Source organism: Misgurnus anguillicaudatus, chromosome 8 (genome assembly GCF_027580225.2).
Source record: "Misgurnus anguillicaudatus chromosome 8, ASM2758022v2, whole genome shotgun sequence".
Lineage (NCBI taxonomy): Eukaryota > Metazoa > Chordata > Actinopteri > Cypriniformes > Cobitidae > Misgurnus > Misgurnus anguillicaudatus.
The window spans coordinates 27811569-27955747 of NC_073344.2; the positions used below are offsets into that span (position 1 = coordinate 27811569).

Below are 144179 nucleotides of genomic sequence, written 5' to 3' on the forward strand. Positions count from 1 at the left end.
CACACCCATGTACTCCCTCATCCAGTGACCATGAGTAAAATCCTGTGTATGTTCAGATGGATGTGGAGGAACAAAGGCTGAGACAGAAACTCCCACATCAAACATACAGACGACTGAATTAAACCCACAGCAGAAATGTCTAGAAATACTGAATGATGAAGTGCAAAGCTTTAGATATGTGTGTGCGTGCGTGTGTCACTGAACATAATATCCTATAGAAATGTTTTTAATGTAGAACAGAGCGTTTGGTAGGAGGTTTCTGAAAACAGTCGCAGAAGATTTGTGATCCGTGTAAACAGTGTAATGAGACACCCTGAACCTTTAAATGGTTTTACGTGTTTAGATTCTGTTTCTGGTACAGTTTGCAACATGCAGTAACTGTAGATATCAGTCATCTAAGCCTGGAGGAAATGTTTTCTAATTTCCTGAATGTGTATCAAATCTAGAATTATCATCACACCCGAGGGTTAAATTCCTGTGTGGCGACAGCAGACTTGTTCATAAATCCCTGAGGTTGAGCTCTACTGTATGTCAAGTCTCTCAGCTCTTTAAAGTTTAAATGTAAAGGGTGCTATAGGGTTCATTGGAGCAATGCAATAATCATTTTTTGTTTCTTTATGGAGCCATATATTCTGACAAATAACTTTTAAAGAAAAGTTTAAATCAAGTCCAGGTCCAGTCACGGGTCATTTGTATCGAGTATCAAATTTAAGTTTCCAGATGATATTATAGAATAACACAGTCTCACCCCATGTCGTCAATATTTGACGACACTTGACCATTCGTCAATATGTGACGCAGAGGGTATACCTTTCGCGTCATTTTTTGACGAACTGGGGACTTCAATACTATTACGTCCGTTGCATTCTCTTCTCCTATTTTCTTACCATTTTCGCGTCGGTTTAGGGTTAGATTACGCAAAATTAAACAGTGTACGCGAAATTAAACAGTGTACACGAAAGGTGCAGTGTGTAAATTTTTGTGGCATCTAGTGGTGAGGTTGCAAACTGCATCCCACGGCTAAGTCCACTGCTCACCTATCACTTTTGAAACATATAAAAAAGCTACGATAGCCGCCACCGGACAAACATGTCATCGTTGGAGACAACTTAGTAAAAATTTTGTCCATTAAAGGCTTATGTAGAAACATGGTGGCACAAAATGGCTGCTTCCATTTAAGGGGACCGTCTATGTATGTAGATAAAAGCATCTCCTTCTAAGGTAATAAAAACATAACGGTTCATTCTAAAGGGTCTTTATACACCCCTGATAATATAGTTTTATATATTATTTTGCATTTCTGTCAAGAGAACCTTCTAAAAATTACACACTGCACCTTTAACTCACTCATGAACCCTTTTGTGAGTTCAGGTTTGCTAACAAAGCTGTGGATATATACAGTATACTGTATTTTTCGTCCCATCTCGTGTGTCCCTTTATGGGCTCCATACATCTCTCATTCTGTGCCTCCGTACATACTGGTACCAAATAAATTCTATATCATTGAACTTTTTAAAGAGTACTGCCCTAGTGATAGCTTGTGACCATGACAGTGACTCTTCTGCGTGCCAAAGAACAAACAAATCTGTCACTGTATTTACAATATAGGAAAACCTTATGTATTATATCCAATAAATCAATTCAAGCATTAGTTTTACAGTATTTTAGCACTATTTGATATTTGTCACACAGCAGTATGTTGGCAATGTCAGAACGAAAACTTAATCCCCCATAAATCGTGTTGCTGATCTTTATGTCAAGGTCAATGTATTTCATAGGTTAGAGGCATTTATGGGTGTAAATCTCATCTCTGTCACAGCTGAGCATCTGAACCGGGTGGTGGTTGGTGGGTATCTGTATGCCAAGCTTCTGTCTGGTGCAGGTGTTGGCATTTATCCCAGTTGGCATGAAGCTAATTCTGGACACAGTACATGAAGACCTGTGTCAGATCAGCACATCTGCTTAACCTGCACTTCAACTTCAATGTTTTCATTGTCATGCTTCTTTGACCTCTGATGTGATCACGACAAACACAATCATAATTTATTCAGGTGTTGTAAAACAAATAAAATGAAACTAAGGGGAATGCGTGTCTTTGTATCAAAATAGCTGCTTAGTTCATAGATTTGGGGGCTCCTCAGCTCCCATGGCCTCCTATATAGTGTCCGTCCCATGCATACTAAGACATTTCATTGGAAACAGTACAGTATACAGGGTTCCCACGGGTCCTTGAAATCCTTGAAAGTTTGTGAATCTGGGGGGGGGGGAATTCAAGGCCCTGTGAAGTTTTTGAAAATAAACATACATAGATACAGGTAATTGAAAGTGCTTGAATCTATTTTATGCAAGAGGTTTTCTGGAAAAAATCCATAATATTCCCTGTGTAGTGTAGGATAATATCATAAATATTCTAGACGTTTTAAGCACACGTGCTAAACTGTTCACTTTAAATGCTTATATCTTCTTTATGCGAATGTTGATTCATACCAAAATGCTTTTTTGCATAGTTGTGAAAACATCTCGGGTTACGTATGTAGCTGTTGTTCCCTGAGAAGGGAATGAGACGCTGCGTCTCCTTTGGCATACTTTCTGGGTCCCTGTAACGCCATCTTTGGCAATATTTTAGATAGTGATATGCTTCCTGGCTCCCGCGTCACCCTGTCTTTGTCTTTAAGCCTCACCATTGGTTGAATTTGATATACACATTCAGATGCACTTACCCCTGGACGCATCCCCAAAGTGTCACCGCAGTGACGCAGCGCGAGTTCCCTCGAAAGGAAACTGTAACGATGTATCTTAAAAGGTAACACAATGTAACCTTGCTCTCACTTGAAATGTGTCCCTGCATTTAGTCCTTGAATTTGAGGGTACTGGACCTGGAAAGTCCTTGAAAGGTCCTTGAATTTGAAGTTAACTAAGGTGTGGGAACCCTGAGTATACTGTTTTTTTCATACTGAGGTGTCAGACATACTATTCATTACGCATACATATTTTTGCATCCTATATAGTATGAAAGTATGCAATTTCAGATGCAGGGAAAGTGTTTTTATGGGAACGCATTTTAAATCCAAAATCTTTGTATGTTAGATACTTACTGTATGTCAAAACCTTTTTTATTTGTGTCTATGAATATTGCACATTTAATACTTTGACCAAATCCCAATGAGGAAGTCCTGAAACAAAGAAATGTGCCAATCCTCTGCACAATGATTGCAAGCTGCCACTTATGATTGGACACATTATGCAAATCGAAATCAGGCCGCGTTTCGGTGGGTCCCACCTGGAGGGGCCGATCACATGTGACCTGGCACTTAACACCATTATCATTGACCTTAGTTCCCTTAACATCACATGGGTACAAGCTGAAGATCTGGCCTATGACCACACTCACTAAAGAGCTGTTATCACCACCTCGTAGCGTAGGTGGAGAAGAAGAAGAAAAGAAGTCGTCTACGTTATGTCTCCTTTTAAGTCATTTTAAATGAAACATCTCAGACAAGTTGATACTTTAATGAGAAATCTTAAGCTTTAAATGAATCCGTAAGCAACGGGATGTTCCTGTAAGTGGGAATGTTTTAATAGAATTGAATTGTAACTGTAACTCTTGGAATTCTCCCTCTGGTCAATGTTATAGCATGCCTTAAACTTACACACCCTAAAACAGCTCATGATGGATTTTAACTGAATCCAATAACAAAATCATAGATTTGGTGGAATGCACTTTTCGGTCCTAAACTCCTTACTCCTTTACTACTGTAAGTGCTCCTGTAAAAGAAAAAGCTTGAATAACTATAACCACAGAAAAGGAAAATAGATCACTTGACTATGATCATTGTGACAAAAGATGTCACTGGGGCAGTACCTTTTTAAAAAGTAAAGTTTTTACCTAAAAGATGCATATTGGTTCCTCACATATCTGTGCCAAAATGGTACATATTAGGAGCTTTTTAAAAGGTACTTTAATGATAACTTTTGTACCTTTTATTTTAAGACTGTACCATAGTAGTGCATGCTGGGAATGATAGAGACATGTCATACCAAAAATGCAAATGAATCAGAGATGATTATAATCAGAACATTATTTTAATATCTTTATCTGATTTTAAAACACTTTCATTTGTGGTGTGAAAGATCAACAGATGTGCACGGGTTGCTCTAAAAGACATATTGGTTTGGATTTAAAAAATGAGTTAAATTGTATAGGGTTTAACTGGTACCCCTCCCTCATTACCTGTTTTCTATGTGTGTTCCGGCCCCGTTCTGTCCCGTGTATTAGATTTATGAGTGAACAGTAAACATGAAGCTGAACTAACATGCACAATTCTGTACATGTCTCATTATTCATGTTTTAGCAGTTTAATCCTGCAGAGTTGGATAAATGTTTGACCTTCATGAAACTTACTGTATATGACAAGTTTCTGTTGACAATACAACATGCAATCGGTCTTAGTGATAAGAGCTACAGACTTTAGTTGAAGGATAAATGTAGAACACTATGTGTGTGTGTGTTTATGTGTGTATGCATGATTTATTACTCAACACAGAGTGTCTATCAAAATCAGCACTGAACTATTTAACCTCTGTGACTTTAGGAGTGTCTCTCATACAGTAACTGTACAGTTAAACACAAGTGCACATCAGAAATAACTCACTGTGTGCTCATCTGTCAGCGCTGACACTTACTGATGCTGCTTAAATATTTCTGACATATATATATATACTGTATATACACTCTAAAAAATGCTGGGTTATTTTCAACCCACATTGGGTCAAACAAGGACAAACCCAGCTGGTGGGTTAAAGTAACCCAAAAAATGATTATATTTGACCCAACAATGGGTAAAGACAACCCAGCATAAGTTAATTTACAACCAAATGGGTTGTGTCCTTGATTGACAATAACCAGCATTTTTATAGTCAGGGCCAACGGCTAAAAGAAAACATAAACATCAACATATAGCCTTATATATGTGTACACTATGACAATTTGACACATTTTGGATTATTCGTAAAGTCTTCCAAATTATGAAACACTAAAAAATTTAAATATGTAAATTGTACTGCCTAACAAATTATTCAAAGCAACCTTTATATAAAATGTAGGCTATATAAAATAAAAACTAAAACAAACTACTCACACATTAACTAATGATATTGTTACAGCCTTAACAACTAACTAATAAGTATCATTATTCAAATATCTGTCTAGCTGACCCAAATACATTTAGATTTGACCTAGATGTTACCTTTTTATTTCTTTACAAAGGTCATGACATCTGCAACATTTAAGTCTTCGCACATTTTAGTGGTGACTGCAATAAAAAAAAAATTTTGTCTAACACCATCTTCATCATTACTCAAGAAAAATGTGTGTTAGGAAATATTCTCTGTTTATTATAAAGGAAATGTTGCAAAATATTGTCGCTGTCCTTCCGATAGCTTGTATGTCGACATTTTTTTAAGAAACAGATAAAAACTACATTTTAAAATTTCACGCTGTGCAATGAAGTTGACAATCACTTTTTAATACGTTTTAATAGTTATTGTAATATAAATATTTGCAAAACCCACTGACAAACATAAAGGGTGACCAACAATAATAATTATACAAAAAAGAAAAATCACAAAATATGGAGATAGGAGATTACATATAGCTACCATTGGATCCATTACTGTTATGTCTCTCAAAGACATTGATTTTTTACTTAGATTTTTAATTTTTTAATTGATTCTTTAATAATGTAACTGTTAAAATAAATCATTATTATTAATTACACTTATTATTATTATTATTATAATTATTAATGCTGTACATCCCCCTAAAATTACTGATGCGCTGTTTTATCGAACTTGATTCTCTTGAAGTCCCGCCCTTGACCTGATCAGTCTTTTCTTTGATTGGTTCCAGCTATTTTCAAGCAGTCTTCGATTGGACAGTCAAGACGTCCACAACTATCAGTTAGAGGGCGGGTCTTGCGCTTCCCTTCTTTCAATTTGACGCGGTGACATGTCAATCAAAAGCCTACATTCACTGTATCGTAAGGTTGCTTAGAAATAGAATAAGCATGGAATGGCAAACGGCACATATTGGTCATTGAGTTGTATGTAATTAGTAAGGTACAATTCGTTTAAATTAAGTTTATAATATTTAATCTCCTTACTGTGAATTTCAATTTAATGACTAATAAAATTTAGCGATGCTTAAATTATTGTCCATACCGTGGTTAATAACGCTCGCCGTTGCTCAATCCGAAGGCTGTGGCCTCCGGAAGTCGCATTTGCAGGCTGCACACGTCATCAAGAATCTCTTATTTCAAAATATTAACATTTATAAAGTTGACAATTATTCTTAGTTAACCGTATTGTTGTTATATGCTCATGACTTGCGAATGTAATGCGTAGTTAATTTAAATAAACCAGGCTTGATGATGCTTTTTTATTTAAAATGATTGTGTAATTATATGTAAATGTATGTAGATGCATATACATTGAAAACTAAACGAAATGTTTAAGACTTTTTTGAGATTAAAACGTTTTAAAAAACAATTCAGTGAAAAATTTGACTAGTTGAGCCTCACAGCGCCCCCTGGAGGAATAAATCCATCACGACGACCAATAGTCAGGTATGAAAACTTCCCGATGATAGAATGGAAAAGAGGAGGAGTGGAGGAGAAGAGTGAAGGAGTGAAGGAGAGGACAGAGGAGGAAAAAACCAAAACACTCAGCGCTGAACGCCATGTTGTGTTGAGGACGCACACTGGAGAATATATACACACATCTGACGCCTCGTGTCCGCATACAGAACATGACTCGTGATTATCTGTACTGGGATCAGCTGGTGTACTTTAGTTGCTCTGCCTGATCAGGGATCATTTGGATACACGGACGAAACGAGCTTGTCGGGACTTTATCGGGAATATTTTTAATCTGACAATAATAAGACGGTATTTTCATTCGATTTAGATGTTGGTTATTGAATCTATGCATTGAAAAACAAGGGCTCGTTTTATATTCCCATGTTCGGGAATGAAGATCAGGACTGTGGTTATGTAAACCTTCAGATTTATTCAAACTCACGACCGTCTGGAATCGACATGAATGTGGATTTATATCATGCGTGTGATCATAGACTCAACATGAGAGATGTTTCTGTGTCCAGAAGAGAAAAGTGATCACTGATCAATACTGATCGATACTGCTGCATAAGTTACAGTCTGGAGTGGACATACAGCTGTCCTTTCATGTATAATACATTATGATTGTGTCCATGTTTGATATTTTACCTATGCAAGCAGAAACACACACACTGAGCTCCTGCCTTGGGATTTGTCGTATCTGTAAAACACTAAACCTTTCTTATAGACTTACACATTGATCTGGACCTGTTTGCTCACAAATACATGCTTTTGGAGATATTAAAGCAGAGAGAGAAAGAGAGAGAGAGAGAGGATTATCAGCTTGGTGTTTGGTGGATTCTGGCCTGAAAATGAGGACAGACAGCAAACTAGCTTTGGCTATATTCCTTATATCCTGCTCCTCAGGTGGGTAGACATCATTACTACAGCAAACACATGTGTGTCTTATACAAAATAACATACAGAACTACCATTACTGTAGTCTGGTGATCCAAACACACAACTTAACATTGGTTATTGATTTGTAAGAGTTTTTGTTATTGAAGTCAGGGATTTGCTTATTAAGACTTTGTGTGTTTTGTGTTACATGTTAGCTATGATGGTATGTTGTGGGTGTTATATGTATACTTGCAACATGTATACTCGCACTAAATATACATTTATATACGTAGGTGCAAATACTATATATAGTCATAAATCTGCATGTTTAGTTATACATGTTAGAAAATTTAGAATTGTATATTTATGAGTTATTCAATTTAGTTCACATTTATTAGCAATTGTTCATCGTTACAAAGTAGCTTCACATGGAATAAAAACAAACAAAAGTGCAGAACAATCAAGAAACATATAGTAACAAAATATAGTTATTATCTATGTAATTTTGGATTTATATGCTTGAGGTTCAACACAGTTCAACATTTAAGTTAAATTTACTTTCATTATGCACATGTGCATGCATGCACATAATTTAAATATTTTAACATATTAAAATAAGTTATATCTTGGGTCTGAAACTCAAGATTTATAAAACATCTGTGTACATTTTTACTGAATTTAGAGACAAGCAGGCTTGGTTCCTTGTCTTTACTTTAAACTATTTCCTATTTGATCCATTGTAGATTAATTAACTTTTATATACATAATCTAAATAAATAAATTGTGATATGACAACATATTGCAGAGGCCGATATATCGCCCGATATTTGGATTTTTTTTATCGGCATCAGCCGATAAATCTTTTCAATAGCCCATTAAATTTCTCTATTACTTAAATTTGATGTTTGTAATAAAAAGACACTCAATGTTAAGCCAAATTCTGATAGACAGTAAAATGACCAATCATTATTCACTTTTTAACATGACGTTATGTTGTGTCACACACTAGTTTAACACACTTAGACAAACAGTACCATAAGATGTCAGATCCACATTAATTATGTTTATTTTAAATTATAAATGTTATGCATACAAATTTTCTGTTTGTCTATTATTTACTGTAATAACATATTGGCCAATTGGCCATACAGCTTTCTTAATATCGACATTGGCAAAAAACAAACAAACACCAAAAAAAAAAAAAAACATGTCGGATGACCTCTATAAATAATCTTTTCATTGCTGTATGATGTATGTAAGCATAGCACAATATTTGGCTGAGATACAACTATTTGAAAATCTGGAATGTGAGGGTGCAAAAAATCTAAATATTGAGAAAATTGTCTTTAAAGTTGCCCAAATAAAGTCCTTTGCAACACATATTACTAATGATAAATACATTTTTGATATATTTAATGTAAGATATGTACAAAATATCTCCATGCATGATCTTTACTTAATATGCTAATGATTTTTGACAAAAAAAAATATAATTTTGACCCCATACAATGTATTGTTTGCTACAGTATAGAGGGTATGCATTGACGTCACGTGACTCGCCCTGTTGAGTGGCAAACGTTCAACAAAATGGCTAGTTTTCATAGGGGGGCTGCTGCGAAAATGCCAGTAAAACTGACTATTATCAGCTTAAATTGAATTTAGTTGGACTTGATACCAGAGGTGGACAATACTAGTTACATTAGTTAAATTTTCCAAGCATTTGTGCTTTATTACAGTGTTTGCATTGGGAAAAATTTGACTTCACTATATTCTTAAGCATATAATCATACACTGTGTATTCTTTAATATTGCATATTAAAATTTATTTAATACCTAATTACATTAAAATTGTGTACTTTTTTACTTGAGTAAAAGTACATTAATGTACTTAAATATTAAATGTAAAACAAAACTTGTATTTATAGAGAAAAAATTATGATAATATGCCTTATAATGTATGTTTTCCAAAGAAAAACATGGATAAAATACAAATACTTGAAAAAATACGTTTAAGTAGAAAGTAAAACCTCTGCTTGATAGGGACCCTAGCAACTTGTCAACCCACCTGTGGTCTGTGGATGTTGGCATGAGAGATCTATTTACTTCTCCTTTTTGGTGTTTTTTGTCAGTCTGTAAAACGATAGCTCTGAATTCTTGTTATTCTGTTAGTACAGTCTATCCCACAACAGCTGTTTCTCATTAAGACCTGTTTTCCTTGTGTTTTTGCCTCATTCGGGTACAGTGTGAAGACTCTGTCGGGTAAAGACTCTGTCTTTTGCCACTCAGTTGGCATAACCGCAGTCCCTCTCGCCGACGGTGATGTCATGTGCATACCCTTTATTGCTACAAATATACCCGTGTGACTTATGACTGGTTTTGTAGTCCAGGGTCACATATACTTTAAGGTATAAAGTATGTATATCTATCTAGTATGTATAATAGGCATAGGGTATACTTAAACATATATAACAGATATAATATGTAATTGTTTGGATTCTTGTAAGCCCATTTAAGAGTTATTTACACACTGAGAGTAATTTGAGTGACAACCATATGTTTTTATAATCTTGTTTTATTGGTAAAATTAATAGATCTGAACAGAATCATTGAATTAAATTTGCCATCTAACTAAATCTAACAATTTATTTTATTGGCTCATTTGTAAAGTGGGCGGAGCTTTGCTTGTGATCAGCCCATCCCGTATTGACAAACACCTCAGATGGCTTGGGGTTTGCTGACATCTATGAGGAAAGAGATTGTTAGACAGATATTCAGAATAAACCTGTTGTTCTGCTTTAATTCAGGTTTAGGATTTTAAATGAGAAGATGGTCTGAAGTGAGATCTGGCTTTTGGGTTTTTTATAAAGATGCTCAAGGTCACTCAAGGAGTCTGAAGTGCCATTGTGTTTCATCTTACTGATGTACCGGATAGTGCTACAGTGATTTGTGTTTTACTGTATGAGTTTCATCATGACATGATCTGGCAACCACACATATGGTTTCACAGAACTCACCACCATCCGTATCTCACAATCAGATTTTTAACATTTTCCATAGAGGATGAGATGTGTTACCAGTGCAAATCTCTGGGTTGTGATTGGTTTTCAAGGCGTTCTAGAGTCTTCTGGATGGTTGCTAGGTGCCTGCTTCTTACAGGTTACGATATTTACTGTATTCAGTGAAGAGCAAATGCAGAGAAGTGCTTGCTTTCTGTGTCGCTCTCTCTCTCTCCTTTGCACTCATCTCTGAAATAAGGCAAAGGTCTACAGTAGCTTTTATCCTCTTTACCATAAGCCTAGTGAGCTCACACAGAGTTATGTCAAGGTTACAGTCAGTGAGTTAATCCCTCTGCTAACCTCACACGCTGATGCCTGCAGCAAGTCATAGGGTGCGTTCCAATTGACAGGGTCCCTCCCTACGCAGTGTTCACTACTCCCTACTCCCTGAGCACGGGATATCCGTTGAAGTCGACTTCATTGACTATAATCGCTTATTTGGAACCTCATAAAAAAGCAAAGGCAGGGTCACGCAGATTATAGTAGGACTTATTTTCATAATCGATTAATCGACTAATCGGATAAAAACATGAAAATTTGAAGATAAAGAATAAAGATAAAGAAATGTGAAATTCTATATAAACAAAATAAATTTAATTTTAAGACCATCACACGTGAAATGTGTCAGTTCTGTGGCAATAGACAAACACAATTAAAGTTTATTTTTGCATTGTGTAACATTAGTTTGAAAATCAAACACTTTAATATTCATTGCTGTTTTGCATCCAAATGTTTATCTTTAGATTTTTTTTTGTAATGTATATGTTTTTCCAGTTATTTTTACCAGCAGTAATATTGTAATGTTTACAGTAATATTTGATTACTGTGTTACTGTATAGTACTGACAACAAAAATATATGCAGGGTTCTTGAAAGTTTGTGAATCTGGGGGGGGGGGGAATTCAAGGCCCTGGGAAGTTTTTGAAAATATACATACATAGATACAGGTCATTGAAAGTGCTTAAATCTATTTTATGCAAGAAGTTTTTTGGAAAAAAATCCATATTATTCCCTGTGTAGTGTAGGATAATATCATAAACATTCTAGACTTTTTAATCACACGTGCTAAACTGTTCGCTTTAATTGCTTATATCTTCTGTATGCGAATGTTGATTCATACCAAAATGCTTTTTGCATAGTTGTGTTTGACACATGAAAACGTCTCGGGTTACGGCGTCTTTGGCCATATTTCAGATAGCGATATACTTCCTGACTCCCATGTCACCCTGTCTTTGTCGTTAAGCTTCACCATTGGTTGAATTTGATATACACATTCAGATGCACTTACCCCTGGAGGCGTCCATAAAGAATCCCCGCAGTGACGCAGCGCGAGTTCCCTCGAAAGGGAACTGTAACAATGTATCTTAAAAGGTAACACGATGTAACCTTGCTCTCACTTGCAATGTGTCCCCACATTTAGTCCTTGAATTTGAGTCCAACTATTTAAAAATCTGGACTCTTAGGGTGCAAAAATAAAATATTGAGAAAATCGCGTTTAAAGTCCTTAGCAACTGCATCCAAGCACAAAAAGTATTCATATATTTACAGATAAATATTTTTTTAAAACATGATCTTTACTTAATACCCTACTGATTTTTGGCATAAATAAAAATATATGATTTTGACCCATGTAATGTATTGTTGGCTATTGCTACTGTACAAATAAACCTGTGCAACTTAAGCTTGGTTTTGTGGTCCAGGTTCACAAATATATTCTTAATAGGTTATTGTCTCTCTGATATGTTACAGTCATAACATCATAATAACAGCAGGAACATCATCTCTATTTCTCTCTCTCGCCCCGGCTTACTCAGAATTCTGGTAATGTGGGTGCGTTTCAGACAGATGTGTCCCACTGCGTCCAGTCACACTGGCTCCAGTCTGTCCACAGCAGGAGGCCAAAAACTCTGGGAACATTCCACTGACTGACTGACTGTAGGACTATAGACACTGAAAGCATTTCATTTGATAAATCTGAGAGAGAGAGAGAGGGGTGCAGATTTTACAGTATGTTATTGATCGTCTGCTTTGGATTTGACCCTCATGATTTCCTGCAGCAGTTATTATTCATGTGTATATTTATTATTTCTTTGTTGTCTTCTGCACTGGACTGGTCTTTGATGTGAACACATGAATCTGAACACTGTTACTGTACTATTTGGAGGATGTGTGGTGCTCCTCTGTCTGATCTCACATCACGTCACAGTCTTACATCAGACACAATCAAACCACCACGACTCAATGTAAAGAAATGCTTAAATTCTGTGAAAAGGCATTCATGTTGAAGTTAGTAATGTTAGTTATTTGTAAAGGGAAGTTTTAAGTAAACTGCCTACTGAACTGGAACTGAGCTTATTGATTGAGTTGATTGTATTTTAATTGTTTATTTTATGTGTGTGTGTGTCTGTGTGTGGTGCTTTAGGACTTATGGGTTAAAAATGTGTACACCATCTTCTTCAGGTGTTTAAGGTTGGGGTGTCTTGGTTTCATTTGTTTAGGGTTCAGGTGTTTTCGGTGTTCAGGTTTTTCAGGTTCGGTTGTCTCTGTTTGTGTTGTTTCAGGTGCAGCTGTCTTAGGGGCAGTTTTCTCGGGTGTTTCGGTTTCAGGTGTTTTAGGATCAGGTGATTCTGGTGTTTGGGTGTCTCAGGTGTTTGTGGTGTTCAGGTGTCTCTGGTGTATTTTTTTTTAGGTTTGGGTGTCTCAGGTTCTGTCGTTTTAGGTGCAGCTGTCCCAGGTTTAGGTGTTTCAAGTTCGGTAGTGTCAGGTTTGGTTGTTTAAGGTTCAGTTGTTTCTGATTTGGATGTCTCTCGTTCAAGTGTTTCTGGTGTTCAGGTGTCTCCAGTAAGATTTTTTTTTAGGTTCAGTTGTTTCAGTGCAGCTTTCTCAACTTTAGGTGTCTCAGGTTCAGGTGTTTTAGGTTTGGTTGTGTCAGGTTCGGATTTTTCAGGTTTGAGTGTTTCTAGTGCGGGTGTCTCAGTTTTGGTTGTTTCAGGTTCGGTTGTGCCGTCAGGTTTAGTTGTTTCTGATTTAGACGTCTCGGGTTCGAGTGTTTCCGGTGTTCAGGTGTCTCCAGTAAGATTTTTTTTAGGTTCAGGTGTCTCAGGTTCAGTTGTTTTAAGTGCAGCTGTCTCAGCTTGGGGTGTCTCAGGTTCATGTGTTTCTGATTTGTTTTTTTGATTTTTTGATTTGGATGTCTCAGGTTTGAGTGTTTTAGGATTAGCTGTTTCAGGTGCAGCTGTCTCAGGTTTAGGTGTTTCAATTTCGGTTGTGTCAGGTTCGGTTGTGTCAGGTTCGATTGTGTCAGGTTTAGTTGTTTCTGATTTAGAGGTCTCGGGTTCGAGTGTTTCCGGTGTTCAGGTGTCTCCAGTAAGATTTTTTTTAGGTTCAGGTGTCTCAGTTTCGGTTGTTTTAAGTGCAGCTGTCTCAGCTTGGGGTGTCTCAGGTTCATGTGTTTCTGATTCGTTTGTTTCTGATTTGGATATCTCAGGTTTGAGTGTTTTAGGTTCAGTTGTTTCTGGTTCGGTTGTGTCAAGTTCGGTTGTGTCAAGTTCGGTTGTGTCAAGTTCGGTTGTGTCAAGTTCGGTTGTGTCAAGTTCGGTTGTGTCAAGTTCGGTTGTGTCAAGTTCGATTGTGTCAAGTTCGATTGTGTCAGGTTCGGTTGTGTCAGGTTTAGTTGTTTCTGATTTAGAGGTCTCGGGTTCAAGAGTTTCCGGTGTTCAGGTCTCTCCAGTAAGATTTTTTTTAGGTTCGGGTGTCTTTAAGTGCAGCTGTCTCAGCTTGGGGTGTCTCAGGTTCATGTGTTTCTGATTCGTTTGTTTCTGATTTGGATGTCTCAGGTTTGAGTGTTTTAGGTTCAGTTGTTTCTGGTTCGGTTGTGTCAAGTTCGGTTGTGTCAAGTTCGGTTGTGTCAAGTTCGGTTGTGTCAAGTTCGATTGTGTCAAGTTCGATTGTGTCAGGTTCGGTTGTGTCAGGTTTAGTTGTTTCTGATTTAGAGGTCTCGGGTTCAAGAGTTTCCGGTGTTCAGGTCTCTCCAGTAAGATTTTTTTTAGGTTCGGGTGTCTTTAAGTGCAGCTGTCTCAGCTTGGGGTGTCTCAGGTTCATGTGTTTCTGATTCGTTTGTTTCTGATTTGGATGTCTCAGGTTTGAGTGTTTTAGGTTCAGTTGTTTCTGGTTTGGATGTCTCAAGTTTGGGTGTCTCAGGTTCAGTTGTTTCAGGTGCAGCTGTCTCAGGTTTAGGTGTTTCTAGTTCGGTTGTGTCAGGTTCGGTTGTGTCAGGTTCGGTTGTGTCAGGTTCGGTTGTGTCAGGTTCGGTTGTGTCAGGTTTAGTTGTTTCTGATTTAGACGTCTCGGGTACGAGTGTTTCCGGTGTTCAGGTGTCTCCAGTAAGATTTTTTTTAGGTTCGGGTGTCTCAGGTTCGGTTGTTTTAAGCCTGGAATACACTGCACGATTTTTGCCCTCCTATAAGATCCTACCTTATCACACTGTGCGACATGTATCGTTTAAACTCGGGTACGAGAGGCATGTAGATTGTACGATGATGACACGGAAGCTTCGGCGGCAGTGTCACATGTTGCGCAACGTCACCAGCATGCGCTCGTGGTAAACAAATACTGACGCGCAGGTCGTAGCAGCAAACACACTGTGCGTGATCATGCCGAATTTCTGACACTGTCAGAAAACTATCGTAGGCTATCTTTGGACGCAAGACCGGTGAAAACGGCCGTCTTTGAACCTCTCTCATTGTACGACATAGGACCACATAAGAGCCACGATCACAGAAATCGCGACGATTGTTTCACGATGGCAATCTTTCGTCTGGGACAGCCAATAATCGGGCAGTGTATCCCAGGCTTTAAGTGCAGCTGTCTCAGCTTGGGGTGTCTCAGGTTCATGTGTTTCTGATTCGTTTGTTTCTGATTTGGATGTCTCAGGTTTGAGTGTTTTAGGTTCAGTTGTTTCGGGTTTGGATGTCTCAGGTTAAACTGTCTCAGCTTTGGGTAGGTCAGGTTTGGGTGTTTTAGGTTTGGTTGTGTAAGGTTTGGATTTCTCAGGTTTGAGTTATTCATGTTCAGTTGTTTCTGGTTTAGATGTCCCAGGTTCAACTTTCTCAGCTTTGGGTGTCTCAGGTTTGGGTGTTTTAAGTTCGGTTGTGTCAGGTCTGGATTTCTCAGGTTTGACTTTTTCAAGTTCAGTTGTGTCAGATTTGGTTTTCTCATATTTGGTTGTTTCAGTTTTAGGTGTTTCTTCTGCAAATGTTGTGACTGACGGCTGCTGGTGACTTGACTGCCTACACTGTAAAAAACACACTTGTTCAATTAACTCATTTTAACTTATTATTATTTATCTTGACTAGAGACGAGTTGTTATAACTTTTACAATATATTTAAACTAAGTCAACTTCATTTTATAAGTAGCAGAAGCTCATCTCTTGTCAAGATAAATAATAGTAAGTTAAAATGACTTGTAAATATAAGTTGTTCAAACAATTTAAAGCTTTTAGGCAGCAAAGATTTTTTTTACAGCGTTTGGACACATCTGAGTGCACATAATAAAACACTTTTCTGAGTTTATAATTGTTAAAAAATATATTTTTATTGAAGAAGTTATAAGATTGTAGCATACATCAGGTCAACTTACATAAAAAAAATTGAAATACATAAAAAAGGCACACATGATGTAAAGCGACGTGCAGTGGGCATCTTTCATTAAAAGTGCATGTTAATCTGAACTTTCATTAATGATTTAATACTTCTGTAAATTTCAAATTTTGGCAACAAAGCTGTTATAAAGATTGATTACTTTTTTTAGAGTTTAAACATCTGTTATTCACCAAGTTTTACATGCATTTATAATAATTTACAATATTTTTTACAATAATTAAATTTTTCCAATTGTGTACTATAGTAACACATTTTACCATGTTTATATCCATTCTATAAAGGATCCCTTCACATCCGTGCAGTAAATATAGAAAAGCTGATGTTGTCTGGGGTCTGTGGCTGAAATATTTTATTGCATTGACCTGATAAATATGTGCATTTCTATCTGATGTAGACAAATCTTCAGTAAATGTCCAGCAGATGTGTGTTATCTGTAACTCTAGGCTGTAATTTCACAGTAAATTCATCATTCGTGGACATCTGCTCAATATTTCTTTGCTGTGCTGTTTGTTCAGATTGGTCAATGATAGACCGACATTGACATGAATATGACTGATTTTATTATCTGTACGACATTTTTACCTCAATGATTCGTTTTAGGCTTCAGATTTACTGTGTTATCCAGGTGCAGCGTTGTGATTGGTTAGTGAGTGTTTGAGTGTTCAGCGCCCTCTGCTGGTGATGCTCAGACATAAACACACCTTCTTCAGAGTTTAGAGATCTTATGATGTCCTTAGAAAATAAATAGACATGTTTGAAATGAAGAAGGTTCCTGCAGGTACAACTTCATCCATTTACAAATCTCTAAACTCACAAGAATGACATTTTAGTAATGAAATAATGAAGGAAAATCTGTTGAGATCATGAGAAAGCTCTACGGCTGTCGGGCTTCTCTTCCTGTGATTTATGAAAGCTCATGATTATTTTATAATTTCGCCTCTGTCCTGCAGCCTCATAAAGGCTTTTAATGTTTGTGTGAGCGAAGCTTCTGTGGAATCCGTCGAATGTTCTGTGGGCCGCAGTGAATGGAAATCTGTTCAATGTGTTGAATTATTGAGTGAAGTCAAAGGCGTCTGTCAGCAGAAATGTCCGATTGATGCACGTCTCGCCTTTCCAGCATTCCTGACCCTCAGTGATCTGTTGAAGATGAAATACAAGCCCTGTCTTTGAAACACACACAGTGCCTCATAAAGACATAGAAAACATTTGTTAACATACTGTACACACTACCGGTCAAAAGTTTAGGGTCTCTTGACTGAAATCTTTCTCATGATTTAAAAAAATCATTTGATCTGAAGGCGTTTGCAGAAATGTAGTGTAGACGGTAGTGTAGGTCTCAAACAAAGTTTTATATACTCTGTGTTTCTTTAAAAGGCCCATATCATGCAAAATAAAGGTTGGGACATAAATGTGTGTTGGCAGCGTGCAAGGCTTTTTCGAAAACGAAAAAACTGAAACTTTTGATGTTTTGCAAGTAACAAAACGAAACCAGACACTTTCAAAAGATATATGTTCCGGAACAGAATCGTTTATTTAAAATAATGGTATGAATAGGCATATTTAAATAGGGTGAAAGTTGATCATTTGCACGTTTCAAAGGCTTGCAAATGTTAAACTAATGTTAAAAATAACGTAATTTTCACTTTATGTGGAGCGACTGTTTATGCTGCGTTTTCTTTCCGAAGCGTTGTTTGGAATTCGTCCTCTATCTGTGTGTGCGCGTGTTTAAGTGCACTCAAAAGTGCATACACGGAGAGACGCGTTTCAAAAAGCAAGCGAACAATCTTTCTGTTCTTGACAGGACACATTCAAACAAAATGATCTTGAAATACCACAGTGTTCTTTTTCTAATAAAAACATTTGTTTATGTCTTAAGTTTATGTATGTATTAGTGGCAGAAACCATGTTTGTGCTTATCTTAAAGAGACAGTAACCTCAATTAACATACAGTATGTAGACTAATAATTGAAGTTTAATGTCCTAATGATCAGCGTACTTATTTGTATATCCCACAGCTGACATGGAACGTATTATTTTTTTTTTTTGTTCTAACCGGTTCAGGAACGTAAATTTTAGGGTTGAACTGAAAACCGGAAACTTTAAAATACTGTTTCTGTTCGAAACGAACCAATTGGGAAAAAAATCTGGTTTAAAGCCCTGGCAGTATGTGAGAAAAACCACCCTACTATGAAAAATACTTATTTTATTAATCCCCATTAAACCAAAGCCGTTTTGATTTTCTTGTTAATGTGATGTCACACTGATAAAGCCCCACCCACCACATAAATAACTGGTTAATTTGACTCAAAAGCTTTTTTAAATGTGTTTGTTAGCGCTAATTCGGATAAAGATACATTTGTCTCAGACTGTATTTACAGGAATATTTTTGCTGAAGGCGCTCACTGTCTGTTGGTAAAGGAGTGAGGAGCTGTAGCTCATTTGCATTTAAAGGTACACACACAGGTGCATTTTGGACACTCTATAATAAATAATCTGTCAGGTATTTAAAACTGAAACTTTATAGACACATAGGCACACCATTACAAAAATGGGACTATTATGTGCCCTTTAACAACCACATGGAGAAAGTTTTGATTTAGCAAAATGCAACATCTGCTAGTGAAAAACTCTTCACCATAGACAACAAACCTTTTACTGTATGAGCTTGAATGTTCTCACACCTTTTCTCTTCATTTGTTGTTCAGGTGCGATCCTCGGGCGTTCAGACACAAAGTGTGTCTTTTATAATGCCAGCTGGGAAAAGGACGGTACAAACCAGAGCGGCGTGGAGACATGTTACGGAGAGAAAGATAAACGCCGACACTGTTTTTCTACTTGGAAGAATCAGTCGGGAACCATTGAGATGGTCAAACAGGGCTGCTGGCTCGATGATGTCAACTGTTACAACAGGTACGCTCAGATCAGTCTCAAGAGCAATCTCTAGAGATATTATTGAGCAGTTTCTTCTTTTTGATCCGGGACTTTTGGTGCGTACCCAAATGTGTTTACCCGTTATTATGTCCTGCGAAGTGAATATGTAAAGACTGTTTCTCTGCAGCGGCGACTGTGTGGAGCGTAAGGAGAATCTGGAAGTTTACTTCTGCTGTTGTGAGGGCAACATGTGCAATGAGAAGTTACATTACAGACCCGAGATAGTACATAGTGAGTAACACACACACATTATACACATTAAATCTCTGGAGACCCCTGCTGGATATAAACACACATTCAGCACATCCTATATATATATATATACACAATCTCTCTCCACAGCCACATCAAGCCCTCTCCCAGACAAGCCTGAGATGTTTCCCACATTGTTGTACTCTCTCATTCCCATCATGGCGGTTGCTGTCGTCCTCTTCATCTCGTTCTGGATGTACCGGCATCTCAGACTGTCCTATCCTCCTCTTCTCGTACCATCACAGGTAATGATCCTCTCTTCGGCCGTCTGACAGACCTTCTAAATGAACTTCTGTGTGTGTGTGTGCGTGTGTGTGCGTGTGTGTGTGTGCGTGTGTGTGCGTGTGTGTGCGTGTGTGTATGTGTGTGTGTGTGTGTGTGTGTGTGTGTGTGTGTGTGTGTGTGTGTGTGTGTGTGCGTGTGTGTGTGCGTGTGTGTGTGTGTGTGTGTGTGTTTGTGGACTGACACTTTTTACCTATTAAACTTTCATGAACTTCACATTGACAAAAAATGTGTTTTCAAATTCATCTTCTGGGGGAAATACACCAACTTATTATTGAGACACAAAATATTAACTCTTTCCCCACTGTTAAGAGAAAACATTTCCCTGCCAATGAGGCTTTCCTGGCGAGTTTTTATGGCAATCTGTAATTCCGCTATTATCCACTAGATAATAGATTATTACTCATTTATAAAAAACTTAAGCATAAACGAATTTATCAGCATTTTAAACTCTGTGTATGTTTTGATCATCATTCTGAATCTGATCTCTAACAAAATTCCTTTACAAAAATGCAATTATTTCAGTTTTTTGCTCAAAAATTTGTATTTTTGAAGAAACCTACTCATATTTAAGAGGTTATAGAACGATAACAAATGAAGATATGATAAAAATGTTTTTTTCCCGTTTTGTTTGTTTATTGTTTGTTTGAATGCAGAGGGTTTGTTCTCTCATTTGATTTATTTGTATGTTTATATATTTATAGAAGAACATTTTCCTGGAAGGCATTTTGTGAAAATCGCAGAAAAAATGCTGGCGGGCAACTTTTTAAAAAAAGGCTTGCTGGAATTAGTTAAGGTTATGATTTTTCGATTAATCGGGGCGGGAGAGTTTGTACGTTGTTGATTCAAAATCGATTCTCAAAGACCACGAATCAATTTATTTATTTCATATGTATTTTCGCAAACATTGAACGTAAGATTAACGTTAATCTAATTACTAGTCTTCTCCACTCGACTGTTCTGACTTTTTTCAGCATACATTTTTCATCTTGCATCAATTGTATGCATTTGAAAATTAGAGATGGGTTCTGTTTTAATGTACCCAAGTGTACCTAAAATACAAGATATACAGGTTTGTGGCTCTTCAGTTCTTTTTATTGATTACCCTTGTAAACTTCTGTTCACTGTTCTTTTTTTATAAATATAGTATTTGTATTAAATGTATATTCATTAAGTTAAATCGAGTATTAAAATTCTATCCGAAAATCGAACCGAGAATCGAAATCGAATCGATTCAATAGCTTGTGAATCGAAATCGAATCGATCTGGAACATCTGAATCGATACCCAGCCCTAGTTATGATGGACTTTTATCAATGTATTTGTGCATCAAAGATACCAAGTGTTTACAATCTAAAATCTCCAAAACTGACTAGTAGTCTCTTAACAATAAAGATGCTTCATGATGCCAGAGAAGAAGCATCTTTGGTTGAATGGCTCCATAAAGAAACTTTAACATCTGAAGTAGTAAAAAACTTGTCTTTATAAAAATGTATGAAAGAGATGTTTTTTGGGGGGACTAAAATTGATTCTTCAATAGCAGGGTATCCCAAACTGGGTTTCGAGGGAAGTGCAGGGGGTTGAGTTGATGAAAACATTTAATTAATTACTTATAATTAAATCATAAGGTGCAAATTAATGATTTCAAAATTAACAAACTTTAAAAAACAAAGCAGATTTTTACTATATATTTTATTCGTCATGCCATGACCACTGGATTTACACTAAAACATTACCAGATGAAGGTAATAAAAACAATTACTACTAAGAAAACCTTTTCCATACGGCAAAAAAATATATTTTAAACTATACCAAAAATGGCCTAAAAATATATTTGCTGAAATATAGTTTGGAATATGTTTACAAAAATATATTTTTCACCTATATATTTTTTGGCCATTTTTGGTATATTTTGAAACTTTATATTTAAAAAGTAAATACATTTTAAAGCATTAAAAATATATTTAGCCCTCCATATATTTCAATCCAAGGAAATATATTCATGTCGCATTGGAAGAAAAACTTTATGTTCAAACCTGTAATCATAACAGTTTTAAAAAGGTTCAAATTAAATATATTTTCAACTTTAAAAATATACTTTATAAAATTAACTTAAAATACATTTAGAAAAGCATTTGCTTGCCCTTGAAATACATTTTTAAATATATGTTAATAAATGAAGGTTAAAACTACATATATTTCCAAATTCAAAAAAACATTCAATTGAACATTAAGTTTTACAAAAGTAAAAGATAACAAAAGTAAAAAATGTAGTTTTTGCTGTATATGTTAAAATAGATGGAAAATGTAAATAAAACCTAAATATGCAAATATGCTTTTAAATTATTAAAATATTTACTTAAAATCTTAGGGGGTAGTTAAGTAAATAATTTAGGTAAAGGGGCTTCAGCGGCAAAAAGTTTCAAACGCCCCATGAAGAAACATTTAAGCACCTTAATTTTTGAGAATTTAATGACTAACCCATACTAGTATATAAACCGTTTAAAGGTACAGTACACGTGAGTACAAGACCAAAAATGACAAATACCATTTTCATGCTGATTTCTGTGTGTTTTCTGGATGATATTATGTCCTCTCACAGACATCACCACATGAATATCTCTCATTCTCTCTTCATCTTTCTGTGATGGTTTTGTTCGCTAGAAACAGTAAAATCACTTTCTTCCTCTTTTGCTAGCATCCCTTTCATATCATGATCGAGGTAAGAGTTTCATTAACCCATAACCGTCCTGACATCATCTGCATCTACTTTACCCTTCTTTACTTTTACAAACTTTTGTAACTTGTTGTATTTTGTATATTTTCTTTTATTCCCTTTCAGCTGGCACGGATGAATATTTGATTTCTGTGTATGTGTTTATGGTGCCTGCAGTTATTTTGGATTTGTTCAGATGTATTCAGTATGGACTGCAGGTCTTATGTCTGTGAATAAAAAGATGAAAATCCCTTTGCTGATTTTTGGTTGTTTTTGTGTATTTCTCAGGATCCAGGAATGACGCCTCCCTCTCCGTTATTGGGTCAGAAACCTCTGCAGCTGCTGGAGGTCAAAGCTCGGGGACGATTCGGCTGTGTGTGGAAAGCACAACTCTTTAATGAACCTGTAGCTGTAAAAATCTTTCCTGTTCAGGTAACAGACCTTTACATTAATATTGAGAAGATGTAAGGATTATAATAAAGCAGTAAGATATGAGAGACCTGTAATGTCAGTGATCTGATAAGACCATACAACATTCTCAGACACATGGCTTTGAAAGGGTTAATACTCTTATACAACAATGGCAACAGCAATATGAAAATACTTACATTATTAATAATATATATATAATTGTGATGAATTATATTAATTATAGGCTGCTTGGCTTGGAGTTTTAACCAAGTAAAAACAAGTTTTTATATGCAAGAAATCATCCATCTAAAGATGCATTTATTTGTTTTATAACTTTGTGTGCATTTGTTTGTAATCTTTGTAGTAAATGTTTGTGTTTGTTTGTGATCTTGTAGAATAAGCAGTCATGGCAGAATGAATATGAGATTTATAGCGTGAGTGGAATGAAACATGAAAATATTCTTCAATTCCTCGGAGCGGAAAAAAGAGGAAACGGAGTTGACATTGAACTTTGGCTCATCACTGCGTATCATGAGAAGGTACAGAAACACAAACATGCTTTTTTCACAAAAGTCACTTTTGCTTTCTTGTAGTCAGAATTGCATTACTATTTAACTCATTCCCCACCAGCCCTTTTTTTTTTAAGTTGCCCGCCAGCATTTTTTGTGATTTTCACAAAAGTTTTACAAAATGTCTTCCAGGAAAATGTTCTTCTGTAAATATATAAACATACAAATATATTAAATGAAATAACAGACCCAAACAAACAATAAACAAACAAACAAAATGAAAAAAAAAAACATTTCATCCTATCATTTGTTTTTGTTTTTTAACCTCTGAAATTATTGCATTTTTGTAAAGAAATTTTGTTAGATATCGTATTCAGAATGATTATCAAAAATAAACAGTTTTGAAGAGAGTTTAAAAGTAAATAAATTAGTTTTTGCTTGTTTTTATAAATTTGGTAGGCACGCCATGTAGTGGATAATAGCAGAATTACAGATTACGGTAAAAACTCGTCAGGAAAGCGTCATTGGCATGGAAATGTTTTCTCTTAAGTGATGAAATAACTCATCAATGTCGGGGAAAGAGTGAATAAATTCAGTAATTTTTTTGCCAGCTAGCGCCAGTATTTTTTATGATTTTCACAAAATTTTAATGCCTTCTAGAAAAATGTTCTTCTTTAAATATCAGGGCTGTGACAAATAATCGTGCAAATGCGCGTTTTCTCAATGAATGAATTATGGTGAAATTATGGCCGCCAAATTCTAAAGCCAGAGGGCGCTCTCGTGCAGAAACACAATTTGTGCCACAGAAGTATTATCATTACAAACCTATTCCAGGAAATGTCATTTTCATGATAGTAAAGAATATTTTGAATGATTGTGTTTAACGAGTGTTGCTTTTTTAAATGCACGTTGTAAACGATTCGAACTCATAATAATTTTAGATTGATAAGGGCTTCCTACTGATCACAGAGCCGAAGTACACGCACGAGCTGTGCATGAAACACAGAATCGCAGCCTTGCGATTTAGAATCGATTTCAGACAGACATTTTTAATGGGGAACGCAATGCATCGTCACAGCCCTATTAAATAAATAAACATACAGACCCTCTGCTTTTAAACAAATAATACAGTTTCATGCCATCTTTATTCTCAAATATGGGTAGGTATGGGTAGGTATCTTTTAAAATACCACATTTTGATAGAAAAACTGAGATAATAAAATTTTTGTTGCAGCCTTTGGTTAGAGATCAGATTTAAAACAATGATCCAAATATACACAGAGTTTTTACTTCTTTTTGGATCTGTAGATGCTGCAGTTTTATAAGATGGGTAACAGTGCCACCTACTGCATAATAGAAGAATTAGGGATTGCTGTAAAAACTTGTCTTTGGCGGGGAAGCGTTGTCTTTTAATTGACAAGAAAACTTGTCAATGATAGGGAAAGAGTTTTGAAAATTGTATCATCATGATTTTTGACTTCTCACTTACCAGATGTGTTTTTGAGTCATCTCGTCAATTAAGAGAAAACATTTTCCTGCCAATGATGCATTCCTGATTAGTTTTTATGGTAATATCTGTAATTCCGCTATTATCCACTAGATGGCTTACCCAATTTATAAATAACTGAGGAAAAATGAAATTCACAACATATAAAACTTTGTGTATGTTTTGATAACAGTTCTGAATCTGCAATTACTTCTCAAATTGTATATATATTTAAGGAAACCTAACCATATTTAAGAGGTTACAGTGAGGAAAATACATATTTGAACACCCTGACAATTTTGTCTATAGTGTCTTTGGACAGCTCTTTGGTCTTGGCCATGTTAGTAGTTGGATTCTTACTAATTGTATGGGGTGGACAGGTGTCTTTATGCAGCTAAAAGGTGCATCTAATTTAGGATAATAAATGGAGAGGAGGTGGACATTTTAAAGGCAGACTAACAGGTCTTTGAGGGTCAGAATTCTAGCTGATAGACAGATGTTCAAATACTTATTTGGAGCTGTATCATACAAATAAATAGTTAAAAATTTCATATATTGTAATTTCTGGATTTTTTTTTATTATGTCTCTCACAGTGGACATGCACCTACGATGGCAGTTTCGGACCCCTTCATGGTTTCTAGGTGGGAGAACTAGCAGGGTTTTCAAATACTTATTTTCCTCACTGTATATAAAGAGCACAAATGAAGATAGGATGAAAGTTTTTCCCCCGTTTTTTGTTTGTTTGTTTGTTTGAAAGCAGAGGATCTGTTGTTTTATTTAATATATTTGTATGTTTATATATTTATAGAAGAACATTTTCCTGGAAGGCATTTTGTGAAACTTTTGTGAAAATCACAAAAAATGCTGCAAAAATTCAACTTTTTAAAAAAGGTGGCGGGAAATATATTAAAGGGATACTCCAGCCAAATATCAAAATTATCCCATGATTTACTCACCCTAAAGCAATCCGAGATACACGTGTCCATCATCTTTCCGACAAACACATTTGGAGTTATTTTAATAAATGTTCTTGCTTTTCCAAGCTTTATAATAAAAACAGGAATCAGGCAACAACTTTTGACTTAAAAAAAAAAGTGCAATTGTGTAAGAAAAATATGCAGATTTCAAACTTGATAAACTGTAATAACTAACCACATCATGGAGTTATTTTGATATTTGGCTGGTGTATGGCTTTAAATGAAAAATAACTATAATTATTTGCCTGACAAAACACAATGACACATGACAACAACATCAACAACATCAGCTCTTCTCACACAGTTTGCATTCATTGTTTTTTACATATGTGTGTGTTTGTATTCAGGGTTCATTGACAGATTTTCTGAAGGCTAATGTTGTGTCCTGGAATGAGTTGTGTTTGATAGCTCAGACGTTTGTGCGTGGGATAGCATATTTACATGAAGACCTACCAAACCTAAAGGACGGACACAAACCTGCCATCGCACACAGGGATCTCTATCTGTACATCTGTCATCTAACAGCAGATGCTTTTATCCAAAGCGACTTACAAATGAAGAAGCATTTTTACAACAATATATTTTTAGCAGTGTTATGCTATTCGTCATTTAATTTTACTTTCATTTTCTCCCTCAGGGATATAAAGAGTAAGAATGTGCTGTTGAAGAGCGATTTAACCGCCTGTATTGCAGACTTTGGCTTGGCATTGAAATTCGAAGCAGGAAAGTCTACAGGTGATACGCACGGACAGGTAAGACACATGCACACGGTTTCATATGAATATGACATATTGAATGTGTAGTTAACATGAAAAACTCATTGTTGTGTTGTTGTAAAGGTTGGGACGCGGCGTTACATGGCTCCAGAGGTGTTAGAAGGAGCCATCAGTTTCCAGCGTGATGCGTTTTTAAGGATCGACATGTATTCAGTGGGTCTGGTGCTGTGGGAAGTGACCTCACGGTGTACAGCGGCCGACGGTACTAAACACGTCATCTCATTCTCTGCTGTTATCACATGTGCGTGTGTGGTTGTGTGTAATGTGTGCGTTTGTCTCTCAGGTCCAGTAGATGAGTTCTCGATGCCTTTTGAAGAAGAGGCCGGTCTTCATCCATCTCTGGAGGATATGCAAGATGTCGTCGTGCATAAGAAACTACGACCGATATTCAGAGAACACTGGCTAAAACATACGGTACTGTACACTTGTTTTAGACTAGAAAACTATCAGTATTTGCATTTTTCATTAAAGTGAAATGAAATTCTGCTTTATTTCTATAGCACTTTTTACAATTAACGTTGTTGTATTGTGTGTTTGTGTGTGTGTAGGGTTTGGCTTTGCTCTGCGAGACTATAGAGGAATGTTGGGATCACGAATCCGAGGCGCGTCTGTCGGCCGGGTGCGTGGAGGAACGCATCATCTCAATGCAGAGGAACACCAACCTCATCGCCCCTGACGACATCCTCTCTGTCGTCACCATGGTTACCAACCTGGATTTCCCCCCAAAAGAGTCCAGCCTATGATGCTGCACTCTTTCAGCCAATCACGTTGTAGCGTGTAAAGACTCATGTTATGTGAGAGAAAAAACTGTAAACGGGCAGAACTAGGGAAACGTTTTAAACACGAGGAGGAACTCAAGAGACCCAATGAGATCACACCGGACCCGGACATCTCTGTTTTCACCCAAATGGTTTTGATGCATTAAGACTTTTGTTTTATAAGAAGAGCGACTCGCGTGATTTTAGTATGAAAGGGCAAAACTCTTCTTGATGTTTGTTTCTGCAAATCATTACAGTCGATGCCAATACAAGACACCTCTTTAAACAGGTATATACCTCATTATGATTTATTGTGCTTTTCTACACAGCTTCTACTGAATGCAAGAACATACAGTACATCTCCTGGACTTTATCACTTCTGCTTCATTTTTAAGGGGTCATATCATCAAACAGATTTTCCTTGAGCTATGAACACGAAAGTCTTACATACCGCAGCTTTGATCTTTTTGTCAGTGTTATCTTAGTTTTCAGTCCTGATGCCTTTATAGTTTAACCCCTTAACTGGTGCTGTCCTGTCAGCGGGACACTTATTTTGATCTATATATTGTTGGAAAGGTCTAACTATGCATTCATACCAGACATGACTTAAGCAAATAAATTGAGCGTAGTTGGACACATTTTGAGTTAACTCACAAAAGTATAAAAGTATGAAGTTGTGTCGTACAGCTCCGGGTGTCCGCATACAGTGACGATGATTTTGACCTCAATTGTTGTTTCGTATTTCTGCCTCCGCTCACTACGCCGTAATCACGTCAATACTAGAGAAAGCTCCTGATTGGTTAACTGGATGCTGTATCTGCCAAAGACATGATTTTTCAACTTGCGCGATTTGCGTCAAACGCCCGAAATGCCTAATTTGTGCCGCAGGATGTCTATCGTGTCTTTTTATTTACGTAACATGTAAATCATTCGCACTTCATTCGCATCTGGTACGAATGCACCATAAGAATGTAGTTTTCATATTTTAAAACCTTTTAGCAGTAATAATAATAATGCAGTGACAGTCATTTATTCATTTGTTACAAGAGTATGCAGCAAACCGTTGACACCTAGTGGCCGTTGTCGGTAAAACTACTAAAAAGCAAGACCATGATTAGGCTTCTAGACCAATGCCAGAGTTACTGTATATTAATTTGAAGGTGTACATCACCTCTTCACCCCCCCACCCACCAGAGATTAAGAGATTAAAACAGAATCTGACTGACAGTAACCCAGACAGCAGACGAATCCGTGCCATATCCGTGCCAAAGTCGGCAGCTATGGTGCAGTTCCGGCCCAGAGTCGTGTGCAGTCATGGAAACCATCAACTCGAAACATACTTTGGGCACGCTTGGTACTATTTTCACACACTAATTTTGTGCTTGATATACAAACAATCTTAAGTATCCATCCCAGAGTCTGTTGTTATCTGGAAAGTGTTCTCGGCTACTATTCTGAGGCCATTATTTCGGTACCCTAGAAGTCAATTTACGTATTGTTGGTAGTTAGTTAACTTTTATCCCCCAAGTACACTGAATTAGTCAAACTATACTTAGGGCTGTCACAATGATTAAATAATCGTCTCATCGTGATTGTTTTACCTCATTGCGATGATTTCAAATCACCACAATGATTGCACATCTCTCTAAAAAACACAAGGGGGAGCTGTAGCGCCTGTATAAACGAGATGGTATTAGATGCCGTTCCTTAACTGACAGTGTACTGTAATGCGATACATTGCAAAACCATTCAATACAATGTAAAAAACTGCATTTAAAGAAATGCTGCGAAACGTTGATAAGCAGTATGAACTATTATCATTAAATAATTACTTTTAAATATGTTTTATGTGTATTAATATTCACTAGGTACACCTTGCAAAAGATTTAATTTAATAATCACAACAATGTGTAAAAATTATTTCATGAACAAACAAAATGTATGAGAATTAAATGTCAAAACAATAAAACAGACAATTAATCGTCATAACCGGCAAAGCCCTAAAACAGGCAATTAATCGGCAGAATTTATCCGTCAGCCAAATTTCATAATTGTGACAGCCCTAACTATACTTCAAAAAAAGTGTATTTGTAGTGTATAACTTTTACACTATTACTTAGCACAAACAGTAACAATGTACTACAAATGTACTTGCTGGTATTTTAAGTATATTTGTAGTACATACTTTATTTGTACCTGGGACAACAGCAAAACACTGAATTATGTCACATATGAAGAAGTCAAAGCACTAGAAAAGGTCAGTAAAGATAACAAATTAGGTAGACAAAAACTTTAACATCCTAAGTGAATATCAAGGAAAACTGACGTATGATACGACCCCTTCAAACACACAATTATATATTGTGTAGGGTTGTGATAGCCGTCATATCACATCTCCTCCTGTCATTATAAATCAGTATCTATCTCTCTCTGTGAAACACTACAGCAGTATTCAGGGCTCTGCAATTATGCAACAAACATGCAGAAACACTTGCGACTGTAGCATTCAGAGTCTAAAGCTGTTTATTTATTTCATTAATAATGTGATTATAAACTCATTACTGTGAAATCAAACGTCGCTTGTTTTTGCCCTTGACGTATTAACAGACAAACCGACTCTTGGTGTTGAAAGTAGATTTTGTAAGACATTTCAGATCAGTAAATCCCCAACAACACACACACACACACACACACACACACACACACAGTACATGATATGAATAATGTAAATTTGACTGTTGGTTTTAAATGATTAGACTAGCATGATGTTGCTCTGTGCTTTTTTGTGTCACTAATCACAAACAGTTGTTTATAAAGAAATTACTCCATTTGATCACACCGCCGTGTGTTTATTAAAACTTTGTGTTGAAATAATCTGTTTTCTGTTATATGCGACTAAAGCCTTTCAAAATGTTTTATACCACAAAGAGCATCAAGAACTGCACATGCATTTATTCAAGCAATAGACTCCGGGCCGGATCCACGCCGAATTCAGCAGCTTTGGTGTGGATCCGGCCCGGAGTCGCCTGCTGTTGGTGAGGATTTATTACGACAGGTCTGCCACAAACACACAACAGTTAACAGTTTTCGGCATGAACTCACAGTGTTTTGCAGGTTTGGCAATGTATAAAAAATACTTTCATACATTTGGATTTTTTAAACATATTTGTACATAGACCCTTTTACAGCGCACGTGACCAAATAGTCTGCGCGCGCATTTCGGCAACAGAAGTGGTGTTATTCCCCATTGGTTCTAACGTGTTAGCAACTCAGAAAGTTTATTAAAACGGTTTCCCAGCATCAAAATGTCTAATATAAGATGACCACTTTAAATTTGGTCATCTGCTAACGTCTTCTATCTACTCCACGGATCTGGTAGCTGTGTTGAAAAAGTTCATAAAGTCATTTTTTTAAATAACTTTCTCTGTCTGTGTTGGTTCACTGCTGATTCTTGCCATACTTCCGTTGCCAAAATGCGCACACATACGCTGCCAAGTCATCATTGTGTACAAATAGTAAAAGGGTCTATAAAGCTAAATATATTACATCTAAATTCTGTCAAACAAAACTGTGTCTACCTGTGCAGATTAGATTTAATGACTAAACATTCAGTAAATATCATACAAATGACAGGATAATGCTGAGGCCACTGGCTGAGACTCAAACACATCAGATTTATAAATTATTAATAGTAAATGCTAACTGCACTTCAAATTATGATACAATAAAGCCCATTCTATTCCACAATTTGCCACCTATTATTGACAACACATTTTGAGCAAGGGTAGTACAACTAAATGGTATCACACAGTCCCTTTTTACAGAGGCCCGTGTGCTACCTCCGCTTGCAAGCCTTTTATAAAAGGCATGCAGTGGAGGCAGGGCAAGATTATTTAGCACCTTATACATTTAAAATTGTCAAAACTTAGAAAATTATGTCTCTCTAAAATATTACAGTGGTGAATAATGAAACCTAAATCTTTATTAAAGAAGATGTAGCATGAAAATCAGACTTAAATGTTTAAGTGCTATAGTTGGGTCCCCAGTGCTATCTATCTATCTGTCTATCTATCTATCTATCTATCTATCTATCTATCTATCTATCTATCTATCTATATATCTTTTTTTTGGCCCGCCACCACCACCCCATCTTAGGAGGTCAACTTTATTTTTATTAAAGCAAATGATCTACACAATATGTTACAATATTCAATTCAATTTTATTTATATAGCGCTTTTCACAATTGTTAATTGTTGCAAAGCAGCTTTACATGAGTAGATGTAGAGGAGAACACAGAAAGTCAATAGATAATATAAGAAGTAGCGGCTAAGGTTAAACCGTACAAGCGAGCATATTAATAATGTAACATATACAGTAAAGTGCTAAGTTAAGCCAAAGTTGGCTGACTCTCCCTGGGACGAATTAATATATATTTATATATATATATAGATACGGTAGGGATAGGAGGCAGGTAAGCAGATTAAACGGGTTTAGCCGGTGGTCGTTGGTCGGGCATCGGCTGGGCATCATGTTGAAGGACAGCCAGTAGATCAGTGATGCAATGACCTTCACAGCAACAGGAACTGGGTCTGTTTGTCTCATTGTGCTCGGGGTCGAGGACGAGACAGGGAGACAAAAACAGAGTTCTATTAGCATAGGGGCCGTTCGCATGTAATGCAGAAAGATTAATATACACTGCATTATACCGTGTTATTTGTGCACTATCTATCTATCTATCTATCTATCTATCTATCTATCTATCTATCTATCTATCTGCCTAGCTAGCTAGCTACATACAGTCTTGTTCAAAATAATAGCAGCACAATGTGACCAACCAGAACAATCAAGGCTTCCAGCATACTCCTTTATTGCTACGTGGCAAACAAGCCACCAGTAGGTTCAGTAGACTCCCAGAAAACAAACGAGACCCAGCACTCATGACACGCACGCTCCCAAGGCTGTGCAATTGGGCAACTAGTTGAATTAGTTGAAAGGGGTGTGTTCAAAAAAATAGCAGTGTGGCATTCAATCACTGAGGTCATCAATTTTGTGAAGAAACAGGTGTGAATCAGGTGGCCCCTATTTAAGGATGAAGCCAACACTTGTTGAACATGCATTTGAAAGCTGAGGAAAATGGGTCGTTCAAGACATTGTTCAGAAGAACAGCGTACTTTGATTAAAAAGTTGATTGGAGAGGGGAAAACCTATAAAGAGGTGCAAAAAATGATAGGCTGTTCAGCTAAAATGATCTCCAATGCCTTAAAATGGAGAGCAAAACCAGAGAGACGTGGAAGAAAACGGAAGACAACCATCAAAATGGATAGAAGAATAACCAGAATGGCAAAGGCTCAGCCAATGATCACCTCCAGGATGATCAAAGACAGTCTGGAGTTACCTGTAAGTACTGTGACAGTTAGAAGACGTCTGTGTGAAGCTAATCTATTTTCAAGAATCCCCCGCAAAGTCCCTCTGTTAAAAAAAAGGCATGTGCAGAAGAGGTTACAATTTGCCAAAGAACACATCAACTGGCCTAAAGAGAAATGGAGGAACATTTTGTGGACTGATGAGAGTAAAATTGTTCTTTTTGGATCCAAGGGTCACAGGCAGTTTGTGAGACGACCCCCAAACTCTGAATTCAAGCCACAGTACACAGTGAAGACAGTGAAGCATGGAGGTGCAAGCATCATGATATGAGCATGTTTCTCCTACTATGGTGTTGGGCCTATTTATCGCATACCAGGGATCATGGATCAGTTTGCATATGTTAAAATACTTGAAGAGGTCATGTTGCCCTATCCTGAAGAGGACATGCCCTTGAAATGGTTGTTTCAACAAGACAATGACCCAAAACACACTAGTAAACGGGCAAAGTCTTGGTTCCAAACCAACAAAATTAATGTTATGGAGTGGCCAGCCCAATCTCCAGATCTTAATCCAATTGAGAACTTGTGGGGTGATATCAAAAATGCTGTTTCTGAAGCAAAACCAAGAAATGTGAATGAATTGTGGAATGTTGTTAAAGAATCATGGAGTGGAATAACAGCTGAGAGGTGCCACAAGTTGGTTGACTCCATGCCACACAGATGTCAAGCAGTTTTAAAAAACTGTGGTCATACAACTAAATATTACTTTAGTGATTCACAGGATTGTTAAATCCCAGAAAAAAAAAATGTTTGTACAAAATAGTTTTGAGTTTGTACAGTCAAAGGTAGACACTGCTGTTTTTTTGAACACACCCCTTTCAACTAGTTGCCCAATTGCACAGCCTTAAGATGATGTCATCTGTGTTAACATCTGGGTCACGTGGGTGCCGAGCCATTCAGCCAACCACGATCGAGGGGCTGCGGAGCCATCCAACCAACCACGATCGAGGTTTTGTTTTTTTTTTACGAAAAAATGGCAATTATACAAAAGGTCAAGTGCATATAACATCACATATTTTCACAACATACTTTACAAAAAAATTAACAAACATATATTAAATTCATTTAAAAGAGAAACCGTTTTCTGGCTTTTTTGTTCTTTACGATTCTAAATATACTTTAAAGGCTGTTTGAAAATGAACAAAATTGGGTTCAGAGTTACTCCATTTAATCTAGTGAATATAAAATTTGCTTAAAAGCAAAAAGAAGTCAATAAAAAAACATTTTCCTTTGTAAAAGTCACACATTCATTAGAATGCAGCACAACTGAAGAACACATCTTACCTCTTAAGTCCATTCTACCTCTTTTAGTCCTAAAATTAACTAACCATGTGGATTTTTGTCGTGCAGTGTAATAATGACTAAGGCATTAAACTTCTTAACTTTAAAATAAATGTAATATTTATTGACAAATTCGATTCAACGCCTCAATCACTGTTTATGAAAAAGCGATTGCAGTGAGGACTATTTCACTGGATTAATATTATTAATAAAAAATACAAATGGCCTAATGGTTCATATTCTTTACTTTTAACTGTGTGTTACAGTTACAATAATTAAATCCATTATCATGTTTTATTTTCATCTAACATTCATTTCTATGTTTATAAACGATTTTTCTTTATAGCTATTTTCCATTTTCAAATTATAGGCTCGTAAATGTGTTAGACTGATAAGAGACTTTGATATATTAGAGCATAAATAACCCCCATTTTATTCCTTTATATTTTTTGTTTTTTTTTCCTAATATTTGTGCGCCTAACTATTGTTTTTTTATGTATGCCATTATGAGTGTACATTTTGTTCATATTTGTTAATCATGAAAGTCCACTAGATGGCACCATTTATATTTTTTTAACTTTTAGACAGGGCCCTAAAACTATTTGGGAATCAAACCTTCAAAGACAATTATTTTCAAAACGTGCCTGCCTTAAATTAAACTGGTCACCATTGTGCTCTTAAAGGGATAGTTCACCCAAAAATAAAAATTCTGTCATCACTTAGGCTACTCACCCTCATGTTGTTTTAAACCTGTATGATTTTTTTTTTTTGATGAACACAAAAGAAGATGTTTTGAGAAATGACAGCTGACTGTAATCATTGACTTCCATAGTAGGAAAAAAATATTTTGGAAGTATTGTGATAAATGATGGTAAGCACACAGTTGATGGCACCCATTACATTCAGTTCATCAATCGTATTTTTTATTCCTACTATGGAGTTTTTTTTTTAATTCTACTATAAGGTTATATATGTTTTTGTAAAGACAGCCTACTACAGTATGTCATATTTCCTATATAGAGATTTTAAAAGTGTTCACACATAATTTACATACAGAAAAGCAAGATAACAGCATTTCCTATTTTAGCATATTTGTACATTCTCAAGTGATATTACATTATTGACACTGATAGTTTTCGCAGTGTTTATAATAATCATTAAATGTTTTAATCACCATTAAAGCTTTACATCTCAGTATTTAAATAAACTTTTATTGCAAAGTGAACTATACACAATTTTGTACACAGTATTTCTGGGTTGATTTACAGAACTAGGCGAATGCTGACAGAGCCCATTGTTTGACATCTGTAGGGCATTGTGGGTATTTCTGCAGTGCTTCCATCACCTGTCCGTGTTCCAGCATTAATTTCATCAGCTGATATTCACGCTGAACTTTAGACGCAGCGCTGTCGACCGGACGCACCAACTCCAGCTCTACAAGATGCTCAAACGCCTGAAATGTTAAAACACTTTTTTTCATTGATTTTACACATTAATATGAGGAAACATCACAACTGAAACATGAAATCAAAGGCTGATCTTTCACACTATGTGAGAGACATTAACACATGTGAGCGTTCACACTGACCTTCATCACCACAGGCTTCTCAAACTTATGAATGGAGTGAGATTTCCTCTGAATGAACTTCGTAAACTCTAAGGAAGAAAATTAAAAGCACATTTATATTTTAGCTGACAGACATTTACAGCATTAAAGTAATATCATGATATTATATCAGCATGAATGTGAATATAACAATCCAATAATAATCATGCACAATGAATTGTTTAAAGGTGCAATGTGGGACTTTTAGCGGCATCTAGTGGTGAGATTGTGAATTGCAGAGTTCGAAACATTGTCATTGTCTAAGACAGCGCACCTTTAAGTGTAACTTGAGAATGAATCATTTAGACAGAACACTGTCTTATTAAAAAGAAAGATTCACTGGTGATGGATGACAATCATCTATTAATGCAAAACCTAATACGAGTAAAACTAGTAGGGGTAAATTGTATACTAATTTAAACGGTACGCTTTAAATACATCATAGTGTTAGTTATTTGATCAACAGCATATATCAATACATATTAATGTGTTTGTTACCCCTCTCACAACTATATAGACAATCCCAAAAACTTTTCCATGACTTTCAGTTTTTTTATGAATCTCCATGGACTCCTCAGACTTTTCCAGGCCTGCAAAGCATCATCACTGTGTCTGAAACCGCCTACTTCCCTACTATATAGTAGGCAAAAAGCAGTATGCAAGGTGAATAGTATGTCTGAATTCATAGTATTCGAAAAACAGTCGGCATAAAATACAAAATTTTCAAATATAGCTGCAAGCAGCAATTGCCGGGTTTCGAGCATTAAAGCACGTCAAAAACGTCAGACGTCGATTACCAGGCTGAGGAGTTGCACCCGAATACAGACACAATGAATGATAGACCACCTCGCTCCAGAAAAACGAAAGAGATGGTCAAAAATGGATCATACAGACTATTTATGCTTACACACATGTGCACATATAAGACAAACACGTAATGTCCTTAATGTGACGTTATGAGGATAATTTGTTAACGAGAATTAGTTATTCAGATTTATACGGAAACATACAATTCAGAAATGGCTAACTAAAAGGCCATTGAGTCGTAGTATGGTCATCAATGGTTCAAACAGGCTGCGGCGTGCATATACGACACAAACAGCAGCGCAGGAGACCGCAAAGACCTACAGTGGACAGCACATTAAAGATGTCAGACGTCGTCGACAAGGCTGATCCAGCATCCACAAAAACGAAAGAGATGGTCAGAAACAGTTCATACAGACTATGTATGCTTAAACACATGTGCACCTATAGGACAAACATGTCACGTGCTTAATGTGAAGTCATTTGCTTGGGTTCAAGCGATTTGGGACTTTATGACCTTTAAGGGCATGCCTGAGTAGATTTGCTGCATTGTACAAAATAAATGATGAAAAGTAAGCTACCAGACACACTTGTTCATAGTTGTCAGCAAAAAAGGTGCTATCATTCAGTGAAATGTCTCCCTCTCTTCTCACGGAACATTGACAAACAGAACACTGAAGGATATGTTTGTGGTGCTTACAGTAGCAAAACTCGGGTCACAAAATGTTAAAATAGGGTTAATGAGTTCAAACAGACTGCGGACGTGCATATACGACACAAACAGCAGCGCAGCAGACCGCAAAGACTTACAGTGGACAGCACATCAAAGATGTCAGACGTCGTCGACCAGGCTGATCCAGCATCCACAAAAACGAAAGAGATGGTCAGAAACAGTTCATACAGACTATGTATGCTTAAACACACGTGCACCTATAGGACAAACATGTCACGTGCTTAATGTGAAGTCATTCGCTTGGGTTCAAGCGATTTGGGATCTTATGACCTTTAAGGGCATGCCTGAGTAGATTTGCTGCATTGTACAAAATAAATGATGAAAAGTAAGCTACCAGACACACTTGTTCATAGTTGTCGTCATAGCTGAACCCCATGTCTCTAAGATGTTCTGATACTGAGATACAGCTCTTGCTAAATGGTTGCTAGGGTATTCTCATTGGTTGCTAGGGAGTGAACTGCAATCCACCAATGATTATACTCAAAGCCATGAAAGGCACAATCTATGATGACTCATGATTTTAGATGTAAGGTTGCAGTATTTTTAAGTGAAAAAACAAATAACCACTAGGTGGTGCTATGTCAAACTCGTGCATGCAACCTCGGGTCATGACTGTGTTACATGTAGCTAGTATCACGGCTATTCACTTTAGTTTAGTGAAGAAACAATTGTATGACCATTGGGCTTACTCAATGTCAAAGGTTTTGTTCAATTATGAGGCCAACTAGTGGTGTAGGCAAACAATTTTTTTTGTATTGCCTCAGACTCTGCTCAGACATCAGCATATCAAATCTGGTAGAAAAATGTCATTTCATAGCGGAGTTATAACCATTTATGTGTAGAAAACACAAAAAATGAATGTAATTTTTCGTTTTTTGCAATTTTCGGCCATTTCTGATGGAAATTTTAACATAACACCAATAGAGTTTTTTGTTCAGAAGGTAAAGTAAATTTCTTCCTATGGTGTTTTCGAGTCGATCGGAATAACCCTCGCAGAGTTATTCACGCATGTTTTGTAAGCACAGTTTTTGCAGTGCAGAACTAACCGTAAGGCAAAACCTGGTATGTTTGGTATCGTAGGACATGGAAACAATTCAGGATGATAAAAAAAACAACTCCCATGAAAATCTCTTGACCACAGATAAAATTATAGGCGTGAAAGTTGTAACCATTGCATAATCACAGTATTTAGTGCCATTTTCCCCGTTATAGCGCCATCTAGTGTCCGATCGGCGAGCTTTTTATATCACGGCCTTAGACCGATGGCCTACAAATATGATTCAAGCCCCGTGATGATATCTCAAACGACTCTCGAGTTATGGCCGTTTTAATGTTTTAAGCTCCGCCCAGTTTGGTTTTTGGCCACTCCTTGCGTGATTGAATGTAAATTTCAAATTTTTTTTGATAATTATTTATAGTCACACTCCACAGAATCAATCAGCCTTGGTTAGGTTCAGATCGGGCGAAAAACCAAGGACTAGTTCGCAAAAGTAGGTTTGAACGTTATCGCCAATAACTCACAAACCATTTGATTGACAGCAACGCTTCCAGAGGCAAAGTTTTTCGTCATGAGCCGATCTATCATATGATGTCATGTTTGTTTGTGTACGTCAAACGTCAGGTGATAAGGCACCGATATACGGTATTACGCCCCCTAGTGGCCAAATGACACCAAAATTCTTACAGGCCTTCAGGAGCAGTACACGAAGAAGCACAGTGCGTTTCGTTCCGATCGACCTTTGTTAACCCTGTCAAATCAGTCCTCAACCTTCATCGGCCGACGACGGCCATGTTTTTGAAGATACGCCAATGTCCTTCTAGACCCTTATGGTACATTGCACAAAGACATACAATACAAAATATTAAGTGTATCGGGCTAACGGTTGTGTAGTAATAGCCATTCCCGATCTCAAGCCTGTTACAGCGCCACCTAGTGGCCAAAATCCGCATCTTTTTTACTGTGATCCCGGAGTGAGCTGGTACACATGTGTACCAAACCTCGTTAAGATATCTCAAACCGTTCACGAGTTATAGCCATTTCAGTGACGATAGGCTACTTACTGTATTAAGTTTTGGTGACCCCTAGTGACCCTGAAGCGGAATTTCAAATTCTGTTCGATAATTATTTACCTACTCACTCCACAGATTTCTCCTGCATTGGAACGATTCTGATCGGGCGAAAAACCTAGGACTAGTTCATTTTGACTTGAAATGCATATTATGCAAATTAGCGAAAAAATGTGCATACCGGAAATGAAATCGAAGATATACATTTTTTAAGTTTTGAGCCAGGGATTACAATGATACCAAACACTTGAGTGTCTGATGTCCGGTTTAGGAGTTATGATGCCCAACGCGTCGGGCATTGCTATAGCGCCACCTATGGGCCGATTTGGCTGATTCACTGTATCTGAGTAGCCTGCTAATATACAACCAGTTGACCAAGTGGCAAGTTTCTATGACTTACGGTTTGGGCTGGGCGATGCGTTTTAAGGCGGAAAAATAATAATAATAAAACAGACAAATACAATAGGTTTTCAGCACTTCGTGCTCGAAACCCTAATAAAACAGACAAATACAATAGGTTTTCAGCACTTCGTGCTCGAAACCCTAAAAAACTTCCCAGGGCCTTGAATTTTTCCCCCAGATTCACAAACTTTCAAGGATTTCAAGGACCCGTGGGAACCCTGAGTATCTAATTCAGTACCTACAGTACTGTCACAGTATGCGGTTTAGGATGTGGGGCATGTTAAATCTCAGGGGTTTTGTGATGTCATACCATTATGGACCATTTGGAAATTGAACGGTTCTCCATCATAAGTGTCATTGAGATGCTTCATGGCGATAATAAGACACAGCTCCAGAACAGACAGACCGTGATGAAGGACAAACATATTTAATGTGTGCGAAAGCACATAAAAAGCGTGTATGTTAAATTCACTTTAATCATCTAATTCAATTCAAATAGATTTACAGGCATATAAAAAAAGAGGTTTATGAAATATATTGAATACATACCGTGAAGGATATTTGCTTTAGGATCAGCGGTGATCAATCGACTGGCTTCAAGAAGATCAGACTCACGCAGAGTCGAATGAGATACAGACACACGACTAACAGCTAAAAACTACAATACACAAACACACACGTGAATACACAAACACACACACACGTTGATACAAAAACACTGATTCATCAACACAACATGATGAACTGATGAGATGAGGAGATTACCAGCAGTGAATACAGAGACCGAAAGTCTTTACTGGAGTTAAACTGTCGACGCAAAATCTCCTCCACAGATTTATCCTCACGTAATTTCTAGAGAGATTAAAAAAGTGCCAATCTATCAACATTTTAATGTTTAGAAATGAGTTGTTAGAAGATGCTATTATACATTTAACATTTTAGATAGACTTTTATACTTGGGTATCAAACCCTTATCCGTGGTTTTGTCATCTCAACGCTCAAACCTATTCAGATCAGACACCACCATCAGCTGTAAATAACTCATAAAGCTCCAGTTAATAAAGCTGTTTGTTTACATCTGGTGTGTTTATACCGTGACACTGTGATTCCACTCAGCACTGAATTTGGGATCTGGGAAATCTGAAGGTAAACTGAGCTGAGAGCCGAACGCTTCCACATATTGAGTGAATGAAAAAGAGCTTAAGAGATGAATCTGTCTGTGAGAGAATCTGGACTTCACTCGCTTCTCCAGGAGCTCCAACACATCCTGACAAAACACACAACATGTACACGTACAACACGATGAATAACAAACTTATTTATATATATTTACTTGAATAAGTGAAGGTGTGACGTATGAAGAGAGCAGACGCACCAGTCTACAGGTGAGGCCGACGACAGCCACAGGTGTCTGCGCAGACTGAGACACATCCAGCAGATTATAGAGGAGCGTCTGGTTCTTATGATGAGCAAACAGATCAAACTCATCCAAAATAAACAGCACAGGACGACTGCGACTCTTATCACCTAACAAAACATCAAAGAGGACATCAACTACTGAACATACACAGACTGATTGTAGTAATGTGATGATGATGTCTTACCTTTCTTCAGAGCTTCCAGAAGAAAAGCCAGATTCTCTGCAAAACTGCCCTGAAACACACAAACGAATCAGAACAAATTTTATATCAAAAATAACAGAAATATTAACCTCAGATACTCACAAAGACTTTATCTCCAACAACATTCTCCAGATGAAGCTGTCGGGTGATTTCCTTCAGAGCGATTTTATCATCTGTCTGCAGCAGACCTGTGATCACCAAACCAACACTGTTACCATTAGGACTGGTTATTGGCAAGGGCCTTACTATATGATACATATCACAATACGTGGGTCATGATACAATGCGTCACAATACCGTACAATACGGTACAGTGCGTTGCACACTGTGATACATTGCAATGCTTTTTCTTTTTTTTATCAAAAATGTAAAAATAATAGAGCTGATTTTTTTTTTTAATTTCTTTTTTAAGCCAAAGTGCTTCCACACGTCGGCTTTGAAAGCTGCAGGTATTTTTTAATTTTCACTCCCGCTAACTTCTGAGACATTGACCGTATATGACAGACAACTGGACAGCGACAACTACGACGGCGGTGGAGGAGGTTGTTTGACGCACACAGAGGGATTATTAAACTTTTTAAAATATTGATAGTAGAAATTGAAATATCTATACACTATCGTGGAGAAAATTATCAAGATAGTTAGCTGTATGGATATTTTTGCACAGCCCTAGTTACCATGAGCTCAGCTCATTTATCCGACTGAAATCAGGAAAGAAAAATGAATTTTTAATAAAGTCTGATTTTATTTTCTTACCGTTGAGCTCCACCAGGAGAACATTCTTCTGCACCTCCTTCAGATTCATCAACTCACTCAATACACAACCCAAGAGCTACACACACATACACACACCAAACAATGTGAATAACTAAACTCACAACATAGCTAAAGAACTTAGATGGAAATTTACGCAATATGATTATAAAATTATTAATCAACAAACCAGAAACAAGAGAATCAGCCAATATGGAGCATTAAAACAAAAGAACACCAAGACAACAAGTTTAAGCACAAAGTTTAAGAATTGAAACACAGTAATAATACAGTAAATCTAGTAGATGCCCTCACTACAGATTCATCCCTTGAGCCTGACAGACAACAAATTGATGGACAGACAGGCAGACATGTAAGGAAGAAATATGACAAAACTTGTACCATAGTTTTACCAGCTCCACGCGGTCCAACAATAAGTACAGAGTTACTCTCTCCATGAACCGCTGTACGCCTCAACAACTCCAACAAGTGCCTGAAAACACACAAATACAAACACACATACAGGGTTAATGTTAAAACACGAATACACACACAGGGTTAAAGTTAAAACACACACAACAGGTGTTTATGTATATTGTCACCTGTGCTGTGACTCCAGACCCACGGGTCGATCTGGAAGTTTTTGATGACAGAATCTGTCCCGCAGAATCTTTTGAGCCTTAATACAATTCAGAAATAAAATACAAATGAATCTTTCAGGAAACTTTTCATACTCCCAGCCAATATCTGCACGTCTTTAAAGTAAAAAAATAAAATAAAACATGAAGGAATAATAATAGATGAGACAGACCAAAGATAGACACTGAGCTTCAGTCAGGGCTGCAGATTTACGTTTGCTCATCTTGATCTACACAACAAACGTACAATAAAATACTTATTATTAGTAAGAGATAATGAAATAATGATGTGCTTTAAGACAGGAGATATTAAACTGTAGGTCAGGACACACTTGTGGGTCACGTAAAGTCGCTTGGCTGTTGCATTGAATGACATAAAAATCACTTTAGTCCAATTAGTGACAACAAGTAATGATAATGATTTTGATATGAGAGACAATAAGTTATTTTGATATTTCAATTAAACTTACACTTTATTAATAAAATGACAAGGAAAATGAACACTGCTCAATTATAAAAGAGAAAAAAGCGTGTTTTCTCATTTAAAAATGTGTTGATGGGTCACATACTTCAGTGAGACGCAAAATGAAAAGTTTGGGAACCCATTCAATACATTGATATACTGGGACTGTGTTTTATAATGCAAGCAGATAGTGAGATACGAGAGATGATAGATGATTCACAACTGAGTCCTCCAGAGATAACAAATATAAACACAAGTGTGACAACAGAACAGCCCTTCAAAGAACTGCATAATAAATCTGACCTCTCATCTAAATACTCATTCTGTCAAAATAACAAAAAATTAGATAAAAGTCAAACATGAAGTCAGTTCAAAAACTAAATATGACATCTGTGTTTGTCAAACAAAAGTTGAGCACAGTTTAATACTTCTTTTAAATGTATAGTTACAGTGCAACAGTCCGGTTTAACTGTAATACATTCACTTTCATTTAAAACTACATATATAACATAAGACTCATATAAATATATAAAGCACATAAACTACAGTTTGAGCTCACCCGTGTATAGTGAGTTTTGGCGACGCTTCACGTGTATTTCCGGTCATGCGCAGATAGTTTCTTCTTCTTCTTCTTCGTTTATATTTTACAGCAGGTGGTTAACCAACTTACGGTGCATTTCCGCCACCTACTGGGGTGGAGTATGAAGCCGAAGGAGGAATAGTGGCTTACAATAAATATATTACATCTAAATTACAGATTAAATGAATAACCATTCAGTAAATATCATACAAATGACAGTATCACAGAGACCACAGGTTACGACTCAAACACGACAGACTTAATAATTATTAATAGTAAATGCAAACTGCACTTCATATGATACATTAAAGCACATAATGTCACTGACCCCTATTTTTTACAGTCTATGGTTTTTCCAAAATGACAGGGTGGACAGCAGTTTCAGGGACACATGCAAGATGCTTAATATTATTATTAAAAATATTGAATATTAATTTTAAAAATGACTTGTTTTTATCAAATAACTTGTTGAGGACAATAAGACAAATCAAAACTTTTTTGAATTTTATGTCATTTATTCACTTTTTACACTAAAGTTAGCTGAGCAGTGTCTTAAGACATGTCAGACATGCCAAAATCGCATACATCCAATCAAAGAAAATAGTATAAACTGAGAAAACATATTTCAACAGACTTATCATTTTACTTTTTGACCATTTATAATAAAACTTATTTTATATTCATGATGACTGAGTGATTCTGATGAGGACAGAAAAGGCACTTTATAGTGATATTGACTCTTTTCTCTCTATTGTTTGAATTGCTTAAACCCAAATTTATATCACTCCTTATGGGAGACTAAGCTGCTTAAGGCGAACTATCACTATGGTTTTGATTAAGAGTATGAATATATGTAAGTGCAAATGTAAATGATCAAAACTGAAAGTAAACCGCCCACAATGATACCAGAAACTAATCCGGCACAAGCCCCTAAAGCACCATGTTCAGATCCTGCAACTGCACCAATCAAAGCTCCAATTATACCCATTAATATCACTGAGGAAGATTTCATTGCCCGACGTAGTGCTGCCACATCATACCAAAGTCCATGCTTGATAGCCAGTACAGTTTCTTTCTTTTCCTCCGTGTCATTTCCTTTACTTACTGTAACTGAAAAACAGCAAAAATTGATTGTTACATTAGGAAAATGAGAAAGTGATTGTGGTGTTATGAAATAATGCTTACGGTCAGGAGGATTATTTATACTTTCAGGTCCCGTATCAAACCCTTCAGTTTTAGGCTGAATCTTTTCAGAAATTTGTGTCATAAACAATTCTCCTTTATTTATCTTCACCAGATCGTCTATTTTATTTAAGAGATTTGTCATTTGATTGAAACCCCTACGATAAACAGAGAATTGTTTGCACTTTTCTAGGATTGTCTTTGCACGTTGAATGTGTTCATTGATGACAGAATCCTCAATCTCTTCCTCACAATCAAACAGCACAATAGTGTGTTTCCAGACTCGCTCTGATAACAACTCCATGTGCTTCTGTGCTTCTGTCATCTCATACGTTGAAGGTTCTTGTTTCACAGGAATCACCAGAAGAAGAACATCAGGTCCTGGAGGACAAAGAGACACACATCTGACAATCTCTGTTTTTATATTCTCTGCTGTTTGTTCGATTGAAATTGGACTCCATCCTGGTGTGTCTACAACACTGATCTTTCTTTCTGTTTCTTCACTCTTATATAAAGTACACAGACCAATTTCTTCTCCTTTCAGAGTCTTGCTGCCCAGAATAAATTTGGCTATGTCACTCTTGTCAACTCTTGTATCACCTAGAAGAACAATTTTGATCTCAGACTCTGATGAGGAACTTTCTGTAAATAACAAACAAAAACCAAAAGTTAAATGAATATTACATAATACTTTAAATGTAAAAAAATTTGACAGGAAAAGTGTTTTAGACCCACCGCACCAACTGGAAAGTGGTTTTGGTAAATCAGAAGACATGATGAGGGTTGATGTCGTCACAGTATGCTATACAGGCTGTTGTTTCTGTTGTTCTGTTAACATAAAAAATAATGCTTATGATGCATTATATTTAATGATATTATATAAGTTTATTATGTCAAAAAGACATTAAAACACCAAATTACAGAGCAAAGAAAAATAGAAAGAAATCAGAATTCATTTCCAGCAAATATTGCTACGTTTGTCTCACGTTTTAACGTTACACTGTACACATGCTTGCATTATTGTGACAACTTAGAAATGTAAGACGCAAGATGGCTCAGATTACTTTTGATCATTTTTGATGCAATATTTGTTTGTTGTTACTTTAAAAAATTATATCCACAAAAAATAAACAACATGGCAAAATCATGTAATCTAACATAGCTAATTATTCATTTCATAACATTTACAAATAATTTAATTATAAATAACATTATCCATAACTTTATAAACAATGCAATGCAGAATTATGTTATTTAACTTTATTAATAAACATCACAATCATACAGATGTCTTTAAATTAAATAAATAAAGAAAATAAATAAATAAATAAATATTAATTTTATTTAATGTATTAATTTAAAGTAAATTAATACCCTTAAACCACAGGCATGGTTACCCCAAATTAACCTGCTTTTACTAATGGTAACCAATACGTCAAAAACATGATCATTGCACTTTTACTATAATTAAACTATGGTTAATTTAAATTCCTTTAAACGTTTTGTAAGTGTAATGTAAATAATCTGAAAATGTAAAATATTATAATATCTTACCTCACATTACAGACTAGTTGTTTTCTTCGCCTATACTTCAATATTAAAGTAGTTTCGGTTCTGTGTTAGGAGTGTGTGGCAGAGGTAAGATAACTACAATCTAGTTTTACAGTCTGTTCTGGTAAAGATTATGCCATCTATTGACAGTTTATTCTGGACATCCAGTCACTTCATATCTGTTACTCTCACAAAGAGCTAACCAAAAAAATAATATAACCGCTCCTGAACCAAATAATGAAACAGGAAAAATAAAGTACATGAATCTGTTTATTTGTTTAAAGAGATGCATTTAATCATTGAAGTCTACACTGTAAAAAAATTCCGTAGAAATTACAATGTTATTGCAGCTGGGTTGCCGGTAATTTACCGTAGATTTACATTTATGTTATTTACTGGCAAGAGTTTGTTCAAAGTTAAATACATTTTGAATATTGACAAGTCTTTATCTTTACAGAATAAAACTATACAGTAACGGCCTCATGCAAAGCATTCTGGGAACCAGAAATCATCATCAAACTTTTTCTGTTTTTTGCTTCAAATTTTGTTTCCCAGAATGTTTTGCCTGATGCCGTTTTTTAGTTTTACTCTGTAAAGACAAAGACTTGTAATTGCTTAATGTTTATTTAACTTTGAACAAAATATTGCAAGTAAACAACATACATCCAAATCTACGGCAAGTTACCGGCAACCCAGCTGCAATAACACTGCAATTTCTACAGATTTTTTTTACAGTGTAAGTGAAGTTATAATTAAAGTTCATTATACAAACGTGATCTCAACAGTTATGCAGACCCCCTTCATTTTTATCAATTTTGTTATGTTGCAGTGTGTAGATAATATATAATGTTATTTTAACACATATTGGGTGCTTTCCTGGACAGGTGTTAGCTTAAGACAGAACTAGGCCAAAGACAGATGTTGATTCAACAGAACTTGAATGTTTTTAGAAAAGGGTTTCCTCTGGATTCATCTTTTTGTCAGGATTTGGCACCACTCTACAAGGGGATTAAGTTGAATAATCTTTTGTCACTGGTTTGAGTAAAGTTTACTTATTTTAAATGAGTACATTGTACTGTTTGGGTTAACAGTGTTGTTTTTACAATGTTTTCCTCAGCAGGTGGCGGTGGCGCCATATTTAGGTCTTTCGAGGGCCTCAAAACAGTGAATCATTTTTCAAAGCAATTCAGTTGATTCAAAGCTTTGAGAAGCTTCGTTTCTCCAATCTGAGAATTATGGAGGTCACTGCTTTTTGTGTTTTTTTTCTGTACCTTTCAGATTCTGTTTCTAAGCTCTGCATGGCTTGTTTTTTTTTGCCCTGATATGCATTGACAGCTGTGAGGTCTTTTATAGAGAGATGTTTGCCTTTCCAAATCACCTACATTCAATTCAATTTTCCACAAGTCTCTAATTAAAGTGTAGAAAATTGGATGCACAAGGTCACAAAAACACTGGTATTCATATCTTTGGGGACAATTGGTCCCCACAACGTGATAATTACCAGGTACACACACACACACACACACACACACACACACACACACACACACGTGCATACCCATGATTTTACTATGTCCTATTTGTCATAGTAGTTTACCTTTACTAATAATATGAGTTTTTATCAAGTTACAGTAACTCTTTAACACATAACATACATATATATTTTATTTTTGCATTGGACAAATGTCATCAGACTTCACATGCAGCTTAAAATAATTCAGGAAAAAAACTTTATTTTAACTTTGTATATGCAAACAGAAATTTTAAGATCGTAATCCCTCAAATGTTTAAAGTTAAAATGGTTAAAATATCTTATTAACCCACCTCACATTTAAACAGTTCTGCACTTTGCTCTTGGTATGTGACTGATGAGATGATAAGATTGAAGCAACCAGATTATCTAGTCTCACAGGTAATACAGGTGCAGTCTGTTCTATTAAAACTGTAATTATGATTTCATCTACTGGCAGATAACAGTTACTACATCTTGTCTGGATAGTCACTTGATATACTCAGTAGTCTCTTTACAAACCAAATAACCAAAAACTATGAGACTATTAACTCCAATACTACTGCAAAGGGTTGAGTTCTTCCTCAAATAAATATTAGCACAGGACTTACAGATATATTCAGTAGTTTTATGCAATATGGGATTCTGTTCATACAGTTTGAGTCATATTTTCACAATATTAAGATCTAGCTGAACATGCACACAAAAAGCAGGACGTACTGTCAAATCCTAAACCAAGTTGGCAGGCTGTTGTCAGAATGGATTTGGGGACCGTGTAAATTAAAAACCTTTGTGCAATCACTCTCTACTACAGCAGGAGTTTTTAAATATTGGGTTGCACAGTGAGATAAAGTGGGTTGTGCAAAGTCGCTGTGCTGTTGACACAAAAAATTGATTAGTCCAATTAAAGGTCCACTGTGTAGATTTTTAGCGGCATCTAGCAGCGAGATTGCTTGGTCCACAGCTCACCCCTCCTTTTCGAAACACATAGACTACGGTAGCTGCTACATGTCATTGTCTGAGACAATGTACTGAAACGTGTTCTATAGACGGTTTCATCGGGCGCACGTGTGGTGATAAGCGTCTGGTCCGAAGTTTACTTCTGGTTTCTGTTTGTTTAATGGTCTGACTAGTTGCTGAAACTGAACTATTAAACAAATACCTTGTTGAAAATAACAAATGTTTTGGGTTCCTATTTAATCTACATGTTGTTTATTTTGCTTGTTATATAAATAAACTACTCTAAAAGGACTTTGTTGTTATTTATTCTTCGCAGAGTTTACCGGAAGTTAAGTGATGACCACGAAAGCCGCTTGTTTATGTTGTTACTGCTGAAACTGTCTTTAGGACAGAAACATGGCGGCGCAAAATGGCTACTTTCATGTAAAGGGATCTGTGGTGTATGTAGATAAAAATGACTCATTCTAAGGTAATAAAAACAATAGTTTATTATGTAAGGTCTTTGTACACGGCTGACAATATATTACATTGCATTTCTGTCAAGAGATCTTTCTAAAAGTTACACAATGCACCTTTAATGACAAGCAATGACAATATTATTTTGATATTTCAATTAAACTTACAATTAATTCATAAAATGACAAGGAAAATAAAAACTACTTAATTGTAAAAGAAGTCAATTTTTAATTCCATTTAAAAATATGTTGGTGGGTTACAGGTTCGATTAAAACCACTGATCTAGTATGTAAAAATTATATGTCGTCATTACTTTAAGAAGTAAAACGGCTACAATGATCCCTAAAATGATTCCAGCAAAAGCTCCTAAGACTCCATATTGAATTCCTCCAATTATGCCCAAAATAGCTCCACATATCCCTATCAATATCATCACTTTTATAACAATCCTAAACATAATTTTTACAACTTCACAAAATATTTCTAAAAGTGCTCGTCCAACAGCAGCCACGACTGAATCACGGATGTCTTCATTCTCTGTAATGTATAAAACAATCTTAATGGATAAGCAGATATTAAAATATTGTGGCATTAAAATACGACTTACCGTCAGGAGGATTCTTCTCTAAACTTCCTCGTCTCTGTCTGAGATCTTTCTTGGACTCCATCAGTTTATTGTCCATTTGGGGGATAAAGAAATCACCACAATCACTTCCACCACATCTTCAATCTTCTTGAAGAGTTCACTGATGTGAGATTTCTCTGGAGAACATGGGTTCGTATGAAATTAGATTTGTTGCAATAAAAATTAACAACTTTTCAAGAAACGACCCAAAACACGCCATTATGAAAAAAGAAATACAATCCGAAAATTAAAAAAATATAAAGAAACACATAAGATAAAAAATATATCATGATCTTCAAATATTCAGCGTTTGTTAACAATTTTAAAAGTTTCGTTTCGCAAATCGTGGTAGATGGGGTCAAAAGTTTTACATTTTCGACAGTCACTGATGTTGCACCGAAAACACGATACTTACATAAAAACATCTAACGTTACACACTATATATGTGTGTGTGTTTTTGTTTTCAAATGACGTATTATGCATGAAATGTAATGTTTAAAATAAGATTTAAAGTGGACAAATGACCTGTTTACTGCACACGTTGCTCCGCCCCTGCTCTGACGTGTTTCTTGTCCTGACGTCACGTGACGAGCAGAGCCGCGCCGCGCGCAGGTTTTTTTTATTAAATTAACAAAAACATCAATTAAATACTCGACATTAACAATGGTGTAACAAAGATAAAATATGCTAGGGGGATTTACAAATGAAATCTTAAAAAAGTACAGATTTTTAAAGTTTTCAGTGCTTTTTGCTTTAAAGATAATCTTACAGAATGAATATAAAGTTCCATTTCTATTTTAAATGAGATGAAGATGCGATGGGGTTTTTTTCAGAAAATGTACATTTGTGAATATGGAATTTTGCTAACAGAAGAATCTATTATGATTTATTATGTAAATACTATTGGTAGTATGGTAGTCTCTTTGATTCTTCAAAAAGCACGTTTCCAAAATAAAACAAAATCATCATCAATATTCTTAACAATAAAATCACAAACATTTTCTCAAAAGGGTTTTACAAGTGGGCAGTACCAATGTAAGTGAAACACAGTTTCAAGCTGTTATTACAAAAAGTATAATTTGTGTCTATATCGCTTTTAAACTCCAAAATAAAAAGTTTTGCTTGGTAGATCCTATGAATAAGTTTAATTTGTTTCATTGTAAACTTTCTTCAAAATATCCTATTTAATGTTCAGCAAAACAAAGAAATGTTTGCAGGTTTTGAAGAACTTGACGTCGAGTAAATGATGAGAGTTTTCATGTTTGGCTGAACTATCCCTTTAAGATGATACATAGGGTGTAATATGATTTGTTTATGTTAACTGTTGGTGTAAAGGTTAGGCTATATCTGTTTTCATGAAATAAAACTCCAGCAGAGTCAAATGAGAAATACATTTAATGTTTCTATTCATTGTTTCTTTCATTTACAAGAGTACACAAATATGTATGTCTTATGATCCCTGCATGAGTAAACACGTTTGCAAATTATGTACATAGTAAATACGAAACAGACATAAAAATATATGACAGAATATTGATTTCAGTGTAATGGCCAGCAGATGGAGTCTGTGAACAGATATTTGTACAGTAGTACAAACATTAACACACAGTCTGGGTACAAGCTGCTTAAAATTCATCTTTCAAATCACCAGTGGACCAAACTCATATATACTTTGTATATAAGAAACTAAAATAATTTGTAATACTTTTATATTATTAAAAAAAAAGTAATTCTGTTTGGTGTCACTTGTGTCTATTTCTCCATCATAAACCTTTAAAGAAGAAACAGCACAACAGGTCTCAGATCAGTATGAAGAGGGGACATCAAAGGCGTTTTGGTGGGGTAGAGAGGTCAGTGTGTGTGAACTACTGATGAGAAATCTGTTTCCACTCTCCGTCCTCAGACCGGCGGTAAAACTGCGGCTGTCCGTCAGGAAACAGACCGTCAGCGGTGGGATGATCCAGAAGAAAACTGATGGTGGATTTAATGTGCTGGACGAAGTGAGGAGGTTCTGCATACGGTGAGGTGGAAAGATACTGACAAAGAATAGAATAGAATAAAATAAATCTTTATTTTCCGCCAAGGTGGACTTTTTTCTTTGGCTCACCAAACATACAAGACAATAGACATACAGACAACATTTCCAATGTAATAAGGAAAAAAAAACATTAGGATAAAGAGCTGAAGTTTAATCTCATTTTATACAGATGACTCATGATAAAACACACTCATATCAGTTCATATCAATTTTAGGACCGGGCGAACAATTAACCTTGATTAATCAAATACAAAATAAAAGTTTGCGTTTGCATAATATGTGTGTGTCTCCTGTGTGTAATTATTATGTATACACACACATTAATGTATGTATTTAAGAAACATTTACATGTGTATATACATTTATTTATATTTTTATATTATTTATCAATAATATATATATATATATATATATATATATATATATATATATATATATATATATATATATATATATATATATATAAATCATTCGCTCAGCCCTTATTTAATGAACTCTCTTTGCTTTACTTTTTTATCTGTGTAAACATGTGCCACACAATCTGCTAAGATCAGACTTAAACGATGAGAGACCTTTATAATAAAATCTTTAGCTGCTGCTTTGTAAAGTTTAGATTCTTAAGACCAATCCTCAGAAAAGCAGGTGATACATAAAATATTTGACAAACATTATCATGTTTTACTCTCATCATGAGTATAGTAATAATAGCATCTATTATATTTCTTTAAATTAAGATGCATTTTCTTGATGAGAAAAAACTGCCAATGGGGTAAGAAAAAATCTTAAAACACTTCATTCAAGAAATATATTAGAAACAATTTCTTACGCCATTGTTTTGCTTCACAAATTCACTTCAATAGTTTTTTTTTTGTCTAAAAACAAGATTTATTTTCCTACGTCATTTTGCTCATCAAGAAAAATCATCTTTATTTAAGAATTTTAAGATATTTGTACTGAAAAACACTAAGCAAGAAAGTCATTTTTTGCATTGCACCCAACAGGAAAACTGCAAAAAAGGACTTCGTATTTTTGTCTTGTTTTCAGTACAAATATCCAAAAATTCTTAAATCAAAATAATCTGCCAATGGGTTGAGAAAAAAATCTAAACTTAATTTAAGCAAACTTTTCTCACCTCATTGGCAGATAATTTTGCTTGTTTTAAGCACAAATTCACTTAAATTGTTTATTTTTTTGCCTATAAACTAAACTTATTTTCTAAAAAATGTTGAAAATTTCTACCGAAACAAGACAAAAATACTACATAAGAAAGCCATTTTTTTGCAGTGAATAAATAACATGTACAGTAAAAGTAAATGATGTGATTTGTTGTAGGATATTTTAAGTCCTTCATTTTAAAATATACATGAAAATGTGATTGCTGATGATTTGGAATAGAGATGAATGATGAGTGTTTATACTGCAGGATAGTTTTATCATCTTCTGAAAGCCAGTAGCTCAACTCATCATCTGGTGTCCATGTACACGGACCGATTTTCACAAGCTCACGGCAGGAGTCATAAACTTCAACCATCTGCCAATAACACGCATGCAAATATTTCACATTTACTTCAAAGCCTTTTTGCAATGGACGTTGTTTTATCTAACACATTATACAATAGTTATAATATAGTTCATATAAATTAATCGGCCAATGAAACATAAGATTTAGTTTATAGTACTGTTGTATAAAATCAATATCACAGTGGTTTAATAGCAGCATGATATTCAGTAGGTGGCTCAAATGATTTCGTGTATTCACCTGTCCACCAGTAAATGTGCGAGCAGATCGAAGCTCCTCTGCTGGACCTCGACACATAAATGATGCTGGAAACACGTGACCGGTTTTAACATTCACTCCTGTACAAAGACAAACAGACAGATGTCATACACCTGTGAAAAGCAAAGTTACAGTATTTGTGACAAGTTATCTACTTACTGTACACATTCAATAAAACTTAAAATATGGTTTCTGGGTAAAGTGTTCATGTCACATTATGTGTGTATTACATCACTTACCTATTCCATACACCACAGGACGATGGATCCCATCTTTAATGACATCATTCATGTCTAAAAACAAAAAAGCAGAGGCTTTAAGTCACATTGTGATGTACATTTATTAAAGAGAGGAGTTTTTTATTGTTATAGTTAAAGAACCGAAAGTTAAAGGCACAATAAGTGATGTTTGCTGCTAAAGGAATGATGGGAATTGTAGTCTTTACCTTCCCTGCTGATTGAAAACTCACAAATCATGTTCATAGATGATATACCGAAATAAAGCTTTATAACCGTTATGTTATAATGATAGAAAACAAAATAAAGTGGTGTGATAGACACAGCGTCACTGCGCAGACTACCGGTAATCGGCAAATGACATCTCGCGAGAGCTATGCGATAGTACTACTTTTATTATTCTTGTGATGTCATTCGCTGAGTAGTCTGCGCAGAGCTACATGAAGTTGAACACATCTATGATTTCTAGCGCAGTACAAGCAAAAACCGAGGATAATGCAGACATGACATTATTGACAAGTGACCCTATGAACACGGGCATAAAGCTGGTTAAGCTGTAAATTCAAACATTGTTGAAAACATTTGGGATATTGGAAGTAAATGTGAACAAAACATATAACACTGTGCTTGGATATTTTTATGCAACAATCTTACATATCAGCCTTTAGGGGTTAAATAGATTTGTAAATGTTTTACCGGTGATACAGCAGGTTTCAAGGTGAATTTCTTCTTTCTGTTTCTGAAAGGCAGCTATAAAGCAAAACAACACTTAGAAACAAACACAACACGTGCACAGGAATATAAACATCTTCATCTCATACCTAATATACTGAGACTGAGAGAATGAGAAGTCTTCCTGTCATCCAGAAAACCCCCGACGAGATGGAGCTCCAATCTGAAGACACAAACACACACAAGATCTCATGATGATACCTTCTTATACAGAGTCAGAACTTTAAATATTTACATTAAAACTAGTTCATTTAGGTTAAGAACGGTAGTTATGTTTATGTGCTTCTGGATAGCTCAGTGGTAAAGAATTGCATTACTAATGCAAAAGGTCATGGGTTCAGGAAGCACACCAGCCCATAATAAAATGTATACCTTGTAATTAGGTGATTAATTGCAACTAATAGTTTGCAGAATAAAAGTTTTCGTTTACATCATATGTGTGTGTGTACTATGAATAATAATTATGTATATATAAACACACACACGTATAATTTTAAGGAAAAATATGATGCATTATATTATATAGCAGTGCTTTGGATAAAATCATCCAGTAAATGTGAATTTTTGGTCTTGGTTGTGATCAACATTTTGTCGTCAAAAGGAAATAATCAGTAATTATTTCACAAAAATTAAATATAATATAAAATACATATTCGTGTCCCATTGTGTGTGCAATATAAATCAGACTTTCAGTAAACAGGGCTGTTCTGTAGTGCGAGTTGTCTGATGCTCAGATGATTTGTATCAAACATATTTTTGAGCCCATGTTAGGTTCAGTAAAGAGACATCACAGCACCTGCCCTCTTTAGCTGAGTTACTTCTGGAGGTGACAGCGTTGACTATGAGAGGAACTTCTGTGCAGGTTCTGGATCCATCACAGTGTGCCAGACAAGTCACCCCACTACCTTTAAAAGAACATAACCCATTAGATATTTACAAACATCATCACACAGAATTAATCATGTACACATGTCAAGATCATATACTATAAAGACACTGCTGTGTGTATTACCAGTGTGTCGCAGCACAACCAAGTGGCAAGTTGTGGCATCATCTGAGCCAAGGATGGAGACCGTATCTGATGAAACAGACACATCAGTGTGTGTGTGTGTGTGTGCGTGTGTGTGTGTGTGTGTGTGTCTCAGCACACAACAAAAGAGATATCTCACACACTCACTGTCTGCAGGTGTGGTGGCAGCAAACTCTCGCTGCTGGACGTACAGCTGCTGTTTCGGGTCCACTGGTTCTGAACTTCTGGATGCAAATTGCTTTGCATGCTCCTAGGAGAAAAGCATCAGGGAAATGAGATGCATTATATACATATAGTGTATAGCTCAGTGGTAGAGCTTTGCGTTAGCAGTGCTAAAGATCATGTGTTTGAACCCAGAGAACACACATACTGATAAAAGATTTACACATTCGCTGCAAAAATGACTTTCTTAAGTAGTATTTTTGTCTTGTTTTCAGTACAAATATATAACAATTCTTAAATTAAGATGCATATAGATTATTTTGCTCATAAGGAAAACTAAATGAATTTGGGCTTAAAACAAGCAAAAAACATCTGCTAATGGGGTAAGAAAAAACTTGACCTTTTTTTTTTGAAACTCTTAATTCAAGAAAAATGTCTTACCCCATTGGCTGAATTGTTTGCTTGTTTTAAACACAAATTCACTTAAATTGTATATATATTTTTTGTCTTTAAACTAGACTCACTTTCTTAGGTCATTTTGGTAAAGGTAAAATCCTGCAGCGAGTGAAACAACTGAACCACTGCTATTCAATATAGTCTTTTAACTCTTATGAGCTCATAAAAACGGCATGTAATTTCATTATTTAAGAATTACAAATACTGTAAGTTTAAGAAGTATATCATAATAAAATCACTTTACATTATGCAGTATATTCAGTACAGAGACTGCGGCTAGTTGTCACAAAGTCTTTATCTCAATAACTGTTACACAAATGCTTGCTTCTCTAGTTGTGGTTTTGGATGTTGGTTTCACAAAAACAACTCCTCTAAAATAGGTTTAATATTTAATCAAATCTGTCTTCAAACTAAAATGTCATATGTGTTACATAAGCTTAGTTTCAGCAAGTACACCACACTACATAATCATAACTACGTAGCCAACTTTATAACATACATAGACATTTACTGAAAAGTTAGTAAGTTACTGAGGTCAAGTGTACTTTTTCATAAATCTTTGAGACAATGTGACACAAGTTATCACAGGTGTTGTAATGCATCACTCATACATTAATACAATTTAATAATTACAATATTTGATGGTCAAAACATTAGTTTCAAATTTTATCTTACACATATTGTCATGTTCATGCAGCTAAACGAATATAATGGGTAGTTTGTTGTAAGATTTACAGTTTTATTCCAGGACAAAGTGATCGCAAATAACCATACCTTGATAGATAAATACTAGTACAAAGTGTGACAACTAAACGAGACAGAAGATGAATACATGAAGTTTCTTGTTGAATAAGTGTTTATCTCATCACAAATATATACAGACAGAGAGAAAGATCCATTAAAACCAACCACACTATATACATATACAGTTAGCCACACGGTTATTTGGTTTACTGAATGTAATGTGAATGTATAAATTAATGTATGATCGCGTGAGATGATCTTTAAGTTAACGTCACCTTCAGATGAGGGAATCTAGTGAAGAGATCAGCTGTTGACGTCACGCGCTCCATGCGCTTATTCTGCGTGAACAGCGGCATCCTGACAGCGTGACAATGTGATTTATAAAACTAAAACTTAAAAATATAATAACAGGTTGGACCTCTCCGATTAATCCTCATGTCTTCCGCTTTCGTCACAAATCACAGGACCACGTGACCGCAGATATAAGCCGGAAGTCATGTTTTTGTATCGACTAACTTTTATTTTGTTTTCTTGTCAAATTTAAGGTGGATATAAATGTCAGTTGCAGCTTTTGCAAAACTTCTAAAGACACAGTTATTTATTTTGTTCTGGAATTGCAAAGTGGTTGCAGTATTTTGCCAACATATACTTGACGTCATTGTTGAAAATAGTGGCAAAAATGTTGTTTTACAATGGAAACAAGTATGTCCGTTTGTAAATCCGTAGGGCAAACTAATTCACACATACTTGATTAACTTTATTATTTAAATGGCTACACATAAATGTAATTTATCTGGTCGAAAACTATGCTTTGCAGTATTTTAAAGAAATATTATATTACAGTAAAAAAGAAATAATGCACTATGTTGAGATAATATTACACTAAAAAAAACCTGAAAGCTTGTAAGACTCATCTACAGGCATGTAATTATTTCATTTTTTTTTTTGTATAACACACAAAAGCAACAAAGTCTTTATTTTCTCTTTTAAGTTATTTTTTGCTTTTTTTCGGACAGTTTACATATAGTATCAGTTGTTCATAAAAGAATAACATTTATTTTCCCAACTTTTTATTTTTCTCAAAAAATATCACATTGTATAGTGGCCTAAAGCCAAGCCAAATTGTCAACAATTTATTAAGGAAATTAAACAATATGGAAAGACTCTAAGCAATATTAAAAAGCAAAAAAAGACTCAAAGCACTTTAATTTGTGTAGTTAATTTTATATCTGTACTCCTGACACAAATTGTTATTTATTTTCCATTCATGTTAATTTGTCTTTTTTTTGTATTTCTTTTCCTTACATTTTTGTGACCTGTATACATTTGTACAAACTCTGTACATATAATATACCATAATAATAAAACCCTAAAATTTATTTTTACTTTCAAATTATAGGCATTATAACAGACATTCAATCAATTTAACAAATGTAAAAATATATCCAAAGCAACACTCCATAATTGCATAGAATGAAGTAGCTATTAAAAATATATATATATTTAATGGGGAATATTCAAGATTTTTATTGAGGGTAGACAGGGAATGAATTGCAAAACAAACATCAGAAATTTTTAAGAAATTGCAATAAAAAAAAAAAGTTTTGCAAAGTAAAAAGTAAGTACAATAAAAATTAGAAATACTTTATAGTACAAAAACAATTTACAACATAAGAGAACCCGTATTTAATAGAAACAACCGTTATTGTGCAAGTATACAAACAAAGTAACAGTATGTTGTTGTGAAAAGGAAATTCACAAAATGACAATGTAGCAGCTAAGCTAACCATGATATCCTGGTGGAAGTTGTCAACAATGATTAAAGTTTTGCAGTTTTCTAACCTATAAAATAAACTGAAATTTTCTCTCCCTTTTTCATCCATTTAGCTCTTGATCTCTATAGTACAATATGTGTGAGTGCAGAAATACATTCTGAGCTGTGTCTAAGTTGGCCCCTTTTAGCCCAGCGGTGATAATGTAATTTTAGATAGTACCTTGGATAGATGCCCACCAACCACCTGATGCCAACTCTGATTATTTTTAGTCTACAAAATAATAAATGTGTTTGCTAGATGTCAAGTGACTTCAGGGAACAGAGACAGAGGGCAGAGAACAGGGGACGGAGATGGACCGATAACCCACACAGTCGTTCAGGTTTGGCTTAATTTCTTAATATAATCAACTGATTTTTAATTATTTAGTGTTGTAGTATTTTTAAGAAATTAATTATTTATCACAAGAAGCCAGCAAAGCATTTGTATTTAGTAGTAAAGAAACCAGTAGGATTGTGTTTACATTTTCTATATGGTTCCCTTTCGAGGGAACTTGAGCTACGTCGCCATAGTAGTGTTTTGGGGAACGCCTCAGCATGACTGATCCGAAGCACATGTATCAAATAAACTAATGATGAGATAATGAGTGCGATGCCACGTGGACCAAGGGTATACAAGGGCATTCCAAACAAGCAAACTCGCTTTTTGTGCCCAGCAAGTGACTACATGTAACTTAAGTTTGCATAAATCTGAAGTATGTCTAAGAAGTTCAAGTTGTGTGTACCTCGTGACTACGGCCCTGCTTTTCAGCGGTGGCTGCACTCGTGGGAGTCGCAATATGATTTCGTGCAGGCACCTGTATCTCCACCTGCACCCGTGACATCCGTCTCTCTCTCTTGCCAAGATCAACATTTCAGCTGTCTATTTCTGGAGAGATACATCATCTTCATATCCACCTTTAATACAGTTTGAGGCTAAACTTTCAGTTTCCAATGGGGAGCCTCCTCTCTTTACTGTATATACCTGTATATGAATTTTTGTGTATATTAGCTTGTCATGGTCAGACCTGCATGAGCTGTGTGTCTTTGTTTGACGAGTCAGAAAGACTTGTGATCATGTGTCTATGCAATGTTCTAGCTCTGAGGAGACAACGTCGTTAGTACACTATGCACAGTCTTTCTCTCCTAACCGGCTGCCGGTGTGCCATTCTTTGACAAGTCAGATAATGATCTTGTGTGTCACGATTTGAGGCCGCCGTCCACCGAGGCAGTGAGCATCTTCATTGGTGGGGTTCACTATCTCAGCTGCTGTCAGGAGGAATTTGCACGGAGGACAGCGGAGGCGAAAAGCAGTCCCCAGTTAGAAAGACCAAGGGTAGCCCCTACCGAAGCGGCTCACACCTCAGTTATGGTGCCTGCTTCCCTTCAGTGCCCTTCCGGTGTGTAGCATGAAAGGAGGCCGCAGTCATTAACTTGCTTCTGCATACAGTGGAACAGGGCTATGCAATTAAGTTATGTTGCCCGCTTCAAATGGGTATTACATATGGTGCGCCCGAGCTGGCTCCAGTAGTGGAACCTGAATAAATTCTTGAGGCTGTAGAACCTCCACATGAGAGAAGTGACAGCGTACAGTCATTGCTTTATTGTTCCGAAAAACATGACGATTGTTCGGTGATGCAACTCAGTTCTAATGCTGTGACTGAAACAGATTGTGATTCAATCAGATCTGAGGACTGGTTCCTCACATTAGATCTTTATGTCTCCATCCAACATGGGAATAACTTAACCAGTATAGGATTCTACCCGGGATTCGACCTGGCTTTATCTCATAACACTTTTACGTAATGAGATGGATGGATGCACAATGCCAAGAATGCTCATTAAGGGGAGTTAAGATGCCAGGCCACCTGCATATGGCTCTCTCTGAGGCACCACTGGCTTCTCTAGGGCTGGATGCCATAGTGCAGATGTAGCTGAGGCTGCGACTGTACGCATTTTCCCCCCATCCACTTTGCTCATGGAAGTTATAGAGAAAATTTCTGGTTTGACTCCTGCTGGTAGCCTCGTTCTGGCTGGCCTGAGCCTGGTTCTCAAAGCTCATGTCTCTTCTGGTGGGATATTCCAATCAGGGGAGACCTTTTGTCTCAGGCAGGGTGCAGTCTTTCACCCTGTCCAGAAATATGGAAGCTGTTGGTCTGGCCTCTGAAGGGGCCAAGCTCGTAGACTCAGGTCTACAAACTGAGGGTGTGGAGACGATAATATACTCCAGAACTCCCTCAACGAGGAAGCTTATGTACTAAAGAGGAGAATCTTCCCCTCTTGGTGTTCAGCTCACCTGACAGACCCAGTCAACTGCCCTGTTAATGTGGTGCTGAGATTTCTGCAGGAGTGATTCTCTGCTGGCTTAACTCCATCCATCCTTAAGGTTTAAGTGGCAGCAGTTTCTGCCTACCATACTGCTTTGGAAGGCTCATCAGTGGGTAGATCACTGGTGGTTCGCTTTCTTTGTGGCGCTCACAGGTTAAGACCTGTTCGAGCCGCTTGACACCGCTCCAGACAGGCTTCTGTCCTTTTAGACAGTGTCCCTTCTGGCTATTACCTTCCTAAAGCGAGGGGGAGACCCTTTGGCCCTGTTGGTATCTCCTACGTGTCTTGGATTTACCCTAATAGGCCTTTCTGTACCCTAAACCAGGATATGTGCCTTGGTATTAAACAATATGCAGGTCTCCATTCTGGAGGGCAAACCAGTAGAAGCTAATTTGGTGTGTCCTGTGCAAGCACTGGAAACATGTCCACAGGACTGCTCAGTGGAAGCTTTGGTTTACCCAGGAAGGTTTCCCTGCGACCAAGCACACTTTGAGCTGATGGATAGTGGATAATACTATCCCATGTGCTTATAACTTTGTAGCATACCCTCACCTGTTGCTGTGAGGGGCCCACCTCTAAGACCTTAGGGTCAGGTGCTTTGCTCCCTCCTTAAGATCCCAGGTACTGTTGCCTTGACTGTGATTAGTTTATACATGCTACAGGCATTTGGTAGTATGGAAGTGTGGGATCTCCCTGTAATGCTCCCTGTAAGCATTTGCTTCGGCACCTGGTAGCGAGCATGTTTGTTTGGGATGCCTGGTTGTGAGCGTGCTTGTTATAGCCCTGGTCCGCACGGCATCCTGCTCATCATTAGTTTATTTGATACACGTGCTTTAGATGAGCCACATTCAGACTGCCACTGGCGAGAGCGTCAAAGTGGCCGGAAGTCATTCATTTTCAATGAGAGCCGGCAGCGAGCTCCGGCGAGCAGCGGCGCGGCGCGTCGTACAGCGTGAGCGTCGAGGAGAGTTGAAATCAGCTCAACTTTATGGTAATGAGATATGACGCGGTTCGGCGGCAACCAATCGGAAGGCGGAAATGTTCACCGGCAACCAATCGGAAGGCGGAACCCTCCGCCTGAGAGGAGTTCAGAGAATGCATTCGAGCGTAAGGGCGTCCACTACAACTTTTCTTTAGCGTCGTTGTCAGGGCAGCCAGAGCTTTTATTGACGCTCTCGCCGGTGGCGGTCTGAATGCACAGTAAGGCGTTCCCCAAAGCGTTCTCAGGGAACCAAGGTTAGGTAAATAACCTGAGATGTTCTCTGGTGCCTTTTGTGGCAAAAAATAACGGATACAACAGGGTTTAAGAGCTAGGCGACATGTTTAAACCCCTAATAACGATAGTGAATGATTTTTTTCTCAGGTTTATGAACATAAGAAGGGAGAAGCTCCATACCTGCAGACATGAGTCTAGAAACTGATCTGTCCGTCTTTGTTGATTCACCATTTATGGGTAAGAAAACAACAACATCAGAGTTTGTGTGTTTTAACAAAATAAATCATTGGTGTAAAATAAATCATTGGTGTCCCCAGAGTGCATATGTGAAGTTTTAGCTCAAATACCATATAAACTGAGAGCACATTTAATATCAGATTTTAACGTTGTTATGTTATTTCTGTTTCTTTCATTCAGAGGACAGACTACAAGTCAGTGAAAAACACAAAGTCTTTGACAGGCTTCATCTTGATTACAGACATGACAATAAACTGAGAGCTGCAGATGTTCTTCAGATATCTACACATTCATTAAAGTCTCATGAGTCTTGTGCTGAAGAAGACCTGGTTCAGACTTTCCTACAGAAATTACTGATGATGAACTACAGAGCAAGAAACATTAAAACTGAAGAGACCAATGAACAGCATCCCACACAACAGAGAGACAACGACTCACTTGATGATGTAGGAGACTTGTTTGATATGTTGAAAGAAGTGTCTTCATCTAATAAGGTAGCAAGTAAACCAGACCCTGTTCACCCGATGGATGTTCAGATGGCTGTGTTTCATTGTGCTGATAGTTTCCTAAAGCAGCTGATGGTCACTAAACTCGCACAGTGTCAGTTTGCTCTTCCTCTGCTTGTTCCTCATCCATTCACACATCAGATTGAGTTTCCTCTCTGGACATTCAGACAAATCAACAAGAGCTGGAAGATGAGAAATACTAACAATGAAATCATCAGTAAAGAAGAGCCGGTGTACAAAGCAGAAACTCCAATGGTGTCGTTCTTCAGGTTTGGTTCTGTGTCTTCATCCAAGTCTCAGCTGATGAACAGTCTGATCAATGAGAAACACAACACGTTCTTCCACAGGAACTGTCCAGGAAGCAGCAGAACCAGACTGCTGATGGACGGGGTGGTGGAGGTCGCCTGGTTCTCCCCATCTGGACAAAGCACAGATAAATTTACTGACTGTGTTGCCTTCTGTAATCTTCACGGTGATGCTGGAGTCCATGAGAAACAACTGCAGATTCTGACAGAAATGTCTTCAGTCAATGTTGCGGTTCTTCCAAAACTTGACAAAAATGACGAAAGTACAAGCAAGATTCAAAACCTGTACAAAGATGAAAAGCCACTTATTTTCCTTTTTACTGAGGATGAATCTTCTGTTATTACGATGAGGAAAGGAAAATATAAAATAGGCTTGAAGGACAGAAATCAGTCTGATGTATCAGAAGACCTCAGAAGAGCTATATCAGACTGTATCCAATTTTCACCATCAACTTCCAAGTTCATAATTGAAGATGTGTCCAAACACTCGAATATCAGAGTAGATGAGGAAGATGATGATGACTGCAGGAGAGGAAAAGAAGCAGCACAGCAGATGATGAGTTTACTGGAGAATAAAGATCTGAGAGAAATCAAAGAATCATTTCTGCCCTGTCAGGGGAAACTCTGGCATCTGTGGTGTCAGAAGAACAAAGAACTTCATCGAACAGCACATGAGACAGAAACAGACATAAGCAGAAATGAAACCAAAATGAAGAAAATTCGTGAAGATCAGCAAAAATCTTACACAAGTGAATTCATCCAGTTCTTTATAAAACAAATGTACCTTCATGATGTCAATGTGAATTTATATTTTCTTAAATGGCTCATAATCCTCCTAAATGAGTTTACCTCAGCTGACCTTACTGTTCTACGTCACAAGTATAACGAAAAGTGGTCAACAGTCTTGGAACTAAAAGAAAAATATAAATCTAAGCGACTGAAAACTGAACAAACAGAACTTGAGAGAATATCGGAAGTACTACAAGCAGCAACCTTTGGCTTGGAGCACATCATGAGAGAGATCGGTCAGATCTTTGAATCATGTCTATCTGTAAAGGAGAACAGGGCAGACCTGCAGTTTGACTTCTGTTCTCTCCCGAGTCTTGCAGCAGAGATGATGCTCTGTGGATTTCCACTGGAGCTGATGGATGGAGATGCTTCTCATGTTCCTCTGATCTGGATCACTGCTGTTCTAGATGAACTCGTACAGAAACTGGGAGACCAGAGAGTCTTTGTGCTGTCGGTTTTAGGGCTTCAGAGCTCTGGAAAATCCACCATGCTCAATGCCATGTTTGGACTTCAGTTTGCAGTCAGTGCTGGCAGATGCACCAGAGGAGCTTTCATGCAGCTGATCAGAGTATCAGAAGAGATGAAACAACAGCTGAAGTTTGATTATATTCTGGTTGTGGATACTGAGGGTCTTCGGGCTCTAGATCAGGCTGGAAGATCCACAAGACATCATGACAATGAACTTGCCACATTTGTTGTGGGTCTTGGCCAGCTGACATTGATCAACATCTTTGGAGAAAACCCATCTGAGATGCAGGACATTCTTCAGATTGTTGTTCAGGCCTTCCTGAGGATGAAGCAGGTCAAACTGAAACCCAGCTGCATGTTTGTACATCAGAACGTTTCAGACGTCACAGCTGGGGAGAAAAATATGGAGGGAAGGAGACGACTGCAGGAGACACTGGATGAGATGACAAAACTCGCTTCCAAAGAGGAAGTCTGTGATGATGAATATTTCAGTGATGTCATTCAATTTGATATACAGAATGATGTGAAGTATTTCACACACTTGTGGGAGGGCAATCCACCCATGGCACCACCAAACCCAAAGTACTGTGAAAATATACAAGAACTCAAAGAAACGATTATCCAATATGCCTCAAAATCCTTTGGTATAAAGTTGACACACTTAAATGAACGAATTAAAGATCTTTGGGAGGCTTTACTGAATGAAAGATTTGTGTTCAGCTTCAGAAATTCTCTGGAGATTGCGGCATACAGGAGACTGGAGACAGAATACAGCAAGTGGACCTGGAGTCTACGCAGTGCCATGATGGAAACTGAGAACAAACTATACAACCAAATAGAAAATGAAGTAAAAGACGAGATCGAGGACAGAGATCTTCAAAGAGAACTTAAGGAGAAAAGTGAAGAAGTAAAAAAATCAATGTCAGAATTCTTTGAGAAAGACACAGATGCTGATATACTGATTCATTGGAAAAGTTCATTTGAAAGGAAAATTCACGAGCTTCAGGAGAGCATTGTACAGGACACAAAGAGAAAATTAAATGTGATTCTTCAGCAGCGAGACCTGAAGAGAAAGATTGATGCTCAGAGGACACATCATGAAAACACTCTCTTAGAAAAGAGCAAAGAACTCGCACTGAAACTCAAAGAAAAAACCAACGATGAAGAAATACTGAAGAGAGAGTTTGATATGTTTTGGAAAGAATGTGTTAAGAAGATCACCATTGATTCTCCACCGATCAAAAACTGTGACATACTGAGAGATGTGAAAATGTTCCTCAGTGATATGTATGAAAGTGTCCCTGTAGAACACAGGAGCAAGAGCAGAGAGATTCTCTCTGTTACAAAATATTCAGCATATGTCCTGTTAAAAAAGTCCAGAGGATTTACCGGACCCGTTAAAAATGTCCTCAAAGCAGCTCAAGAGACGTTTGGGTCTGTTCTGTCTGAAGAGGATGAAACCCAAATAAAAATCTTGATCACAGATATTTGCCACCAGACAACCAAAATGAGATTATCATTTAACATTTGCAAAATGGGTTACAACAAAACCCACATTCAAGAACTCACACGTTACATCAAGGCAAGGATAAGAGAACACGAAGAGGGTCCAGTGAAATATGTTTTCAAGAATAAGTTCTTCATTGATTTGGTGTTTTCTATATTTCAGAGAGCAGAAAAGACATTCACTAACCAACACAGAATATTCAGAGAAGCCAATGATCCTGCTCTCTATTTGGAGAAGAAGATGGAGGAATACTATAGCATTTTTCAGAAATACTGTCAAGGAGCAACATCAGCTGCTATTTTGGGGAAGATCATCTGTCAAAAACTGAAAGAACCCATTGAGCAGAGCGTCTACAGAAATGTTGCCAGAGATTTGGCAGATGAAATAAGATCCATCTGTCCATCACTGAATGGAAACAAATCAAATCTGGAAATACATATTTTGAAGAAACTGGCAGAAGATGAGAACTTTTCTGCATACATTTACTACATTCATTATCCTAAAGATTACTATAAGGATTTCATTAGAGATGAAGTTAGTCAGTACATGAGAGATGAGCTTAAAATCAGTGTTCAGCCCAAGATGAAGGAAAACATTAAAGTCCTGCAGAGGATGATCATGATAGCTGCACTTGGATCTACTGAACATGTTCAAGAAAGAAGTGGAAATGTCAATATGTGGTTGGAGTTTTTCACACAGAAGCTCTCAGATGTTCTGATATTCTCTGTAAGGGACTTCAGTGGAGTGAAACATGATGATGTGGATGACTTTGGACTCCTTAAAGATGCGATAGGAACAGAACTTCTTTCAATGATGTCTGCCATCAGCAGAGAGTTCAGCACAGATACGTTCAACCTAAACGATAAACTGGATCTGAACAACAGACCAGATGAGATTCTGATCGATCACTTCTGTCAGTGCTGTTGGGTTCAGTGTCCATTCTGTAAAGCCACCTGCATCAACACGGTAGAAGACCACGATGAAGATCATAGTGTTCCCTTCCACAGAGTGAGTGGAGTTAATGGATTCTACAATGCTGAAACACAAACTCTCTGTACAGATTTTTGCTCAACTGTAGTGAGAAGTTCCAAAGTGTTTCAAGCATCAGATAGATGGATTCCATTTAAGGAATACAGAAGTGCAGGAGGAGTTCACGCAAAGTGGAGAATCACCCCTGACTTCTCTCAGCTGCCCTACTGGAAGTGGTTTATGTGCAGATTTCAGGAGGATCTGGAAAAGTTCTATTTTATATCATTTCAAAAGAATAGCGAGATCATAGCATATTGGAGAAAACACACAAAACAGAAGGCTATTAAAAGTTTAGAGAAAATCTCAAAACATCCTGGGATGCTCTCTAGAAGAACCTTCGTAAAAAGATTTTGGCTAAACGTAAATAGATCACACAATCCTACTAAATAAACTAGAAAACTACATTGGCATTAGTGGTCAGGCTCTAGCCTGGTTTAGATCGTATTTAGCCGCTATCACTTTGTTTATGTAAAGGAGGAAAAGTCATGTCACTCTCCGGTTAAATGTGGTGTACCTCAGGGATCAGTTCTAGGTCCTATCCTGTTCTCGTTATATATGTTACCTTTAGGAGATATTATCAGGAAACACAACATACGTTTTACTGCTATGCAGATGATACCCAGCTTTACATCTCCTTACATCCTAGTGAAACCCAACTGTTTTTTAAGCTAACAGACTGTATTAGCGATATTAGTGCCTGGGTGGCAAATAACTCCCTTATGCTAAACTTCAATAAGACAGAGGTACTTACTATTGAACCAGATCGCTCCAAACAAAATGTGTCAGACTACAAGTTGCTCAAAGACGGCTGCTCTGTTGTGCCATCTTCCACAGTCAAGAACCTAGGTGTGATGTTCAACAGCAATTTATCTTTTGATAGTCATATCTCCAACGTCTGCCGCACAGCATTGTTCCATCTTTAAAATATCTCAAAAATACGCCATATTCTGTCTGCATCAGATGCAGAGAAGCTTATCCATCCTTTTATGGCCTCAAGAATAAACATTCTAACTTGTTACTCGTTAAGCCCAATTTTGGCATCTTTACACTGGTTACTACCAGTTAAATATCGATAGTCCTTTTCCTACTTAGCCTCTAAGCTCTGGAATGATTTACCCAACAATGTTTGAGAATCAGGCACAGTTGATCAATTTAAGTCTAAACTAAAGACATTTCTCTTTAACAAAGCATTCACATAATTCTTCTGGGAAATATACTCTTGCCACAATAGTTAGCTTGTCCGGAACCAACCAGATATTCAGCAATTAAACTATATGACACCTGCATCACATGCAAACAGCCTTTATTTATTTTTTATTTTAAATGTTTTAATTCTTATGAAATTCATAATATAGTATCTAAAATATAGTATATCCTCTATAGAATCAGCTATGTCTGGCTCTCTCTTCATTAGAACTTTTTCCTTTCTGATTAAATCAGGGTTTTGTTTCTCCTATGAGTTTTTTTCAAACTCAGGGGCGGAGTTCCCCGGGTCTTGCCCTGGAGGGCCGGCGCACTGCAGAGTTTAGCTCCTACCCTAATCAAACTTACCCACCTGTGATTGTCTAGTGATCATGAAGACCTTTGCTGCGTCCGAAAACTCAAGGCAGTGACTCGTTGCCTCGCTGCCTCATGAGGAAATGACTTCGGAGGCATGAAGGTAGCTCAAAGAAAGACTTTCGGACACACTTCTAAGGCAGCGAGTTTGAAATTTAAACAGAGAGCGCCTTTGTGATAACTAATCACATATTTAAAAACAACAATACTAATTTCTCGCTAGAAACGCAATTAAAAGGTGTAAAAAGTGAAAATATACCTTTATTTACACTAAATTTGTGGTCCAGTCGCGTCCTTGGCCGCCATTTTATTTTTTCGAACTCGACCGGACTCGACCAATCACATTCTTAATGTACGTCCACGCATAGGTATCTCAGGAGACAGGAAGTAAACCAAACATTGAATTCGGACATGCCTTGATGCCTTGCTGCCTTGGAAAGCTGCCTCATAAGGCAGCAATTTAGAGTTTTCGGACGCAGCCCTTGATTAGCTTGCTCAGGTGTGTTTGATTGGGGTTGGAGCTGGGCTCTGCGGTGCTCCGTCCCTCCGGGGTGGGATTTGGGGAACCCTGCCCTAGGGAGTCATTGACATTGGCTTAACTTAGAACTCTTGTCTATACGTTACATTATTACTACGCTGGCTAGTACAGTTTAATCTTAGCCACTGTACTCTGCTTCTTATTGCTGTCCACCGATTTTTCAGTGTTTTCTCCTGCTTTTATTAATGTAAAGCTTCTTTGATACAATTAAACAATTGTGTGAAAAGTGCTATATAAATAAAAATTGAATTGAATTACCTCAGCAAACATTGTTGAAAATTGTTAAGGTTTAACAAAGTTTTACATTTAATTTTACTGAAAATAATGTAAAATGTAAATGGTAGCTGTGAGCACCGGGTGTCAGTACAGCCTAGGCCTAGGGGAATAAAACTGCAAAACACCCTTTATTGATTCACACATACTCCGTTTGCCGTGCACTGCTGACCCGCTACTGCATATCAAATGATCATGTAATTGACACTTTCTGTTGAAAAGTGCCTTCTAAATAAACAAAAATATCTTCCACCGTTGTGTGGTCTTTTAAATGCAAGTGGGATAATAACGAGTTTATATGGATGCAAACTAATAATATGTTGAAGTCCGCTGCTTGTGTTGTAAGTAAACATGCTGTGTTTTGTACGTGAATATGTTAGAGCTTTCTCTGAAATTTCAGCAAAATTGATAAAATAAGATCGCGCAACTTTCACTTGAGAGTTGGTTGAATGTGAATCAAGTGAACATTTTACTTGAATGTTGTTAAAGGACACGTTTTGGAGCCAAGGCCGTCTCCAGATACAGACAAAACTCAGAGAGCCCCAAAGGAAAAACTGAATTCACAACATATGTCTTGATATGCAAGATGCAGAAACTTTCTGTGTGGCAAATAAATGCTTATGTGGATAAAAACATCTTTTAGATCGGCTGATGTGAACCAGTCATTTTGTTTTATGCCGTGGGCCAGAGTGCTGTGGGTTAACATTCTTAAATTGAAACACTCGGTGGTCCAAGATGGGGCAAAGAGGACCATCCTTCTTTGGAACCAGGAAATAACAAGAGTAAAACCCCTGACCTATCAGGTTGGGGGGCAGCACTTGGATCGTCCCTTTGTTACGAGAGAGGAGATGCTCTGTTGACTCAATTGTGGTGGAATGGCGCCATCTAGGGGACAAACTAGGGGCGATATGCATGGGTTCAAATGCATATGCTCCCTCTGAAACAAATTCATTTGATTTGTTTGTTTTATTGTGTTTTTGGTGTTTTTATGTTTTGTGTTGGGGAACAGTGGGGCTGAAGTCTTTTTTGTTCGAATGAGGGGAACAATGTATGTGCTGTGTAACATTGTTTTTGAACATTTCCTCACAACTGAAGCCTGAATGTGGGGGAACCACATGGGCTGGGCAGCCTCTTGAGGGGGGTGGTCGACCCCTTCATTAGAAAACTGCTGTTTTTTACGAGAGCTCTGGGGGAAAAGGAGAGTCTAATAAGCTTGTGGCTCATGAACAAGGATTCTGTGCCCCCAACGGTTGAACATCAGACCGGCCACTTGTGTTTGGGATATTGGGGGTCGGGTTAGAGGGTTTTTCTGCCATCGTCGCAGCAGGAGATGCTTTCCCCAGGGTTTGGCAGAGGGTGCGTTACTCTTCCATGGAGGGGTTTTGTTGTGGGGCCTCTTATTGCTGTGATGTGGGTTCCATCCCATGGCAGGGGGTCAGGCAAATGAGCAGGGGGCACCTGGCGTCAGTTGACTTCCTGGGAAGGGAAAGCTTAAAAGCCTTGTCCTCTTTCTTTTTGTCATTGCACCGTTGCTGCATCAATGCCACGCCAGGCCGTAGAGAGCCTTGCTAGGTTTAACAGGAGTGCCAGCCTTTTGCCTCTTCTCACTGTCAGGAAGGCCCGACAGGTTAAACGCACAGAAAGTGCCAGGGAAACTCAGACAGCCTGTCGGGTGTGTTATGGAGAACAAGGTTGTTAACCGTGGGGGTCTTCTTCCACAAAGTTGGCGAGGGGGATCCTTTGTCCAGCTGTTGCCCTAAGTCATCCAAATTCTCAGCTTGATAAGCGGAGAGGAGCAAGGAAACATTAAGGGTCCTGACAGCTATGGCCTAGGACGTATTAGAGACCTGAAGAACTGAGCCAAAAAACTGTTGATTTTGTTGGACAAGACCAGCTTTGGGAGAGCGAGCAGCCCATCCTGGATTGGGTTAAGATGTCTGGTGATCGTTGGCTCAACAGCAGGTGGGTCACCCAAGTCAAAAGCCGGCATGTCCTCTGAGACCCAAAGAAGGCCGCCAGTCCTCTGAGGTCCCAAGGCGGCCCCCCTTGTCATTGTTAATAGAACCGGACGGTTTGTCTGCAAACAGTGTATTGCCCCCGAAGATGTCCCCTGTCCAACCGCAGAGCAGGGGAGGTCAGCCCAGTTAAGAGAAGTTGCGCCCTGGGAGGTCTCCAGTTGCTCTTCAACTCCACCGAGCCCCTCATCCAAAAGTCAGAGGTCAGCACACTGGGTCGCAGCAACTTTAAGATGGCATCGCAGTAGCTTTTAGGCAGCAAAAGGCAAGGGCTGCAATTCTCTGGGGTTTGCAAAGCCTCCTCTGCATGCTTGAGACCCAAGCAGACCACAAAGAACCTTAGCGGCCAGGCAGGCCCGTGGTGGGCAGCCGCGGAAAAAGGGGACAGGTGAGAAAATTCACAAGCAGGGGTGGGTCGATGATGCCAAACAAATTCAGCTAATCTGGCTGAATAAACGACAAAGGCTGATCCGACGATATGTCCTCCTGAAGACACGCAGTCAGCAGTGAAAAATTCAACCAAACCGTGTCCGTGCAGAGATCGCAGGAAGCAAATGTCAACTGGAGAACACTATCGCAAACAGGCCTTATATGCCATCAGGTAAGAGGTTGGGACCTTACTTGGCATTGGCTACGCACTTCTCTCGGTCCAGCCAGAATTGGTGCGATTAGATGCTTCTGCAGAGGTCAGGTACGGATAACCTTCCTATAGTTGGATCTCGAACACAAGATGACGAAAGAGAACTTGCTGAAGAGAAAATGTAGGTGACAGACAGGGTTGTATAAAGTTTTGCAGTGTACCACATACCCTACACCAGTGGTTCCCAAAATTTTTCAGCGTGCGCCCCCCCTTGTGTACAGTGCATTTTTTCACGGCCCCCCGAAAGAAAAATAATGACAAAAACAGTTTTAAAATGTAATATTTTAATTAAAACATATAAAACTATACCTAGTAGTGCCGTTGGTAAGTTGGCTTATTATTTTTTAGGTTTAATTAAACAGAATTCATGATAAATAAATTATTTTATAAAATGTCATAAAACTAGGGCCCTCCTGGCACCATCTCGCGGCCCCCAGTTTGAAAACCACTGCGATTTGCATATTCTGTATTCATATAACGGCAATGAACATCTCATATGGCAATAGATATCCTCACAAAACTTAACATAACAGTATAATGACATGAATAAAAGGGCAAGGAAGCAGGTTTGACATGCAAATTGTATTATTACCAGACAAAACGCAATATAACTGAAATAAGCTCTACGCCAAACACGCTATTAACCGCACTAACAAATTAAACGGGTTTTATTAAAATAATTACCATCTCCTCTTTTACTCTTTGCCTATATTTGTGTATGACGTTGGATATACATTAAGCAGTTAGTAAATAATTAATAATAACAGAGTTCTTTTAGTAATATATTTCTGATAACAAGCAAAGTAAACAACAAGTAGATTACCTTAGTTCAAATCATAGCTTAAACTACACTGAGCTAACGTTACGGTGTAAAATGTGTACCATATAATGCAGGGCTAGTAGCGGCCCACGGGCCAAATGTGGCCATCCAATCATCTTTATCCGGCCCATAAATCGGAAGGAGTCGGAAAGGGGCTGCGGGGGGTGCCAACCATCTGTGGGTGCATACTTTTTGAAAGCATTTAAAAAAAAAGTAAAATTGTTCAACTACACAAGATGTGTATACAAGATGTGTTTTTTAACATATGATATTTACTGCGTGGTATTAAGTCAGGACCAAGATTCTCAAGCTAGTTCAGTAAGATAAATGAACTTCAAATATGTCAGCAAATACATCTGAAAAAGTTTACTAGGAGTTTCTGGATCTCCAAACATAGATTGAAAAAACTGTGCTGTAAAGAAATGACATGAATCAGCTTTGTAACGCCCTGATATTACAATAGCAGACAGTAACACTTTATATAGTTACTACTGACTAGTAACGACTCATCAGTTATCTTTACAAAATGGACTACATTCTGTATTTAAAACACTGCTATCTGCAGTTTGTATCAATCATAAAGAAACGTCTTTAGACAGGACAGCATTGGACAAACACACACAGATGGGGTCTGTTTGATCTATAGGCCTGTGATTATTAATTCACTGAATGAAACAGATGAAAATGAAGCGTTTTATCATGATGTTCTCAGGGTCTCTCGCGCTCTTTGTCTCAGATAAATACACCTGCACTTCACAGAAGCAGGTGTGTGTGTGTGTGGCTTTGTTACTGTCCAGGAATTGAATGAAGTGTTTTATAACCACTGCATGTATGTGAATATTCATAAATCAATCACGTGTCTGACGTGAACGAAAGCCTCAGAGTTTAATACAGACGTTTGGGGTGAAGAGAGATTTTCACTACAGCATTATCGATTTCATTTATACGGCACAATTTACTGATCTAAGAATTAAAGGGCAAGTTATTTCTGTGCCACCACAAAGCACAAACTTTAGAGAGGTCATTATCACCCGTAAAGCCCCATCCCATCTTGTGTTGTTTAAAGGGGACATATCATGAAAATCTGACTTTTTCCATGTTTAAGTGCAATAACTGAGTCCCCAGTGCTTCTATCAACCTAGAAAATGTGAAAAAAGAATAACCCAGTAACTTAGTTTGGATAAACCATTCTCTGCAGGCATGTGTAAAAATAACTAAATTTGGCTCTCTTTATGATGGCAGAAGGGGATAATAACGCCCCTTAACCTGCACTATCCAACCATGACACTGCCATTTAGTGCAGAGAAAAAAAATAATTGACAGCACAATTGAGTTTAAATTTCAAAAAAGCACCATTATGGCGATCAGTATTTGCATTTCATCAGCTGATTTTGAGCTAAAACTTCAGAGTATGTGCTCGGAGGACACCAAAAATTATTTTTATCTTTTAGGGACAAAGTGTAGTTTTTTTATTAGTCAAAATCAATGTCATTATTCATAAATATGTCCTCATTGGTGTCAAATGATCTCTGCCAATGATCTGACTTTTCTTTGTAAGCTTAGAATTTCATCTCTTTATTAACTATATTTATGTATTAAACTATAATAGCAGAGTTTGAACAAAAAGCACTAGCCTACCGCAGCGCATTTCCGCAACGTGTTTTCATTCAGAACACGTGAACCAGCTGAAACAGACACGGAGAGCAAGTTCATAACGGCTACCGTGGTTGCAACACGCATTTGGAAAAGCGAGGCGCTAGAGAGCACTATTCTTTTGAATGCAAAACACAATTTCACCACTAGATGGGGGAAGGTCCTACTTACTGTCCCTTTAAAAAAGTCTTGTGAAATGTCCCCTTTAAACAAACCATCCCATTGGTTGATTCAGAAATTAACATCCATTATATAAAAATGACATTTATGCAACATCTTTATTCTCTTGGATAAACATAAAGCGTAAAGAAACAAGTTTGAGTAAATAGTTTATTAAAGTTTATGACTAGAATGACAAACAGTGAGTTGGTAGAAAGGTTTGTACATTCAACAGATAAATCAGCTCTGACCCTTAAATACTAACAATCCTCAAAGCCAAAATGATACGGAGGAACAATCCAGAAGAAAAACAGCTACGTGAACATCAATCAAACTCCAAGAACATTCAAGCCAGTCATGAAGAAATATGTATAAAAATATGGACATACAGATTCTTTTCTGTCATTTTTAAGTGCTTTGATAGACATCACAGACTACAAAATGTAGTTTGCAAGTCCACCTTTCAGGGACAGGATTTAAGTTTCAATACTTTAAGTGAGAAACGTGCAGCATTTGATGTGCTCTCAGTTCTTTTCTCTTAGTTACTCGAGCACTACGTTGAAAAATAACAAAACGGGGACGTAAAATCCCATTTCTAACAATCCAAGAGTGGAATGTCGGTGCTTCTGAAGCAACTGATGGCAAATACATGATCTAACCTATTAAATATAGAAAAATAGACTTCGACAACCATAATAAGTAAATGAGCTCATGTTATACAGCAGTCATGTGCGTCTAAAGGCCACAGCTGAAGAATCAAGCATCATGCAGCCGACTATATCAGTTTATACGAGTTTATGTAAATATGTGTGTTACGTCAAAGTGCAGAAAAACATCAGTCCCAGCCCTCCACTAAACGTGCATTACGGGCTAAAACGTCAAAGAGCACCACGAGTGATCGAGTGTGTGCGTATAACTTTGTACATGTGAATCACAGACACTCATTGGTGCATTTCTGACTTTGTCGATGGATGTAAGCAGAGTAACCCCGCTGTCTAACAGGCTGTCAATCACCAGCTCCTCACCTCACCATTGGTCTCTTTGAATCTAATGAAGCTCCGCCTCTGAAGAGCCATCATCGTGTCTCATTCATTTTTGCCCAGACTTCACCCATCACTAAATTCCTTCTGGACTCTTCCATCACGAGCAGGAATGGATCCAGATGGTTTCTGAAGGGATGAGGACACAGGAAAACTACAGAGACACGAGAGGCTCCTGAGATCAGAGCGGCATCACATTAATCTGATGTGTTTGTGGATGACCTGAGAAAGAATACTAAAAGACTCGATGTTTATAAGCTGAGAGGAGAGGGAAGATCACCAGTATTAACTAGTTTCAACTAGTAACTGACAGCCTGTTAAACGAGCAGGGTTTAACCTCAGCAGCCAGATTGAGTGATGTCACCACCTGAGCTTTTGGTCACCTCCATAGTGGTGAAGATCTGGAGAAAGAAAAGGTGCAAGAAAATGTTAATATGTGGTTAATATGATGCTTCACGATAGGGAGAAAAAATGTTTATAGGTAATATAATCCTGTAGTTGATCATTTTATTAATAAAACTCATCTGAAGCATCAAAACAACTCATGTGAAAGTTTTTTTTTTATGCATTAAAATGGCTTGAATGTAACGTTTTTGCACACTGTAGTCCACAATTTTTGCATGCATTTTTTCGTATTCATCACCCTACAAATTCTTCATGCACACAAACCAACGCAGAAAACTGAATCTGATCTGAATATGTTTTATAACAGACAAAAGTTTCAGAGGTACGCGTGTACACAACACAAGGTGGTATTTATTTTTTTACATGTGTACATTTCAGATGAATATTTCAGACCCAGCGTGCAAATACCTTCACTTTACACCCTGACCTTATTCAGTAACGTGGATCTATGAATATGCAAATTATGGGTGTTTCACATGATACGCGGAAAGGAAATCCCCGCTTTTCTTGTGTAGTGAAAGCGGACTGCATCTGCTCCGTCTCCAATTTAAAACGACATCGAGACTTGAGACTGCTGTGTCCCGTTTTAAAAGGGAGATTAGTCATGTATGTAGGGGTGCGCAGGGCAAAAACTAACTTTGTTGCACAAGGTTAAGCGTTTTGTTTTTCTGTTTTTTTTTTTTTTTGCTGAAAGACGATGTCCTGCAAATTATTGTAAATGTATAATGTTTTTTCAGAGATTTATTGATGAACGAGTGTTTTGGTGGCATCCAAGTAAATTTTTTAAGTTGGGTGTGTAAGATACCAAATCCAATGCTATGTCATATTAATCAGTGTCTTGTTGACTAAAACAGCAACATTTTGAAATATGTCTGCAGCTCTTAGAAATTTTTTTAAAAATATTTTGACCCAGCGGGGTTAATTGTAACGCTGTGTTATAACGAACACCTCAGCACTTACGATATGAAAACCGCTAACGTTAGCGCAATTCTTGCCGTTGTTTTAAATCGGCTACACACGAATGATTGCTCGCTGCCAACAAAATAAATGTGCCTGTCTTATCAAAAATTATGTGTCAAATGTATTTTTGTTCACATCTTACTTTAATATTAATTGAATAAGGTCACGTCAAAGATTGAAATGAATGACTAAAATCAGAATTTGCTGCTCATTATCTCAGAATTTGATTTTGAAACTGTAGTATGGTTATTACAGACTGGGTCAAATATAAAAAAAGTTTTTTTGTCATAAATGTGCTGCTGTTTCTCACATATTTAGACATTTGTATCCATTTATAATTGAACTATTGTTAGAAAAGGGCTGGATGAATGAATACAGTTTGGATACCTGTCTATTATAGATAGATATATAAACAATATCCACTTCAAGTATATATAGGGCCCTGTAAAATCTGGTTTATTTTTTCCCAAATTCCGTTTTCTCCATTTAAATTTTTGCAAATTCCGTTTTATCCGTTAAAATTTTTGGCAATTATTTTTTACCCTTTACTGTTATTTTAGTCATAAAAAGAGTGTGCCTTTAATGTTAATGATGTAAATGATTTGGGGGAAAACGGGATAACAGGATTACTTGATGACTGTAAAACATGCATTTACACACGCACAACTCAATTCAATGCATACCTCAGCACAGGTGGGATGAATGCCGATGGTGTTGTCTAGTTGATCTTTGGTGATCCCACATTTCATGGCAGCACCAAATCCCTGCGTGACTTCACCAGCGTTAGGACCCAAATAATGAAAGCCAATTACACGATCCTGAAACCAGGAATCAACAGAGAATTATATTAATGCTTGTCCGACAACATCATTCTCTCATAATTCATTTCTGAAGTTACATGTGTTTAGATTATAAAGATGCTCTTCAACAAATCAAAACAGATCTAACATTTTCTGTGATTAACTGTTTTCTACATCAAACCATCCAAAATAGTGTATTTTTTTTACTTTAATATTGACGGAGTAAGATCATGAAATCAATGTAAAATCAAACTTTGATGCTTCACGTCTCATCATTAGATTTAACCTGGATTACACAGACAGGATCACATCAGTCACACATGGTCTTATTGAAGACAAACACTTATTAAAATAATAATCATGTTATTTTGAAAAAAAAAAAGCTATCATCCCCAGTGTATACTCAAAACTAAAAGAACATTTGACAAAACTCTTTTGAAAGCAGGGTTAAAGTGGACGGATGTTTGCCTTACGTTGTCGAGTTTATTGCAGATGATCTTGGCGTAGCACTTGTTGTTGTCCCGGCCGGGAACAGTGAACTCCAGCGGCCAAAACAAACTGTGATAGACCTACAGATACAAAACCAGCGTCATTAAAACTCCCTTATTATCATTATAATATATATATATTTCCAGTCTGATGAGGCACCTCAAGGTTCTCCTGGCCGTAGATCTCCACAGCTTTCTCCTCAGGATAACCACAGCTGCCGTACTCCATAGGAGTGAAGACGGTAGTAGGGACGTTCACATAGTCACACTGTCAGTGGATAAAAAACAGATCAGTAATCGCGTGAGCTGACACAGTTTCTGTCGAAAGCTTTTTAAAGACCACGACGGACCTTCAGCGAGGATCCAGCGAAGAGGCGGCGAGCCAGGAGTTTTCCTGCCTGGATGGCAACAGGCGTCAGCTCCCACTTTCCCTCCAGAATGTCTCCAATGGCGTAGATATGAGGAACATTCGTCTGTTCCTCATCATTAACTGGAATCTTCCCGTTTCTGGGTGGAGAACAGAGAAGTGGATTATTCAGACTGGTGGAGCTGGAAACCAGATTTATTAAAAGATTTACAGTCCCAGTAACAGCACGTTGGGTAAAATTTATTTAGTTTAGTTATATGAGAATGAAGTAAAATAAACAGAAAATCACTTTTGCAAATTAAAGTGGACATACTGTGAAAATCTTTTCCATGTTTAAGTGCTTAAATAATTGGGCCCCCAGTGCTTTTATCAAATGAAAATGTGTAAAAGATCAACCTAGTAACTAAGTTCTGGTAAACCATTCTCTGAAAGCACGTGAAAAAATAGCTTATTGAAATTTGGCTCTCCTTGTGATGTCAGAAGGGGATAATCTGGCCCATTAATCTGCACTATCCAACCACAGATCTTGGTGCAGGGATCATTTGTATTTAAACAGGGTTTCTGCAGGTTTCATCAGGTTAAGTATAAGAATTTTTAAGATCATTATGGATAAAATTTAATCCAATTTTATATTCCATTGTGAATGCATCCATGTGTTTTTAAGACCTTTTATCTTTCATGACAAAAAACAAGATGTATTTTCTTGGGGTGTGACAAGACACCCCACAATACAAAACAGGAGATTCATAAGAATAAGAAGAGACAAGATTTTTACACTTTGCTAATATTACGTTTTAAGATTAAGTTTTTCCCCTTGAGACTTCAGGACAAAGTTTTAGGAAATCCTTTATAATAAAATATATGAATAGAAAATAGCCTTTTATTTAATTTAATTCATTCGAGGGTTTTCATTAACAATTATTTTGGGAATTGATGATGACGATGTAATCTAGTATTTTATGGTAATAAAAAAGACCTAAGTGGCCAAAAGCATTTACAATGACAATAATGATGACAGATAAAAAACGTTGGCGCATCTAATGCACAGGATACGCAAACAACAGGCAATTATTTAAGACCTTGATCAGCGAATTTAAAACTTTTTAAGGCCTTAAATTTTGATTTTAAATTTTAACACAATGTGGAAACCCTGTTTAAGAACACACCCAAAAGCGGCACATTTTTTCTCACACCTACAAAGTGTCAATTTAAACATGCTATAATAAATTATCTATACGATATTTTGAGCCAAAACTTCACAAATGTACTCTGAAGACACCAAAGATTTGACATCTTAAAAAAAGTCTTGTAAAATGTCCCCTTTAAGCCTGTTTTATTGCTATCATTTCATTTGAACAGAAGTCCAGACAGGTTTTTAGCTGAGCTTGGATCAGGTTTTAGAAAAGCTTTAATGCTCACAAAACGACCTGAAGTCTGCTGTCAAACACACTTTAGTTCAGATGTTAAATATCTCAGCGCAGCAGCAATGACACTCAACTCAACTTATTGAGAAAGATTGACATCTTTAGTACAGATACATACGTCAGAAAGATGCAATGAGCTTGCATGTGTTAACAGAGAAACAACATGATTCAAAGACTCACGAGTCGTTCAGATGATTCAGACAGGAGGTGAAATATAAGAGTCATGTATGCATGTGTGTATAGAGGTCATTATAAATCATATGACTGTTTGAATCATTCTGAAGTCTCTAATCTCTAATGTATAGACACACACACACACACAAATCTTTAAAAGTGTAAATATTTACATGTGTATTCTCACATACCAGTCCTGTAACACAGTGAACTGTATAAACACTACATTTGTTTTCAGTTGAAGTCTTGTTGTTTTAGTAAGAAAACTGCTGATTCACCGTGATACTTTACAATCCCCGCCCTCCCTCAGGCTGTCCACACCCACTCTTGTGTTACCATGACAACAAAGTCTTTGTGAATAAATGCAGGAAGGAGTCATGGTTGAAATGTGGTGCAAGGAAGGAGTGGACATACTTAGTGTTGACTTTAACTCCAACTTTATCCAGTCCAATGTTACCCGTACAGGCATCACGACCAACTGCAATCAATACCTGAGAGACAGAGAGACACAGAGACTGTGTTAAACAAACACTCATGTTCCAGTTTAAGATCAGTTACATTATTGCAGATTTGTGGTTCAATAAGCTTATCTCCTGTACAGCATTAGCAATGTAAAAGGTCATGGGTTTATACCCAGAGGCTAATAATAATGTAAAACTTGTACTGCACTATAAGTGGCTTTGAATAAAAGCGTCTGCCAAATGGCATAATGTAAACTCTACTGGGAGTGATTGTGGTGTAATGAGGATTACCACAGAAAATAACTTTGACTAATAGACCATTTGCGTGTTTGCAAACAGAGATGAGTTTTTTTGTGGGCGGAGCCCAACTGGTTGCAGAAAGTGACAGCTCTGTAGTAATTGTGATTGTTATGGATCCGGTGTTCTGTTGAAGTCTTCCCCCATGAATCCTTTTAGTGTAATATTTCTTACATATTTTCCTGTGAGTTATCTTGTTCGTTCACTCGTGTGCAATTCATTTTCACTGTTTTTCTGCCACCACATTGCACACACAGCTTGCAGTGACATAACTGTGACGTCTACTCGTAAAAGGTCTATAAAATAAATGAATAAAGTGACACACAATAATAGAAAATAATAGAGCCAGACAAGAAATATAAAATACACAGTGACTCGTGTGTTTACATGCACAGTCTAAAGGGCGATTTATAGTCGTGCGTAGGTTCTACGCCGTAGCTACGGCGTAGGCTATCCGTAGCCTGTGCGTAGCTCTGCGTAGCCTGAAGCGCACCTCACAAAAAATTTAACAGCGTGTCAGATCCAAGCGGACCGCAAGCGCTGCGATTGGTCCACCAGAACCCCTCCCGTCAGGTAAAAAAACTGCGTCATAGGTATTTCCGTTTGTGACGGTGAAAACAAAGATGGGGCAAGTTGAGGAGTGATTTAACTCAAACTGCATCAAAAGTCGCTGTTTATTTACTTCCATCATTGCTGGTCTTCTCAAATTATACACAACAAGTTGCTGTTTCTTCTTCGTTTGTGGGTTAACTTGCTAAGCTGCTTATTCTTTCACGTTTGTGCTGCTACTGTGGTTGCACGCGTGGATACTGCCTACCAGCGGTCGCGCGCGTGTTTGCACGTCGACGCGGACGACGACGCAAAAGTATAAATGAAAACCGACGTGGAACCTACGCCGTCGCTGCTACGCCGTAGGACCTACGCATGACTATAACGAGCCCTTTTTAGCGTAATAAACTGATAATGTGTGGGGTCATGTAAACAAATAAAAGTTTTTCTTTTTTCGTGGAAAGCCCACAAACAGCGTAAGCAAAAACTGATCGTCACAGGTAGCTTTGTGCTCATTACCCCGATTTTGCGTTGCATGCAAACACCTTAACCGACTTTCCTGCAGTTTTATTCATGTGCGCATGTCTCTGCTTGTGAAAGATAAACTGTGAAAGATACATTGTTACAGTTCCCTTTCGAGGGAACTCATGCTGCGCCACTGCCGTGACACTTTGGGGACGCCTCCAGGGCTAAGTGCGTCTGAATGTGTATATCAAATTCAACCAATGGTGAGGCTTAACGACAAAGACAGGGTGACGCGGGAGCCAGGAAGTATATCGCTATCTAAAATATTGCCAAAGACAATAGGGAGATGCAGCGTCTCGTTCCCTTCTCAAGGAAAAACAGTTACATACGTAACCCGAGACGTTTTCATGCGTCAAACACAACTATGCAAAAAAGCATTTTGGAATGTTTGATATATATACACACACACACACATATGCATTTAAAGCGAACAGTTTAGCACGTGTGCTTAAAAGGCTAGACATTTTATGATATTTCCCTACACTTTTTCCAGAAAACTTAAAATTAGCATAAAATAGATTCAAACACTTTTAATGACCTGTATCTATGCATGTATATTTTCAAAAACTTCCCAGGGCATTGAATTTTCCACCCAGATTCACAAACTTTCATGGACCCGTGGAAACCCTGATGAGAAGAGTTACAACAGCTTAAGACAGATTTCCCATCGGCTTTTTAAACGACTACACATACATCACTGTCTGCGAGAAACGTGACAAATTTCCAAATCCATGTAAACGCCGTTGTCTGCATAGCCGGTTTATTGATTTGCATGTAAACGCATGAAAACACGTTTCTGTAATAAGCAGATTTTTGCCAGTTATCCACTTTGTCTGTGCATGTAAACGCACTCAATGTGTGTGCCTTAAATGTCTTTAAGTTATGGGCTCTGATCCAAAACATAGCAAATGACTGCAATAACCAAATGATGTCTGTTGTCAAAGGTTCCTTCTGAGATGTAATCTATATATTTCTATTGCAATATCAAATGAAACAAATATATAAAAGATCAATTTTCTTGCCTACATAACGTTTGAGAGCTGTGTGGCAGTTATGATGTTGCTAATGTAAGCAGCAGACAGGCAAAGCAATGTATTAAGTTTTCAGATGTCACGATCACAAACTCACAGTGTTGTATTCTCCCTCGATGATTTCATCAGTCTCTGTAGATTTGGCCGTCACCTTCAGTCGGCCCGGTGTTCCAGCTTCAAGCTCCTCTATCTAAGAAACAATCACATCAGCATGAAATCATCGTCATGTCTTAACTAAAGCTGCATCAGATAGCGGCTAATACTTTCAGATTCGTGTCATAACACCACACACACACCTTGACAGGAACGAACTTCCTGAGGAATTTAACTCCGTGAGTCTCCATGTATTCACCCGCACGATTGGCCATGTCCTGGTCGAACCCTCGCAACAGAATGGAGCGAACCATGATAGTGACGTCCAGGCCCAAACCGGCCAGAAAGCCGCCACACTCCAGAGAGACGTACGACGCTCCGATCAGTAAAGTCTTCCCGGGACAGTAGGGCAAGGAGAACAGGTCATCACTGCGGAAACACGAAAGAGAATGAATGAGGATACAACAAGTATATAATAATTAATAAATTATAATAAAATAAGAGAGATGAACTTTATTCCTCTTTTAAAATCAAGACAAATGTTTAAGCATCATAAAGACTGACGAAGACAAAAGTCAACATTGTGAAAACCACAGATGCTGTTCCTCTTCTGATAAATGACAAATGCTAAAGCCACACAAACGTTCAGAGTAAATTTAAGTGCTACTTCTAAACAGTCACAGTGAGGTCTGTCTATTTTAAAGTGCTCTTAAAGGGATAGTGCACCCAAAAATTAAAATTACCCCATGATTTACTCACCCGCAAGCCATCCTTCATTTATATCATTATCTTTTTTCAGACAAACACAATCAGAGTTATATTAGAAGATGTCCTGTCTCCTCTAAGCTTTATAATGGTAGTAAATGGTGCTTTAGATTTAAAGGCCAAAAAAGTCCATTCACACGGCTCCAGGAGGTTAAAAAAGGCCTTATGATTGCAATCGATGCTAATGTGGCAAAAATAATCAAAACATAAGCACCATTTAGTACCACTATAAAGCTTGGAAGAGCCAGGACATTTACTAATAAAACTTTGATTGTGTTCACCTGATTATAGATAATAATAAACATCAAGAATGGCTTGCAGGTGAGTAAATCATTGGGTAAGTTTCATTTTTGGCTGAATTATCCCCTTAACCAATAGAAGTAGCACGTTGAACCATCAAATCTATATATTTTGTCTCAAACAAAGATAAACTGCTTTATTTGCTGTAATAAGACTTTGTGTTTGATCTAGGCTTTGTTGTATTATTTTAAACCTATACAAACTAACTAAACCCTTGTTTGATGTGGGTGATTAATGATTGGAACTGATATGTAAGGTTTGATCTCGTCTCCGGGGAGCGTTTATGAAGATCATCTCACTGGTGATGCAGTACTCTTTATCTCCAGGGACGCCCAGGTAACGAGGTCTTTCTCCTGTCGCCACCACAAACTTAGCTGCCGTATAAAACATCTCTTTACCACGCTTGTTTGTCGCCTAATAAGAGTAAACAAAAGATTAGTTAAACTAACTCACAGCATCTGGACATTAATACAACTAATGAGTTTAGTGTCATAAATTGCAGTGCAGTAAGACACGTGATGTTGTGCTATATGGTTAATCTAATCACAGCTGATGGTTAAAGACGTTCAGCGATAACTATATTTACAACACAGAACAACAAATAAGACGCTTGGTTTTTTTAATTAAAATTTTAATGAAAATAAAAGCAAAGTATTACATGCCATCCTTCTGGGAAAAGACGCCAAAGGATCATTTATGGGTGATGTGCAGTGATGTCATCATAGCTCAGTAAGGGTACGGTCACACTAGACTTTCTTTCATTGACTTTCACATGCGAATGCTTCAGACCGGAAATGTGAAAAGTTCATATTTCACTGCATTCCAAAGTTCGAGTTGGGTGAACTTTGACCTTCGAATACGCAGCATGTGACAGTGTAAGACCAACAGATATTCAATACATCAAAGTGTGACCTTTCTGGTAGGTAGGGTTCCCACACCTTGGTAAACTTCTTTCAAGAACTTTCCAGGTCCAATACCCTCAAATTCAAGCACTTAATGTGGGGATTTACTTCAAGTGACAGCAAGGTTACATTGTGTTACCTTGTAAGATACGTTGTTACAGTTTTCATGGTGTCAAACACAACTATGCAAAAAAGCATGTTGGTATGGATAAAAACCTGACTAAAAAAGTCAAAAAAAAAAAAGAGAGTATTTATGATGTCATCCTACACTATATAGGGAATAATATGGATTTTTTTTTCCAGAGAAATAGATATTTCTTGCACAACATAGATTCAAGCACTTTCAATGACCTATATCTATTTATGTTCCTTTTTAATAACTTTCCAGGGCCTTGAATTCCCCCCCCCCAGATTCACAAATTTTCAAGGATTTCAAAGACCAGTTGGAACCCTGGGTAGGGAAAATACTAAAAATAACAGTAGAGCTGCAACTAAAGATTATTTTCATAGTCGATTAATCGGGCAATTATTTTTTCGATTAATCGGCAAATTTGAGAAAAGAAATATTTACTCAATTCGATTTTTTCTCTTATTCTCTTATTATAGCTATAAGGCACTACATTTACACATTTGGTAGATGCTTTTTTTTTACATTTTATCAGTTAGTGTTTCAACCATTTTGATATTAAAGTGATAAAAATGCATTGTTACAATAACAAAAACTTGGATTTCCCCTCTTACTTTAAAACAGATGTTTAGTTTGGGGTTTATTACTATTTTAAAAGGTGACAGAGAATGAAAAAATGTTTTAATTTGTCTTAGTTGAATAACGGTAGTCTACCCGTATTCACAAACATACGAAAAGTGCTAAACATTCTGAACATCTCAGTTTCATAGAAATTCCTCCTTTAGAAATGTCCCCCAGAAAGTGGCCCAATCTGAACAACGGATACATATTACGTAAAATGCATCTCACCCCCCCACACTCTCATTTAATTCCCTCAAAATTATTTACATACATCCGGCCTCTCGCCTCCAACGGGAAGTAAATTGCAGCAGTGTTCGCAAAGTCGCATTTCGAGATGTGCTCTTCTATCTGTAATATTTTGTCTGTCCGTGTTCTGAAGATGGCGAATTTTACATTCATTTAAATGGCAGAAAAGACAGCCAATCAGCATCAAGTGCTTGCATTTCATATTGAGGTTGCCAGTTAAGCCCGATGGGACGCCAAATAGGTGCAAAATCACGCGTTTAAATCCCCCACACTAATTTCTGAGAGAGGTTTTTAGGAAGCTTCCAAGGCATTACAGACCCAACCAAAATTTTGTTGTCCACGTCACATCACAGAACAAGGATAAATACCCCGTTCAATCATTCTATGTCACCGTTAAAAAAAAATACAAATTCACTTATATTAAAAGACGAAATTAAACTTATTACCCAGCATTCATTTGGGCTTTGACTTCCGTCTTTGTAACAAAACCACCCCAATGCCCATTCAAAATTAGTCCGAAAGCAATTAATTGAACCGAAATCATATCCGGCTTCTACAACCGGTTATGATCTGGATATGATGCTGGTCTAGTGTGACCCCAGTTTAAAGAGCTATAACTGTGTGTTAGTTATCAAAACTTTCCACTTCACATCTACTGAAAAGTTAATTACTTATTTCTTATGTTATGAAAGTTTACTAACCATAAAAACAATGCCATCTCTTTTGTAATATTCAGTTTGTGTGTGTGCGCGTGTACTTATATGAATATTATATTTAATGTTATTGAAACACACTTGCCTTGATCTTGTGTGGCTCCACAAACTCTGCAAACGCATTGACGTAATTGACGTTTTTGTCACGCAAGGCAACCCTGTAGCCCCAGTTCAATGAACCGATGTAGTTATTTACACCAGTTTTCATCGTCTCCCAGTTGTGGGTCACTAAAAAAAAAACAACAAACTGCATTAAAAGAATCATTAAACATTGCATTAAACCTCAGAAATCCAATAAAGCAACAACATTATGATCATTGGCTTGTGTGTGGGAAGAACTTCCTGCCTTTTTTATTCATTGTCTAATTCAGACAGAGTTATCACAGTCTTATAATATTCACAAAAGAGTTCGTAGGTTGCATCACATGAAATCTTAAATTCCCACATTTCATCATCATCATTTGTCAGACTAATTTCCTCTTTTTAACCCAAAGACTTCAGCTCAGAAATCACAACATTACAACACAACTGTAACCCTTTCATGAACACATCCTGTCATAACTGTTTTTTAAACACAGCATTTTTAAAACCCAGTTATTATCAGCATGTAACACAAAATGGACAAGCACTGTTTCTCACCCTGTTCACTGAACTCCCAGCCGAACTTGCGTGCGTCTTGCATGGCTGTGCCCAGCAGTGCCGTTTGATGCATGAGTTTCTTGGGTATACAGCCCACATTCACACACGTGCCACCCAGACCTACAAACACACAACCGTACCTTAACAAAAATGCAAACATTTACACTTTTAACGTATATATTTACATTTAAAACTCATTCTTTACCCCAGGTCGTGCCTTTCGGCGTCGGGACGACATAATCCAGAACCATGACCTTCTTACCCAAAACCGCTGCTTCCTGTTTGGACGAGAACAGGACACTATGTGCAAAAACTCATTATCTGATAATCTGATAAACGGCCTGGCCGCAATGTTGGTCTATGACTACGTTCATGAGCTGACGCCTCACCTTTGAGCACGCCAGGCCTCCAGAGCCGCCTCCAATGACGATGAGGTCATAGTCGTACACCTCGCTCCCTTCACCCAGCAGCTGCTGCAGGACGCCATCTTTGTGAGCCTGTTACCGTGACAACCAGACAATCATTAGCAATGGCACAGATAAGAGCCATTGTGAAGAGGCACTCGTGCATTATTCAGATCGATTAACCGAGGGAGGAAAAACAGCTTGCGGTTTAGATGAGGTCGAGAGTAAATCAGGACAGAACTTTAATGATATTTTCTTTAACATATTTGAGATCTTATTTGAAGTCTCTGGAGTGAATTGAGGTATTTTTTTTAACTTCTGCATTTTATCACGATAATGTTATATGTCAATACGCATGTTTGATTCAGACAACTGATGGATCATCTAAAGGTTTCTGTAAGAATCACAAAACCATCGACTTCAGACTTTGGCCACCATAAACCCAAAGTGATGCAGATATACAGGTGCACGCATTCATATGTTGATAGCTGAAACCCAGATGAAAGTCGGATCATGACCTCAACCATAAACATCAAACCAATGCTCCAGATTTAAAATACGGTCCAAATGTTATCTGTGGCAATACCTCGATGTCTTCTCTTGTTTAACATTTGAGCTTCAAAGTGGATCAGACATCGCTAAAACAATGTCTCTAGACAGATGCTCATGCAAGGGGGACGACAGCAAATACAGTAAATGTATACCTTTAAAGTGTTGTCACAGCCGCCAATGTGTTTCTTATTGATGAAAACACTGGGGACGGTTTTCTGCCCGGTCATCTCATGCAGCAGGTCTTGGTAGTTGGATCCGTCCTCTGAAACACAGATCAGACATGATCGTTCATCACACAGCTCATCTTACACCATCACATCATCTGCTCTCCAGGACGGATAATCAAATCAGATGTGGATCAGGCCTGCTGCTGAAACTAACTTCTGGTGCCAAATGCACAGAGATAATCAGTTTAACGGCTACGAGATATTTGTCATACAGTCATGATGGCTATAATGATAAAATTCACAGTAAAGCAGAACGATCAGGGTCACGTTAGGGGTAAAGATCATGAATGTGAAGATGATTTGAGACATTAGTAACGCTGGAGTGACTCAGCAGGTCTCAATGCGTGCTTTGAACATTGCGCTGAACTCTGAAGTTAATGTTTAGAGACTAAAGGACATCATTTCAGCACTGACTCAGACAGGTGAGCAAAAAAAGTCAAGAACATTACATAAATATCAATCAGTACACTAGATAAAGTGGAAATACTGAAATCTCTTTTAAACTGACTTTAGTAAACTTACACATCAGGAAGAACTACGCCTTTAAAATCGAGTTATGCAATCCACTGTACTCGCATATTAAAAAAAGAAAGATTCAAAGGTAAAATGACATTAAACAAAGTAAAACTCATGTGAAACTAGTTCATTTTTGAAAGTGGTCTCTCAATGCATACATAAAAACAATAGCTTTTGTAGCAATGAATAAAAACAACATCAAGTTAAAAATAGTTGATATCTTTGTGTTCTTCATTTCTGTTTAAGATACGCCATGAAATATGCAAATGATTGACAGTTCCTGGGATCTTACCCATCAGGTCGAGCTCTATAGCGTTACATTTCACATTCAGCTCTTTGAAGAGTTCCTTCACCTGAAATGAAAGAAAACTATGTTAGGATTTTAGTCGAGTCACGTTTAACAATAGGAACATAACATGAACATGACGACAAAGTATTGTCCTTTATCATCTTATTCAAACATTACAATAAACTCACGGTAACACAGAGAAGTAATAAATAACCACTGATAGAGATGAGTAAAATATATCTGTGTGACAATGATTTAATGACTGATGTGTAAAAAATGGATAAACAGACTTTATGCACACTTTTATTGACTTAAAATGAAAATAATCAATAATACAATTTTAGGAAAAAGAAACACACCGTTTATGATATTAACATTTTCACCGATAGCTGATTATTCTGACTGATATCACCCGATACTGATAGTTTGGTGGGTAAACTTGCATTAACTTAACTCTGAAGATTACATTTTCTGAATGTTATTCATTCATATAATGACCATTAATATCGAACATTATACAAGTGATGTTTCTTTACATTTTCTATATACAAAGCTCAAATTCAATGCATTTTCCTGTTTCTTTTGATTGGAAGGATATATTCACCATGACTATCGGCTGTAAAAAATTGCTTTTATCGTCTGATACGGATTATTGGCCGATATATTGGTGCATCTATCTTTTACCAAACCTTACCATACAACTTTAGTCATTTTCAGATGAGAATAACTTTTTAATAGCAACATATAAACATATATTTAAGAATAATTTTATTTTGTAAAACATCTTATAGCCAATATGTACCAATAATTTAACTAAATTACAAACATCAGACTAAACAAACCACATCCACATATAACTGAACATTCCCAGAACTTCTGTCTAGGAAGCTACCACACCGACATCTTAACCATCCTACATGCCATTAAACATTTTGCTAAACTAAACTTATATGTAACTATAAATAAACAAAACAGGTTTCAAGAGATATTTGAGTAAGAAATGTCTCGCCCAAGTTATTCATTTGTGCTTGGACAACAAGTACACACAGATCTGTTTCACTATTTGTATAAAAAACATCCCAAACACTGTTATTTTTACCAGGGTAATATTTCCTATCCCCTACACACAACCCTAAACCGATATAATGATAAAGCAGACTTAAAGAGACAGCTCGGTTTGGTTACAAATATTTCTCAATATATCTTCCTTCATGTTCATCAGACCAAAGAAATTTAAACAGTGTTGTAACAACATGAGGGTGATAAAATGACGACAGAATTTTTATTTCGGGAGAACAATCTCTTTAAAATTAACCCTTAAATAGCACCTACACAAGTAAACTTAATGTACACATTTCAAATTTTTTTCAGTCACTGTCAAAACATGTGGCCCTGACAAATACAAGGTTGTACACAAAAACTCAAAATAACTTAAGTTAGACATTTTAATGACGTTTAAAATGTCATCAAAATCTCAGAACCCTTACATACGTCATGAACGCATTAAAAAAGCTCAAGAAGTAACTTTTAACCTGAAATATCGTGAATTTCTCTCGAACGTTCACTCACCTTGAGACAGTACGGACAGTAGCTCTTACTGAACACGAGCACCTGATTAGAATCGATCAGATCTTTGATCCGTAATCGGATCTGCTCGCGACCAGTCTCATTCTCAACGGGCGGCATGGTGATCGATAACTGATCACTGGTCGATATTCCGCGCTCTTACGCTTCCTGAGGCAATGGTTGTAAATAATACGAAACTCGACCTTAAAACAAATTCATGATCTGACATTAAAAACTGACGTGACAGATGAAAATATGACAACTTTATACACTATCAGCCACCGGGTGAATGACGCTCCGCCTCGCGCGCGCCTCTTACATAAGACCCCGTCAGTCTGACCTGCGTGCGCCTGACAGAAAAACTTAATTAACATGTCATAAAAAAATAATCGAAAGACGTTTTATTACTTCTGATGCTTTGATAACATAACCTAAACTGCAGGGAAAACGTTGAAATTATTTAAGTGGCTTATTGAGACATTTTAAATCGTTCAAAGAACCATTAGCTCATTTTTGTAAACCTTTAATAGGGATTCAAACTATTTAATTGTAACTTTATTCTAATTAAATAGTTTACTGATAAATACACAAAAGGATAGAATAAAAGTGACAGATAGGAAACATAAAAAAGCGCAAATTAACCATCAGGCAATTTCCTAGAACCCTTAAGGTCGTTTTATGGACACTATCGCCATCTAGTGTCCAAAATGATAAAATGTTTAAAAAAAAATGCAAAATTGAAGATACAACAAAGGTAAATGTATTCATTCTACTTGAAGAGATTGGAATGAAAGGCTCAACACAGTATAATCAATAAAATTATTAAGAAAAGACAAAGAAAATAAATAAATATAAATAAAAAATACATAATTTACATAAACTTAGATAGAGAGTAAAAACAAAGGGAAAATAATTAAGGGCAATATCACAATAAATCATGTGATATCAAAAGATCATGCAGCTTTATTGCACTCTGACCTCTCATTTAATCAAGGGCTTTGGAAAAACATTTGAAATAATTTTTGAATACGATGAGTAGTGGAAGGTATTTACTTACTTTTATGAATGAAATATTTTGCCAATATTACAATGTTATTAAGCAAATAAAAATTAACATTGCAGTCTTCGGGTATTCCAATTAAAATATGTTGTAGAGTAAAAGCAAAACCATTAACAACCACATTGATATCAGTTTAGAGGTGTCATAATGGGTGTCATCAAAAATTGGTGGTGGAAGTGCAATTAAATTCATAAGTTAAAATGTACTTAAACAAATGCACTATAATGCCAAAAACTTATTTATTTATGTTTATTTATACAATAAATGAATTAATATAATATTAATTATTAATACTCATATATATTATATTGTTGTATCATGCAAAAACCACACGAGGGCGTAAGTGCTTTAAATATGAATACACTACACATAAGTATTGCCTAAAACTCCTACAGCTTATTCAGCAGTACATAAAGAAAAGAAAACATGTGTTCATGTTTACAGCTTTTGCACTTTGTGTCTTTCTGTTCAGCTGTTTATACTTAAATCATCATGCATAGTGTGATTAAATTTACAGAATGAACCAATTCAGATTCCTTTACGGTCTCAAACCAAAGTCTTTGATCTCATGATGTCCATGATGTTTAGGAATCTTGTACAAATTTAACTGAAGTGAAGCAGGTGATTGTACTCAAACATAAAGACCTCTTAACATTAAATCATTCCTGGATGCATAAACATTTATTTACTCCTTTATTCTTGTTTTCTCCCAGGACACAAAAATCATAACATATTTACACACTTAAAGAAAAGCTTGTTATCAAATGCTGATAATAAGTGATTATTTCATATGTGATTTGGTGTAGTTTGTTTTTATGTAATCGATTATAATTCTTTAGCTTGTGTTTCAGTGTGTGAGTGAGAGTAATGTGAAGTGTATCAGACATCAGTGATGTTTTAGTCTAGACTGAAACCTGTGTTTCACGACAGCACTTATCTCTATCAGAATGAAGCCTTACACATGAATTCACACACACTGTCAGATCTGCACACATTAATCTGTTCGTGTTAATGTGACTCCAGACATCCACTGACTGCTCTCACACATACACTGTGCACAACACTTGTACTGTTTCTTCTAGATTCAAAACCTACTTTGTTTTAATGTGAATTTCCCTGCTATCAAACCCACAACCGTTGCTCTGCTCATATAATGATTTACATATTGAACTGCAATATACAATAAAAACACCAAATAATTTATTATATTGTTGTTGATGTCTCACCCAGGACCAATTTGTTTTGAAGACTTGCTTTTAAAAGAGTCATTAGTAAAGAAATGCGTGTGTGTGTGTTTTCCAGGTCTCCTGGTGTCACTTACTGTCACTCTTGAATGATCGGTCACACACATTTACAGCACAGATGATGAAAAACAAACATACAACAAACAATCTGTCATTGAGATGAATTAAAATGCTCTGGAATGGCTCTCCATGGACTACTGGACTATAAACAGTACACACAGATATTAAAACAGATTGAAACAATAATCATTTTATTACCAAGATCAATCACGAGATAATGTTTATCATTTGTGTAAGTATTGCTATTTATTAATAGTTATATACATGCAGAAGAGTGTTCAGTATTCAGGAGAATTATTGTGGGAAACACATTGAATTTGTGGGGTCAGACATTTTTCTATGGATCACTTCATCTATGAGAATTCAAAAGAAATGAAGATCTTTGAATGGTTAACCTTCATCTTCCTTTCATGGCTCTGTTCATCTCATTAGACACAATTACTGACGCCTGACAGATTTACTTAACCTGCTGTTTGGAGTCAATAAAAGATGCACTAAAACATTTCAAAGTCTTTGTTTAGAATTAAGAGGTGAATTTTGTAAACAGAAACTTTATAATACTAACATCACACATCTCTTATTAGAAGAAATCTTTTATGAACAATGTAAGCAATTTGCATTTGACAGACTTGCTGCACTTGTATAATTTATCAGCTCAATTTCAAAACATCATCTCACTTTACGAAAATATTTGTTGAAAGATATTCAACACGTTTATTAGTTTAGATTTGAGTTCTGTTTTCAAGTAGATTCTGTATAGTGCCCAAACAGACGAACGCACCGGTTGCCAGTGATTATTTTCATTCCCTGTTGTGTTTTGTGATCCGGAGGAAATGCATTTGATTCTTTTTCTCACATGTTTTGATGAGAAAGATGGCAGTAAACTTTCTGCTGTTTCATTGCTGTGATAACAGATTTCTATATTGTTTTTCTCTGGAAGGTTTTGTGTGAAAGTCCATAAATAAACCATTATAACAGTCTGTTATTTCTGCTTCTTTTATTGTCTATCAGATGAAACCGATCAGGATCTGCTCGTGTGTGCTGTTTTCCTTTTACTATCGCTCTTATTAGTCTCCCCACTGACCCAGAAATAAACCTAACGTCAGATTTACTGTGTTTGTGTTGTGAATGCTGGACTCACTTCAGACTCTTTCTATTTTATTGATAAGTGACTGAATCCCCCGCTGCTGCTGCTTTGATCTGAGAGTGAGTCATGCAAATCTAAACAGCCATGAAAAAAAAGTCAATATCCTCGGGTATACTTAGAATGACATTTATTATAATACAGAGTTTGTTTCTGTGTTATGATCATTGAAACTTAAATAAACACTTTAATACATAGAGGTTCATATTAAATGTTTTTTTTTGTCTGGCTGTAATGGCTCTATATTTTTAATATATATACTTTAAAAAATGCTGGTTTACTGTATATTTTTAACCCCAAAAGAGACAAACCTAACTCCTTAGGTTGTAATTTAAAGGTGCAGTGTGTAATTTTTAGAAGGATCTCTTGACAGAAATGCAAAATAATATACAAAACTATTTTATAAGGGGTGTATAAAGACCTTTTTTAATGAACCGTTATTTTTTTATTACCTTCGAAAGAGACTTCTTTATCTACATACACAGAGGGTCCCCTCACATGGAAGTCGCCATTTTGTGCCGCCATGTTTCTACAGAAGCCCTTAATGGACAAACTTTTTTACTAAGTTGTTTACGACGATGACATGCTTTTTTGGTGGTGGCTACCGTAGCTTCTCTATGTGTTTCAAAAGCAAGGGGTAAGCAGTGGACTGAGCTGTTGGTTGCAATTCGCAACCTCACCACTAGATGCCGCTAAAATTTACACACTGCACCTTTAATCTATGCTGGGTTGTTTTAACTTATTGTTGGGTCAAAAATAAACATTGAATCCAACGCCTGTGTTTGTCATTTTCGGACCTAATGCTGAAAATAACAATGCATTGTATACAACAATTGTGCTTTTACTGTCACATATAAAAGTCAAAATATCTGGTTTGAGATTTAGAAACAACTTTAAACATTTGTAGTCTCTGACAGAGAACTAGCATCATGTATTTTGGTAATTTTCCATGTTTGCTTTGTAATAAATACGTTTGTTGTTTTATATTGAAATGAACATCAATCTGATTTCAGAGTAAAACACGATATCAAATATGAATAATACATTTTATTAGAAAACATTTGCACATATGTGCTTCACATTAAGTGAATTTAAAATGTACATTGCCTACACTCTCGGAAATGGAGGTACAAAGGTTGTCGCTGGGACAGTACCCTTTCAGAAAGGTACACCTTTGTACCCAAAGAGGGCATATTAGTACTTTGAACTGCCAAAATGTACCTTTAAAGGTACATATCTGTACCTAAATGCTACATATTAGGACCTTTTTTAAAGGGTACTGCCCCAGTGACAGCTTCGTACCTTTATTTTTGACAGTGTATAATAAAAACCTGTATGTAGTTTGTGTGTCTAACAGCAGGAGGCGCTGTTTCCATGCATTGCTGCATACCACAAGGATGATTAGATGAAGGATGATGGATGGATGAATGTGTGGATATCTATCTATTATAGACAGATATATAAACAATATCCATCTTTAGTATGTAGACAGAATTTGATTGAATTATTTGTGTTTAAACTAAATTTTCTAGCAGGTGCTAGATAAACCATCTGTTTGTTATAATGAACCCCACATATGGGGTAACATATGCACTCCTGTCACTTTCGGTGTAATTGTACGATAACGGTAGATCACACCAACGAACTTTAAGGGGTTGTTTCCCGGACAGGATTAGCTTAATCCAGGACTAGGCCTTAGTTTAATTAGGAAATATAACTAGTTTTAAACAACATGCCTTACTAAAAACATTACCTGTGGGCATCTTGAAGTAAAACAAAGGGCCCTGATGTATTTTAAGATCTGTAAGTGAAAGTTGTTTTCAGTTTGGAGAGCTCTTAAAAGTGTTTAAGTCTAGGACTAGTCTAATCCCTGTCCGGGAAACTGCCCCTAAGTGTTCATTTGTAGCAGAGATGTGTTTGTTAAAGATTTATCTAGCTTAAATATTTTTTTAATAATAAAGCCAAAAAAGCGTTAGTTTGTTCCCTGCTTTCTCCAACACAATAAATACTTCTTAAGACACTAAATATACACTGTAAAAACTAAAAGTTGGATTAACTTGAAAATAGATTTTTTTTTTAAACTTACATTTTCTCACTTTTAAGGGCAAATTGTTAAGCTTAAGCCTGCAGAATAAATTTAAAATACCTTGATAAGTTGACATACAGTAACTTTAAATGCTGATTTGACATCATTTTTACAGTCCCACTTGAAGTAATTATTTCTCTTAAATTTGTCACTTAAAGTGGGAAAATTTAAATGGATAAAACTTTTTTTAGTGTTACCAATTGAAGTAATTTTTAAGTAGATCCAACATTCACTTTTTACATTGTAAAACAAGTATAAACATACCAAAATTGAATGCATACATTGGTTGTAATCTTTTCATGGTTACATTGTGCAGAGATACAAAGAAAAAAACTAAGAAAGTAAAACATAAAAAGATCTCTTATGAGGTGACTGAAGTTCTGATCTTCTCATAAAACTCCAGGAGATATCAAACACGAGCTGTCACTGGGGCAGTACCCTTTAAAAACTATCATTTAGGTACAGATATTCACCTCAGAGGTCCTCTTTAGGTACAAAGGTGTACTTTCAGAAAGGGTATCACCCCGGTGACACCTTTTGTAGCTTTATTTCCGAGACTGTATGATTGTGATGAAAGCTTCTCTGGGCCAATATTTCCATCAGTGCACAGTAATCTCTGTTTAATGTCTCATTAAGATTCACAGCTATTATCATACAGCAGAATAAACCATATGTGAATTAATGATGAGGAATTCTGTACTGTATAACTGTTGTGTATTGTCTGTATGGTTGATAATAATACTGTACAGATGATTATCTGAAACACTGTCACCTATTTGTTTTTGCTTAATATCTTTTCCTCTCTTGTTTAAAGGAGGTATATGCTGTATATATTTGAAGTAGCGATGTTTAAAAAGCCTCTGTTGGGAAGAAGAGAAATATTTTGGTTCCTGTAGATGTTTGCTTTGTTTTCTTCTAAGCAGATGTTCTGTCATCAGATGTTGATGTTAATGTCTCATCATCACCTCGTCTGCTGTTTTGACAGAAGAAACCACAAACTGTTTGTTGTGTGAGTATGTGACAAGAAGATCAAACTTATTACAGTGACTAAAGCCATGCTTTGTATTTCAGAGGATTCCTTTGAAGTGAACGACTGTGTTTTTTATAAGAGACAGAAAAGTCTTTGAGTTTTCACAGAGAAAAACAAGCTACTGAAGCAGTGAAGCAACATATGAGGCTTTTGTTAAAGCATTCAGACTGAGAGAGATAATGTTATTACATGAGATTATATTCATTCATGTGAATCAGTTTGTGTCCTGCTGATCTGAGATGAATCAGAGCGAGTCCAGTGTCACTCTTAATGAGACCCGTTGAGAGAAATACGGAAATATGTGTGTGTGGGAGTTTGTGGTTTATGGAGACATGAATAGTGTAAAATGACATGTTTGCTATGCTATAAACATAGACTGTTTTGCTTTAAAAAATACTTAATGGTAGTTTCTCATAGATTAAACATTGCCAACAGGTTTTTGTGATGGTTGGGGTTCAGGACTGGGGTAGTTTGTACATACAGTACATTATAAAAAGCATTGCGTCTCCATAAACCATGTCAACATATGTGTGTATCTGTATTTCTGCTCTATATAAGGAGATGTGTAATATCTAAAGCAGGGGAGGGCCAGATAAAAAATTTCAAATATGATGCGGGCCAAACTTTTCCCCCTATTTTTACCTTTTATATATTTTTTACTTTGACTTATTATATATTATATGTTTTTGTTACGTTTTGTTATAGATCCTAAATAAATAAACATGCATTCTCAAAAAAGATGCACACTTCTTGTATCCAGTATTTTGCCTTTTAATGACTGAAAACTCATATTTTCTTTATTAATATTTTAATAGCAGATTAACATTGCAAGAACCAAATTTTAATAGTTCAACATACACTGTTAGAAAGGATGTGTTCATTTTTTACACATCTTTTTGTGTTAAACTTTTAACACATGTGTAATTTTATCACATTCTGTGACATTTTCTGTTGATTAAAAGTATGTTAAAAGTAACACAAAATGTGTTGTTTCAATAATAACACAGAGATGTGTTATTACATTGTACAACTAATGTGTTGTTTTAACACATCCGTTCTAAGAGTGTATGAACATTGCACAAAAAAGGGAAAGTGTAAAAAATCAACGTCATTTGTTTATAACTGTTTATTTTCATAAATTGTTACTTTTTATTCACAACATATAGTCAGTCATCTCCTAATGACTAAAATTGCACTTTTATTTTTTATATTTTAAAGATATAAACCGCCTTTCCATTGTACACTACATCCAGACACGATGGCTGGAGTTCGCCCCCTAGTGGCAGTCGCAATGAAATTTCAGTTTGATCGTAAATCCGAGTCAAGGCAAGAGCTTTTCTACGTATGTATTTATACTTAATAATTTACTTATCAATAATAAATCGTTTTTAAAGGATTCAAGTGTTACTGATAAACAAAAAAGGATGAATAATGTTCACCTTGCACACAGTGTATTGATTGGAACGCACTAAAACACATCACTTCCGGTCAGCACGTCACGCGGTTTAGTCGCACAAGTTAATTTTTTATGCATCCAAAGCTCAAATTGGATTTGATAATTACGCACCCGCAGATGGTTGGGATCCCACGCAGCACCTTTATGACTCTCTGTTTTTTTGTCCGTCATGTGCCATCTACAGTCACAGTGAAAAGGAAAAAGTACCGACACTGATTTTAAATCAGACAAAGATGACCGGCAGTTGACTAGCCTCGATCTAAAAGGAGCCACATGTTGTGTTAGTGAGACCTGTAGGGGGTGCTCACCCTGTGGTCTGTGTGGTTCCTGACGGGGACACTATACTGTCAAAAAGCACCGTCTTTCAGATGAGACGTTAAACCGAGGTCCTGACTCTCTGTGGTCATTAAAAATCCCAGGATGTCCTTCGAAAAAGAGTAGGGGTGTGCCCCGGCATCCTGGCCAAACTTGCCCGTTGCCCTACTAATCATCCCTATACTAATTGTCTCTTCTCCACTAATAAGCTGGTGGTTGTTCTGGTGCAATTCGGCTGACGTTGCATCATCCAGGTGGATGCTGCACATTGGTGGTGGTTAAGAAGAATCCCCATTTCATCTGTAAAGTGCTCCAGAAAAGTGTTATATAAATTATTATAAGTTTGTACTTTTGACGGCTAATATCTGTTATTGCCTAAAATTAGTGGAAAATTAGGATATCAGCAAAAATCAGGGATTGTGCATCTCTAATCCTGAGCTGTGATGTCAAATGTAGCAGATGGGAAAAACATTCACTATAATAACAACAAACTATCTGATTGCAGTTATGTTGTTTTATAAGAATACACTGTGAGTTTTTAATGGCTATCAATGAAGAAAGATGATTTTTGCTTTCCAGCGTCCAAATCCACTGCAGTCTTACAATTTGACTCTTTATGAGTCCTGATTTGTTGAGCCCATAAAAAAGCAGATTACAAATTTACAGTTTTATGTCCCCAAATGTGTCATGAGTCTACAGCAACATGAGGTTGAGTGAATTATGAAAGGCTAAAATCCAGCTACATTGTGAGGAACAGAGAGGAAGAAACCAGTAAGAAACTTGAAGAGGACAGAAGAGATGGGTTAAAAATTGAAAGAAGCAAAGAAAGCAAGCGTAACAGGACAGCAAACATTCAGAGCAGTGAAGTGAAGTGAAGTGTCTCCAATGTCTGTAAGATTCTTCAGTGATTGAAAACTACTAAATATTTAATGTTTTACCCACCGTCAGTCTCAAAGCCACAGTTGAATTTCAACACCAGAGTCAGAAAATTCAGTTGCTGAGCAGCCGTAACAAAGCCAAAAAGTTTTTTAGTCCATTGAGGATTCACCCAAAACAGCCATGCTTCTTATTAATCTCAGGTGCAGGGCCGTTTAAAGCCCTAGGCCAGTGGTTCCCAAAATTTTTCAGTGTGCGGTCCCCCTTGTGTACGGTGCATTCCTTCTCGGCCCCCCAAAGAAAATTTGTGACAAAAACTGTTCTGAAACTCAACATTTTAATAACAAAAAACATTAAATTATTATTAAAAAAGTAGTGCTTTTGGTTAGTAGCCTTATATTTTTTAGGTTTAATTACACAAACTTCATGATAAATTAATGTATTTCATAAAATGTCATAAAACGGGCCTCCCTGGCACCATCTCGTGGCCCCCAGTTTGAAAACCACTGCCCTAGGCGAAATCTATATTGCCCCCCCAAACAAGATCATATAATTTTATATGCAATATTATATACAAAAACACAAATCATGTAAAAATCATGTGATAATGAAACACTCAAATCTTAAATGCATTCAATTCAACAAAGCAGTCAAATACTTTTTTATGAAGTTTATTTAAGTTTGGGAGGAGCATGGTCATGGTTGAGCGCTGAAAATGCTAACTTTACATGTAAATAATGATCAGGCTGTACCTAATAAAGTATCCAATGGCATATATACTGTACATCAAATTGACAGATCATTGGTGGATCACATTTTAGGGTGGCTGTTCCCAGATTGTGCCACCTTTGGACCAGGGGTAGGCAAATATTTGTTTCAAAGGCCACATTGAAGAGCCGCATAGCCTACTTTATTCAATGCAAATCAACATTAATTATTACTGTACTATAGTTATACATGGACATTCATCTTTACCCTGCCTTTAGAAATACAATATGACGATCCCATACTCCTCTCTCCTCCCTTTACTTTCCTGTCATCTCCTTACACACTGATAAATACAGGCAAAAATGGCCAAAAAAAAAAAAAAAAAAAAAAATACAATTTCATATTTTGAAAAAAACTTATCTCTGCTCATGTGCATATCCCAATTACAGTTCTAAAGTAAACAACACAATTGAAGTAATATATTTTATATTTAGCATAGAAAGACACAACTCCTGTTGAACTGTCACGTGCTCTGTTCAAGCCAGAACTCAAACATATCATTTCTCAAGCATTGAGCCGTTGTGGATTAAGGATTCATCCCCTGAGGGTTCAGGGGTCAGTTGACAGCATCTTGCACGAACTGCGTGAGGAAGTTTTTATTGTGGAAAAACTTTCTGAGATCAGAGAAAAACTTGGAGGTCCTGACAACGAAAGGATTGTCCGTGACGCTGTGGAGAGCTTGAAGGGTATCATTCATATTGACTGAGTCTAACAAAAACCATGGGGAATACATGCTTAGCGACTGGATTGGTAAAGTGTCTACTTAAACGTCGTATTAGATGTGAGATGACCAGCTTACTTTATAAAACCGTTAAAGGAATAGTCTACTCATTTTCAATATTAAAATATGTTATTACCTTAACTAAGAATTGTTGATACATCCCTCTATCATCTGTGTGCGTGCACGTAAGCGCTGGAGCGCGCTGCAACGCTTCGATAGCATTTAGCTTAGCCCCACGAGCAAGTTTGGTGGTACAAAATAAAACGTAGCGCTTTTCTAAGCGGATTTAAAAGAGGAACTATATTTGATGGCGTAATAGCACTTTTGGGAGTACTTCGACTCGGCGCAGTAACACCCTCCCTCTCCCATTATGAGAGTGAGAAGGGGAGCGGACTTTTCAGGCGAGTCGAAGTACTCCCAAAAGTGCTATTACGCCATAAAATATAGTTCCTCTTTTAAATCCGCTTAGAAAAGCGCTACGTTTTATTTTGTACCACCAAACTTGCTCGTATAACTACTCGTCTTAAATAGGAAAAACGTTGATGTGTTTGGTCACTTCTAACTTTATCTCTAAATGGTAGCATTGAATGAATGGGGCTAAGCTAAATGCTATCGAAGCGTCGCAGCGCGCTCCAGCGCTTACGTGCACGCACACAGATGATAGAGGGATGTATCAACAATTCTTAGTTAAGGTAATAACATATTTTAATATTGAAAATGAGTAGACTATTCAAACTCTGATGTAACTGTACCTGTTAACAGATGTGATGTGGATGCTAAACACCTTCTGTCCCTCCATCACGCACTAGTATGTCTACGTCACTCTGACTTAAACCCGTAAGAGTATCTGGTGAATTCGAATCATCGGCAGAATTTTCTCCGCCATAACCTGTTTGTAACAAATTTGTTTCAAAAATCTGAATCATTTCATTCTGCATTTCACGTATTTGGGGACTTGAGAGCTCTACCATTACAGGCGCAGGTTTTATAACTTCATGTTGAAAAATGTGTTTATGGATCTGGTTAATTGTGTTTATCATTTCACGTAATTGTAACGCTTTTTCTCTCATGTTTTTTTCAATGTTCTCCAATCGGTCAATCAATTTTCTGTTCATCAAATTTTGTTCTTCAGACATCTTCTGGAGCGCTTCAAATATAAGTCTGGTCAATGCCTCTTGAACTGTAGTCCTCGTAATTAATGCAGCGATACCTTCAGTCTGGCTTCCCAACAATGCCTCTTGATCTGTAGACTTCGAAATTATTGCAGCGATACCTTCAGTCTGGCTTCTCAGCAATGCCTCTTGATCTGTAAACTTCGAAATTAATGCAGCGATGACTTCATTCTGTCTTTTCACTTGTGCAATCAAACTCAGCAACAACTCATTGAAATGATCCTGATTTGCAGGTAGAGATTGTTCAAAAATCACAGAAGGCTCAACATCGGCTCCAACCACTTGTGGCAGATTAACCACAGCAGATGTATGTGGGTCCAAAGACGATGTCAGGACGGTAGTAGTATCCGGTACTATCGCATCACCGTTAGCTTCTAAGACCCTTGCCAACGCAGCAGACCAGGAATTTGTGCCTTCTCCAGCTCCTAATAGGTTTTCTGTATAGAAACACAGTAAGATTAGTACACTACAGCATAGCAGTATTTAAACATAGCAAATCGAATATTTAGCTACATATCACACTTACCAACTGTTTTAATAAAATCTGTGGCAGTATCTCGAGGTTGCGCTTCAGAAACTAGTGTATTGTCCGGGCATGTCCTTTTATCACAGAGAATAGAACCGGCCTGCTTTCGTTTCCGACTATGACTAAGTCTTGAAGATTTTGTAGAGGTATTCTGTGGTGCAAACTCTGGCTGTGTAACTAGTAATGCTGCATCTACAAGTATAAAAAACAGAAAGAAAAGTTTTTTCAAACAGAATTAAGAGACATCAAAAATAGTCAAAAATACAGATTAAAGAGAAGTAAAAAAAAATCACATAATATAGTTACCTTGCAGTTCACAGGCACCAATGACGATTTGAGAGCCCTCATGTATTGCTGGGGCATTTACTATTTGGTATAAAAATTGTAAAGTGTAAGTATCACATTTTCAGAAAAAAAACAGAATGTGTAATTAAAATAACAGCGTATTATCTTGCAGATCGCTGTTGCTAGTATCTATGGAAGGTATTTTTGGACTTTTTAAAAGTAATTAATTAAATTATAAAATAAAAAATAAAATCGCAAAATATGTCCCAAATTTGAAAATGAATTTTTTTTTAAATAAAAATTAAAACATTATATTAAATTATTTCGTGATGAAGCATCATTCTGGCCAAATTGAAAAATTTAATTAACTTGATGATTTGACATTTCATTTTCAATATAATCTTGAGTCAAGACTGACAATATTAAAATAAAAAGGCAAGGTGGAAAAGGAATCTGTAAATACATTTTTTAAAAGGCTTTTTATTCGTGCCCAAGCAATAATAGGGACAAAATTAAAATGTAAAGTTCAGTTTTAAGATTTGTGAAAATAAAAATGAAAATGAAAAACAGAACGTAAAATTTAAACTGAACTTTACATTTTAATTTTGTCCCTATTATTGCTATATATATATCCTGTTAAAAATAAAAACAAAATAAAACTGTTTTTACAAATGAAGATAACTTGGTAAATCAAACTTGATAAATAAACATATAAAACAAAAATAACTTACCAGTAAGACTTGAGTCCATTGTTTGACAAAAACAAGGCTGCTTTAATATAACCGAGAGAGATGTCCTTGCGAAAATCAGTTACTGCTGTAAGGGCCCAAATGAAATTCTGACCTTTTTGAAGTACAGAGGTGGGGCTAGCCAGACTCAGGAGGCCGTACCCCACATATTTGCATGGCACAGTCCCCTCCCTATATTTTATTTGGTTATTTTTTAAAACTTTATTAAATAAGATTATTAACTAAAAATATAAGCTTTTCTAGTTAATTATAAATACTTATACAATCATAATGTAAATAATGTAATATATTTTCATGAAAACCAGTGGGAAACAGAATGAACATGTAACTTTTTAGACAAGCCTGTAGTTAAAAGTTTGTAATTACTCATCGCTGTTAAAATAATAATTTTATTTAAAATCATACATTTACTATATTAACATTTTAAACATGCATTTTTACTATTATAACAATGTAAACAGTATAAGCCAAATGGCAGAACATTTCACCCACGCAAGCTTATAGCGACTTTAGACTTTATTTGTGTAAACATCTAAAATACAAAAGAATAAGCAGTGCTATGCTTACATATTTTTTTAATGAAATTACATTTAAACATTACAAAATCAAAAGATCTGTTTTCCCCAAGAAAAAGGTGTGTGTTTAAGAAAGGGTGATTTAAAATATCAAGCAGAGGGACGTTTGGCAAGAGTTGCCACTAAGTCTGAAGGCATTGACACCTAAAAGTGTTCCTAAACAATGATCTAACGATCTAGTTCCTTGGCTCCATATTGAATGAAGACGACTGTATTGGATGAATTTAAATATAAAGCAAGGGCCGTTTGGCATGAGTAGCCATTAGGTCTGAAGACCTGGACACCTAGCATTGTTCTGAAACATTGATCTAAAGATCTAGCTCTTTGGCTCCATATGAAGACGACTTTATTGGTTGAATTTAAATATCAAGCAAGGGCTGTTTGGCATGAGTAGCCACTAAATCTGAAGACCTGGACACCAAGGGCCAATCTCATTTCTCTGTCTTACACCTTCCCCTTTGTCTTCATCTTCCTTTTGCCCCTCAAAACCAAGTGAAAGGTTAAGACAGATCGTTACTCTAAAAAATGAGACACCACTCGATTACCATTTGAATCACCTTCCCTTGTTGCTAACTGGCTGCAGTCGTATCTGGTTGTGGTATCGATTGCCTGAGATAAGCCCAACAAATAGCCCATAACTTAGCTGCTACCTAGCGCTAAAAACCGCTTGAACATTTTATTAAAAGTATCATAAAACATGAGTGTAATAATATAATCTCGATTAAACTACAGAAAATAACGTTACTTTCATTTGTGCAACTCCTTGACAGTTGGCCCAACCCCTTGATCAAACTGAGAATTGAGACGCCACTTCACCTCACATGAACGCGCAAAACCAAGGGGTAGGGTTAAGGGGAAGGGGTAAGACAAAGAAATGAGACGCACCCCTAGTATTGTTCCAAAACATTGATATAACGATCTAGACTATTGTAAATCTTTGGCTCCATATTGTTTGTTTTTATTGCAGTTTGTGGAGCCTAGGCTGTCTACAGAGATTGCGTTTTTTACAGTTTGATCAGCGATCAGGCAGCAAGCAGATAGTGAGGATATGTGTGCTGTATGTAACAAAAAAATTAGTATGGTCTAAAACGCGTGAATTCGCTTAGAGCACCTTTAATAACCATTTGTATTACCATAGTTTTACCCTGCAGCAGGTGGTGCCTTAGGCGACCGCCTAGTTCACCTGACTAGAAACGGCCCTGACAGAAACACAAAGATAAAAGTCTAATTTCTGTTTTTATAGGAAAATAAAATCTGCTCTAACATCATCATCATTATCTCTGTCTTTCATAAACTGTGTCTATCATACAGTAAGCTACCTGATTAATATAAAAAAGAGATGCAGGCTCATGTTAAACAATGAGTACATGATGTGTTCTGTGTTTGAATTCCTCTTAAACACACTATACAGTACATATATACACTGCTTTACTATATATACCTTTAACAAAATGACTACATGTAAAAGGTACAGAAATAAATAAGATAACCACAGACAGAAATATCTGGTTCTGATGTTTTCCGAGCATTTTAAAGTTCAGTGACATTATGTTATCAGGATGCAGATGTGTACGCGTGAGTCTGTACAGTCTGATAAAGTGTGCTGGAGATAAAACAAACATGTGACTCTTCTGATGATCTGCTGCTTTCTAACATCTGTCAATCAAATGAAATCATTTTTGTGATTGAACTACAAGAAAGCTGATACAGAGATTATAGATGACATTTAGATTCATAAAATCATAGAATCTGTCTGTCAATCATTTTATCTTGAAATCAGCATTAGAAACACTTTATGTATTTTTTATATGTATTCCTGCAGACAAAGACATGGTTGTTATTGTTCACTTTACTGTATGTTATTGGATGAATTGACCTTGGCCAAATACTCAATATCATTCATTTCTTTTACTTTTTACATCAAAATCATCCAGGGGTGCGTTTCCCAAAAGCATCTTTTGTCAACTATGGTCACGATAACTGTCATTACAGCATAGTTCATCCATTCATGTTTTTCCCAGCCCCATCGTTCTTTTAAAAACCTTTTACTAAATGGTTTAAGGAATCACAAATGGTTCTTTCATGCAACTTCTGACTTTGGTTGCATCGATTATCTTTAGAAGTCCTTTATTAATCCACTAGAGCTGTGTGGATTACTTTTCTGAAGGATGGATGCACATTTTGGGGTTTTCAAGTCAGAAGTTGTTCCCTGGTTATAAAGCTTGGATATTTTTTAATATAAATTCGGTGTTTGTTTGAAAGTGGCTTAAGGATGAGTAAATCACGGGGTAATTTTTGTATTATATGCCGGAGTATCACTTTAAGACATAAACTTGTTTTAAATATTCTCCTTTTTCTCTCTCCAGTTTTCCTTTGCTCTTAATTATCACCAACAGTGAACGTGTGAGCGAGAGAGAATTAAAAATTTGAACGCAGCCTTTAGGCTCCATGGCAACAGAAGGTTCTCATTTAGTTTCTTTTGTTGTGTATCCATATTAATAGAACTTAAAAATATGGTTTTGAAAAGATTTGTGACAAGAGAAGAATTTTAATAATTCCCAATCCTTCTTTAAATTCTCTGAAAAGCGTTGAGATGGACACACGTGTGACTGTGAATGGTGTTTGAGTCTAATGGTGCATTATCTTCAAAGGACACAGCAGGTTATTAAAGCTGCATTCAACATCTACAGGAGCGCAAGCGTATTTCTGAGGCTTTTGTTTCTGTAATGGAGACGCATTGAGACATGCACACAGACAAAGTACATGCAATGGTCTGCGCATTAGAAAACTGAATAAAATACACGCAAAATCTTTAGAAAAACCAAATCCCAAAATAATGAGTCCACAATCAAATATAATACAACCTTTGTTGTGTTTTGTAAAACATTTCTGACTTCATTGTGAACTGTAAAACAATTGTAACATAATGAGGGTTATGCAGTTCATGAAACTGGAAAATTAAAATGTATAACCTGCTATTAGGTTACAAACATGCTTTCAAAGTAAAATATAGTCAGGCGGGTATAAAGGATTTTAACATTCAAACACTGGAACTCATTTATAATTGTGAAATAATTGGGATTTTCACATTAAACGAGCAAACTGAAGCTCACACACGCCAAAACTCACCTGAGGCAACAAATCATCCAACTAAAATATTCACGGCAGGATTGAGTAAGGCATGAAAATGATTTTTATACAAATTATCCTTAACTAATTAAACAGCTATATTTACAGAAGTGTGTGTGTGTGTGTGTGTGTGTGTGTGTGTGTTTGGCATTGAATTATTTTGTAGATTAACATGCATTCTAGACTGTAATATTCAGCAATTAACTTTTACATTGTTTTACAACAGGGACTATTTTCGAAGGACATGTGTGGATTTATAATGGTAAGCCTAAGGCAAAAGACACGTTTGGCAAACACTTTACTTCTATTAAATATGAGACATTTTAAACACACACACAGTTTCCATCACACTGATTTTATGTGCATTTTGAAGTATCGCATAAGAAACAGGAGTTACGACAAGATTTTACGCTCACTTAAGGTAGTTTTTGACTTATGCGAAAACTAATAAATGGAAATAATGGGTGATGGAAACGCATTTGCCAAATGAAAAGAGGTAGTGAACATATAGCAGTTTCCGCTGACATTGTCTTTATCACATATGGAGCTTGACGTCATCGCAATGCCCTTGCTGCTGGTGCCTGCATCAACAACTCTGCATTCCTTCTTCTGTGCACAGCATTCAGTTTGGCAATTACAAGTAACTGTATAACTTCACCGAACTAAATAAGTAACTAAGTAACTAAATTCAGTCCTGTCTGTCTCCATTTTCTAAGTGTGTCTTGTTTTATTTACTGATGGTTACTACAATACCACCGTCATTTGCTCTAACAACATGATGGAAATGCAGTACAGAGAGAGAGAGAGAGAGAGAGAGAGAGAGAGAGATTCTCATGAATACATATAAGAAAGAGTTCAAATATTAAAGAACATCTTTTTCATTGCTAAAAAAATTGTATTTTGTGTATTTGGCATAATTTTATGTGTTCACGTGGTTTGTGGTTAAAGGGGTCATATGATGAAAATGTCAGCACCGCCACCCTGCAGGTGTGAGCAAAAACAGGTCGTTGAAATTTGGCTTTCATTATGATGTCATAAGGATATCTTATTAGAATAATACCGCCCCCTAAATCTGAACTCTCCAACCACTGCACTGCCGTTTAGTGCAGAGAGAAAGAGAGAGAAAAGAAGGACTTGACAGCACAATTGAGTTTGAATTACAACAAACCACCATCATTGTGATCAGTGTTTGCACTTCATCCGCTCATTTGCATTTTAAAAAACACACCCAAAACGACACATTTTTGCTCAAACCTACAAAGTGGCAATGCTAACATTTTCATCATATGACCCCTTTAAAAAACACAATTTTTTCCACATACCTTACATTTTTGAAGCTCCAGATATCATCCCTTCCTCAAACGCTCTGATTGTGTACAAAGCTCCCCGATCTGAAAAGCTCTGTGTCCCTAACTGGCCAGCTAATATGTACGTTATGATTGGCCTGAATACCTTAATATCATTAATAGTGTTGGGGAAAGTTACTTTTAAAAGTAATGCATTGCAATATTAAGTTACTCCCCAAAAAAGTAACTAATTGCATTACTTAGTTACTTTTCATGAAAGTAATGCTTACGTTACTTTTAAGTTACTTTTTCTTACTTGGCTGAGGCTTGATCTCTTTATGTTCGCAAAAACGTTAAGCTCTGGCCTGCCATCTCTGTTTCTGACTCAAACTGTTCACGCTCAGGTGCACAGTGCGCGTAATTCTACGTTAATATGTTGTTTAATTCAGTACATTATTTAATTTTTAAATTGAATTAATTAAACTGAAAAGTAACTTGCATTACTTTTTTATAAAGTAACTCAAATATTAATTTGCACTTATAAACTACTTATACTTATATAATATGTATTTATAAAGTAATGCGCTACTTTACTCGTAACTTAAGAAAAGTAATATTTTTACATAATGCGCGTTACTTGTAATGCGTTACCCCCAGCACTGATCGTTAATATTGTCTTTAATACCTTATCAATACAAGCCGAATCTGATCCAGAAAATGCAGATGACCGAGCTAATCGATCAACATCATGTTTATGTTTGTTCGGTTGTATTTTTTGCTCTATTTCTCATAATTTGATTATTTGTTCTCATTTGAACACAGACTGTTTACTTAAACAATATTTGAAATCTATATAAAGGAAGGCTAGTAGTTTTAGTGTCAATAAGCTTACTTGGGTCAAAACAATAAAGATTAACCAGACCTAATTTGTTGTAATGTTTTTTGTGGTGGGGCCAATGAAAATTTTGGTAGGGCAAGTAAAAATCTGAACCGTTGGCCCGATTGAGAAAAAAATCCTAATGTTAATATCTGCACGATAAATAACAGCTGAACAGAAACTATAAACTATACAATATTAAGTAATTCATTGTTTTTATGCTAAAGCAGCTCATTTAATCACACAGCCTTATTCCTGAGAGTGAGAGCTTTCATTTGATATAAGACTTGCCCATGTTTGTCATACTTGAAAAATATGAAATATGTGATTATTAAATCATATAAAAAATTGTTGTGGGGGGGTGATAGTGTAAATTAAGTAAGGAATAATTGACGATGGGCCATTGAATTATAAGAAAATAATGCACAATGCAAGGTGGTAATGCCGTTACACCACAGGTGTGCATTATTTTCAAATAATTCAAAGGACCGGAGTCAATTATTTCTCTTATACCACGGTTACCACAAACATTGCTCTCGTGCCTATTTTTAAGACATTTGACAAGTTAGGTGTGCGGTTTACAGAAAAATAATCAACACCCATAGAACATTTCTCAGCAAATCAGAATGCAGCATTTAACAGACCCGTGGTATAAGTGTAAATAACTTTCTTACAGTAAAACATATCTCAAAGTGATGCATATCTGCAGAAAGTAGAGAGTCTAAGCTTTCAAACAGTATCTCATATGTGGTACTGGGTCCATGACAGACCATTAAAAATTAAAGGAATATTTTATATTAAGTCAAAATAAAATAATTCTGGACCAGGTACAGGGTCCACAGAGTCAAACAAGGTAAGCTTAAATATAAATCCTGCATTTCTTTGTCTAGATTTCTAGGAAAATAAAAACTCTTCTCTTACTCTTACTTTCTCTTTTGCTGTGTATAAACCCTGTTTTCCAACCAAATTAACTCTATCTCCACTGTTGAAAATTTATCTTGTATATTAAAGGTCACATTTTTTTCTGATCCCATTTTTTAAACCCTAGTTACCCTTATTTCCTGTCCATAATATTTAGTTTATTTTGAATTGCTGCTGATGCGAGTTGGGGTCTTCGCTGTTACCAAACGTGTAGCTAATTGCGATAAACCTAATAAAAAAGTTGCATGTTTTATGTTAATGAATTTAGGGATCATCTCTAAAGTAATAAATTACATGTTTCTATCTTCAATAGTATTTAACAGTTTATTTGAATAAATATCAAAAATCTGTGTGTGCATTAGTTGACAACCACATTCACATGGTTTTGTGAATGTTTGTTGACTTCAAGTCTTTCCATTTAAATGCATGTTTAAAGTAGAAAAGTATATATTATGGAGTTACTTTAAAGACGGTCCCTATATTCACCACTATCAAATTGTCAATTATTGACAAATCTATCTCATCTTCAGCGAATCCCTGATCCAAGTAAAATCTCATTTGTTCATATGCTAATTTAGCAAAATATGCTTTTGCTGTCTGAAAACAAAACAACACGTTAGGCCTATATCGAGTACATGTAAGCTTTAATCACATCACAGGAATAGAACTTTTGTTATGTCGAGATAATGAGAAAATTAAGTTGTGATCATGAGAAAACAAGCAAGCAAAAATAAATATAGTAGGCTACACAACCTCTCTCGGCTTCAAACTGCCAAATGACTAATTCAGCAGCTCAACAACTGAAGTGAGGTAATGTAATGAATCTACCTGTTAATATACATCTCCGCCCTTCAAAGAGTGGACACAGATTGTGAGAGATGCTGCGGAGTGGGCAGGAAATCACGAAATGGATCTTTAGACGAGCGGTAACAAGGCACTTTGACTGGGGTTGGCAACTGGTGAGAGGGGCACCTCAGTCGATTAGGGCGGAGGGGCAGTGGCTCTAGCCACCGGGCCACCCCCCTGTGCATGGCCCTGCTGGAACAAATAAACTGAATAAAAGAACGTGTCAGAATTTCGACATCCTGACAATGTCCCTCTTCCACCACCCTTGCCTCTATCTAAAAGGCAGTGATAAATCATGATCACATGATATCCTTATTTCTAATTGCACAATTATTCACGGTACAGTATCCAATTATGCACACATTGCTCTGCAGAATAGCCGCTACACAAATGCTAAGTAGGCTACAAAATTTCTTGCTTAACGTTTACACGTTTATCATTTAGGTCAGGTGTAACAAATAATCATATTTGAGCTTACCTGCTGTAAGATATAATGCAAGGCTGAATTTTAAACTTCTCACATTTGATTTACTGTCTGTTAATGAAGAAGTAATTTTAGTAAAAGTTGTTCAGGAAATCAAAATTACATAATAAACTTACTTTAATAGAAGAGCTCAACACTAAGGATTTTTGGCAAAAAGGTAATTTATTTAAATTAAATATGGATTAATCCTTTTTTACAAAGTTACAGAAGTTACAGTCAAGACCAGTGAGTGATTTTCTCTTTTTTATTTTTATTTAATGACTTCAACAGGTATACTGAATGCAATAAAATGTTTACATTCGATTAAGACATAATCAGTTGTTTACCATGATACTCACTAAGACAGCTACATTCACAAATGTTATGTGAATTTGTCTGCTTAAGCCAAAAGACGAACATGGTGTAGCCCCTGACTGAAAAATTTAGGAGTGCCAGCAATAACATTAGGTCACATCTTAAATCAGTCTGCAAATATTCACATTTTCCCAAAATACCTGCATTACTAAAAATACTAAATAGACTTAACTCTATGCAATTGCTGCACATGTCATTATGCACTTGATGAATTGATGAAACTTTCCGAATAGGAAGTTATGGTTTTCAAGAAACGTTCCCACTATTTTTTCCCCAGGAAAATTAGCTAAAGCTAAATTCTTATGACAGACAGGAGGGTAATGGACCATTCAAAGAGCCCAATATATAGTAATTTCCTGAATATAAGCACCATGCATTGTTTTATTCACTGTGTTTATTGCAAACAAAAACAAAACCATGTATTAACCTAATCTGTGTATTAACCTCAGTTGACTAACACAACCTGTTGAATCAGATCATGAGTTGACAATAAAATAGAATAAACGCAATGCCATGTATAGTCCTCACTCATGCATTAACCTCATAGATTATGACCTTAGTTAATCATCAACCACTTTATTCAGGGGTGCTTGATGAACTTTCAGCTCTCTTTCAGCAATGCCCTCATCATAACAATCACATAATAAATCAAATAGTCAAAGTAACATTTAACACAAAGAAACTTATCAAAACAAAAAGAAACTTTTTATTAAAAGAAATTAATGTAGTCAGTGTAGGTTTAGATGGTAAGAGACAGCAGTGGCCGCTGGCCAAAATTTCCAGAAATCTCACTCCAGACAAATCACTAAACTTCGTAACCCTGGATAAAGCGCTTGGTGTTAAAATCCTCGTTATCCTTTTTGCCCTCGAAAATATCTTCGGCTTTCTCCTTCATGTTCGTTTTGTGATTTTTCAAAAATTCATTCAGCGCAAAATCCTCTGTTGGGAAATAAAATTAACATAGATGGGATTTGAATCAATAATAACTGTTGCAGTAATTATTTAATAAAACACATTGTGTTGTCAGAATGATTTCTTGCTCACCTGTTTGCTTCTCTATGGGCTTTAAATGGTCTCTCTGAATCACTGTGAAAGGACAAGAATAAATGATAATGAATGAGAGAGACAAAATAAGTAAAATATAATTTGGAAAATGTGTTGTGCAACAAAATGTGCTCCTGGATAAAATTGCGTTCAAATATAGAAATGCAGGGCTCATTATAGTTGTGCATAGTTCCTATGGTGTAGCCTCAATGGCGTAGGCTTTGCGCCAGTTTTCATATATACTTCTGCATTGTCGTTTGCGTTGACATGCAATTACACATGCACACAGCTACGCAAAGAGCCTATGCATAACCTATGGCATAGCTACGGCGTAATACCTACACTATAAATTACACTTAACTCAACACCCCCCACCTCAACACCTACTAACATACAGTTCTTCCCAGCTCCTGCTGCATGGAGCCATGTGCTCTCTCATTACCTTCTGAATGCTTCATCTCCAACTTTACAGCCAACTGATTCTGGTTCATCTTTCTCAGGATGTTTATTGTTATCTTCACGGCTTCTTTTGACCCAAAACACTCCAACATTTTATCCACCGTGTCCGTGGCATCGGCCTTCTCAAGTTTAGAAGCTGGAATTGATCCATCATGTCTCAGTAAACTTTTGAATCTCTTCAGCTTGTCTTCCTCCAGGTCATCCAGCGTTTCATAAAGCAGTTCTAAAACAGACGCCATCGTTCATCTCTCACCGACTTCTGCTGGACCAGACGAAAAACAGTGAAACGCATGTAAAGGAAGCTATGCAGAAAAAACAGGTCATCTAAACTGTTATACAAACAATGTTTATTAATGTTTTTACTGTTTAAAATGTATATAAGTAACAAATGTGAAGGAACTTGTTTATCTTTTCTCACATACAGTGTTGTACTAATTTCTAAAATGGACATATGTGTGCCAACTTATTAGATTCTGATTCAGTTTCTGGATTTATACCTATATTTATTATATGCGCACTAACATGGTGTTGGGTCTGTATATATGCTCTAAATCTGTTTGTTATCAACAGGCAAAAATAACTTAAATAAAACAAAGTAATTTATTAATTTTCTTTTGGCACCGGTTGTAGTCACAACACCCATAAAACCTCATCTGAAATCTGTGTGAAAGATGTTTGCTGGTTTGTGTGATTCTATAAGCATAGCTTTATGTAGGGCTGGGCGATTTTCCCGATTTTTTTTTCAATTAATTTTTTATGGGAACACACGATTAATCATTACAGCCCTACTCGGGGTGTTTATATAAGATCCAGGAAAAGATGGCTTGAAGAAGGAGAACTTAATTCTGCATATTTATTTTAGCTTGAAAAACTGAATTTTACTCTCTCAACAATTGAGCTGTATGTGTTGATGGCAAAATGATAAAAGATCCAAAGATTATAGCTAACTTCAGTTCCAATTTTTATACAAATCTTTATAGTTCAAAATGTCCACTTTATTTCTGGATTCAGTTCGTTGTATTAAATTTATCTCTGAAACTGATAGAATGTGTTGTGATGATGATGTTACTCATGAGGAAATACAAAGCGTAACAATAAATCCCCAGGATGTGATGGGCTTAAAGCTGAACTGTACAAATTATTTGTTGATGAACTTTCTTCTTTTTTAACTAATGTTCTTAAAGAGAGTATTGATAAAGAAGCTTTGCCTCCTACATTAAAGCAGGTTATTATCATGATCATTCCTAAACCAAAGAAAGATCTTACCAATTTGGAAAATTACAGACCTGTCACACTCCTCAACAATGATTATAAACGTTTTGCTATAGTATTTGCTAAAAGGTTGAAAGAATGCTTGCATGTAGATGAGACTCAGTCTGAAGGAGCGGAACATAATGAACAACATTAAATTAGTTTTAGATTTATTTGATTATAGCAATTTGGTGGAACATAATAGTTTTATTCCTGGATTTTTACAAAGCCTTTGATTCAGTCAAAGATCATTTTATTTTTAAATCATTGCAAGAGTTTGGTTTTGGTAAATATTTTTGTAAGGCAGTAAGAACTCTTTACTACAGTACAATCAAATTAAAATATGAAGCAACTTCTATGATTTACTTGTCACATGGTATTAGACAAGGGTGTCCAATATCTCCTTATTTTATTTTATTAGTTTCTCAGATATTTCCATCTTACATTTCTAATAGTAGTCTTCGTGGTATCTCTGTTGTTAACAAACAAATACTCATCGGCCAATTGGCTGATGATACCACACTTTTTTGCCAGATGCTGACCAAGTTCTGTTAGCACTAGAGAATCTCCAGCAATTCTTCAAGGCTTCAGGCTTATCCTTGAACATTTATAAATGTGAATTGATGTCCATCAAAGAATGTAGTTTGACAGAAATTTGTAATATTAAAGTTACGGATCAGGTATCTTATTTAGGTTTTATTATTGGAAAAAATGAATTGGGAATATGCTCTATACATTTTAATCCACTGATTGAGAGTACACAAAGAAAACTTTGTACATGGCTCCATGAGAGATCTGTCGTTAAAAGGCAGAATTTACTTGCAAAAGCTTGTCAAGATTAACATATGCCACGCTTTGTTTGAGTGTCGCCACCATTCTTAAAAAAAATTATACAATGTTCCTCAACTTTCTATGGAAGAATAAAACTAATTTTGTAAATGAATGAATACCATTGATAAGGTGGTATTAAATTTTCTTGATTTTACCATTTTAAACAACAAATTTGGCTTGGCTAAATCCTAACACATTCACGAGGTGCTGTACAAAGATTAAAAGTGAAATAAAATAGGTATGTATTAATTTGTCTTAGTTCAGGTAAGAACAAAGTACAATATTGAAAAACGGGGGTGTTTTCCTTTAATGGCTTGGCACTTAATCTGGACTGAAAGACTGTTGGACTCTGGCATATTGTTTTATTGTTATATGGCAATGATGACACTTGTTGTTAGTTACTTTTTCCGTTCTTTCAAGCATTTAATAATAAAAAAAATTAATACAAGCAGATATTTGGCATTGGGACCAACATCACATGAATTCACAAATCAGAATGAGGTCTGAATGTGAAACCGTCAAACTATCTTTATGGTGGTGATAAATCACAGTAACCCAGATAAAGCAAATCATTTTGACATGTACAGTTTAATGTTACACAAAAATGATTTTAATATATATGACATTATATTTACAAATGATTATACCAAATAGTGTGTTCGTGACAAAAAAAACCTCTTGTCTTATCTTAAAACTGAAAGTAAACGGGTATCGCTTTCAAAAGGTCTGCATTTACAAAAATTTTGCGAATAAAATATTTCAAAACAATATTCAATGTTCCTTACCTTACTTGTGAGGTAAAAAGCTGTGTAATAAGCGGTATAATATACAGACAGCAGGTTATTGTTGCGAAATAAGCCCTTTTAGTTCGTTGCCAGCTATTCTCAATGGAAAGTATCTAAAGACTGCTTGGAAAGTCGCTAAATGTCTCTAGATTAGTCATTGCGTAATTAGCATATATGTGACGTCACCACGGCGTAATTGCATTTTGACTACATTGGCGCTTCAAATTCTCTTACTTTCTGACAAGCTGTATTTTAATACAGGAGGGCCCTTTTAGGTATTTTAATACAGAATCATTTTTTTTTATTTGTATATTCTCTGATTCTGTTGTCAGATGATGAAACAAGTAGGGGAGAGCAGGGGTGAAAGTACAATATTACAGAAAAATTAATTTTATTTAGAAAAACACATATTTTGCTGTGGTCAGTAATACAAAAGTGTGGTCAATTAATACCAGGTGAAATATTGTACAAATGCAAAATGACTTCAGTATAATTTCACTTGAACATTGTTAGCCTAATTTATTATTGTAGTATATCTCATGTAATGAAAAAGTGAAAATAAAAGTATTTTTCTGATGTCTTGCAGTTCTGTTTTTAAACTGTTAAACCTTATAAAGTGCTATAAATAAAAATCAAAACAAAAATATAAACAAAAATATTCCTCCTGACTGCTGATAAATGAAAGGGTTCTTTATAGCACCACTGAGGTTCTATGTAGCACTTCTCAAGGCAAGGTTCTATATAGAACCATCTAAAAAAGGGTTCTATATAGTACCAAAAAGGGTGCTGCTATTGTTACGAGCCGAAAAACCCTTATTTAGTACTATATAGAACCATTTTTCTTAAGAGTGTACTCTTGACCCTGTCAGGAGGGATGAAAGTAACACACATGTGGGTCAAAAGTAACACAATAGAACAAGATAGATTTTTGTGTTACACTTGTTTTTAGTAAATATACATGACTATGACCTTGTTAATATGTAACTGCAAACTTCTCCTGGCTGTTTGCAAAAAGATGGTGAAAACATTGCATTAAAATACAGTGGGCAGAATTAGTAGGTACACTGTCAAAAATAAAGGTACAAAGCGGTCAATGGGGCAGTACCCTTTAAAAAAGGTACAAATATGTATCTTTGAACTGACAATATGTATCTTTAAAGTACTAATATGCACTTTTTGGGTACAAAGGTGTACCTTTTTAAAAGAGTATACTGTCCCAGTGACAACTTTGTTCCTTTATTTCTGATATTGTAGCTATGTTGAAATTTTGAACACAGTTTTTTAACCCTTGTGCATTTCATCAAATTTACTACCCTTTCGTGTTATTAGTGGATGAAAACATCCACTAAATTCAACGGCTATAAAAATGTATCAGATGAATATTTTTTCCAAATTTTTTACATAAATCTGTTAATCAACCTCAGTACTGATCAAAACTACCAAATCTTCACAAAAATTCCATGATTTTAACCCTTTAATTTCCAAGTTTATAAGGTGTGTCACTGATTTGGGGAAAAAACACACACAAAATGACAGATTTTCAATATAAAAAGTGATTGTAAACTGGATTTTTTTAAACCTTTTTCACAGTCTTGGGCATGCCAAAGATTGGTTAAAACATTGGCTTTAAAGCATTTTTAGTTTTTGTGTAGCATCAGTTTTAATTTTTTTCTCCCTCATTTATTGTTAGTGGCTGTTTTTTCCCCATTGACTTCCATTATAACCACATTTTTTGATTGCAGAGCTATGACACCTTTTTATCATGCATTTTTGAATGTTGGTGTTTTTTCCTTTTGCTAAGAGGTCAAATTAGTCATTTTTACTGTTGATCACCATGTGGCCCTATCAACCCTTCAGCAGCCCTGTGCAAAAACAAAGCCCAACTTCCGGCTTGTACATTGTGCCCCATGGAGTATAACTCCATATTAAAATCACATTTGTGTGTGTGCGTGTGTGTGCGTGTGTGTGTGTGTGTGTGTGTGCGTGCGTGCGTGTGTGTTTGTGTGTATGTGTGTGCCTGCGTGTGTATGTGTGTGTGTGCGTGTGTGTGTGTTTGTGTACCTGGTAATTATCACGTTGTGGGGACCAATTGTAAAAGATAGGAATGCCAGTGTTTTTGTGACCTTGTGGGGACATTTTGATGTCCCCATGAGGAAACAAGCTTATAAATCAAACAAAATGATGTTTCTTGAAAATGTGAAGTAGTAGAAGGGTTTCTGTGATGGTTGGGGTTAGGAATGGGGTAGGTAAGGGGAATAGTATATACAGTTTGTATGGTATAAAATGCATGTGTGAGAAAGATTTTCTGTAAAAATTTATGAACATCATTTACTATGAACACAAAAACAACTTCAAATAAATTGAACAATGAAGCAAGAGTAGAGGATGGATGGGGAACTAAACAATCAAACTAACTTTTAGTGTGTATGTGTGCAGGTGTGTGTGTTCAGTATTTCCTACAGGACCTGCAGCACATCACTTGGTGCTCTCTGAAAGTGTGTCCACCACAACAGATGCAAGTGCTGACATGTTTGTTCTTTGCACCAATTGCATGTTCCCCTCTTCACTCCTGAGCTACTGGTGCCTGCTGCTGGTGTCTGTGGATTTGTGTCTGGAGAGACAGCTGCAGGAGACTGAATCTCTCTCAGCAGTGCAGCAACTGGTGTGCGAGGGTGATGCTCTCTCCTCAATATTGCTGCAGAGATTTTCCAGGTCTTCTAGGAAAGCCTTCTCCTAAACAGCTTTTCACCTCCCTCGTGCATGAGTTGCTGTCCCTCCAGACAAACTTGCAGAGAGCACCAAGTGATATGCTGCAAGTCCTGTTGGAATGACTAAACACTTATGTGTTCATAATAATGATGTTCATAAATCTAATGTCTAATGCAGAGAAGATTTTTACAGAATATCTTTTTTTCATGCACACACGCACACGCGCGCGCGCACACACACACACACACACACACACACACACACACACACACACACACACACACACACAATAATAATATTCTTTTATTATGGAGTTATACTCCATATAACTCAATGTACAAGTCAGAAATTAAGCTTTGTTTTTGCACAGGGCTACTAAAGGGTTAATAGTGCCACATTGTGATTAGGCTTGTGCCGGTGTTCGGTAAAACGGTAAACCACGGTAGTAAAACTGCACGGTAGTGTTATTGCGGGGTCTTCAAATTACCGTGAAAAAGAACGTGCATTTTTTTTTCCTTTGACCGGGTCAAATTACGCTGCACGTGTGCTACGTCAGTGTCAGACGCACGTGCACCTGAATAGAAGTCTCTCGTCGTGGGTAAGGATGGCTGAGGGAGGAGAGCTGCCAACTATTTTTCCACCTTCTAAAAGGGTTAAGTCGGAGGTATGGAAGTATTTTGGCTTCGTAAAAAATGCAGAGGGAGTGCTGGTGGAAGACAGTTTCCCGATGTGTAGATTGTGTGGACGGAAAGTTGCAGCAAAGTATGGGAACACGTCTAATATGTTTACGCATCTTCGAGACAACCATCCGACAAAGTTCGCAGAGATAAAGGTAAGATGTCACTTTTCATATTTCATATCTTGCGTCTGAATAACACTGTTAAGTTGTCCGCTTAACGATGCCGAGGTCCGCTAATGTTAGCTTACATTACGCGATTATGTTTAATATTATTATTACGTCTAAGCTAACGTTATGTTAGCTATCCTACTGCTTGCTTATATGTCAAAAACATGGTTAATTATAGCTGACACGGAGTCTGACAGGTAAAGTTAAGTTAATTACTTAACAAAAAGACTACAGTTAATGTTAGTGCAAAACGCAGCTGCACTATCTTGCCAGGTCACGCAAGTTTGATCATATAACCCAAATTCTAGTATCTTTAACGTTACACTGGTATCTAACATGTAAAATTTTGATTTAATTTAAAAAAAATATTTAAATCACTTATTAAAATGATTAGAGTTGTGTTTTATGTATATTTTTAATAATTTACTCCTGTAACGTTAAAGCTGCTTTTTGACAGTGACTGTAAAATTTAATTGAAAATGAGAAATGAATTACAAATTCATCATGTGTCACTGTCTGACTAATAATGACCATTTAAATATCAAGCCATGAATCTAATGTTACATATGCAATTTTTGTGACTATCTATGTTGAATACTCAGTACAGTGGGTACAAATGGGCATATTTAACTTACTCATCATCATTACTAATGTATGTGTTCTTTTACTAAACTTAAAGGAACCCATATATTTATTTTTTACATTTAAAAGTAAAAATAAGCAAAAAGAAAAATATCAGTAAGCTTTACCTTATTTAAATTCTCTATAATTGTCTGAAATGCATCTTTGAAGCACAAAGTAATATATTTCCTCCCTGTTTTACAGAGTAGCCAGGCATCTAGCAGTATTGCTGCTGGTTCATCTTCAGCTGAAGCCATTCAGCCCACAGTGAAAGAGGCTTTCCAACGTCAGGCTGCATATGGTCCCTCATCTCTACGTGCTAAAGAAATCAATCAGGCCATAGCATATTATATTGCTAAGGACATGATTCCAATTTACACAGTAGCAAAACCTGGATTTCAGAAACTGATGAAGACTACAGTTCCACTCTACAAAGTTCCCTCACAGAAGTTTTTTTAAAAGACAGAGATACCCACAATGTACAACAGCCTTAAAGTGTAAGTTGGCAAATGTGTAGCCCAAGGAAAAAGGTATGCAGCAACCACTGACCTATGGACCAGCAGTGGAGGAAGTGGCCATCCTTACATCAGCTTCACAATTCACTACATCACAGATTGGAAACTTCAGTCAAATTGCCTAGAAACACAGTTCTTTCCTGAAGACCACACTGCAGACAACATCAGGGAATTTTTTGAAAACATGTTGCAAGAGTGGGGAATCAGCAAAGAGCGTGTTGTTAGTGTAACAACAGATAATGCTACTAACATGAAGAAAGCATTTGACAGTGATGCCATTGCCACATTTCCCTATCGTTGGATTGGGTGCTTCGGCCACAACTTGAATCTGGCTATTTCTAAAGTTCTAAAAAATCAGAGAGTGGACACAGCTATCCGAGCCTGTCGACATCTGGTGCAGGGATTTTCAAGAAGCTGGAAGAGAAGAAGAGAGCTCAGAAACAAACAAGAGGCCTTAAACATTCCTCAGAAGTCTCTTATCCATGATGTAGTCACTAGATGGGGATCAACACAGAAAATGCTGCAGAGGTTTGTGGAACAACAGCAGGCAGTTTGTGCTGTACTGGCAACTGAAAGAGGGGCATGGCACCTGATGCCAAAGGATGCAGATATTGCAGTCATTGAGCAAGTCTTAAATATTCTAGAACCACTCAGTGCTTTTACGGATGCTTTGGCCTCAGAGAGCAGAGTAAGCCTGTCAGCTTTGAAGCCAGTGCTAAGTCATATCATGTCAGAGATTCTTGAGGTGAAAAATGAAGACAGTGCCCTTACCAGAGACCTGAAGAGGTTAATGAAGTCAGACCTTGAGTCCAGGTACACTGACAATGCAAAGAAGGTGATGGACTTGACAAGCTTTGTAGATCCCAGGTTTAAGGGAAGTTTTTCTGATGACCTTGAGGCTACAATCAACTGCTGCATTGAGGAAGCTTCGAACCAGACAGAAATAACAACACCGAGTGAGAGAGCTGCCCAGGCAGAGCCAGAGCAAACAAGCGAACCCACCCCCTGCACTTCTGGAAAACAACGCCAAAGCTTGGCCACCCTACTTAGTAAAATCACCTCCACAAGGCAACAAAGGGAAGAGGATTTTGAAGACAACACCTATCTGAAGTCAAAAACTGAAACAGAGGTAAAGATGTATCTTTCTGTGCCAATACTTCAATCAGTAGCAGATCCACTGCAGTGGTGGAGTTTGCATGCTGAAGAACTACCTCATCTTGCTGCCATAGCTCAGAAATTTCTCTGCATTCCTGCCACAAGTGTTCCCTCAGAGAGGGTATTTAGTGCCAGTGGACACATCCTCTCACCTCATCGTTCAAAGCTCCAGCCAGAAAAAGTGAATATGCTAACATTTTTGCACTTTAATCTGGAGTAAATCCCACTCTAGATACTGTACCTGGAAACTGGCTGAAGAATGTAAATTAGTTCTTTAAAATTATGTTCTTTTGCACTTTAATAATTTAAACAACTAGAGTTGTCTGCTTTTACAGTTGGACTGCATTTTGTTTAAATCTGTTTACATATTTCTACTGTGTGTTGTTTATTTATATATGTTTAACAAGTTCAAGCTATTAAACATGTTATTTACACTATAATAATAATGTTAGCTCCTTTTTTCAACCTGTTTTTTTAATGCTATTCAACACCGTGGTAATACCGTCTACCGTAAAAAAAAAAATCATTAATCACCGCAACATAAAAATTTGTCACCGGCACAAGCTAAACTGTAAACTGATAAACTGTAAAAATTACAAATTTGACCTCTTAGCAAAAGGAAAAAACACCAACATTCAAAAATGCATGATAAAAAGGTGTCATAGCTCTTCAATCAAAAAATGTGGTTATAATGGAAGTCAATGGGGCAAAAACAGCCACCAACAATAAATGAGGGAGAAAAAAACCAAAACTGATGCCACACAAAAACCAAAAATGCTTCAAAGCCAATGCCCCCACCAATCCCCGGCATGCCCAAGACCGCGAAAAAGGTAAACAAAAATCCAGTCTACAATCACCTTCCACATTGAAAATCAGTCATTCTGTGTGTGTTTTTCCCCAAATCAGTGACACACCTTATAAACTTGGCAATTAAAGGGTTAAAATCATGGAATTTTTGTGAAGATTTGGTAGTTTTGATCAGTACTGAGGTTGATTAACAGATTTATGTAAAAAAATTTGGAAAAAATACTCATCTGATAAACCTCTACAGCCGTTGAATTTAGTGGATGTTTTCATCCACTAATAACACGAAAGGGTAGTAAATTTGCCCACGGTATATCGTTGAGTTTTTAAAAAATTTCAAAGCATTTTCTTAAAATATATGTAAATATAAGATTTGTCACCAAAAATCATTCAATTTGATAAAACAGAGAAAAAGTTGTGGCCAAATTAAGAGTAAAAAAAACCCTCTAGTGGATGAAAACATCCCCAACAACACATAAGGGTTAATCAAACATCCTTAAACAATTCCAAACCAAATTCATCTTAATCTGAATAGACCATTAGCATCTCACTCAAAAATGATATGAATAGTCCGTTCTCTATGCTCATTGTTTTAATGGGGTGCACATTTTGTTGCAGAACACAGAAAAGTGGTACAGACAAAACCTGTGTCCAGACTAAAACCTGTGTCCAGATTAACTCAACACCCTACTGCTAACATACAGCGTCTCTTGCTCTATGTGCTCTCTCATTACCTATATATATACATACATACATACATACATACATAATAAATATATATATAGATTGGAATTATATAAGGAGAAAGGAAAATTTATTTAAATATACAACACAAGTCAAGTACAGTCATTGCATTTTAGCAAAATAGAGCCACACGAGCATTGATGGGGATTGAACCCAGGTCACCTCATGCGCTGTTGAGAGCACTAATCACTAGGCCATCATTTCTGACGGTGTTTCATGCTTTCATGTGATCGTTTTAAAATATGACAATATATTTTATTTTATTTGCTGTATGAAAGGATTTAATCCATAAGGACTTTCCAGCTATTTTATGGGTTTGTTTATTGCAGCAGTATTATAATTTTCAGTCATTAGTAAATTATTCATACATTTTTATCACAAATTACCGCTTTCTCTTTAACTTTGATCGATTTGTTCCACGCTCGACCTCTAGGGCTGCTCAAGAATAGCGTGCACGCGCAATTATCTTGACTAGGGAAATCTGGATCAAATTAGTTGGATTGCATAACCTTCATTTGCCTTTTTTGAAACCGCTTTAGCCTCGCCTGATTTGTTAGGTTAATTCAAGTCGAGTTTGTAACTTTAATCCTTGCTTTTCCAAGCGAGTTTTATGAAATAGCCCTCAGGTGGCCCATGGACCAACACACTGTATCTAGGCCATTCTAGATTTCTTAACACTCATTTTCAGTTATTTGTCTTAACAATTGTTTTATTTGCTTATAGATTATTACATTACATTTCAAAATAGAATTAACATGATTTTAATTTAACTTCACATAACATCATGATTGAGAGAAAACATCCACCATAAAATTTCAATAGCAATAGACACAAAAATTTAATATGTGACCCGTTCTGGCAAATTTTTACAAATTAATTATTGATGTTTTGACATTCTCTATTAAAAAAATTAAAAATTTGTTGGCATCTGACAAAACATGACAGAGATATTTGTGGTTGAAGTTAACTGAGTCAGAGAAGTAAGTTTGAGAAAAATCCATCTAAAGATTTTTGACGGTTCAAAAGCAAAATCACTGCATACATTCCTTAAAATCACTGATAAAACTAATTTGACACACACAAACTGAAAAAAATATATCAAAAGGGAAAATATATCTTCTGTGTACTTTACACACTACTGTTCTTAAATAATCTTCTCTTATTTTTAAGGGTAATTTGTCATGTAAACTGAAAAGTCATGTCTTTAATTTGATTTAATGTACTTCATCTATTATATTTTCTTTCAAATTAATCGACTAAATGTCCAGTAGTCCTAGAATCTTTTTTATGAGGACAAAAACTTTGCAATAATACCTTGTATTCTATTATATATTCTTAATAATTTTTGTTTTCTTAATAATTACTTAAAGTCCAATATTAAATGTGATCTCAGTTTGTCGCACCACAGATAAATGTGATATTAACCACCCAAAATCTTGGAAAAACAGGCAGGATTACCTGCTGTTAAATGTTTGAGGTGTGTCTGCTACAACCACCGTAGAGTCATGGACATTACGTTTGTGATGTGGCATGCAAGGTTGTAAAGTTCGTGAATATCCTTCCATAATGAACTGTCTTTGAGCTCCAATAAGCAGTATAACAGATTGTCGTTGACTTCAGGTGAGATGTCCTCACGCTCCATTTGTTTTTTAATGTAGTCTGTTATTTTCACTATGCTCTCTGTGCTGTCTTCGGTGTGCGTCAACAGTCCTTTTAGCAGCTTCTGATTGGATTCCAGTGAAATCCCTAACAGAAATCGCAAAAACAGATCGTAATGTCCCGTCTTGCTCTCCATGGTTTTGTTAACCACCTCCGTCAGAAAGTCATGCAATGTGATGTTTTGCACTGGAGCTCTTTTCTTTTTGAAAAAACAACAAAGTGAAGCTCTTTTCTTTTTGAAAAAAAAACTGAAGCTCTTCCATGTTCTTGTTCAGATAGCAGAGGAAGACGTGCAGCGCGGCCAGAAACTCTTGAACGCTCAGATGCACGAAACAGAAGACCTTCATCTCGTGAAGTCCGGCTTCCTTCTTAAAGATCTCGGTGAGCATTCCCGTGCCCTCGGAATCTTCGTTCACATCAATCCCACATTCCCTCAGTTCTTCCTCATAAAACATTGCGTTATTCTTCTTTAGCTGCTCGAACGCTAGCTTAGCTAACTTCAAAATCATGGCTTTATTTGATTCTAAGAGCTTTGTACGAACTCTCTCTGAATGTTGTCATACTTACGATTCTTCATATTCATCTGTATTAGCAGGAAGTGAATGTACATTTCAGTGAGCGTCATCATTTCAGAGTTGGCATCATTCGTGTCGTTACTGATAAGATTCTCCTGAATAACGGTGGCCGTGATCCAACAAAACACAGGAATGTAGCACATGATAGAGATACTACGAGACATCCTGATGCGCATGAGGACTTTGGAGGCCTGAGCCTCATCTTTAAATCTCTTACTGAAATACAAGCTCATCAGTTCTTCATTGAATCCTCGCACCTCCGTGTACAAACCTACAAACTCGGGAGGGATCTGATTGGCCGCCGCCGGACGGGAGGTGACCCAGATGAGGGCTGACGGAAGCAGATTCCCCCTGACCAGATTTGTAAACAGTTCATCAACAGATGATTTTTCCTCGATGCTCGACAGTATTCCGCTTTGGAAATTTAAAGGCAAGCGACTCTCATCGAGTCCATCGAAGATAAACGCAAGATTACAACTCTTATATAACTTTGCTTTATCGACTTCTTTCAGTTCAGGATAAAACTCCATGAGAAACTCGTGGAAATGTAATTTCTTATCTTTGACAAAGTTAATCTCTCGAAATGGCAGCAGGAACATGCAGGATATATCCTGATTGGATTTCCCTTCCGCCCAGTCCAAGATGAACTTATGAGTGGACACAGTTTTTCCGATGCCAGCGATGCCTTTGGTCAGGATGATCTTTCTCTTATTTTTTTCCCTAAGTAAATGAAATATTTCAGTGCAGCTGATCGACCTTTCCTCTGATTTCGGACTCTTGGTGGCACCTTCGATCTTGTGTATCTCATGTGCTTCATTGACTCTTTCAACATCTCCCTCTGTGATAAAGAGATCAGTGTAAACATCCTTCAGAAGGGCCTCGTTTTCCTTTTTGCCCTCGAAAATATGTTCGACTTTCTCCTTCATGTTTGTTCTGTGACTTTTCAAAAATTCTTTCAGTGGAAAATCCTCTGTAGGGAAATAAAATGAAACAATTAAAGCATAAATGAATGCACTCCGTATGAGGTGCAAGCCAAAAAAAATTCAAACATATATGAAAAAGATGACTGCACACTCACTTGCAAAAAGATTTATAAACCAACGTTTTAGCACGAACGAAGTCTTTCTCAATGTATGTACAATTAATTTGCATCAATAATAAGTGTTGCAGTAATTGTTTAATAAAACACATTGTGTTGTCAGAATGATTTCTTGCTCACCTGTTTGCTTCACTACGGTTTCTAAACTGTCTTTCTGAATCACTGTGAAAGGACAAGAATAAATTATCATGAATGAAAACGACAAAATAAGTGAAATATAATTTGGAAAATGTGTTCTGTAACAAACAGACAAACTAATAGGTCATTTGTACAAGCACCATAACAGAGGGTATGCACGTGACGTCACTTTCGGAGAAATTGCCTGCGGTTATGCCCACTGAGTGGCAAAAGACAGAGTGGCAAAATGAGTTTAGTGTGAAATCAGCGGAAACACGGTGAAAACGAGTCGAAATGAGAATCAGCTGTTGTGCGATGGACTGTACTAACAGATTAACAAGGATTTCGGAGCTATTGTTTTACAGACAGCAAAAAAACACAGAAAGGAGAAATAAATAGATTGTTCATGCCAACGTCCACAGGTGGGTTGATAAGTTGCAGGGTCCCTATCAAGAGGTTTTACTTCTAGAACAGTATAAGACTTTCCCAAACACATTTTTATTGGTTCAAAAATAGTGTCTGTTGTAGTTGCCGGCAAAGGACCCAGGTATGAATTTTTGTCAATATCGCACACCCTAGGCTGCATAAATGCACAAAGGGCTCATATCACTCCTGTTCTAGCTGCACTCCATTGGCTGCCAGTGCAATTTAGAGTACATTTGAAATTTTTGGTTCTAACTTTTAGAGCCCTACAATGACAGGCCCCCCTTTATATCACTGACCTGTTACAGCCGAGTATATCCTCACGTAGTTTGAGATCAACAGATCAGAGATATTTTGTTGCCCCCCGTACTTATTTTAAAACGGGGGACCGTTCATTTCAAGCTGTGGCACCTAGGTTGTGTAGACCCAACAATGCAGAAGAGCTGAAGGCCACTATCAGAGCAACCTGGGCTCTCATACACCTGAGCAGTGCCACAGACTGATCGACTCCATGCCACGCTGCATTGCTGCAGTTATTCAGGCAGAAGAAGCCCCAACTAAGTATTGAGTGCTATAAACTTTTCATGTTCATACTTTTCAGATTTCTAAAAATCCTTTCTTTTTATTGGTCTTAAGTAATATTCTCATTTTCTGAGATTTTCCGTAGTTGTCAGTTATAATCATCAAAATTAAAATAGATAAACATTTGAAATATACCAGTCTGTGTTTAAAGAATCAATATGATATACAAGTATTACTTTTTGAATGCATTAGTGAAATAAATCCACTTTTTGATGATATTCTAATTATATGACCAGCATACCTCTCGTTGTCTGCAATTACACATGCAGACTGCTAGTAAGCAGTATCTACGCATGTAACCCACAGTAACAGTGCAACAGCCAGAGAAGAAGAAGCTTGGCTAGTAAACCCATAAACGAAGAAACAACAGCAGTTTATTGTGTATGATTTAAGAAGATCTGCAGTTATGGAGGTAAATAGACAGTGACTTTTGTTGCAGTTTGAGTTAAATCACTCCTCAACTTGGCCCATCTTTGTTCTTACTGTGGCAAGCAGAAATGCCAATAAAGAAATGTGACAAAGATATTTTTGACCTGATGGGAGCAATCACAGTGCTTGCTGTCTGCGTAGAATGGACGCGTTGTTGAAATTTTGGCGAGATGTGCATAAGACTACGCAGAGCCTATTCATAACCTATGGCATAGCTACGGCATAGAACCTACGCTATAAATTACACTTTACTCAACACCCCCACCTCAACACCTACTAACATACAGTTCCTATCAGCTCCCGCTGCATGGAGCCATGTGCTCTCTCATTATCATTACCTAAGTGCTTCATCTCCAACTGTTCAGCCAACTGATTTTGGTTCATCTTTCTCAGGATGTTTATTGTGATCTTCACAGCGGCTCCTTCTGATTTTAAACACTCCAACATTTTATTCACTGTGTCTGTGGCATCAGCCTTCTCCAGTTTAGAAGCTGGAATTGGTCCATCATGTCTCAAGATGCTTTTGAATCTCTTCAGCTTGTCTTCCTCCAGGTCATCTAGTGTTTCATAAAGCAGTTCTAAAACAGACGTCATCGTTCATCTCTCACTGACTTCTGCTGGACCAGACGAAAAACAGTGAAACACATGTAAAGGAAGCTATGCAGAAAAAACAGGTTATTCAAATTGTTATACAAACAATCTTTATTAATGTTTTTACTGTTTAGAATGTATATAAGTAACAAAAAGGAAGAAGCTTGTTTATCTTTTCTCACATACAGTGTTTTACTAATTTCTAAAATGCACATATGTGTGCCAACTTATTCGATTTTGATTCAGTTTCTGGATTTATACCTACATTTATTATATGCACACTAACATGGTGTTGGGTCTCTGTATAGGCCCTAAATCTGTTTGTTATCAACAGGCAAATATCACTTAAATAAAACAAAGCAATTTATAAATTTTCTTTTGGCACCGGTTGTAGTCACAACCCATAAAACCTCATTTGAAATCTGTGTGAAAGATGTTTGCTGGTTTGTGTGATTCTTTAAGCATAGCAGACATTATGTGATTACACAGCAGGGTTAGGCTTCATTACAAATGAAACGGCAGCAGCCCAGGAAAATTTTTTGAATTCCGAAACCAATTGGGCTTTTATGTGCTTTTGTTCTGTGTACTGTTGGAGAAGTAATAGACCATTTGCGTTTTTGTAAACAGAGATGATGTATTTTGTGGGCGGAGCCCAACTGGTGGCAGAAAGTGACAGCTCTGCAGTAGGGGTGTGAGGCGTTAAACTCTGATTGTTATTGATCCAGTGTTCTGTGGAAGTCTGTTCCCCCAATGTTTCCCTTTGTAATGTTTCTTATAGCGTTTTTATCACATCACATTTATTTTTTAGATAGATTAAGGGCCCTATCATACACCCCGATGCAATGCAGCGCAATGCAAGTGTCTTGCTAGTTTCAACTCCGCACAATTATCATTTTCACGTTTAGCACCACGTTTTTTTAAATGCATTTGCACCCAATTTTGTGCCCATGGGCGTTCTGGTCTGAAAACGCGGTGTGTGTTCAGGCGCATTGTTGGCACACTGCAAGTTTGAGGCTACTAAAATAGACTACACCATTGACCAACTAAAACCTGGTTTAAAGTCTAAATTCAATGGCTTGTTTATGTTATTTAATGAGCGCGTTAGTTATATGCGCCTATAAACAGGACGACAATAAGCAATTTAACAAAAACGGGTATAAATACAATGCAGATTTGAGGACAGCCTGATTATGTCATTTTCTCAAACCCGTTACATTAGTTGTATGTCGTTGGAGGAAAAATCTAAAATTGCAGCTTTACAAACTAAAATAGATGATTTATACTTAAAGAAAGGCTTGGGGTGCTTATATAAGATCCAGGAAAAGATGGCTTGAAGAAGGAGAACTTAATTCTGCATATTTCTTTAAGCTTGAAAAACTGAATTTTACTATCTCAACAATTGAGCTGTAAGTGTTGATGGCAAAATGATAAAAGATCCAAAGATTATAGCTAACTTCAGTTCCAATTTTTATACAAATCTTTATAGTTCAAAATTTACACTTTATTTCTGGATTCAGTTAGTTGTATTAAATTTATCTCTGAAACTGATAGAATGTGTTGTGATGATGATGCTACTCATGAGGAAATACAAAGTGTAATTAAGAGCTTGAAAAACAATAAATCCCCAGGATGTGATGGACTTAAAGCTGAACTGTTCAAATTATTTGTTGATGAACTTTCTTCTTTTTTAACTAATGTTCTTAAAGAGAGTATTGATAAAGAAGCTTTGCCTCCTACATTAAAGCAGGATATATTATCATGATCATTTCTAAACCAAAGAAAGATCTTACCAATTTGGAAAATTGCAGACCCATCACACTCCTCAACAATGATTATAAAAATTTTTGCTATAGTATTTGCTTAAAGATTGAAAGAATGCTTGCATGTAGATGAGACTCAGTCTGAAGGAGCGGCACATAATGAACAACACTAGATTAGTTTTAGATTTTTTTGATTATAGCAATTTGGTGGAACATAATAGTTTTATTCTTTTCCTGGATTTTACAAAGCCTTTGATTCAGTCAAAGATCATTTTATTTTTAAATCATTGCAAAAGTTTGGTTTTGGTAAATATTTTTATAAGGCCGTAAGAAATCTTTAGCACAATCAAATTAAAATATGAAACAACTTCTATGATTTACTTGTCACATGGTATTAGACAAGGGTGTCCAATATCTCCTTATTTGTTTTATTAGTTTATCAGATATTTCCATCTTCTAATAGTAGTCTTTGTGGTATCTTTATAGTTTACAAACAAATACTCATCGGTCAATTGGCTGATGATACCACACTTTTTTGCCAGATGATAACCAAGTTCCATTAGCACTAGAGAATCTCCAGCAATTCTTCAAGGCTTCAGGCTTATCCTTGAACATTTATAAATGTGAATTGATGTCCATCAAAGAATGTAGTTTGACAGAAATTTGTAATATTAAAGTTAGGGATCAGGTATCTTATTTAGGTTTTATTATTGGAAAAAATGAATTGGGAAGATGCTCCATAAATTTTAATTCACTGATTGAGAGTACACAAAGAAAACTTTATACATGGCTTCATGAGATCTGTCGTTCAAAGGTAGAATTTTACTTGCAAAAGCTTGTCAAGATTAACCTATGCCACGCTTTGTTTGCGTGTCGCCACCGCCATCTAAAAAAAATATATATACAATGTTCCTCAACTTTGTATAGAAGAATAAAACTAATTTGTAGGGGGACTTCCGGTGACGCCATGCTGGCAGCAGCTTGAGTGATACTCTCCATCCAAAATTTTAATAATTTCCTAACAAAACCAGTATAAAACTCGGCGACTCGCTAAATTCGACATGTCGACAACTAGAGGCAAAGGACAATCTAAACAGGACTCAGCTAAGGAAAAAGGCGAAAACTTGAAGCAACTAACTCTGATGCAAGCCCAGAGTTCGCAATCAGATTCTTGCATGCGTGACTCCCAGTCAAAAATACTTAGCGAGCTCAAGAAAATGAGGAAAGACAACCAAGATGGACATACTCAGACCCAGCTATCTTTAACACGTCTGGAAACGTCCTTTGGTGAACTGAAAGGAGAAATTATTGAACTGCAAAAGAGAGCCGTGGAGACGGAGGATCGTATTAGTGCTAATGAAGACACGGCCAGGCATCATGAGCGGGCCCTTCGTTACTTACTGCATAGAGAAATGGATTTGAATGCACGATGTGAGGATATGCAAAATTGTCTAAGGCGAAACAGCCTGAGAATTTACAAAGTTGCTGAAGGGAGTGAGGGAAAAGATGTTAAGCTTTTTGTACATGATTTGCTTAAATCTGTTCTTCAACTTCCCCCTGAACTTAACATCGTCATTGAAAGAGCGCATTGAAGCAGCCCCCCGCTCGCTTTTCGTTAGGTTTTTGGACTTCTCGGTAAAAGAAATGATACTACGGCAGGCCTGGGAGCAGAAAAAAGTTATGTACGAAGGAAAACAGATCTACTTTGATCATGATTTCTCTCCCGAGCTGCAGAAGAAAAGAGCGCTGGTGCGTGATGCTGTAAAGCAGCTAAAGGTGAAGAACATTAGGGCAACGTGTATTTTCCCTGCACAACTGAGAGTTTTTACGGCGGATGGTGTGAAGACCTACCCGACATTGACAGATGCTATGCTGGTACTTGAGGAGTTAGGGGTGCACACCCAAGTAGATGAGAGGGAGCGACTGGATAAGGAGCTGTGCCGTGACGGGTGAAATACAGCGGGAAGGAGAGCCAATGGAGGCCCAGCGACGCTCACCAACGCCGAAATCAAATTAAAACTTCCAATTTGGACGGAATGCGAGAACCATTAAGTGGAGGACCACCTATCCACACCCAAGTCGCAAACGAAACGCTCTGGGAGCGACAGCGATACTGCAAACGGCGTGTTTTTGTTTCCCACGGAGGACCAGTCACCAGCCTCCGTCCAAGATACATCAGGGACTGGGTCATTCAGGTTTGAGTTAAAAGATTCACGTCTGACCCAGTCTGGTATGTGGAAGCCTACATTGTTCAGTTTGTTAATTATGTGTTCATTTGTAAGTGTTCTGTTTGTCCTGAGACTTTTGATGGGCTATTATGTTATTTTTTGTAATGAGCTTTATTTTTGTGATTTATGTGAGATTCAAGAAAGAGTTATAGTAGCTATATATACAACATATTAACAGATGGATAAGCTAATATGTGTTACTTATAATGTCAAAGGCTTAGGTAGTCCAATTAAAAGGAAAAAAAGTGCTGAATCAATTGAAAAAAACCTGAACTGTGCCATAGCAATGTTACAGGAAACACATCTCTCAGATAAGGAGCACATGAAGCTGAGGAGAGAGTGGGTAAAGTAGACCAACAATATAGCTCCTCTAGTCAAAGTGGGAGGAAAAGAGGAGTTGCTATTCTCTTTAACAAGTCAGTGTATTTTTGTCATGAGAAAACTTTCAGTGACAAGGAGGGGAGATTTCTGGTGGTGATTGGGAGTGTGGGGGGCACTAAAATGACATTAGTAAATGTATATGCTCCAAATGAGGATTGTTCTATTTTCTTAAAAAAAAACAGCATCATTAATAGCAGATAAAGCTGAAGGGACAATTCTTATAGGGGGGGATTTTAACTGCGTTTTAAGAGCATCTGTAGATAGACTACCTGCTGACTCAGGAAATCTTTAACGCTTAGTGCACTGATGGATGAGTTGGGCTTGATAGATGTTTGGCGTCACCTGCATCCCAAAGAAAAAGATTTTACCTTCTTTTCAAATGTACACTGTAGCCACTCAAGATTAGATATGTTCCTGATGACTGGTGTAGATTCCTATAGAGCAGGGGTCTTCAACGTTTTTGGGGTCGGGGGCCCCTTAGATGAGAGAGGCATGGAGAGGGGACCCCCTGATACTAAATGTGTAAAACTGATATTTATGTAATCAGTGAGGTACGAGAGGCTGCCTTTTTGTATTAGGCACAACGCAAAGTGGAGTAAAGTACAACTATTGACCAATCAGAATCAAGGACTGGAACTGTTTTATAAATAGAAACAAACCATATTGTCACGCAGCCATACTATATTAAGACAGTACATTGGCACTATTATGCTGTTGTTGTACATGCATAATTTTTTTTGTTAAAGTAGATTTAGTTTTTATATGAATATTATAATAATAATATGAATATAATAATAATAATAATATAATATTATTTTAAGGTATTTGCAGTGTAATAGATTTTCATTTTACTGTGAATTTACCTGAACCATGGGCTTTCAGTTTATAAAGATGACTGACCATGGTGAATGGCACAAAGACTCTCTATTCTGGTGGGGATAGAGGTTGTGCTACTTTATAATTCAGAGGTTTGTTGCCTTTCTCGTGTATCGTCATTGTCACGAGTTTGAGTAACGCAGGTTTATTTTCTGCATAGCTTCATATATCAGACTCACTCAGGAGAAAACATGCATTGAGTCCGCGCGCATCTCTTTGGGGCAACTTTTTGAAAGGCGGATTTCAACCTGACGATGAATCTTGCACAAAGCACCATCACGGTGCGCGTTTCATACATTTTTAAATGCGAGCGATAGTTTTGTCAAAGTTTATAAAGCAGACGCGGTGTAATGTGTCATTTGCCTGTTGAGTTAGCGCTTTAAATCTGAACCGTGTGAAACAGCCGTCCAAGTTATAATATAAATATAACTTAGATGAGACAATGTCGCACTGATTCTTAAATAACTTTCTAAAAAGAAAGACACACATGCCTATAAGATTTACCTGTTTTATGATGCCTTTTCTGTCGCTACTGCTGCTTCCTGAGTGTACATTTATAATCTTTAGATATTTTATTTTTGGTCCGCTTGCTAAACCAAACGCGCGCCTTCACGCCCACGCACGTGCACAACTTAAAGGGGACATGTAACGTTTTTTTGTACATATGTTTTACGTTTTTAGCAAAAAATAGCTTGTGGTCAAACATCATTTGGCGGACCCCCTGCAGTTCCCATGCTATAGAGTGACCCAATGCACTATTGAAGCTATTACCATCTCAGATCACGCTCCAGTCTCTCTGACGTTAAAGCTAAGTCCAAATAATAATTTTAAGTACTGGAGAGCAAATGTATCTATTCTAAATAACGAAATGATTCAGCAACAAATTAGGAAAGTGTTATTAGAATATATTCAATTTAATGACAATGAGACTGTAAGTCCATCAGTATTATGGGAGGGAGCTAAATGTGTCTTAAGAGGAAACATTATTGCGATTTCATCAAGATTAAAACGAGAGAGGCTTGCAGAACAAGTAGAACTGGTATGTTGGTATAAAAATATGTTGAAAGAAAAAAGGCAGAAATTAAATGACTTATTAGTAGTAGAGGGGCAGCTTCGATTTACAAATCAAAAGTATTATGAATTTGGTAACAGGACAAGTAGATTGCTAGCGTTTCAGTTGCGAAAAGCACAATCAGGCAGAGATGGTTCACAGAATCAGGTGTCCAAATTCTGGGGAAATGCTATCTCAACCCAAGGATGTGGCAAAGGCGTTTGGCACTTACTACCAAGACTTGTATAAGGAAGAGAGCTGCCAAAACAAGAGTATTTTTTCAACTCAATATGTCTTAATAAATTGACTGAGGAGGAAGCCAATATAGTGACATGCCCAATTACAAGAGAGGAAATAAAAAACAGCATTTTAAAATAATAAATCTCCAGGAGTGGATGGCCTCCCAGGTGAATACTATAAAATATTTGAAAAAGAGCTTACTCCTCTTTTGGATAAAGTTTATAATTATACACTTTCAGAGGGAGATCCTCCTCAGTCATGGTCTGAAGCGATTATTAGTGTCATACATAAAGATGGTAAAGAACCTACTCTGTGCTCGTCTTATCGTCCCATCAGCCTCCTCTGTGTTGATACTGACTGCTATCATTGCAAACAGAGTACAAAAACTTGTGAACCCCGATCAGACGGGCTTTATCACCAATAGACAGGGGGCTGATAATGTTCGAAGAGCTTTAAACCTTCAAATAGTGGCACAGAAAAGGAATACCCCATCAATGCTTCTCAGCTTGGATGCTGAGAAAGCATTCGATCGGGTGGACTGGGGCTTTCGACAACAGACATTGAGGCACATGGGCTTCAATGAGACGTTTATAAAGTGGGTTCAAACTTTTTATAAAAACCCAAAGTCACGAGTAAGGGTCAATGGGCACTGAAACTGTGCTGTTGAGTCACAGAGAGTCAGCTCGGCCGGTGGAGATGAGAACACGGACAGGATGTCAGAGCTATATTGTGCAAACTACAGCAGTTATTAGAGTCAAACAGGGACTTCCAAAGCAGAAGTGAAACTTTCCATCCAAGAACTTTCCCACCCCAACTGGACTCATAAATATGAGGGGTCTAAGGGACAGGCGAATAAGGCTTGCAGCTCATCTGTCGGCTGGCTTCGCATTGGTGTTGTATAAGGATAGGGACCGTTTTGACCCAGAGCTCTGTAATATTTCATTTGAGATTCATTAAATAATTTGATTTGAGTTAAGTTGTCTGTCCTCTTCATTCAAAACGAACATGCTGGACTAGAAAGAAAGTCCAACAATACCATTGATAAGGGGGGATTACATTTTCTTGATTTTACCACTTTAAACAACAAATTTGGCTTGGCTAAATCCTAACACATTCACGAGGTGCTGTACACAGATTAAAAGTGAAAAAAGATAGGTATGTCTTAGTTCAGGTAAGAAAATAGTAAAATATTGAAAAACGGTGGTGTTTCCCTACTGAAAAAATCCAGCTAAAACCAGCATAAGCTGGTAGCTGGTTTTAGCTGGTTTAAGGTGGTTTACGCTGGTCCTCCCAGCCTGACAAAGCTGGTCATGCTGGTGGGCCAGCTGGTATTCCAGCCTGACCAGCTAAATCCAGCTAGACCATCTTAAAATGTGACCAAAACACAGCTAGACCAGCTTGCTACACCAGCAAGACCAGCTTGCTACACCAGCAAAACCAGCTAAAACCAAGCTGGAGACCAGCTAAAACCAGCTCACCAGCTTATGCTGGTCTTAGCTGGATTTTTCAGTAGGGTTTTCTTTTGCTTGGCACTTAATCTGGACTGAAAGACTGGTGGATTCTGGCATATTGTTTTATTGTTATATGGCAATGATGACACTTTTTGTTAGCTACTTTTTCACTTCTTTCAAGCATTAAATAATAATAAAAAATAATACAACACAGATATTTGGCATTGGGACCAACATCACATGAATTCACAAATCAGAATGAATAATGTGATATTGTTTACATACAATAAGCAGTGCGTCACAGACCTAAAAGAAGTCTGAATGTGAAACCGTCAAACTATCTTTATGGTGGTGATAAATCACCGTAACCCAGATGCAGCAAATCATTTTGACATGTACAGTTTAATGTTACACAAAAATGATTTTAATATATGTGACATTATATTTACAAATGATTAAACCAAATAGTGTGTTCATGACATCTGAACATCTTGTCTTATCTTAAAACTGAAAGTAAACGGGTATCGCTTTCAAAAGGTCTGCATTTACAAAAATTTTGCGAATAAAATATTTCAAAACAATATTCAATGTTCCTTACCTTACTTATGAGGTAAAAAGCTGTGTAATAAGCGGGATAATATACAGGCAGCAGGTTATTGTTGCGAAATAAGCCCTTGTAGTTTGTTGCCAGCTATTCTCAATGGAAAGTATCTAAAGACTGCTTGGAAGGTCTCTAGATTAGTCATTGCGTAATTAGCATATATGTGACGTCACCACGGCATTTTGACTACATTGGCGCTTCAAATTCTTTCTGAACTATCACAAACTGTATTTTAATACAGAAGGCATTTTTAGGTATTTTAATACAGAAGATTTTTTTTGCTTCTGTTGTCAGATGATGAAACAAGTAGGGGAGAGCAGGGGTGAAAGTACCATTATACAGAAAAACTTAATTTTATTTAGAAAAACATATATTTTTGCTGTGGTCAGTAACACAAAAGTGTGGTCAATTAATACCAGGTGAAATTTTGGACAAATGTAAAATGACTTCAGTATAATTTCACTTTGAACATACAGTAAGTAGTACATTGTTAGCCTACTCTTGACCCTGTCAGGAGGGATGAAAGTAACACACATGTGGGTCAAAAGTAACACAATAGAACAAGATAGATTTTTGTGTTACACTTGTTTTTAGTAAATATACATGACTATGACCTTGTTAATATGTAACTGCAAACTTATCCTGGCTGTTTGCAAAAAGATGGTGATAACACTGCAATAAAATACAGTGGGCAGAATTAGTAGGTACACTGTCAAAAATAAAGGCACAAAGCGGTCAATGGGGCAGTACCCTTTAAAAAGGTAAAAATGTGTATCTTTGAACTGACAATATGTACCTTTAAATCCTAATATGCACTTTTTGGGTACAAATGTGTACCTTTTTGAAAGGGTACTGTCCGAGGGACAACTTTGTACCTTTATTTCTGAGAGTGTAGCTACGTCGAAATTTTGAACACAGTTTTTTAATCAAACATCCTTTTCCAATTCCAAACCAAATTCATCTTAATAACTGCCATTAAAGAGAAAGTCTGCAGAATTATTAGGCACGTTTTCTTTTACATTTAAAATGGCCAAAAAAAGGTTTAACACACACTGGAAAATTAATTATTAAATGTCCAAAGACGCCATGCTATAGAAATAGCAAAATTGAGGTTTGACCATTTGACAAGAAATCCTGATTGGGGCAGCAGGGTCACAGAAATAGGATGTAAGTAAAACATACAACAATCAATGGTAGTTAGTTATTAAAATTGCTGTAGTTTGGAATTGGTAAAAGGTGTTCAGATAAAAAGTGATCAAAATAGTGACGTACCTAATAATTCTGCAAACACTCTGCCGTAAGACTGTGACTTCTTTGTAACATTTATCAGATCTCAGTGTTATCATAAGGTGGTCAGAATGGTTAGTTTACACATTGTGCACACTGGCTAAGACAATTAGCAGATTTTTAAAATCTTTAACCTGTTAGCCCTCATTCCATTTTCTGAACCCCCCCACAAAAACTGTCATAGCCAAACTAAAATAGATACAGTTTATGAAGTCTTTGCACTAAAAGCATAAGTTTGGTCTCATTTGAAAGCAGACACTTGGAAGTTTATTAAGAGGTGAACATTAGTTACTGTCATAATGAAAAAAGTTGTTATAGAGAGCTTAAATTATATTTTTTTATAAACTCCACCAAACATGTATGAAATATTGTTATGAAAATCTAAATGAAATTGGCCTTGGAGCAATCTAGAAATGCTCTGCAGATAAAGCCACAGGTCTGACCATGTTCTGTTTTAAATCTGAAGATGATACCTCTAAAACTCTGTATTTTATTAAATGTTTTTTAGACCCATGTCATGTAAATTTATTTAGAGAAAACAGCAAAAATGCTAAGCTAATGTTTGTTTATTTATATCTCACAACATCCTTTCAGTGTATTGTCCTATTGCTCCGTGTTTTAAACAGACTCATTAAATAAGCATCCGGATGAGTCATTAACAACTTTTAATCCGGGATATGGCTGTCTAAATGTTTATTTTATTATTATAAACAATATAATAATTGCTCACAATTTCTATTTAGTGTTTTATTTCCTCCTTTTGTCTCAATTCACTTTCTTTTTATTAAAGTCCTTTCTTACAAAAAGAAACTTACCTTAACCACTTACCCGTCGCCCCACCCTTTTGAGTGGGGGGGTGAAAAGTTGATGTGCTGCTTCAAATTAATATAACTCTGGCATTTTTTGGTCTGAAAGCCTAATCTTGGTCTTGTTTTAAAGAAGACAATGTAAGGTTTTTCACTGATGTTTATGGAGGTGAAAATATTTAACCAGAAAATTGTTATAGCAGTTTAAATTTATTTTAATAATTAAAAATAATGCAATAACATATTCATTTGATAAATAAAATTATAAAAATAAAAATGTTTCACAAAAGTATTAATGTAAACATGTGGCCATATGTCTCAAGCAGTTGTGATCCAAATTTTAAGTTAAAATCACAAAAAATGAGGTTTGTGTCATACTTTTAGTGGTTTTACCAACAACGGCCACTAGATGTCAACGGTTTGCTGCGTTCTCTTGTCACAAATTAATAAAATACTGTCACTGCATTATTATAACTGCTAAAACGTGTATATGAATATGAAAACTACATTCTTAGAGCTTTTCAATGATATATAGTTTGTCAACATTTCTGTAGATTTATACCAGGATATAGTGTTATGAATATATCAAATTAATATGCATTCCTATGGGGGGTGGGGTCATGTAACTAAAAACTGTCACTACATTATTTCTATCATCAGATGACCTTGAAATATAAACACTACATTCTGAGAGCTTTCCAGTATAGTTTATCAAGATTTTTTTAGGTTTAGAGTAGGGGTTTAGTGTTAGAAATATGTAAACACAAATTGGGCCTACATGTTGGCCTGTGACCTTTTAGAAATTGACTCTCATTACGTCATTTCTTTCCCAAAATTGTGATGAAATATGAAAACTAAACTCTAAGAGCTTTCCAAAGATATATAGTTTGTCAAGATTTTTAGGTTTAGGATAGGGTATTAGTGTTATAAAAATGTAAAAACAATGTGGGCCCGCTTGAGGGCCCGTGACCTTTTAGAAAATGGCAATCTTTTCCCAAAATGATGATGACAACTACACTCTTAGAGCTTTCCATTGATATACAGTTTGTCATGATTGGATAAGAATTCACATGCAAAACACTGAAGTAACTGTAGGCATCCAACCGGTGGGACAGTGACACTTAGCAGGATATAAATGTTTTGAAGCACACTCTCTTCATAAATGAATCAACTACTCTCCCTACATAATTTATTTTATAAAACACTGCTGAAATATGTATTCTAGAGGCTTAGACCTTTTGTCATGATGTAAATCCTTAATTCATTTATTTTTTTCTTCTGGTCAGCTGTATGTCAGATGATTCACACGCTGGATAAATGAACTGTAATTCTCACAAACACATTTCATCTCAGCTGATAAATAAGATACTAAATTACTGAAAGATTTGAAATGAGAAATGACATTCTGTCCCGCTGTTATCTGAATGTCACAGATATTTCTGTTGTTTTCTTTTAATAGCTGTGCTTCATATATTAAGATATACACTCACCTAAAGGATTATTAGGAACACCATACTAATACTGTGTTTGACCCACTTTTGCCTTCAGAACTTCCTTAATTCTACGTGGCATTGATTCAACAATGTGCTGAAAGCATTCTTTAGAAATGTTGGCCCATATTGATAGGATAGCATCTTGCAGTTGATGGAGATTTGTGGTATGCACATCCAGGGCACAAAGCTCCCATTCCACCACATCCCAAAGATGCTCTATGGTGACTGTGGGGGCCATTTAAGTACAGTGAACTCATTGTCATGTTCAAGAAACCAATTCAAAATGATTCAAGCTTTGTGACATGTTGCATTATCCTGCTGGAAGTAGCCATTAGAGGATGGGTACATGGTGTTCATAAAGGGATGGACATGGTCAGAAACAATGCTCAGGGAGGCCGTGGCATTTAAATGATGCCCAATTGGTGCTAATGGGCCTATAGTGCACCAAGAAAACATCCCCCACACCATTACACCACCACCAGTAGCCTGCACAGTGGTAACAAGGCATGATGGATCCATGTTCTCATTCTGTTTATGCCAAATTCTGACTCTACCATCTGAATGTCTCAACAGAAATCGAGACTCATCAGACCAGGCAACATTTTTCCAGTCTTCAACTGTTCAATTTTGGTGAGCTGGTGCAAATTGTAGCCACTTTTTCCTTTTGTAGTGGAGATGAGTGGTACCCGGTGGGGTCTTCTTCTGTTGTAGTCAATCCACCTCAAGGTTGTGCGTGTTGTGGCTTCACAAATGCTTTGCTGCATACCTCGGTTGTAACAAGTGGTTATTTCAGTCAAAGTTGCTCCTCTATCAGCTTGAATTAGTCAGCCCATTGACCTCTGACCTCTAGCATCAACAAGACATTTTCGCCCACAAGACTGCCGCATACTGGATGTTTGGCACCAACAACCATGCCACGCTCAAAATTGCTTAAATCACCTTTCTTTCCCATTCTGACATTCAGTTTGGAGTTCAGGAGATTGTCTTGACCGGGACCACACCCCTAAATGCATTGAAGCAACTGCCATGTGATTGGTTGATTAGATAATTGCATTAATGAGAAATTGAACAGGTTCCTAATAATCCTTTAGGTGTATATATGGAAGAGTTTAAATATTAAAGTACATCTATTTCGTTGCTAAAAAATGATTTTGTTTATTTGGTATAATACAATGTGTTTGCGTGGTTTATGGTTAAAAAACACATTATTTTCCACATAACCTGTACAAAGCTCACTGATCTGAAAAGCTCTGTGTCCCTAATTGGTCAGCTAATCTGTATGTTGTGATTGGCCTGAATACCTTAATAT

The 144179-nt window shown here is 36.7% G+C and overlaps 8 protein-coding genes, 1 long non-coding RNA gene and 1 pseudogene across 12 annotated transcripts; 2 read left to right on the top strand and 8 right to left on the bottom strand.

Moving 5' to 3' along the window:
- Positions 1-6645: 6645 nt before the first annotated feature.
- acvr2ab (activin A receptor type 2Ab) lies at positions 6646-30164 on the top strand. Its single transcript, XM_073870641.1, has 11 exons — positions 6646-7541; positions 18936-19140; positions 19289-19392; positions 19504-19658; positions 22699-22842; positions 23217-23360; positions 26142-26299; positions 26432-26546; positions 26634-26772; positions 26854-26984; positions 27119-30164. Exons 1-11 carry the CDS (start codon positions 7487-7489, stop codon positions 27311-27313), a joined length of 1545 nt encoding a protein of 514 aa, XP_073726742.1. The 5' UTR covers positions 6646-7486; the 3' UTR covers positions 27314-30164.
- A 5060-nt stretch (positions 30165-35224) lies between these two features.
- Positions 35225-43774, bottom strand: orc4 (origin recognition complex, subunit 4). Its single transcript, XM_073870642.1, has 14 exons — positions 43681-43774; positions 42832-42888; positions 42623-42699; positions 42423-42513; positions 42024-42099; positions 41370-41455; positions 41250-41298; positions 41021-41172; positions 40739-40912; positions 40411-40497; positions 40193-40303; positions 39956-40049; positions 35622-35689; positions 35225-35486 (listed from the first exon to the last, which is right to left on the bottom strand). Exons 2-14 carry the CDS (start codon positions 42880-42882, stop codon positions 35304-35306), a joined length of 1299 nt encoding a protein of 432 aa, XP_073726743.1. The 5' UTR covers positions 42883-42888; positions 43681-43774; the 3' UTR covers positions 35225-35303.
- Positions 43775-44068: 294 nt separating this feature from the next.
- On the bottom strand, positions 44069-46594 carry LOC129450265 (GTPase IMAP family member 4). The gene is made up of 4 exons (XM_055212905.2): positions 46438-46594; positions 45619-45711; positions 44887-45525; positions 44069-44811 (listed from the first exon to the last, which is right to left on the bottom strand). The coding sequence occupies exons 2-4, from the start codon at positions 45656-45658 to the stop codon at positions 44537-44539; spliced, it is 954 nt and encodes a 317-aa protein (XP_055068880.2). The 5' UTR covers positions 45659-45711; positions 46438-46594; the 3' UTR covers positions 44069-44536.
- Positions 46595-49587: 2993 nt separating this feature from the next.
- LOC141365817 (uncharacterized) lies at positions 49588-50533 on the bottom strand. The gene is made up of 3 exons (XR_012370790.1): positions 50401-50533; positions 49968-50122; positions 49588-49897 (listed from the first exon to the last, which is right to left on the bottom strand). It is a non-coding gene; the product is annotated as an uncharacterized lncRNA (long non-coding RNA).
- An 830-nt stretch (positions 50534-51363) lies between these two features.
- On the bottom strand, positions 51364-57635 carry ntan1 (N-terminal asparagine amidase). Its single transcript, XM_073870643.1, has 10 exons — positions 57437-57635; positions 55947-56049; positions 55782-55847; positions 55566-55674; positions 54859-54932; positions 54734-54787; positions 54041-54094; positions 53784-53881; positions 53439-53555; positions 51364-52019 (listed from the first exon to the last, which is right to left on the bottom strand). The coding sequence occupies exons 1-10, from the start codon at positions 57515-57517 to the stop codon at positions 51852-51854; spliced, it is 924 nt and encodes a 307-aa protein (XP_073726744.1). The 5' UTR covers positions 57518-57635; the 3' UTR covers positions 51364-51851.
- A 1326-nt stretch (positions 57636-58961) lies between these two features.
- Positions 58962-73933, top strand: LOC129451058 (interferon-induced very large GTPase 1). The gene is made up of 3 exons (XM_055214110.2): positions 58962-59315; positions 62663-62752; positions 62933-73933. Exons 2-3 carry the CDS (start codon positions 62704-62706, stop codon positions 67744-67746), a joined length of 4863 nt encoding a protein of 1620 aa, XP_055070085.2. The 5' UTR covers positions 58962-59315; positions 62663-62703; the 3' UTR covers positions 67747-73933.
- A 1235-nt stretch (positions 73934-75168) lies between these two features.
- txnrd3 (thioredoxin reductase 3) lies at positions 75169-91803 on the bottom strand. The gene is made up of 16 exons (XM_073870645.1): positions 91496-91803; positions 89930-89990; positions 89047-89156; positions 88328-88435; positions 88144-88216; positions 87939-88058; positions 87385-87527; positions 84986-85104; positions 83829-84051; positions 83630-83722; positions 81084-81160; positions 79055-79211; positions 78865-78972; positions 78690-78785; positions 78100-78234; positions 75169-76452 (listed from the first exon to the last, which is right to left on the bottom strand). Exons 1-16 carry the CDS (start codon positions 91610-91612, stop codon positions 76390-76392), a joined length of 1803 nt encoding a protein of 600 aa, XP_073726746.1. The 5' UTR covers positions 91613-91803; the 3' UTR covers positions 75169-76389.
- An 11166-nt stretch (positions 91804-102969) lies between these two features.
- Positions 102970-105038, bottom strand: LOC129451087 (uncharacterized). 3 transcript variants are annotated; one of them, XM_073870059.1, is made up of 5 exons: positions 104967-105038; positions 104257-104316; positions 103951-104142; positions 103526-103861; positions 102970-103462 (listed from the first exon to the last, which is right to left on the bottom strand). In XM_073870059.1, the coding sequence occupies exons 1-5, from the start codon at positions 104983-104985 to the stop codon at positions 103029-103031; spliced, it is 1041 nt and encodes a 346-aa protein (XP_073726160.1). In that variant the 5' UTR covers positions 104986-105038; the 3' UTR covers positions 102970-103028. The 3 variants fall into 3 exon arrangements, with proteins under 3 accessions (XP_073726160.1, XP_073726159.1, XP_055070114.2); XM_073870058.1 differs by having other exon boundaries at positions 102970-103849; XM_055214139.2 differs by having other exon boundaries at positions 102970-103861.
- An 8982-nt stretch (positions 105039-114020) lies between these two features.
- Positions 114021-117981, bottom strand: LOC141365579 (interferon-inducible protein AIM2). 2 transcript variants are annotated; one of them, XM_073870060.1, is made up of 4 exons: positions 117827-117981; positions 114943-115218; positions 114501-114542; positions 114021-114395 (listed from the first exon to the last, which is right to left on the bottom strand). In XM_073870060.1, exons 2-4 carry the CDS (start codon positions 115196-115198, stop codon positions 114262-114264), a joined length of 432 nt encoding a protein of 143 aa, XP_073726161.1. In that variant the 5' UTR covers positions 115199-115218; positions 117827-117981; the 3' UTR covers positions 114021-114261. The 2 variants fall into 2 exon arrangements, with proteins under 2 accessions (XP_073726161.1, XP_073726163.1); XM_073870062.1 differs by having other exon boundaries at positions 114943-115221; positions 117827-117968.
- A 7367-nt stretch (positions 117982-125348) lies between these two features.
- LOC129450029 (NLR family CARD domain-containing protein 3-like) lies at positions 125349-130699 on the bottom strand (annotated as a pseudogene).
- Positions 130700-144179: the final 13480 nt, after the last annotated feature.

What these genes read in the sequence shown, in the direction of transcription:
- acvr2ab (XM_073870641.1), top strand. Translation starts at nt 7,487, where the DNA reads ATGAGGACAGACAGCAAACTAGCTTTGGCTATATTCCTTATATCCTGC. An exon ending in GCACACAGGGATCTCTATCT is followed by an intron (nt 26,300 to 26,431) that starts GTACATCTGTCA and finishes TTTCTCCCTCAG; the next exon opens with GGATATAAAGAGTAAGAATG. An exon ending in CAGGTGATACGCACGGACAG is followed by an intron (nt 26,547 to 26,633) that starts GTAAGACACATG and finishes GTTGTTGTAAAG; the next exon opens with GTTGGGACGCGGCGTTACAT.
- orc4 (XM_073870642.1), bottom strand. Translation starts at nt 42,882, where the DNA reads ATGAGCAAACGTAAATCTGCAGCCCTGACTGAAGCTCAGTGTCTATCT. An exon ending in GGTCTGGAGTCACAGCACAG is followed by an intron (nt 42,514 to 42,622) that starts GTGACAATATAC and finishes GTGTGTTTTCAG; the next exon opens with GCACTTGTTGGAGTTGTTGA. An exon ending in TCTGGAAGCTCTGAAGAAAG is followed by an intron (nt 41,173 to 41,249) that starts GTAAGACATCAT and finishes ATGTTTTGTTAG; the next exon opens with GTGATAAGAGTCGCAGTCGT.
- LOC129450265 (XM_055212905.2), bottom strand. Translation starts at nt 45,658, where the DNA reads ATGTCTTCTGATTTACCAAAACCACTTTCCAGTTGGTGCG. An exon ending in ACCACTTTCCAGTTGGTGCG is followed by an intron (nt 45,526 to 45,618) that starts GTGGGTCTAAAA and finishes TGTTATTTACAG; the next exon opens with AAAGTTCCTCATCAGAGTCT. An exon ending in TATAAATAATCCTCCTGACC is followed by an intron (nt 44,812 to 44,886) that starts GTAAGCATTATT and finishes GCTGTTTTTCAG; the next exon opens with TTACAGTAAGTAAAGGAAAT.
- ntan1 (XM_073870643.1), bottom strand. Translation starts at nt 57,517, where the DNA reads ATGCCGCTGTTCACGCAGAATAAGCGCATGGAGCGCGTGACGTCAACA. An exon ending in CTAGATTCCCTCATCTGAAG is followed by an intron (nt 56,050 to 57,436) that starts GTGACGTTAACT and finishes CTTTTCTCCTAG; the next exon opens with GAGCATGCAAAGCAATTTGC. An exon ending in AACTCAGCTAAAGAGGGCAG is followed by an intron (nt 54,933 to 55,565) that starts GTGCTGTGATGT and finishes TTGTGTCTTCAG; the next exon opens with ATTGGAGCTCCATCTCGTCG.
- LOC129451058 (XM_055214110.2), top strand. Translation starts at nt 62,704, where the DNA reads ATGAGTCTAGAAACTGATCTGTCCGTCTTTGTTGATTCACCATTTATG. An exon ending in TGTTGATTCACCATTTATGG is followed by an intron (nt 62,753 to 62,932) that starts GTAAGAAAACAA and finishes TCTTTCATTCAG; the next exon opens with AGGACAGACTACAAGTCAGT.
- txnrd3 (XM_073870645.1), bottom strand. Translation starts at nt 91,612, where the DNA reads ATGCCGCCCGTTGAGAATGAGACTGGTCGCGAGCAGATCCGATTACGG. An exon ending in TATAGAGCTCGACCTGATGG is followed by an intron (nt 89,157 to 89,929) that starts GTAAGATCCCAG and finishes TCTGTGTTTCAG; the next exon opens with AGGACGGATCCAACTACCAA. An exon ending in GGAAGTTCGTTCCTGTCAAG is followed by an intron (nt 83,723 to 83,828) that starts GTGTGTGTGTGG and finishes ATTGTTTCTTAG; the next exon opens with ATAGAGGAGCTTGAAGCTGG.
- LOC129451087 (XM_055214139.2), bottom strand. An exon ending in TGGTGCCTGTGAACTGCAAG is followed by an intron (nt 104,143 to 104,256) that starts GTAACTATATTA and finishes TTATACTTGTAG; the next exon opens with ATGCAGCATTACTAGTTACA. An exon ending in AGATTTTATTAAAACAGTTG is followed by an intron (nt 103,862 to 103,950) that starts GTAAGTGTGATA and finishes GTTTCTATACAG; the next exon opens with AAAACCTATTAGGAGCTGGA.
- LOC141365579 (XM_073870060.1), bottom strand. Translation starts at nt 115,198, where the DNA reads ATGGCGTCTGTTTTAGAACTGCTTTATGAAACGCTGGATGACCTGGAG. An exon ending in GGAGATGAAGCATTCAGAAG is followed by an intron (nt 114,543 to 114,942) that starts GTAATGAGAGAG and finishes GTCCTTTCACAG; the next exon opens with TGATTCAGAGAGACCATTTA. An exon ending in GCCCATAGAGAAGCAAACAG is followed by an intron (nt 114,396 to 114,500) that starts GTGAGCAAGAAA and finishes ATTTCCCAACAG; the next exon opens with AGGATTTTGCGCTGAATGAA.